Raw genomic sequence first — 135,771 nt, 5'->3', positions numbered from 1 at the left:
CCGGGGATCGGCGTGGGGAGCAGCGGGGACAGCCCGGATCCGGGCACGGGAAGGAGCGCGGGGGACAGAGAGGACCCCCCGACCTGATGGGAGCCCCTCGGGGCGCTGGGGACCCCGGGCAGCCCCGGGCAGCGGAACTGGGGCACAGGAGCGGCCGGGACTGGGGCAGTGGGTGAAAATCTCTCCAGCCTGCAGGGAAGGGACCTCGGGCGCTCCGTGACGCGCGTGGGACGGCTCCGACCCACTCGGCATTAGGCAGGGCGTGTGCCAACTCCCTGAGCAAGCAGAGGGACCCAGCCCTGCTCCCGGAGCCACCAGCGTCACGCAGCCGCCCCGCGGGAGCCGCAGCGCTCCCACGGCACCGCCACCGCGCCCGCGCCACCGTGTCCCGGGCTGGCCCTGTCCCCGTGCCCCGGCAGCTGCCACCGGGCGGGCACCGCTCTGCGCGGCTGCCCCAGGCGGGCACAAAGTGTCCCCACGCGGGCACAAAGTGTCCCCATGCAGGCACAAAGTGTCCCAGGCGGGCACAAAGTGTCCCCAGGCGGGCACAAAGTGTCCCCACGCAGGCACAAAGTGTCCCCACGCAGGCACAAAGTGTCCCCACGCAGGCACAAAGTGTCCCCACGCGGGCACAAAGTGTCCCCACACAGGCACAAAGTGTCCCCACGCAGGCACAAAGTGTCCCCAGGCAGGCACAAAGTGTCCCCACGCGGGCACAAAGTGTCCCCACGCGGGCACAAAGTGTCCCTAGGCGGGCACAAAGTGTCCCCACGCGGGCACAAAGTGTCCCCACACAGGCACAAAGTGTCCCCAGGCAGGCACAAAGTGTCCCCAGGCAGGCACAAAGTGTCCCCAGGCAGGCACAAAGTGTCCCCACGCGGGCACAAAGTGTCCCTAGGCGGGCACAAAGTGTCCCTAGGCGGGCACAAAGTGTCCCCACGCAGGCACAAAGTGTCCCCACACGGGCACAAAGTGTCCCCAGGCGGGCACAAAGTGTCCCCATGCAGGCACAAAGTGTCCCCACGCGGGCACAAAGTGTCCCTAGGCGGGCACAAAGTGTCCCCAGGCGGGCACAAAGTGTCCCCACGCGGGCACAAAGTGTCCCCAGGCAGAGTCCAGCCATCCCTCTGCACAAAAGCCACCATCCCTGGCCAAACACTCACTGTCCCCAGCACAGCTGCTGCTGTCCCCACTCTCGTCACTGTCCCCACGCCCACGCTGCTGTCCCCATGCACATGCCCGGGTCCACGTGCCCCTGTGGGTTTAGGAGGTGGAGTCCTCTCCATGGCCTTGTCCAAATCCTCCCTGGGCAAACACGGTTCCTGGACACCTCCCAGGCGCTGGAGCTCGCTGTCCAGCGCCGCTCACTCCCACACAGCCCGTCCCCGAGGTGCCACCGCTCCTCCCCGAGGTGCCACCGCTCCTCGCCGGCCTCCCTGGGGCAGCGCCACCAGCTGCTGCTGCTGCGGCTGCAGCTCTCCAAGGAGGCAGGACACAGCAAGGCTGGGTTCGGCATTAGGGGCGCTGTGAGCACTCACTGCATGGCATGAGGGGTGTCACTCTGCTGCCACTCTCTGATCTCAGCCTGGCGTCCCTGTGTCACCACCCTGGACCCCCAGACTCGGCCACATCCCATCCTGGAAGGGATGATGAGTGATGCTGCCGGAGAGGGGCCACCCGGGAGGCCCTGGGATGAAAGGGAGCGCAGGCTGTCATTACTGCAGGTGACACAGAGCTCGGGAATGGCACCTGTCACCTCCCCTGGCTGCTGCAAAATGCTGCCCGGGGAGTGGGGGGGACACGGGACAGGGACAGGGACACAGCAGCGACCCCAGCACTGATGTGCCTGCCTGTGGATCTGCCCGGGGCTGCCACTGGCTGGGGACATCCCTGTCCCCTGGCAGCATGACCTGTGTGTCCCCAGGCTCGGTGGCTTCCCAGTGACACCACGTGCTGTTTTTCTTGGCATGACTTGTGCCTTTCCAGCCCTGGCAGGGGATGGCCCATCCCGGTGCCGTAATTGGGCCTGGCAGGGAGCACAGCCACTCCCTTCACTGCGGGTTTTGGGCCCCGGGTGACACCTGAGTGCCCTGCAGGTGGTGGCAGCTCCAGGACAGCCTCGCTGTGCCCTCTCCTCTGGGGACAGCCGGGAGCTCTGCTCTGGAGGCTGCTGAGCCTGCAGCTGCTGGCTCACTCGGGCACCTCGAGGGCTCTGGGTCCCTGCTGGGGCCATGGGGACAGTCCCTCCCCTCCTGCCACCCCCTGCACCCCAGGCTTCGTGCTGGACCACAGAGGGAAACTGAGGCACGGGAGAGCCCTTCTCCTGGGGGGGGCAGAGGCAGCAGATATTTAATCCTCATGGATGGGGGCTGTGGAAGGGGCATAAACACCGTGGAACACACATGGAAGGACAAGGTCATCCTGCTCAGAGTCCCTTTTCTCCCTGTTCTTGGTGCCACCACCAAGGCCCAAACATGCTTTGGGAGGGAGAGGGGGACATGGAGCACGGGGGGAGCACACAGAGAAAAGACATCACTGCCAGGACCCTGGGGCTGGGGGGACACGCTGGGGCCCCTCCATCCCCCGGCCCCAGCACTGCGAGTGCTTTGGCAGTGGCTCAGAGGTGACAGCACAGCCCTGGAGGGATCATTAGTCCTCCCTCATTAAAAAAAGTTACTCACCCTTTGAGACAGAAACAAGAATATCCTGGAAATGCCTGGGTTTGGGGAGTTCTCGCTCTAAAGGTATGACTGAAACCAGGCTGCAGGTGATGCTCCCCAGCACGTGGGCAGGTGAGTTACCTGGGCACTGCCCGGGGCTGCTGTGCTCCTGCTGCTTCCTCTGTGTCCGGGGTGGGCAGTGTCCAGTGTGGGCAGTGTTTGGGATGGGCAGTGTCCAGGATGGGCAGTGTTTGGGATGGGCAGTGTTTGGGATGGGCAGTGTCCAGTGTGGGCAGTGTCCAGGGATGGGCAGTGTCCAGTGTGGGCAGTGTTTGGGATGGGCAGTGTTTGGGATGGGCAGTGTCTGGTGTGGGCAGTGGACAAACCACTCTGGTCCCTGCTCGGGATGCCAGGGTGGCACCCACTAAGCTGTCACCGCCTGTCACACATCCCTGGGCACCTCACGGTGCCCCTGGGGCCAGCCCTGCGGCGGGGTGAGCCAGCCGAGTCCCGCCGCAGGCAGGGGGACCCTGGCGCTCAGGTATCCGGGCAGGTGAGCTGCGGTGCCGCGGGATGGCCGCGGGCTGAGTCACGGCTCCGGCTCGGGGCTTTGCGGCCGCAGAACAAATTCCCATCGCAATTCCCCAGAGCGAGGGGCTCCGCTGCCCCGGGACACCCCCGGCGCGGGGGCTCTGCTGAGGCTGGAGGGATCCGGGGCATTTTGGGCTTTGGAGCCGCTGCTGCTCCTCACCCGGGTGCTGCCTGGAGCCTCCTCCCTCTCGACAGCCCTGGGATGCTGGTGGGAACCGGCTCCTCTGGGAGGGCTCCTGGGGAAACCCGGGAAGAAAATCACAGAGCTCAGGTGTTCCCAAGACCCCTCCCCTGGGCATGGAACATTTACCCTCCCCCAAAAGCCGTGCTGCAATGCCAGCACGAGGCAGGTGCTGGCCCTTTCTCCCTGGGGACAACACACCGGGGTCGGGGTGGGCAGAGCCGTGCTGGGACACCGGGCTGGCATCCCCGGGCCGTGCCAGGTGATCCATCCCCCGGGAGACCCTCCCTACACACCCGCACAAGGTGCAGCTCCAGGGAGGGGTTTGGGAGCCTCTCTTGAGCCTCTGTCTTTGCCACAGCTGAAAACGTCCCCCTGGGAGGGGGCTCCAGCTGTCCCTGAGCCGGGCAGGAGGGTGAGAGGCAAACTCTCCATGCCAGCAATGGGGATGGAGAGTCACAGCCACCTTGTTCCTCTGGGACAGCCGGGACCATGAGGCAGCACCAGGAGCTCGAACAGCTGGAAAAACCCCCACTAAAAATTAACATTAATTTATTAGAATATTTATGATAAAAACCAAGAATCTCTTTACATGTGGGTTTGGTTTTTTTTTTTTCCTTTTTATACAAGAGAATTTCCATTGCTTTTTTTTTCCTCCTGGAAACAGAGCAGGGCAGCAGGCAGGCGCAGGCAGCGGCGCAGGCGCTCGCCCCGGTGACGCCGGCCCTGGGGGTGCCAGCGGGGCGTGGAGCGGGTGGGACGTGGCACAGGTGCCCACCAAGGCAGCGGGGCAGAGCGTGGCAAGGCACGGCACAGGGAGGGACAGCGGCCGGGGTCCCCGGGAGGGCGGTGAGCACCCCGTGGTACCCACGGTGGCACACGGCGGGAGCTGGGTGGCACAAGGTGGGGGACAAGGTGACAGACACAGGACACCCCGAGCCCGGGGAGGGCTGCAAGCCACCAGAACACCCGGTGATCCCTCCCAAGCCTTGGGGAAAGATGGGTCCTTCGGGACCCCTGGCACCCCCAGTCGTGCCCTGGCTGCCAGCCTTTGGGATCCAAGGTGTCCCCGCGCTGGGAGAGCTGGCACTTGGCTCTCCCCAGCTCCTCTCGCTTGCGGGGGGACAAACGGACAAACAACGCCCCCGGCACACCCCGGGCCCGTCTTTGGTTAAGGAGCAGCCGCTGCCGCGCTGGCACAGGGCGAGGGGCCGAGGCTGGCCCCTGGAGGGTCCCCACGGGGACAGCTGACAGCAGTTCCAGGAGGGATGGAGAGGCTGCTCAAAGCGAGGGGGCCCCAGCTTCCCCCCTGCATGGCTCTAGAGTATTTCTCTGAAAAGACCTGGCATGAAATGTGAGGCCAGGAGGGAGGATCCCAGGCACAGCCGGGCCCACGGGGAAGCTGCCAGGGCGCGGGAGCAGCGGCAGGAGCCCGAGGTGTGGGGAGGGGCAGGGAGTGTGTGTGAGAGAGTGTGTGTGTGTGTGAGAGTGTGTGTGTGTGTGTGTGTGTGTGTGTGAGAGTGTGTGTGTGAGAGTGTGTGTGTGTGTGTGTGAGTGTGCACCAGCCCCCTGACAGCTCCTGCTGTCCCATCTCTCCGCTCCGGAGCAAGGCGAGGGGCAGGGAAGCACAGGAGGGGAGAGGGGGAGCTGTGCCATGGGGAGTGATTGTGGAGACCCCTGGTCAGAGCCGGCCGCAGGTCCTGAGTGGGTGGGCACCTCTGGGGAGCCCCGCGGGGGCTGTGAGGCACCTGCAAATCCCAATCCCGGGCGGAAAATCATCCATCACCCCCAGGCCACGCGGCCCAAGGAGCCCCGGGCATGCCAGGGCTCCTTCCCTGCTCACTGGGGCCAGCCCAGGGCTCGCTGGGCAGAGCTGTCCTGGCAATCCCAGTCCATCCAGGACAGGCTCCCCTGACTGAACCCAGTGTGTAGTGACAAGAAACCAAAACGGAGAGCAAAGAACGAATGAATGAACAGAGAGAGAGAAACGATTTGGAGGCTTTGTGCCAGCAGCTACTGGCCCTTGGGGATGAAGGGCTCCCCCTCCTCGGGCTCGGGCCGCGGGCCGGGGTCGCTCAGGCACCGCAGCATCCGCTGGTTGCTGGGGCTGTCCCCGTTGCCCGGGGTGAAGACGTCGTCAGTCCCCGGGGAGGAAGGCTCCTTCACCCGCATCACCAGCCCCTCCTCATCCTCCTCGGGCGAGGGCGGGAGGCCACTGCAGCCCTTGGGCTCCTCGCTCATCAGGTCCACGGACTCGGGGGACTGCGGCGAGGCTGGGTCGATGGTGATGATGGGCAGGTTCTCCGAGTCCTCCTTGGGCTCGTAGGCCAGCGGGTCTGGGAGGCACAGAGGGGTCAGGCAGGGAAGGGGGGGGTCTCAGGGACCCCCGGTGATGCACCCCAGATGTTTTTTTGGGGCTGGGGTGCTTGGGCTGTCTCGCTGATTTCCAATCCAGCTGTGTAATTCCTTTTCCCGATTCCCACAGCCCGGTGGAGCTGCCGGCAGCCCGGCTCCATCGGGAAGGGCGAAGCTGCCCTCTGCTGATGAGCCGCGGGCTCGGCAGCCGCGGCACACCCGACACGCTGTCCCCGGAGCGGGAGGGGACGCACAGGACAGGGGGAACCGAGGGTGCCAAAGCAAATGCGCCATGGACAAACTGGGAGTGCACTGGCAACAGGTCCTGGGCTAAGCCCGCCCCTGAGGAGGGCTGGGAGGGGCACGGACAGAGACGTGGCTGCGTGGATGGAGCGAGCTGGGCTCCAGAGGGACTGCCCAACCTGCCTTCCCAGGGGAATTGTGCTGGGAGCCAGCTGGGCGCTTCTGCTCGGAGCAGCAACCCTCTGGGGCTGCGCTGGATGGGCGTGGGCTGGGGACGGTGGGGCCACAGGGAGCTGAGGAGGCGCAGGACAGCTCCGAGGGCTCCAGGTGAGGGCAGTGCCTCCTCCTGCAGCCCCTCCCACCTACCTGAGCCGATGCGAGCCCGGGACATGGTGGGCGAGTCCACCTTGTGTGCCGGCACCGTCAGGTAGTTGTTCATCTGCAACGGGAGCAAGGCACTGTCAGCAGCGTGGCCACAGGCATGGGCAGGGGACTGGGCACAGGCATGGGCAGGAACTGGACACAGGGATGGGCAGGAACTGGGCACAGGGATGGGCAGGAACTGGGCACAGGGATGGGCAGGGGACTGGGCACAGGCATGGGCAGGAACTGGGCACAGGGATGGGCAGGGGACTGGGCACAGGGATGGGCAGGGAGCAGCAGTGGGACACAGAGGACACGGGCACAGATCCTCCCAGCCTTGCTCCAGGGACCTGCTTGGGGCCTGGGGCAATCAGGACCCCCAAGGCTCGGGGTCACCCTCTGTCATCAAAGCTCAGCCCCCTCCCTTTGCCCTCCCAGGCTGGGAAGCCCCCCTGGCCCCCCTCCTGCCCTGCCCTGGTGTTCCCCCAGCACCTTCTGCTCCAGCTGCCGGGCCTTCTGCCTCCTCAGGAGCATCTGGTTCCAGGCTTCCTCGTAGGGGTCAGCCACCAGCGTGTGCCGGTTGTAGGATCGCAGCTGGGAACAGATCCCAGAAAAGGAGACAGGTTAAAATCCCTCATGGGGAGGGAAAGAAAGGTCACAGCCCCATTTGTCCTGGAGATGGAGGGAACAGCCACCAGTGGGCAGAGCAGGTGCAGGCAGGCTCGTGGCTCATCCCTGTGTGCCACCACAGGATGCCTGGTCCCAACCCACCTGGCCCAACAAGGGTTTAAGGGCTGGGCTCAGCCACTGACCAAATCAGCCTGACCCTCAGACTATCCCAGCACCATCCCAGGAGGAAAAGCCTCCTGGGGAAGAAGAGTCAGGCCAGGAGCCCAAGGCACATCAGGGTGAAGGGCCCAGCTGAGGGGCTGGTGGGCAGTGTCCCTGCCTCTCCCAGCGAGGCAAAGGGGACACCTCACCCTCTGCCGGGTTTTCTGCAGGTTCGTGCGGAGGATTTTCCGGATCTCCTCCTCCTTGTCCTTGGACAGGGCTGGCAGGACACGCTCCAGAGGGAGGGTCTGGGGGTTGATGTTCCTGCACGGACAGACAGGATTTAGAGCCACCCACCATTGGCTGCTCGCCCTGTGGCCACGAGCAGGGAGCACTCAGGGTGCCAGGGAGGGTGCCCAGGGCAGGGAACTCACTGGATGGAGACGGTGGAGACGGCAGAGGGGATCTTGCCGATGCCGCCGCTCTCCACCAGCTCGATGGCCTGCTTCATCTCCATCTTGTGGTAGAAGGCGATGAGCTGGGGCTCCTTGGAGCGCTCCCCCGCGATCAGGCACTTCTTCACGTACTTCTTGTTGAAGCGGTTCAGCCTTGCCAGAACGGGGCACAGGAGGGGCAGCCACAGCTCAGCCCTGGCCCTGTCTCACTCCCCACTCCCCAGGTCAGCACCGCTGGGCTCAGTGCTGGCTCCAGCTCCACCAGCACAGCTCAGGCCAGGCTTCCCCGAATCTCTCCCAAGCCAGGGTGTCTCCACAGCACCCAGCACCTGCTGGTACCCACGAGGGATGGCCCTGAGCTCCTGCAGGGACTGGCCACTGGCAGCTCCCACCCTGCCATGAACCTGCTGGGGGTGAGGCCAAGGGGTGCAGCCCTGCAGCCTCCCTTGCTCCCAACCCAGGGCCATAATTCCCCATAGTGAGTCTGCGTGTGGATATTAAAGCCTGGCACAGAGCTGTGAAACCTTCTGGGTGGTGACTGAAACCCTTCCCCAGCCACCAAACCTCCCCACTCACTTGTCCTTCCAGTGGTGATGCCCGTAGTGACCACAGATATCCTCGATCCCTGTCAGAAGGTGATCCAAGAACTGGAAGAGATGGTCCAAGGCGTGAGCAGCTCGGAGGGCTCCTACCCACCCCCTCCCTCCCCTGACACCCACACTGACACACGGGGAGGGCACTCAGGGTGTGTAAAGTCAGGGCTGTGGGTCCAGGATGGGCTTTGGGAGGGCAGGATGGACCCACACAACCGGGCTTGGCTCTACAGGCACTGGGGGTCTGGGTCAGAGCGGGCACTGGACGACACAGACAGGGCAGAGCCCTCGCTCTGCCCCCTTACCTTGGGCTCTGATTTAGGGGCAGGTCCCAGTGACAGAGGTGGCAGAAGCAGAGAGAGCAGAGGGCTAAGGCAGCACGCGTTACCTGCGTGTGGATCTCCTCGTTGATGGAGCGCTTCGTCTCCTGCTTCTTCTTCACAGCCAGCAGATCCACCAGGGGCCGGATGGTCATGCCCTGGGAGGGAGGGAGGGAGGGAGAGGGGGGTTAATCTCAGCCCAAGGCACAGTGGTGGCGGTGGGATGGGCTCAGCAAAGCCACACTGCTGGCAGTGTCACTGTGCAGCGTTCTGGGGACGCAGTGACAGGGTCAGGGATGGAGGCTGGGCAGGGGCTCCCCGCTCTGCACAGGGCCACGAGAGCCCCCTTTCCCTCGGAAAGCACAGCCTGGGTGCCACCCACCTGCACGAAGACGGTGAAGAAGATGACGGTGATGATGGCAGTGAGGAACATGTCCCTCATGCCGAAGTGCTTGTAGTCCAGCAGGTAGCCCAGCGAGAAGGCGATGGCTCCCCGCAGGCCCCCGTAGGCGATGATGAACTGGTCCTTCGGCGTCAGCTTCACGATCCGGAACTTGTTTATGAACCAGGTGAGCACCAGGACACCTGGGGGAGCAGCACAGTCCTGGGTGAGTGGTCAAGGATCCCTTGCAGTGCCACAGAGCCCACCCTGCAGCTCCTCAGGGGCTGTCTGCTCATCTCTACGTCCCTGAGCAGCTTCCACCCCATGTCTGGCACCACCACGGCCTCAGCCCCATCTCCCCAACACCAACCAGCAGCATGGGTGATGCCCACAGTGGAGCAGTGCCACCCAGGCATCTCCAGCCTCCCCTGCAAGGCAAACCATCATGGTCCTGAGAGTTCACCATGACCCAGGTGGCCACTCTGGCCAGGCTGGACAGGGCTTGGTATGGTGGAAGGTGTCCCTGCCCGTGGCAGCTGGAACAAGATGGGCTCTAAGGTTCCTCCCAACCCAAACCATGCCATGATTCTTTTACCACCCTGAGGGCTTTGCCTCCACACTGACACTCACCCAACACCCTGGCGATGAGGCAGAAGAAGAGCGTGCTGATGACGAAGGTCCAGTTCCAGTAGTGGTGACCAGCCACGGTGGAGACACCCAGGAAGATGAAGATGAGGGTCTCGCTCACACTGCTCCACATCTTGAGGAAATACTTGATGGTGGTGTGGGACTTGTGGGAGATGTTGGCTTCCACATAGGGCCGCATGACCACACCAGCAGCGATGAGCCTGGGGGTGAGGTTGGGGCCCTCAGCAGCCATGGGGACATGGGGACAGCCCCAAGCCCTGGCCCTGCAGCAGCATTCTGTGTTGTGACACTTAACTCCAGGGTAGGACAGGCCTCGTGAACCACCAGCTAATATTCAAGGCCTCCACAGAAGGCAACATGAGGTTTCTCCTTCCCCTGGCAGGGCAGGAGTGAGCACTGGAGCACAAACCCATGGTGTCCTGAGGGCTCAGCAGGCCCTGCCTGCTCCTGTGTGCCCAGGAGAACAGGAGCAGGCTGCCAGCACCCCGGGATCTGCGGGACAACTCCCAGACCCTCTTCTCTCATGTCCCTCCTTGCAAATCCCAGCCCAAACACACACCTGGGCCTCGCACTGACCACGCTGGGCCAGCCCGAGGACTGTGCTCACACACCCCAAAACCCCCCGAGGGTCCTGGGCAGGAGGGCTCCCCTGCCCGCTCCCACTCACGCCATGATGCCGGACAGGTGGAAGAGCTCAGCAGACAGGTAGGCCATGTAGCTGTAGAGGAACACGAAGAGGGGCTCGATGACGCGGATGTGTGAGGTGAAGCGGGACGTGAAGGCGGCGATCACCCCGTAAATGACGCCCACCAGGACCCCGCCCAGAGACACCACGAAGAAGCTGAGGAAGCCGAGGATGATGTCCAGGATGGTCACCTGCTCGAAGCTGGCAAACTCCTCAAAGAGGTGGTAGAGGACCTGGCAGGGAGAAAGGAGAGCAGGGTTCAAACTGTCCCTCTGGTATGGGACAGCCTCACCTCGGAGGAGACCTGTCCAGGGAGTGTGGCACACCTGAGCTGAGCTGTGTCCCTGCTTGGTGACCCCAAGCCAGGTGCGTGGCCAGGGCTCACACCAAATCCAGCTGCTGGTGCTTTGCTGTGCCAGACACAGACCTGGGGGGAGCAGCTCCCTGTCCTCTGTGCCCACAGGGACACACAAAGATGTGTCTGGGACAGCTCTGCTCTCCAGCTGTCCCAGGAGAGCCTTTGGTCACCAGCCAGAGGCTGTTCCTGTTTTCCCAACGAGCAGGTCAGGACAGATCCAGGCTGGGGAAGTCCTGACAGATGCATGGAGAGAAAAGCCTCCATCTGCCCTGCCCAGCCCAGAGAAGAGCCCAAGCCCTTGAGGTGGCTTCTGCAGCTGAGGGAAACCTGAGGGAACGACTCTGGGCTGTGCTGCCTTCTCCCACCCTCAGACACTGCAGAGATGTTAAAGCACATGTCAGGATGGGAAATGGGATTTAGGGCATCCTGCAGGAATAGCAGCACTTGCAGGCAGGGAGAGGGCGAGGTGCCAGCTCCTGCCTGTGGGGCCAGGCCCTGGGTGGGACAGGGGCAGACAAAGGCATTCCCCAGGGATGAGAGTGGGGACACAGACCCTGCAGGCACCCCTCTGCTGGAAAATGGGGGAGAAGTGCCTGGAAAAAGCCCCGTGGTGGGACAGAGTGTTCTTTGTCACCAGGAACCTTGTCAGCAGGGGCTGAGCAGCCAGCTCCGGAATGGACAGCTGGGATGTGGGAAAAGAGCCAGGAAATAGCAGTGGGTTAGGAGTCAGTTTAGAGGTCAGCTCTGCAGAGAGGCCACGCTGACAGCCAAGCCAGCACCTGGACAGTGATGTCCTCTGGAAAGGGAGCAGGCCTGGCCCCACCTCCCATGGGTCCCTGCAAAGCTGCTGCTTGCAGTAGGGCTGAGGGATGATGCAGGGGGGCTGCCAGCCTGGCTGCAGCCCCTCCAGTTCTCCCCTTTATCCACAGCTGATGTGCTGCCCTCCCACCTGCTGGGAGCTGGGGGACAGCAAGGGTGACCACGAGAAAGGAGACAGATGGAGCAGCAGCTCCAGGGCAGCTCTGCCTGGCCCAGGGTCAGCCCCTCGTGCTTCCCTAGCAGGGCAGGCACGGGCACAGCAGCAGCTCCAGCCAGGAGAGCAGATTGCCCGAGCCCATGGCTCCAAGAGGCTGGATGGGCAGGTGCCCTCAGCCTCCCCAGCCCTCCGAGAGAATCACTCCACCTCAACCCACCTCTGCAGGGTTTCAAGCCTCTACTTTTAGCTTTGCACCTGGACAGGGTTTGGTCCAAGTGGAGCTGCCAGGAGGCAGCTTGGCATGGCCCTGGCAGCTGCCACCACCCTGGGATGCTCCTGCACTGAGCAAAGCCCACGCCCCGGGGCACTCACGACGGTGACGGCGTCGTTGAGCAGGGACTCCCCGAAGACCAGGATGTGCAGCAGCTCGTTGATGTGGATCTCCTCGAAGACGGCCAGCACGGCCACGGGGTCCACGGCCGAGATGATGCTGCCGAAGAGCAGGTTGGCCAGCAGGCCGATGTGGTTGAGGCCCGGCCCGCCCAGCTGGCACACGGCGTACATCAGCCCCCCCAGGAAAAAGGCGTTCCAGAGCGTGCCCACCACGGCGAAGATGAGGATGGTGCCCAGGTTCTCGGTGAAGGGGCGCAGGGGCAGGAAGTAGCCGGCGTCCAGGATGATGGGGGGCAGCAGGAAGAGGAAGAAGATGTCCGACTTGAGGATGGGGGGCTTCTCACCCACCCCCTTGATGAGTCCCCCGACCAGAAGGCCCACCACGATGAGCAGGCAGCTCTCGGGAACGATGCTGGACACTGAGGGGATCACGTGGAAGCCTGGAGAGAGGGAGAGAGGAAGAGACGCGTTGGCTACAGGGATGGAGGATGGAGGATGCTGTCTGCAGGGGACACTCCTGCCGGAGTCAGGGACCAGTTCCCAGCCCTCCCTGCACTCCCTGTGACCCGTCACTCCCTGTGTGCCTCAGTTTCCCCTCCTGCCCCGCTCTGCCACGTGGAAACTGCAGCTTAACCAGAGCGTGGTACTGCTGGTCTCAGGCCAGAACCCTGAGAGCCCCAGCAGCAGCAGGTGACAGCCAGCCCTGGGACACCCCAGGGTCTCTCCCTGGACCCCAGGGTGACCACGGCAGGTGTCCCTGCCTGTGACAGCCCTGCAGCACAGACAGCTCTCTCCACACGAGCAGGCCCTGCTCCAGCTCTTCCCCCTGCAGCACTGCTGCCAGGCACACACAGGCAATGGCATTTCCCCCCCATCAGACAGCAGCCTGCCCACCAGTGCCACTACTGCCAGCGTGCCAGGCACGGCCCCATCCCCGGGCATCCCTGGCACAGGGCACTGTGGGATGGGAGCTGCTGCTTGGTGCATTTCAGGATGCAATTCTCCTTCCTGGAGGTCTAACCCGGCTGGTTGCAGCAGGGACACGATGCATCCTTGGGGTGAAGGTAACAGGGAACACATCTCCCCCTTTTCCAATCCCAGCCCTGGCCCGCTGGGATGACATTCCCACCAAGCAGCCCCAGCGGGCATCTGCCAGCACACCAACACCCACAGAAGGGTTCTGGGCTCCCTGGATCTCCTCCCAGGCTTTATAATTATTATTTTGAAGCGAGGCATATTTGTTCCCTGGCAAGGGAAGCAGTTTAAAATAAGGAACCCTGCCTTGGCATGCCGTGTTCCTCCGTTCCTTCCGGCCGTGCCATCTGCAGCAATCCCACAACAGATTCAATCCCCTCCAGAAGGAGCCAGATCCCCCCCGAGCCCGCAGGGGCCACATCTGTGCCACGGCCAGCTCATCCCTCCTCCAGCTGGGCAGACACCCCAGCTCCCACGGGAAAAGGCCTCAGGGACTTCCCAGCCTGGATGCAGCTCCTGATTTGCCCCCATGGGACTTTTTCCTCTTTCCTGGATCCCCTGGAGCCCACATAAGCTCTGAGCACCCCAAGGCAGCCCTGGCACGGAGCTCCCTGTGGGAGGGGAGGTGATAATCCCTTTTCCATGCACAGCTCATGCAAACCCTGGCAACCACCGACCCTTCCAGCACACCGGGCACTTTCTGGCTGGAATAAGGCTTAAAGCCACACGAGCAGCGAGAAGCCAACAGCAGGTCAGTTTTTGCTTGCTAAGTATGTTCAATCATGAATAAAACACAAACACTGACAATTAAGCATCTCTCACTTCTTCCACACAGGCCCCAGGATTCCATTAAACTGGAACATTCGTGTGCTGATGGGAATTCAATGGTTTACAGCCTTTTTGTAGGGCCCTAAAAATACACTTACACGGGCTGCATTTTAATTATGCCTTTGATTTCACTGAATCTGAGCCATTTTTTGCTCCCTGCTTGCTCCACTCAGTATTTTTAGAGCATTCCAGAGCTCATTGGTACCAATCTGTTGGTGGGAGCCAGCATCCCACTTTGGGATGGAGGTGACTGGTGGCAAGGATGAGGCCAGGCAAGGGTGAGGTGCTTTGATCCCAGCCCTGTGCCTGAACTTCCCTCCTGGAAGATGAGGAAGGCTGTGGCAGGATGCTGGGAGATGAGGATGCCCAGCCAAGGGGCAGCAGAAAGGGCAATAAGCCTTGATAATGGCTTTAAAGATTATGATTATTATAATAATAAGAACAATAAAATAATAATAATGTGACCCCTGATCCCTAAATCCCCAGCACAGGGCATGCACAATCACCCAGGCTTCCTCCTTTGGAAAACAAACTCCATGGGAGCAGCTCCCTCCCACCAGCATCAAACACCACCTGAACCATTAAAAGAGAGACAGTTGGGTTAAACATGAACCCCAAGAGGTTGAGCAAACACAGAAAAGGAAATGCAGGAGATAACAGCTCCTGTGAAAACAGCTCCGTGCCCACATGGCACAGCCAGCTCCCATGTGCCCAGCAAGGCACACACAGGGATTGCTCACTGGTGGTCAGCAATTCCTTGGGCTGGGGCACAAAGGAACCAGGGACAGGATCCCCAGTTTTAACCACAGACTGAGCACTTGCAGATCTGGGGGAAATCCCATCCTTGCAATTAAAGAGATTCCGGGCAAGGAAAGCTGGTTCTGACAAAGTTTGTTCTGCAGCTTCTGGGTCTTTATTTTGGGGCCAGTGGATTTGCTGAATGGGAGGGAGCAGGGAAGGGAGCACAGGACACAGCTGAAGGGCCCGGCACGTTCATGGTTAAGCCGGATGCTCCTGAGGCTTCACCCCACATTCCCAAACACCCACGCAGGGACACGGCCTCAGAGAGCCAGGGTGCTTCCAGGAGCATCCTGTCAGCCCAGAGGAGGCACGAGGAAGGAGAGTGCTTACACAACCCCTCCATCCTGGCCAGGTTCATTGGAGCAGGCTCCAGCAGGGGAGGCTGGAGGGAATCACTCCATTATCAACCAGGGCTAGGAGCTCTCCCAGCCAGGGGTGCTGCTCTGGAAGGAGGTGGTGCATGAAGGGGCAAGGGGGCAGTGAAGCCCCCAGGTGATGCTCTCCCAGCCCTGGGGATGCTGCTCTGGAAGGAGGTGGTGCATGAAGGGTCAGTCTGGGCAAGGGGGCAGTGAAGCCCCCAGGTGATGCTCTCCCAGCCCCGGGGATGATGCTCTGGAAGGAGGTGGTGCATGAAGGGGCAAGGGGGCAGTGAAGCCCCCAGGTGATGCTCTCCCAGCTCTGGGGATGCTGCTCTGGAAGGAGGTGGTGCATGAAGGGGCAAGGGGGCAGTGAAGCCCCCAGGTGATGCTCTCCCAGCCCTGGGGGTGCTGCTCTGGAAGGAGGTGGTGCATGAAGGGGCAAGGGGACAGTGAAGCCCCCAGGTGATGCTCTCCCAGCCCCGGGGAGCCCAGGCTGGTGCTGGCTGGGGCTGCAGGGAGGCTGCAGGGAGTGGAGCTGGCTCTGGGAAGGAGCAGGCATGCTCAGAAGGGCTGCCCTTCTGAAGGACACTGCAGAGAGCAGGGCTGGAGGAGACACGAGTGTCTGACAGCACAGGGGCCCCTCCAAGGGCCACTTTAACCCTGCAGGACACCTGGCTGGGCGGGCCCTGCAGAGGGGCAGCAGCAATGCCAGGTGAGGCATGCAGCAGGTGTGCTCACCTTCCCACATTCCTGTGTGACACACGGAGAGCCCCGCAGTGACACTCTGCTGGCTGAACCCCAAAATCGCAGATGTGTCACCAGCCCCGGGGACAAGTGATCCACGCAGCCGTGACTCAGCACCGTGCCCTTCTCTCTGTGTGGAGGGAGCAGCAGGGAGGGAGGGAGGGCTGGGCTGGGCTCCAGGGGCTGCAGAGCTCCCAGCCCTGGGATCTGGCGTTCCCACGCTGTGTTTGGGGCAGGTCGAGGATGGGGTAAGACCCCAGCAGGGCTAAAGCCCTGTGAGGAGGGCAGTGCAGTCACACAACATTTGCAACTGGCTCCCAGGGGAAAATCCATCCCAGTCCTCCGGAGTTTGGCTGCAGCTTCTTCCATGTATCCTCCACCCTCACAAAAAACACAGTGGATTCTCTCTTCCCTGGCCTGAGCAGCAGCTGCCCAAGGGTCAGCCAGGCTCTGCTGACTGCTGTGGCCTCCAGCAGGGATGTCAGGGTGTCTCTGCTCTGCTTCTCCCTTGGAAAACGGAGCCGGGTCCAGCGGCAAAGACAGGGAACAAGGAGAACGGAGAGAGCTGCACCAGATGCAACGGGGAAGCCTCGAGGGAAGGGGATGAAAATTGAACTTGCTCAAAAGGAATTAAAAAGCTGCTGCTTTACACCTATAAATAGAGTGAGGCCACGGCTGGTGTCACCCTGCCAGGAGAGGGGGTAAAACCACTGTACTTAAATTACATTCACTGCCTCTCACAAGCTCCAGCATCACCACGTGCCCTGAAACCCCAGCCCCACAGAGCTCCAAGCTGCCTCATTCCCACAGCATCCCACTGGGAGGGCACATGTGGGGCCAGGACGCAGTTTGGGCTTTGCCAAACCCTTCTCTGTTTCACCAGAGAGCGGGCAGGGTTTTAATGCAGGTGCAGCTCACCCCAGTGCTCCCCTGCAGCTCTTTTTGGGTTGGTTTCAGCAGCTTGGGTCGATTTGGGCAACCTTTTAAGCACCCAGTGGCTTCAATGTCCAGAACGGAAAAGCGTTGATTTTCCACCCCAAAATGCCATTTCCTGGTGAGAAGTTGACTTCTTGTTTTTTGTGTTAAGGCACAGGTACAGAAAGTGCTTCTAAGCGAAACAATTTCCTCCAGAACAAACCAAATGTTTCATTCAAGCCTCATTATTTTGTTGTCGCTAATTACGAAGCAAAGCCAAGAACCAGGAAGGTAATTAATTTATGCTGCTTTTTGTGAGTCATGAGTGAATGCAGATCCCACACAAGGGCCACAGAGCCACCCTCCAAACCTCGCCGTGGGCACAGTGTGCAAAGCCAGAAGGGAAAAGCAAAACCTCCAGCCCTGGTTTCAGGGTCACTCCTGCACCCCAAACTCGGGTGGGCAGGGGCTGCATCCAGGCTGGTGCTCAGGACAGCGCCCAGCACTGCCCCACAGCCCCAGGCGTTTTCAGGAGTCAGGATCAGCTTCATCCACATGGGATGGGATGGAGCCCTGGGCTGGTTCCCCAGGGTCTGTCTGCCCACAGTGCCCAGCACACAACGTCCCCAAAAGCCATGCTGGCACAGTCCATAGCCATCAGGAGCCCTTGCCAGATGAGGAAAGGGCTGTTTTATTGGTCCTTGGTGTGACATTATCACCCCCGTGCCGGCAGACCTTGCTCAGCCAGCTCGGCCCCACCCCACCCACCTGCCCCTGGTTTTTCCCCTCTCTCCCCTCAGGCAAACAGCCCGGGGCACAAGGAAGGAGCTCCTGTGACAGGAGCCCCAGGGCTGCCTGGTACAGCCCCAGCCCCCAGGAGCAGGTGTGTGTGGGAAGGTGACCCCCTGGACCCTGCCTGCTTTGCTGAAGATAAGAACAGGGCTGATAGCATCAGGCCAGCCCTGGGCTGACTCAAAACCTGAAAGCCACAGCACAAAAAGCAGACACTGCCAGGTGCCAGCCCTGCTGCAGCTCAGCCAAGCAGCCACAACCCAGAGCCTGAGCTGGCTCCACACCGGGAGACTCTGAGAAATGGCTTGGGAGCCCTCAAGGCACAGCCACATCACCAAAGCAGGAGGCTGAGCTCGTGCAGCCCCAGGGAAGAGCCTTCATCCCTGAGAAACAACAGATGCTCCCCTCGTCACTGTGAGAGGAGGGGCTGGCAGGCAGGTGCAGCAGGGCTGTGGTGTCTGACAGCTTCACTGTCCTCTTGCAGCACCAGAGAAATTCACCCCAAGGATGATGATGATGATGATGATGATGATGATGATGATCTCCCAGGACACCCCGAGGTTGTCCCTCCCATGTAGGGCTGGACCTGGAGATGCAGAAAGGTCCCCAGAAAGCTGAGCAGCCTGGGGAACAGGACCAAAGGCATCACTGCACCCTGCAGCAGCCAGAGGCAGGAGCTGCATGCAGACGAGCCCAGCTCCCCACCTGCCCTGAGACCCTCCAGGGAAGGCAAATCCCTCCCCAGGGCAGCCTGGAGGGGTGCAGGTGCAGTGTGTGAGTGCTGCAGGTGTGCTGGGCCCCCGTGGCAGCGCTGCAGTGCTGCAGAGGGAGAGCACACAGCAATCCCAGCTCTGAATCACCGCAGGCACCCTGGATCCCAGCCTGCCAGCATGGGCGGCCCCCCTGCCACAGCTGCTGCGTGCACTCACAGGAGCTGTTTACACAGGACATCTCCTCCCTGGGCCCCATCCAGCCTCAGCACCCACTCCAGCACAGGAATGGGCTCCTTGGTTTGCTGCTCCCACACCCCAGGGGCTGTGCCCCTCTTCCCAAACACCGTGGGACAGCTCTGGGAAGCCTGGTGAGCTGTGATCCAGCACTCCCTGCACAGCACACACTGCTGAGCCCAAGAGCTGCAGCCATTCCTCCATTAAACCCCAGCCCTGGGGATACCATGGGACAGCTCTGGGAAGCCTGGTGAGCTGTGATGTGATCCAGCACTCCCTGCACAGCACACTCTGCTGAGCCCAAGAGCTGCAGCCATCCCTCCATTAAACCCCAGCCCTGGGGATACCATGGGACAGCTCTGGGAAGCCTGGTGAGCTGTGATCCAGCACTCCCTGCACAGCACACACTGCTGAGCCCAAGAGCTGCAGCCATCCCTCCATTAAACCCCAATCCTGGGGATGGATACCATAGGACAGCTCTGGGAAGCCTGGTGAGCTGTGATCCAGCACTCCCTGCACAGCACACTCTGCTGAGCCCAAGAGCTGCAGCCATCCCTCCATTAAACCCCAGCCCTGGCAAGGACTGGGAGGACCTGCAGCAGCAGCCTCCCCGCAGGAGAAGGTGCCCACACACAACCACAAGATGCCCTGAGAACAATCCATGGACAGAGGCCTTTAGCACAAACACTTGAACACTTTTTTTTTTTTTTTTTTTGAGAGCAGCAAGGGCACGTACCCTGGTTTTATCTTGAAGCACTCACAAGAAATTAACAGATCAATTGGGAGTCTTTTACTGAGCTGGTATTAATTTCCTCCCAGCTGTAAAAAGGAAATGAGAGACAAAAGACATTAAATGGACTTGCCCACGTCCCCAAGTGAGTGGCGTGAGAGCTGGTGTGAGAACCCAGCAGCTCCCAATTTCCAGTCCTGTGTTTAGATAACGCTTCTCCTTCACACCAGAAGGGAAGGCAAGGACACTCTGCAAGAAAAGCACATATTAAGAAAGACCTGATTGCCATTAAAGACTGAGAGGCCCAGGGCCCTTGGACTGTCACCCCATGGCTGCAGCACTCCAAGTAGGGAGGAAAGCACAGAACCAAGGGGAGGCTTCAAGGCTTGGTGCCACCACATCTCCAAAAAGCCTCTTCCAGGCCCAGCTGTGCACAGCTGTGCATGGAGCAGCTCTCCTCGCCCCTCTGCAGCTCTAGAGCTGCCCTGTGACAGACACCAAGCCCAGAGAGCTTTGGGACACCAGGGCAGGGTTTGGTGCCCCCGGTGCCCCCGGCCCTGCTGACTGCATTCCTCGAACGGGCATGTTCCAGAGCCACTCCCAAAGCACAGCTGCGATCACCAAACCTGCTCAGAGCCTCTGGGCAGGCTCCACACAGCTCCCCAGGGCGGGACCATGACTCTTCAGCAGCCCATGGCACTCACCCAGCAGGAGCCAGGCACGGAGGCACTCGGGGACAAACTGCCACCCAGGTTCTGCTGTGGGTGCTTCGAGACTCACTTTGGCTTTTCTCCACCAGCTCTGGGTGGGTGCAGCTCACAGCCAGGCCTGCAAGGCTGGGATCTTCCTGGCACAGCTCATTTACCCTGGAAAAGTGAGTTTTCTACCGGGCAGCAGCATCCTCATCCAGGTTTATATCCTTCAAAACCGTGACAGCAGCTGGACTTGTGCATTTTGAGGAGGTTTAAGGTCTAGAAAAACTTCTTTAGCTCCAGGGAAAGGGACAAGGAGCTAAACATAACTCACTCTCACCAGCCACGCTCTTCCCAGATTCCTTCAGCTGCTACAAGGCGCTGGATGCCTCGAATAGCTGGGTTAGGAGGGGTCAGTGCCAGGGGACTTCTGGAATAGAATGCTCCCAGTTAACATCTGCGTGCTGCAAAGGGAACCTTCACACTGTTGGATGCAGATGGATGCTCTGGAGCCGGGGGGATGCAAACAGACAGTGCCTGGTCACCCAAAATAAGGCTCCAGTTGCTCTCCCAGCTCCTTACCCTCAGCCACAGGACACAGCATTTAATTCCCAGCTCCTGCTGACCCTCGAAGCCTTGGGGAGAGTTAAACCTGAGCCAGCCTGAGGTGACCACAGACAAACTCCCCAGGCAGGGCGATGCCAATCGCCCTTCCCAGGAAGGGCAGATTTCCTACTGGGAACACGGGCAGGAAAGACAAACAAAAGCTTTTCAGGAAACAACCTGTTGGTCTCCACTCGGACAGCAGGGAGGAGGTAATTGCAATTAGCACTGATTACTACCGGGCTTTGCAAGCCCAGACAGAGTGACACCACTCTCAGCACACGCCAGCAGCGCGTCCGGAGCCAGCGCGAGCACCCGGCCACTGGCACCTCTTCCCAGCACTCAGCACCATCCCAACCTTCCAACACCATCCCAGTGCACAGAGACACCACCCCAACCTTCCAACACCATCCTCAACCTTCCAACACCATCCTCAACTTTCCAGCACCATCCCAGCACTCAGAGACACCATCCCAGCACTCAGAGACACCATCCCGGCCTTCCAACACCATCCCCAGCACTCAGAGACACCATCCCAGCACTCAGCACCATCCCAGCACTCAGAGACACCATCCCAGCCTTCCAGCACCATCCCAGCACTCAGAGACACCATCCCAGCCTTCCAGCACCATCCCAGCACTCAGAGACACCATCCCAGCCTTCCAGCACCATCCCAGCACTCAGAGACACCATCCCAGCCTTCCAGCACCATCCCAGCACTCAGAGACACCATCCCAGCCTTCCAGCACCATCCCCAGCCTTCCAGCACCATCCCAGCCTCCCAACACCATCCCAGCCTTCAGCACCATCCCAGCCTCCCAGCACCATCCCAACCTTCCAGCACTATCCCCAGCCTTCAGCACCATCCCCACCCTTCCAACACCCTCCCCAGCCTTCCAGCACCATCCCCAGCCACGATGCTTCTCACACCCAGCCCAGCCCCTGGGAGCAGCAGCTGACACAGGAGAGGAGCTGTTCCTTCCGAGCTCACCCCCAGGGACCAAGGCTGCTGTGGGAAAAGTGTTCCCGAGGGAAACCGAGGCACTAACAGGGCTGGAAACACCAGCTCTTCTCTTCAAAGGCCTGTATGTGCTTAAATCTGTGCCCCTGGTGTGTCTGCTCCTAAATCTCCAGCAGTGGGGTGGGAAGCTGCCCTCTCTCCAAATCCGTCATTAGGATTTAGCATGCCATGACTCCAAAATGCAGAATAATTCCAGGCACTGGAAATAAACCAGTGCCACGGGGTGTCTGCTCTGCAAGTGTGTGTCTTGCACAAGAGAGGGGAATTATTTCCCTAGCAGCACCCTCTGTTCAGTGGGATTTAAGTGCTGTCCCTGGAGGTCGATTGTATTGCAACTTTCTGGAGACAAAGACCTCAGGCGCTGAGATGTTTGTGAGTCACTCCTGGGCAGCCCAAGAAAACGTGTGTGTGCTCTTCTAGCTAAAAAAGTACTTTGCATTCCTAAACTTTCCACTCCAAAAACCAGCCCAACTTCAAACGAGCCTCAGCCGTGCCCTTCCTATGCAGGCAGGTTCTGGGAAGGAACCCCAAGAGACGTGGGGTGATGCAACACCAGATTTCTGCACCACCAGAGGTGACACAGCACCAGCTGCATTCTCACTGCTCCACTCCAAGCAAGGCTCAGCCTGGATCTTGCCCCTTCTGGCAAACAGGCAGCAACGAGTGTGCGCACGCCCGTCTGCTGAGCTTTCACTTTGGTTTCCTCCTTCCCAAGCAGGAACATACGAGCTCTGCTGCCCCAGGAAAGAGCCAAAGAACAGAACACGACGAGATTAACACACAACTGGAAGGCATTGTGAAATCAGAGTGGTCCCTGAGACGTCCAACACCACGGGGAGCAGATGGTGGGACCTCAGTGGAGCGAGAGGATCAACCACCAACACTTGGTTCAACCCAAACCATGCCCTGCTCCTCGGCTGTTTCCTTGGAAGCTGTTTGATCTCAGAACACTGAGGTTTTCATCAAACCTACACTGGCAGTTTTGAGCCCCAAAGGGTGAGAAAAAGCTGCTGCTGACTCAGGCAGCCCAGTGCAGGGATGAGGTGCAACCCAGCTCCAGCTCCACTCAGCAAGGCTGTGTTTTCACAGAGTATTCCGTGTGGATTTCGGGTTTTATTTGAACAAATTAGGCCTTGGGGACCCAAAACAGAAGGGAAAAAAAAAAAAAGAAACCAAATGTTTACAAGGCAGCTGCAGTAACTCATCCCCATTACTGTTGGTGCCCACAGCTCCAAGGATGCTGTACCAAGGACCAAGCCCTGCATGATCCTGGGACAGGCCCAGAGCCCCCACCAGCCCTGCACCTACAGCCAAAACCAGGGCTTGCAGGAGGGAAAAGGGGAAGGATTGTGATAAAGAAGCATTTATTTGCAAGTCTAATGAGCATCTGGTTTGTACAAGTGCTAGAGAGATGTCTGTGTCTCTTGTGCACAGAGGGGCTGCAGTCCCCCTGTGCCCAGCATTGCTGTCACCCCAGGAACAACGCTCTGCCCCCCACCACCACCTGGTTTTCCCTTCTCCCATGTGCACTCCTCAAACCCCAGCAGACTATTTAGCTACATTAATTGCAGACAGAAGACTCGTCCTCCACCCCACTAATTCCCAAGGGAACTCCAGCATCTCTGGGTATCGTGGGCAAGCTGTGGTTGGGTGATTGGGCAGTTTGGGAGAAAGGACGTGAACCAAACAGGCCAAGCATGACCACGTTCTGTTGTCACCCCACAAACCAGCCCAGGTGACCTGCAGGGCTCAGGGCAGGAACAGCTCCAGGCCAGCCCCAAGCTGGGCTCTGGCTGCCACAGGACTTGCAGCACCCACACCCCAAATTCCATCCACAGCCTGTGTGGGCAGCCAGCCCATCCCTGACCCCAGCACCAGGTCTCCAAGCCCTTGTTGATAAATGGGATGAAACAAAAGCTTTGGTTCCTGAGGGCCCCGAGGTCCAGAAGCTGCCACGGGCAACAGGGTCCCTGCAGGGAGCAAAGCCAAGGCTGCAAGGGAGAGTAATCCTGCCTTAATGGACATTGGGGCTCACCAGGGAGGAATGGCTGTGATTACAGACCTGCTCTGCTTTTTCCACTCCATCACCATCCCGTATTTCACAGCAGGAATCTTTCACTCTCCCAGCCATAATTAAACTAATGGTTTTCTCAGATCCATGGAGGGAACAGTTTGGATGTTTTTTAGCTCAGACACCAGCAACGGGCAGATCAGAGAGGAAAAAATAAATGCTGTGGCTGTTTTTTCTGAGATGGCAAAGCAGGGGAAAAGGGAGCCAAAGCATGTTTAGATCATCCCCCAACAAGGAAGTGGGAATGCAACAAGTCTGCATTGGAAGAGACTGTTTAAATTCATCATCACGACAATTTACACTTCTGTGGCACCAGCTGCAGCAGCACTTCCAAATCCTCTCTGAGCAGTCACTCCCAAGGCCCAGCTCCCCATAGCAGCTCCCTGGGACAAGGGGGGACACTGGGGTGGCCCCTCCAAAAGCTACAATTCCAGGGCAGGGATGTGGGCTGATAAAAACGTTTGAAAAGCACCCAAGTGTTTTAGCACCCAAGAGTTTTAGCACCCAAATCTCGCTGCCAGCCAGCAGCCACCAGCTTCTACAAACGTTTCTCTGGCAATTTTGAAATTGTCTCTTCTCCTCCAGGCACAGGAGCCACCCCCCATGCCCTGAGCCTCTGTGGGGCTCCACAACCCCCATGCACCCCCATCAGGCTCTGCCCTTCTTCTCCCAGCTCCTATCACCAGCTCACAGGCCCTGAGAGCTTCCCTAATCTTGCTGCTCTGCAGGCACAGCAGTGCTGGGGAGCACTGGAGCTCTCCAAAGCAGTGTCACCCAGCACCAGCGCTGTGCTGGCACGGAGGGCTGAGCTGTGACACCAAACCTGCCCAGGGCACCAGCGTGTCCCCACATAACCCACCCCAGCACAGCTCTGGGCTCTGCTCGCCGAGCACAGCTCCGTCCCCAGCTCGTTTTACACCAGCCCAACAGGCACAGGTGGGGACACGGTGGGGACACGGTGGGGACGGTCCTGCAGTGCCAGGCTGGCGCTGGCAGCCATCACTCGGTCTGCAGGGGCAGGGAACACCCCAGGCACAGCAGGGCTGCCAAGGGGGAAGCAGACACAGCAGTGACTCAGTGACTGTCACAGCAGCAGCAGCAGCAGCACGCGGTCAGCGAAGGAGCTCGGCTGCCTGGGGGAGCCCAGCGTGGTCACTGCTGTGGGGACACAGGGAGCGATGTCCCCACGCCCTGGGTCCGGCTGAGCTGGAGCCCATCTGCCCCACAGCAGCCCTCAGAGCTCTGTGGTGGCTGGAGGGGCGCTGATAACACCCGGTGCTGATAACCCTGATACACCCGGTGCTGATACCCTGATACACCCGGTGCTGATACCCTGATAACACCCGGTGCTGATACCCTGATAACACCCGGTGCTGATACCCTGATACAGCCAGTGCTGATACCCTGCTACACCCGGTGCTGATACCCTGATACACCCGGTGCTGACACCCTGATACACCCGGTGCTGATACCCTGATACACCCGGTGCTGATACCCTGATAACACCCGGTGCTGATACCCTGATACACCCGGTGCTGATAACCCTGATACAGTCGGTGCTGATACCCTGCTACACCCGGTGCTGATACCCTGATACACCCGGTGCTGACACACTGATACACCCGGTGCTGATACCCTGAAACACCCGGTGCTGATACCCTGATACACCCGGTGCTGATACCCTGATAACACCCGGTGCTGATACCCTGATACACCCGGTGCTGATACCCTGAAACACCCGGTGCTGACACCCTGCTACATCCGGTGCTGATACCCTGATACACTCGGTGCTGATACCCTGATACAGCCGGTGCTGATACCCTGATACACCCGGTGCTGACACCCTGATACACCCGGTGCTGATACCCTGATACACCCGGTGCTGATACCCTGATAACACCCGGTGCTGATACCCTGATACACCCGGTGCTGATACCCTGCCCGGTGCTGATACCCTGATACAGCCGGTGCTGATACCCTGCTACACCCGGTGCTGATACCCTGCTACATCCGGTGCTGATACCCTGATACACTCGGTGCTGATACCCTGATACAGCCGGTGCTGATACCCTGATACACCCGGTGCTGATACCCTGATAACACCCGGTGCTGATACCCTGATACACCCGGTGCTGATACCCTGATACACCCGGTGCTGATACCCTGATACAGCCGGTGCTGATACCCTGATACAGCCGGTGCTGATAGCCTGATACACCCGGTGCTGATACCCTGATACACCCGGTGCTGATACCCTGATAACACCCGGTGCTGATACCCTGATAACACCCGGTGCTGCTCACAGCAGCAAAGCTGCCCCACACTCGCCCCTCAGCAGGAGCTGGGGCTGGGCAGCAGCTGGGAGGGGACACTGCTGGCACTGTCCCGGGCTGACCAAAGGGATGTTGCACAGCACATCAAGCAAAGGCTACAGAGGAAGAGAGGGTGGGCAGCTCTCATTAGGACGTCTGCTTTCCGGAGCAGCCACAACGCTGCTGAAGGTACTTCCCAGGAAGTGACTGGACATCATCTGCTGATGGGAAGTAGAGAATAAATCTTTTGTTTCCCTTTGTTTCCGCACATGGCCTTTGCTTTTGCTTTATTAAACTGCCTTTATCTTGATCCGTGAGGATTTTTCCATCCTAGTTTCTCCTGCAGAGAGGGAAGTGATAGAGCAGCTTGGTGGGATCATGGACTGGTCTGGGTTGGGAGGGACCTTAAAGCCCATCCAGTTCCACATCCCCCACCCCGGGCAGGGCACTTCCACTGTCCCAGGTGACTCCAAGCCCTGTCCAGCCTGGCCTTTGACACTTCCAGAGATGGGGCAGCCTCAGCTTCTCTGGGCAGGCTGTGCCAGGGCCTCACCACCTCCTGAGCATGTTATTTCTTATATCTAATCTAAACCTGCCTTCATAAAACCACTTCTCCTTGTCCTGTCACAACAGGCCCTGGTATGAAGACTCTCTCCATCTGGGGGAGATGGACTCCCAGAGAAAAGAAGGAAAGGCACCACCCAGCTTTCAAACCTTGGGCTCAAGACATTTATTTTAGGTTACTTTCCAGCCAAGGTGAACCCACCACACCCTGCCATCTCCCTGAGCTGGAGGTGGAATGGCCAGGACGCTCCAGGGGAAGCCATTTGGTGCAGACAGACAGCAGGACATGCCTCAGTGGAAGGTGGCTAATGCAATAGCACTCTCTGCTTCCTGGCTTCAGAAGGAAGGGCCAGCATGGCTTTGGAGGCACAGGTAGCCCCAGCTCTTCTCCAAGGTGGGTAGGAGCTGGTGCTCACCACAAAGCTCTGCCTGCTGGGCCCAGCACAGCCAGCAAAGGCTGACCACAATCTGTTATTTACATTCCTGACTCACTCCTTCCTTTCCCCTGAAACCAGGACGTATTTACAGCCCAACTTGAATTCCCCTAAACGTCTCTGGGAGCCGCGTGAGCTGAAAGGTCAACCCTCAGAGTGAGGAGAGCAGGTTCTCCTGCAGGGAATCCCCTCAGCTTACCAGCCTCTCCCTGGGCAGGGTGTGAAGGAACCCCTACAACACCCCTGCAAACCTGGGAGAAGGGCACAGAGAGCTCCTGACTGGGGTTTTTGGGAAGGCCTGGCCTTCTGCAACAACACAACAGGCTGAGACAATGTCTGGCTGCAACCTGCAGCTGCAAAGGCTTCTCCTGGCAGAGTCAGGCCCCCACCAGACACGATCTGCACATGGTTGTAGCTGCCCCTCACTCCCTCTTCCCCTGCACAGCCTTAAAATATCGTGTGAGTGTTAAGCAAAGCAGCCAGCAGCAGCTTCCCCTTCTCCACGGGGATTGACACAGCAGGAACAGCCCATGCCTGCAGGACATGCAGGGCACATCCCCCTGTGCCCTGCCAGGTGAGGAATCCTCCAGCAACAAACACCTCTGAGGCATTTTACAAAACATGCAGCGAGAGGGGAAGGGCTCGACTCACACCTTAGATCCCTCAAACAAACTCACAGTGAGAGCTGCTGGAGAAAGGACAAATCCCCTGGATGGGACAAAAGGAGGATGCATTTAAGTCTGAAGAGCTGTCTAAAGCATCAAGAGCAACAGGGGGAAACTGAGCAACAGGACAAGGTCAGGTTGCATCTCCAGGCCTGGAGCAGAGCCCTGGGAGTACTCCTGAGCTCCTCGACACGGTCACCCTGCACTACCCGAGGGTGACACCCTGAAGTGACTCACAGGGTTGAAGACTCAGTTTTGTAGCAACTTGTGGCTCAATCAGCAGCTTCAGCCCAGCAAGGAGAACTGTGGAGCTGGAGGGGAGCAGGCAGGAGGTGCTGCCATGCACAGCCCACACCCCGGGAATTCCTGTTCTTGGGAAAAGATGAGGTTGGTCCCCTCAGGATCAGCCTGATGCATCAATAAACGCACACTGACAGTGTGGGGAGAAAGAGGAAGCGCTGCAAATTCCTGTTCTATTTATCACCCCCCTTTGTTCCCTTCCTGGAAATGGGATGCTGCAGACCCTGTCTGGTGTAGGGAGCCTGGAGCTGTGTGAGCCCCATCCTGCCACTCCCGGCTGTGCTGCCAGCAGTGCCCCATTGTGCAAGAGCCATCCCTGTGTGGAAAAAAGCCTATTTTGCTGCTGCTGAACAACACCCCGTGATTCAGGGCAGGAAGGACGGGGCTGGGATAGGGACACGGAGCACTGAGAGGTTTTTGGCTGCTCACGAGCACAGGGAGCTGTACCTGCAGCTGGGGAGCATCCTGCCAAGGCAGCACGAACAAGAAATGCAAAACGCTGGAAAGGAGGCCAAGGACAAGGGTGTCCCGGGACCGCCCTGCTGCCGAGGCCCTGTCACTGCTGTAGGTAAGCTAAGGTGTGGATTTTGGCATAACCAACACCTCTGGAGCTCTGCAGAGCACCTGCCACCTCTGCCAAACTTGCAGGGCAGCCTCTCCTAAAATACCCCCCTTGAAACACGCAGTCTTGCATAATACTTGTAGCATCAAAGACCTGACAGCCGGCAGCCACAACTTTTCCTGCAGCAGCACCACCGAGCCCTGGCTGCGGGCAAGGGAGGCAGGAGCAGCTCCCACAGCAGCAGTGAAGTGGCACAGAGTGCTGGGTGTCAGCTCCCACAGCAGCAGTGGCACAGAGTGCTGGGTGTCCCCTGCCCACAGCAGCAGTGGCACAGAGTGCTGGGTGTCAGCTCCCACAGCAGCAGTGACACAGAGTGCTGGGTGTCAGCTCCCCATAACAGCAGTGGCACAGAGTGCTGGGTGTCAGCTCCCATAGGAGCAGTGGCACAGAGTGCTGGGTGTCAGCTCCCATAGGAGCAGTGGCACAGAGTGCTGGGTGTCAGCTCCCATAGGAGCAGTGGCACAGAGTGCTGGGTGTCCCCTCCCCATAACAGCAGTGGCACAGAGTGCTGGGTGTCCCCTGCCCACAGCAGCAGTGGCACAGAGTGCTGGGTGTCCCCTGCCCACAGCAGCAGTGGCACAGAGCGCTGGGTGTCCCCTCCCCATAGGAGCAGTGGCACAGAGTGCTGGGTGTCCCCTGCCCATGGGAGCAGTGGCACAGAGTGCTGGGTGTCCCCTGCCCACAGCAGCAGTGGCACAGAGTGCTGGGTGTCCCCTGCCCACAGCAGCAGTGGCACAGAGTGCTGGGTGTCCCCTGCCCACAGCAGCAGTGGCACAGAGTGCTGGGTGTCCCCTCCCCACAGCAGCAGTGGCACAGAGTGCTGGGTGTCCCCTGCCCACAGCAGCAGTGGCACAGAGTGCTGGGTGTCCCCTCCCCATAACAGCAGGGACACAGAGTGCTGGGTGTCAGCTCCCACAGCAGCAGTGGCACAGAGTGCTGGGTGTCCCCTGCCCACAGCAGCAGTGGCACAGAGTGCTGGGTGTCCCCTCCCCATAACAGCAGGGACACAGAGTGCTGGGTGTCCCCTCCATCCCCCCGAGCTCTGTTTGCTCTGCTGTTTGCCAGCTCTCCCCGTGGCCCCGGCAGGCCCGCGGCCCATTGGCCCCTCCTTTCTCCTCCAGCTTCCGCACAGATATTCCTGATTTCATCACTCCCTGCTCTGGGAGCAGCGCTGAAGGCGCAGTGCCACAGCAAAAGGAGCCCTGCGAAGGGAGCCCTGCCTGCCCAGGGAGAGGCTCCTTCCCCAGGTCCTTTTGGGGAGCGCCAGGAAGGCACAAACCCCACCTGGTTCCAGCCCGTCCTGACTGCCTGTCTCCCAGACAAGCCTCCGGGTCTGAAGTGTTCTCACTCCTCCGCCTGCACGTAAATAAAGCACTCAGGAGGGACTGTGGAAATGGGGCTGCACCTGCCCACGCACGCTCGCAGCGGGCTGGGAAGGGGATGGGGTATTGTGAGCAGTAGCTGGGCAGGAAGGGTCTGAGCTCCTGAGGGTCTCTCAGACAGCTCCAGACCAGGACAGGGCACAGTTTACAACAGGAACCAGCTTTAGAAAGCTCCCAAAGCACGATTTCCCTCAGCAAGCTGCAGCCCCCCATTACTGAGTGTTATTAAAGCACTGATGGCAACTGAGGAGCAAAATGAAGGAGCACAGAGCTCCCTTCCCTCCTCACCTGCTCCAAGGCAAACATTTCACCTGCCCCCTGGCTTTATCACCAGGGATGGGACCAGGGCCAGCTCAACCTCTGCACTGCCGGGGACAGCACAGCAGGTTCCATCACGTCACAGGTTTGGGCTAATTCGGCTGGTATTGATCCAGCTGCAGAAGTTTGGAAAACACTTTGTCAAGAACCCCCGCCGCGGCAGAGGGATGCTTTGATGCTTTCCCAGAGCGGGGCATCCCAGGCTCATCCCAGAGGGTGACTGTTCCAGCCCCAGCCGCTCTCTTTAATGCGGGAATCTCGGGACGCTTTGCAGCAGAGGCGAAGCCACCCCGCTCTGCTGCGGAGGGGGAGGAAGGAGAGGCCGAGCGCCGGGAGGCTTCTGAGGGACTCCTCCAAGGTTACAAAAAGCATCTGTGGTTCAGAGAGGAAGTGAGCAAACTGGGTGCTTCCTCCCTGGGTGTCACAGGGAGGAGAGCAAACCTGGTCCCAGCAGGGGTCAGGAGCATCTCCAGACCGGCTCCCAGGTGGGAGATGAGCAGTCTGTGGGAGTGCAGGGACCGGGATGCCGCTGTCCACCAGGCCCAGGACAGAGAGCCAAGGTCGCGGGGAGAGCAGCGCCCAGCCCGGCCCGGCCCGGCCCGGCACATGCAGAAGATGTGCCGCAGATTTTGCCCTGGGATGTTTGGGGTGGTCCCACCGTGGGATGTTCAGAGGGTCTCTCCCTAGGATGCTCAAAGGGTCGCTCCTCGGGATGCTCACAGGAGCCACTCCTGGGGATGGCTGGGGGTGCCTGTCCCACCCGGCCGGGGGTCCCGCCCCGGGATGCTCGGCGGGTCTCTCGGGGCAGATGCTCACGAGGGTCACTCTTTGTGATGCCCGGGGGTCTCTGTCCCATTTGCCCGTGGGTCCCTCCTTCTCCAGGCCCTGCCCAGGCCCTTTCCCACCACGGACCCCCCCACAACGCGCCCACCTACCCAGCTTCATCAGGCAGGCCAGGAGGATCCAGAGGGAGATCTCGAAGGGGATGCGGACGTGCGTGTAGTCGATGCCGATGACCGGGAAGGCTTTGCGGTGCTTGGCGTGCCCCTCCGCCGAGCCGTTGGCCGGCTGCTCCTTGAGCGGGTGGATCTCCTCGGGGGCGGCGGGCGGCGCGGCCGTGAAGCCGGGCACGGCGCCGCCGGGCAGCGGCGCGGGCTGGCCCTCGGAGGTGAGCATGGGGTTGGCCTGCAGGACCTGCCCGGGCAGCAGCGGCCCCAGCAGCAGCAGCGCCCAGGGCAGGGCGCGCAGGGCCGCGGCGCCCATGGCGGCGGGCTCGGGGCGCGGGCGGGCGCGGGGCGGCGGGGCGGCCGCGGCGGCGAGGGCTGGAGCCGCCCCGCCACAGCCCGAGCGGAGCTGGGGCGGCCGCGGCGCCGGGCTCGGCCCACACAGCGGGCGGGAGGCGGCGGCGGGAGGCACCGGCGGGGCGGCGCCGGCGGCGGGAGGCGGGAGCGGGGCGGGGAGCGGGGCGGCGGAGAGCGAGAGGGAGGGGATGGGGATGGGGATGGAGATGGGAGAGGGAGGGGATGAGGATGAGGATGAGGATCGGGATGGGGCCGGGGTCGGGGCCGGGGCCGGGGCCGGGGCCGGGGATCGCGATGGCGATGGCGATGGGGCCGGGAGAGCAGCGGGGCTGTGCGAGGGGAGCGAGGGGAGCGGACAGGGGGAGAAGAGGGGAGAACGGGAGCTGGGGATGCTGATGGGAGAGGGAGGGAAGGGGAAGGGGCAGAGAGTGCAGGGGCAGAGGGTGCAGGGGCAGAGAGTGCTCGGACAGAGGGAAGGTGCAGGGGAAGGGGCAGAGGGTGCAGCGGCAGAGGGTGCTCGGACAGAGGGTGCTCGGACAGAGGGAAGGTGCAGGGGAAGGGGCAGAGAGTGCAGGGGCAGAGGGTGCAGGGGCAGAGGGTGCTCTGCAAGGCTGGCTCGGGGGGAAGCGCAGGAGGGGCCGCCCAGGGAGCGGAGCTGGGCGGGAATCAAAGCCCCAGAGCGCAGCCCGCGGTGCCGGGGCACACGGGGACAGCGGGCTCCGAGCAGGTGTCTGCCGCTGTCGGGGAGCGCGGCGGGCTCTGCCCCGTGCGCCGGGGCTGGCAGGGACGGGGGTGCCCCGGCCCCGAGCGGGACCGGCCGCGGGCCGCGGGGCACGGGCACGGCTGGGCAGCCGCTGCCTGCTCCTGTGTGCGCTGCCTGCAGGGGCTCTGCCTGTCCTGGGTGCGCAGGGACAGCTCGGGGGGACAGGGGGCCGCTGGCCGCTGCTCTGCACCCCCGTGGGGCTGTGCCCCGGCCCTGCTCGCTGCCGGGCCCGTGCCCTTCTCCCCGGTGACCGCTCGCTCGCCCGCTCTGTCTGAGTCACCAGGAAATCTGATAAGGCTCCAATGAAACCTCTGGAGCAGCCTGGGGGGGCCGCTGGCACCGCTCAGCCACCCTGATTTCTTGGCTCTCCTCCAGCACCCTGACTGTCACATGTGCGTGACCAGAGCGACCCAAACGGGTTTTTACCTGCTTTGCTGCCCAAACTTTAGGTGCCAAGGGGCCTTTTGGTAAAGATACAGCCCTTAATTCTTGGGAGAAGTGTATGGGCCCTTTCCATGACATGTGGTGGCTGAACCTCGAGCTTTGAAGGTGACGTTTGCTGGTTTGCATCAGTTACATTCTTGATTTAATCCTCCCAAAGCGCTAGTGGTCAGAAGGCTGCAGGGAATAGGGAGGGCAGGAGGGGAACCTGTGGCAGCTACGGGGTGGAAAATCATCCCCAAACGTGACCCATCAATTAAAGCAGATCATCAGCCCCAGCAGGAACCCGCTAGGTGTGTCAATTCCTCTTTTCCGTTTGGCCGTGTGCTGGGTAGCCAAATTAATCTGTTTTAGCAATTAAGCAAGAAACCCCGAGCGTTTCTCGTTCTGAAGGGCTTAGTCATATCTGGGTGAAAAGCCTGAGCTGGTAATGTTTGGGTTGAGGCAGGACTGTGGGCAAAACCATGGGGGCTGCTGGGCTGCCAGGAGCAGTTCCTGGAAGCTAGAGCAGGTACAGAACAGCTGGAAATGCTCCTGTGGAACCACTGGGTCGGGTTTTGCTCCCTCCGGGCCCCAGGATCAGCCCGAGCTGTGGTGGGGCGGGGATGCAGCACCCAGGGAAGGCCTCGTGGCTCTGGCAGTGGGTTCCTGCTGCTCTGGGTTGGACAGGGCCTATCAGCCTGTCAGCCCTGCAAAGGATTTGCCTTGGTGGAGGTTCTTGGCCAAGAGGAAATTTCCTTGCTCTGGCCTGAGGGTTTTAACCTGCAGACAAATCCCAGTCCAGCTCCAGGTGTCTGCAGGACAAACCACGTACAGGGTAAGATCTGTGTCTGTGAAACTGCATTTGCACCCTGGGACATCCTAACTATGGCACAAGGTGTAAAATTGAACTTCATGTGAGTGTTGTGGGGTTTTTACACTGAATTTCCTTTTTTCTTCTGTTGAGGATAGAAAAGGGGACAAGTATTTATTGAAATGCCTTTTAAAATTAATAATAATTAAAAATGCCTTTTTGTATGACTTAAATTTCAACACTGTGAAAAGGGCAAGCTCTCAGGCAGAGTTATTCCTTGCTCCCTGCACCTTTCCTTGGAACAGCCACAGCCCTGTTCCACCAGGATCCTTTCCAGGTGTGGTTCTCCTGCAGGAGCTGGGAGAACACCTTGTTTGCATTCCCCAGCTTTCAGACTGCATCAGGAAACTCCAGCTCTGACAGTCAGAACCAGCAAGTCCTGCTTGGCCCCAGCCCTGGCATTCCTGTCACCAGCTTGAGATAAAATCCAGCTCCCATGCCCCAGTTTTCTCTCCACCAGCAAGGAAAACTTCCATGTCAAGGGCATCTGAAGCCTGCCTGATTTTCTGCGCGGAGCTTTGGGTCCCCATGGAGATGGCATCTGAGAAAAGAAGATAAAACCCTTTTGTGTGGATGGATCCCGATTATTATTTGTTTAATTAGAATCTGGACTGATGCAGAGGCAACAATTAACAATTACCTTCTGTAAAGGACTTTGACAGCAGCTGAATAGGTTAATGACTTGCAGGATGGAGACAAATCATTGCAGCTGTCATTTATGAGGCTGGAGGTGCGAGGAGGAGTCCTCAGGCCTGATGTCCCTGATTTAAGGGGCTTTTCCTCCTTCTTTTGGAATAACCAAGTAGGAATTTTCTTCTGCCGTGCAGCTGGGATTATCTGGGAGCCAGGGAATTGAGTTCCAAATGAAAATTTAAACTATTCATTACACTTTATTAGCAGGCTTCGGGAATGCTTAATTGTGGAAATAAATTATAGGGGAGGCGAATGGGTTAGTTTTGATGTCTTTCACACACCTCCCCTTTTTGGGAGGGTTCATTAAGAGGACTGGGACTGGGCTTGCTTGTCCTCAGTGTCCCCAGGGCGGGCGGCCGCGGGGAGGACAAGGCGAAGGGAAGGATTTTGCAAACACTGCCACCCCCTGGCTCTTTGCTCTTTATTTTATAAAGAGTTTCATTTTCCGAGCAGAGCCGGGCTCGGTGCTGCTGCAGGGAGGGGAGATCCCGCAGGGTCAGGGGCTCAGCTCCTCTGCCCGGATCAAAGGCTGCCAGGACTGGGTGAGGACAAGAGGAGCGTCAGGGTGACCCAACTGCAGCCTTCCAGCACCTGGAGGAGCCAACACGGGTTGGCTCAACAAGGAAAAGGGATTCTTTGAAAGGGTCTGGAGTGACAGGACAAGGAAGAATAGCCTTAAGCTGGTGGAGTGTGAGTTTAGATTGGATTTTGGGAAGGAAATGAGGGTGGGCAGGCACAGGGTGCCCAGAGCAGCTGTGGCTGCCCCTGGGTCCCTGGCAGTGCCCAAGGCCAGGCTGGACATTGGGGCTGGGAGCACCTGGGACAGTGGGGGTGTCCCTGCCATGGTAGGGGTGGGACAGGGACATTTCCAGGGACAGGAACAGGACCCTCAGCCCCCTCTTCTCTAGGCTGGACAAACTGAGTGACCTCAGCCCATGCCTTCCTGGTTTCCCCTGCAGGCCCTTCACCGTCCTGGCCGCTCTGGAGCGGTCCGAGCTCAGGTTTGGGGCTCTAACCCCCAGGTTTGGGGAAGGGGAGGCAGAGGCCATCACTCCTCCTTAACTACATCTCCCAGCAGCCCCTTCGCGCCGCCACGCTCCCGCCCCCTCGGCGCCGATTGGCGGATCTCTCCTGGTCAGTTTCCTCCCTTGCCATTGGCTTCGTGAGCTGTCAGTTCCGGCGCGGCGGCGGGCAGGAAGGGGCGGAATTCACGAACGGGATTTACGCCTTTTGCGCGGGGCGGGGCGCGGCGGCGCGCGGGGGGGGCGGTTGCGCAGTTGGCGTGGCGCATGCGCAGCGCGCGGCGGCGGCGGGGGGCGCAGCGCAGCCCCGGACAGCTGGCGGGGGTACCGAGGGCCGGGGGCGGCGGGCACGGCCGGGGCCCCGCCGCGGCCCCTGCGCTGCGTCCCGCTCTGCCCCGCATGGATGGAGCCTCGCAGCCTCCGGTGCCCGCTGCGCTCGCGCCCGGCAGGCCTGACAGGTAACGGGCCCCCGCGGGCCGGACGGGCCCCGCCGCCCTGACAGAGCCCCCCAGCCCGGTTCCCTTCCGTGCCCGCCGCCTCCCGGTGCCCCCTTCCCTCCCCTGGCAGCTGCGCCCCGTACCCGCTTCGCTCGCAGCTACATCTGCCGTGCCCCTTGTCGGTCAGCCGGCCCAGTGCCCGTTCCGTGGCAGCTCTGCCCCCGGTGCCCCGTTCCCCCCGTTCCCTCCCTGGTCAAGCACACCTCGTCCCCCTTCCCTGTCAGCCTTTCCTCCCCGATCAGCTGTGCCCCTGTACCCTCTTCCCTGTCAGCTGCCTGCCCTGCAGGCTCCAGCCCCTTTCCCTGACAGCAGCATCCCCACGAGCCCCCTTGCCTCTCCGCTGCCCCCTCGCCTCCCTTTCCTGACATTTCCCCCACCCCAGGCTCTGTGCGGTGTCCCCTTATTCCCCGAGGTGTCACCCCCTTCTCCTTGCCAGGGGTCTGACTGCCTTTAGGGATCTCTCCCTTATCTATCCTCCCACCCCAGCCCCTCACCCCCATTTTGCCCAGGCCCTGTTCCCCCAGCCCTGCCTCATCTGCTGGTGCCACCCCTGCCAGGTACAGCTCCTGCTTTCTGCCTCCTTTCCCCCTCCCACCCCAGCACTGCTCTGTCCTCACATTCCTCTCCCCTTTCCTGGGTGTGACCCTGCCCTGCTCCCTGCTCTGCTCCCTGTCCCCTGGCTAAAGCCTTGCAGAGCCGTTCCCTGCCCTGCTGGCTGTGCTGCAGCCCCTTTCCTTGGGGAGAGGGCCAGCCTCTCCTCCCGTGCCAGTTGAACTCCTCCAGGAGCTGCTGGGCCGTGTGGATCTTGGGCTGGGCTGTTGCCTGTGCGGGCCGGGGGTTCTCTGTTCTCTTCCCTTTTCCCGTGGGTGTGTCAGCTGGGGTCAGGGAGGCAGGGTTGCAGTGGGAGGGCTGAGCTGCCAGCCCCGTGTGGCCCGAGTGTGTCAGAGTTCCCCTGTGCTGCCTCTGCCAGGGCTCCCCTCTCGCCTCTTCTCCTGGCTCCCTGCTCCAGCCATCTGTCCTGGGGAGCCACTGCTGCTCCTGACAGCTCCTTCCGCTGGAGAAAAGCCTTCTTTTAACAAGGTGTTTGCTGCTAACCAGGGCATTCCCTCTTGGTTCTTCAGGTTTCCTTAAAACAAACATTTCCATCTACACTGATGTATTTTAATTTGATCTGTGACCTCTTGGAAAGTCAAGAGGGCAGGGAAATAAGTTGTGAGGGTAAAGAAGCCTCTCAGGGTGGGTTCTGGGTGGTGTTTGGAGGGGTGAAATAATTTATAGGTGCGGAAGGGAAGGGTCTAAGGAATCTTCCCTTGGGATGAGCTGTGTATCCAGAGACTCGTGGTGTGCAAAGTGTTGTTTTTTCCAGTGACCTTGAGTTTGGAGCCTGAGACGCTTGGGCACATCCAGGCAGTTAGGAATGGGATTACTTGTTTGAAAGTGCTGATTTTGGGAGTCCTGCTGCTCTGGGGAGTTCCTCGGGGCAGATGGAGCTTTCCCAAAGGGTGCTGGTGCCAAGGCTGGGGCTCTGCCCTCCTGTGCAGAGCCCATCGCTCTGTTGCTGTGGGTGGGAGGTGCTCAGGTGGTTCCAGAGAGGGAAATACAATCCAGCCAAGGAGCAATCCCTCAAATCCAGGCTGTGTTGGGAGCATTTGATGTTAAATTGATGGAATTATTTGTGTTATCAGCGTGGAAGTTTTGTCTCCAGGCTTGGCGTGAGTGTTCTCTCCATGCCCTGGAGTACCCTTTGGAAGTGTACTTTCCCAGGAGCTTAAGGGGCTTTTCAGAGGCTGTCAGTGTAAACAGAGCCTGCCCAGTTTGGAGCCCATGGAAATGTGTGCCTTGTTAATTTTTGACTGTGGATCTGAGCCTTGCGAAAGCCCCGCTTGTGCCCTGCAGTTGTGTGTGGGGCCAGGGGAAAGTGCAGGAGCTGCAGGTGGGCTGATCCCCTCTCTGTGTGCTCAGGGAGCAGTGTGAGCAGGGGCTGTCACTGCACCCCAGGTTTTTCCTCCTGGCCGGGGTGTTCCAGGCAGGTTGGAGCAGTGAGGGATGAGGGAAGGCTGTCCTTGAAGGGTGACAGGGAAACGTGCCCTGCTGTCATCCAAGGAATAACCCCAGGGAGGTCACAGGTCGTGGAATGGGGTGGTTGGAAGGGCCCTCAGGGGCGGTTTTGTGGCAGGGCAGCAGCCCCTCCACATCCCAGGCTGTTGCAGGGCCCATCCAGCCTGGCCTGGAGCACAGAGCCAGGGCTGGGTTGTCTCTGGCTGGAGCCAAAGGGAGGCTGCCCGTGGAGTCAGCCCTGGTAGCAGCAGGGCAGATCTGTCCTGAATTGTCCCTCACTCTGGGACTCCATCCCTCATTCCACCAGGGGCTGCTTGTGCCGGGTGAGTTAAAAGCCAGAAGCTGCGAGAATGGGTTAGAGCAGAATTTGCACGGTGGTTTTGCCCAAAGAGGAACATTCTTTACCAATTTCCATGGTGGAAGTTTCCAAGGAATTTCCAATTCCTTTAGTGGTGACAAAGACAGACTCTTTGGAGGGACTTCATGTTTGGAGGCCTTTGAGTCTGAGAAATTGGGAGGCACGGTTGAGTTTTGTCTGATTTTTATTACATGTATTTTGCAGAAGATCTAAAAGTCTTGGGAGATTTTGTTTTATTCCAGGGTCAGTTTGAAACTGGAGGCTGGACCTGCCTGTACAGTGGTGGGGTCAATAGTCTTTAGTGTTAAGAACACTTAATATTTATTTAATTTATTGATTATTTATTTATTTAATATTTGAATGAGGTCACTGTCATATCCACGGGGACTGGGAGTCTGTGACTATGATCAGTTGTGGCTAATGCTCAAAATGTGATCTGGAATGAGAATTTGGGCTTCTTACTCCTTTGTCTGTGACTCCATGGCAATTTAAGGGTTGCCAGGGCCTTTGTAGTTGGGAATACCTGTTGAGCAACAAAAAATAGCAAAGGGAAAGGAGGAAAGGCTCTTGGAGCCTTCTTGGCCAAGCAAAGGCACAAGGTCTGGGAGACCTTTGAGCCCTCTACAGCATCCAGTTGCCAAATCAAGCACTTTCCTGGAAAGAGACACCTTGGGCTCCTGCATTCCTGTTGGGCTGGGTTTTACCCAAGCCCGTTACCCAAGGTCTGATTTCTTGGGTGATTTTCCTTGCCTGTATTTTTTAAGAAGTAAAGTTAAGATGTCCCACAAGGGAGAAAATGCTGCACAGAGGAGTCTCGTGTTGAAAAACAGAATTTCTAACAGTCTGTTAAGGAGTGGTGGTTTTGGGGGGTTTGGCTATTCCTTCTCTCTGTTTATACAGAGGGGTTATGGGGTATTAATGGTTTTGCAGTGACTTATTTAGCTCCAAATTGGCCTCCTGGTGTGGGTTATTTATGGCTGTATATGGGAGATCTGGATCTTTCCATGCTCGTGCATTTTCCCACGTGTGTCCTTGAGGTTGTTTGGTGCTGTTGGAAGAGAAAGGAGCTGATTAGAAATTAGCCATAACTAGAGGTGGGAAATGTGACAGAAATACTCCCAAAAGAGCAGTGGGGAGGTGACAGCCTGCCTGGCACTGGCGTGGTGAGGTCCTAAGAGCCAAATCCAGTTGCTCTCAAAGAGGGAGAGAAGAAATCTGCCTGGCAGGGAAGAGCAGGAGGGAGCTGGATGGTGCTGGGAGACTGTGGGCAGAGCCTGGGGATGTTGTGGGGCAGCTCTGAGGAGGGTGGAAGGCACTGAGGTGTGCTGGGATATTGGCCCTGTGTCCTTTGAGGATGGACTTGGGAACAACCTGAGGCCGTTCCCTCTGCTCCTGTCCCTGTGCCCTGGAGCAGATCCCAAATCCCCCCCGGCTGTGCCCTCCTGGCAGGAGCTGTGCAGAGCCACAAGGGCCCCTGAGCCTCCTTTGCTCCAGGCTGAGCCCCTGCCCAGCTCCCTCAGCCCTCCTGGGGCTCCGTTCCCTGCCCTGGACACGGTCCTGCTCCTCATTCTCTCTCCCAAAGTTTGGGGAAGCAGCTCAGAAACCTTCCAGGAGCTGCAGAGTCAGCAGATCCACCTGCCCTTGTGCCCAGATGCTGCTGCTTCCTCCCCTTGCTGTCCTTGGGAGCCATTCCCAGCTCCTCAGGGAAGTTGTTGTGGCTGCCCCGTCCCCGGGAGCGTCCAGGGCCAGGCTGGACAGGGCTTGGAGCAGCCTGGGACAGAGGGAGGTGTCCCTGCCATGGCAGGGTGGGACAGGAAGGCCACTGGAAGCCCTCCTGTGGCAGCAGAGAATCAGATGAGGGTTGCCAGGACTCCTGTTTGTTGCAGTGTTTCTGTGAAATGCTCTTGTTTCAATGAATCAGCATTTCCTCATTTAGAAGAGGAAAATTTTGGCTTGTTCTGCTTGGAAATGTTTTTAAACTAGAAGGTTACATAGGACAAAATGGGTGTTGGAAATTTCATTTTTATTCTTTTTGTTGTTTTAAAGAGAAGTGTAGAAACGTCTGAATGGGCCAGGCTGTGGGGTGGAAACTGGGGGAATTGCAGCATTTCTCAGGGACTGACTGATCCTTTGCTAGGCAGCCTGTCCAGCTCAGGGTTGGGACCATCACTCTGCAATTTGAATATTTTTTTTTTAGCAGAAGTAGCCAATTCCATGGGGTTTCAATTATTTAGGTTAGTACATTAAACTCCATTAAGAGTGTGCAAAACTCTTAATTTCTCCTGGAAATTCAATTTTAACTGGTCACCTCTTTTCTCTTGCTGAGGTAATTAGGTGTTCAGTTGTGACTCATGTTGTGATTTCCAAGGAATGTTTATGCCCTTTTGGATATTTTAGGGGTGTTTTGCTGATAATCCAATGTAGTAAATGAGAGAAAAGATGTGGCCCAAAGCATCAATGCTGTGTTTATTCACCTTGTTGGTTGTAGAATTTGGGAAACACGACATTGGACATGAGTGGTCATGGAATGGTGGGAGGGAAGCCTGGGGCAGGAAGCTGCTCTGGGCTCACGGGGTCTGTGCTGGGACAGAAACATGGATTTTCCAGGCTGATACAGTCCTGGAATTCCGCTCATGCTGAATTTCTCCACAAACCGGGAAGGGCCTTGAGTCAGACATCCATTCTTCCGTTGTTTCTCCCCTGAGTTTCTTCAGGAGCCTTTGTTCCCACCTTGCTGTTCCCCCCGTGTCTCTGGAGCTGGCAGCGTGTGCGTGGCCTAACGTGCGGTGTCCCCGCCGTGTCCCTGCTGTGTCCCTGCTGTCCTGCAGGTAACTGAGCACCCTCAGGTGGATCCTGGCATGCTTGGATGCACAGCAGCTCTTCCCACTGCTTCTCTTCGTCTGCCCCACTGCAAGAAGATGGCAAAGGCCAACATCACCAGGGACATCATCCACAGGCAGATCAAGGTAGGTGTGAGCCCGTGTTCAGTGGTGCTGGCTGGAGAGAGGGGAGTCACTGCTGGAGTGGGGAAACTCCTGGTGCTGCCTCTGCTTGGGAACCAGATCTCTGTTACTTACATATTGATAAGCCCTCTAAGGAGCTTAGGAGAACAAACACACAGGACCTGTCACTGTCCTTAATGGAGAGCTGGGATGAAGTCTGGCATGACAGGAGCACAGTTCCTCTCCCTGGGCTGGTTTGCCATCAGCAGCTCTGTTCCTTCTGAGCTGAAGAGAGAAATAGAGCTGCTTGTGTTTGGGCACCACAAAGGCCCTTAGCCAGCTTCCCTCTCTGCTTTCTGTGTTCTCCCCGTGTGATCTTGCCATCAGAGGTATTTCTGACTGTAGTAAAGCTAATGATCTCTGTCACAGCCTCTCTGTCTCCTTTCCTTTAGAGAGTGCTGTGTTGCTTCCTTTGTGTAGGGGAAAAAAAACTTGTGCAGTGGTGGGATCAGTCATCTGATGGCTGCTTTGGTGGAATATCAGCGTGAAAGGACTGGCTGCAGCAGACACAATAGGCAATTATTGCTGGGACTCAGAGGCCTGAAATCATTTGCAGCTTTGCTGATAATCAACATTCAGGAAAGGGATCTGTGAGTGGCCAGAATAAGGAACTGGGAGCTCGAGTGCTCACTTTGCAGTTTGGTACCAAACTCGGTTATAAGCTTGTAATTCAATCCATGTGCAAAGATTTGTTTTGCTGCCCTAACAAGGAAGGGCTGGTTCTGTGGTTTGAGCCCTAGCCTGGGACTGTCTCAGCCTGTCTGCTCTGTCAGGCTTTGACGTGTGACCTTGGTGCTAAGTCAGGCAGTTCCTTGTAGGAAAAGCAGTGTCCTACCCCACAGCCCTCACAAAGCCACTGGGGCTGCAGCAGCACAGAATTATACCTGCAGCACCTTGCATGGGCCTTGCAGTGCTGCAGGAATGCTCTCCACAAAAGTACATCAAGGGGTTTGAAGTCTGTCATGGAAGCTCCTGCAAAAAGCCTGGTTTGTTTTGCCTCCAGTCCTTTTATGTCTGTCTCCATTCTGTCTTCAAATAGCTTTTGGTGTGTGGAGTTCATTACTGAACACTGGGCTGGGAAGGGAATTCAGCACTTCTGTGTGTGCTCTGGGACTGCTGATGTGCTCTGAGCACCACCAGGGTGGTGTTTTGGGCACCACCAGGGTGATTTTGGCATTGGTGTTCCCATCTCTAAATGCTGGTGGCAAAGGACTAAGTTGACAAGTGTGGCATGGAGTGAGACCATAGTTGGGTCAAGTCCTAGGGAAGAATCTCCATTTAGATGCTCCATCCAAAATCTGACTGGCATTCTCTCTCCTTCATTCCTGCCTCTGCAGTTGGCCTTCTTTCATCAGAGCCATCTGCTGATGCATCTGTGAGCCCTGTGAGATCACAGGGGAAACAACTGTCCTGCTTTCCTTCACCTTCATTTGTACTGACGCAGTTCTGTGGCAGCTGTTCCCATCCCTCTGGAACAGGCTGTGCGCTGCAGCTCTGCTCCCTGCCTGAGGAACAGCCCATCCCTGAAGGCAGCTGGCCAGTTCCACTCCAGCTCCTCACCCCGTGCTGCTGCTGCCTTGGGACAGGCTCTGCAGTGGCACAGTTCTGCTGGGCAGCTCAGGATGGAGGTGCTGCTGAAATCCTTGCCAAGGGATAATAGCAGGCATTCCCAAGTTCTTCCCTATCTTCTGCTTCAGGCCCCAGGTAGGGTCAGCTCACTCTGCCTCAGTGTGGGCCTCCCAGAGCTGGTTTGGCTCCTCAGCTGGAGCCTGGCACTGAGTTACAGAGCATTTTAAATCAGTTCAGGGGCAAAGATTAAGATTTGTCCACCTGGAGATGTTCAGAGGATGGGAAGGCTGGAGAGGGACTTGTCACAAGGATGTGTAGTGATGGGACAAGGGGGAATGGCCTTGAGCTGAAGGAGAACAGGGTTAGATGGGATATTGGGAAGAAATCCTTCCCTGTGAGGGTGGGCAGGCCCTGGCACAGGGTGCCCAGAGCAGCTGTGGCTGCCCCTGGATCCCTGGCAGTGCCCAAGGCCAGGCTGGACAGGGCTTGGAACAGCCTGGGGCAGTGGGAGGTGTCCCTGCCATGGCAGGGGTGGCACTGGAGGGGCTCTGAGGTCCCTTCCCACCCAAACCATTCTGGGATTCTGTGACTCCCTTCTACAGTACAGGACCTGTGGACCCCCCAGTACCTGGTGTGGTTTTTAAAGCTGAAGAATGCTCTCTGAAAGAGCAGGAGGAGTGTTTGTTTGCCGTGCTCAGTGTGCTGCCTTTTGCCCCTGCAGGAGAGGGGAGCGCTGGGCTTCGAGCGCCACTACCACGTCACCGACCCCTTCATCCGCCGCCTGGGGCTGGAGGCTGAGCTGCAGGTGGGTGTGCAGGGGGAAACCAGCTCCTGGGGTGCTCCTTGCTGCAGGAGGGCATGATCTGCTCTGGTTTAGCAGGTCACTGCTGATTTCTTGGTCCCCCAAACTGCATCAGAGCCAGGAGCAGCTCAGTGAGAGCTTGCACGAGCTTTCGGCACTGCTGGTGCACCTAGAGGAGAACCTTTAACAGAGTGGGCACCACCTCATCTCAGCCCTGCCTGGTGCACCTAGAGGAGAACCTTTAACAGGGTGGGCACCACCTCATCTCAGCCCTGCCTGGTGCACCTAGAGGAGAACCTTTAACAGGGTGGGCACCACCTCATCTCAGCCCTGCCTGGTGCACCTAGAGGAGAACCTTTAACAGGGTGGGCACCCCCTCATCTCAGCACTGGTGCCTGAAGAAGACAACTGGCAGCTGTTCAGTGTGCTCAGCTCTAATGGGATCCCTAAGGAACAGGTTGTAGTGCACTCTGACATACCTCAGAAAAGGTTAAGGTTATACAGAATATTCTGAGTTGGAAGGGATCATTGAAATCTTGAGTGAACAGCCCCATCTGGGGGTCAGACCCTCAACACCCTGCTCCACCCAACTGAGCCAACCTCTAACACATCCATTATCTTGGTTTGGGGGAGAAAAGGGTTATTTTGTCCCCCTTTTCAGTCACATCTCCCACATCAAATGGTGCTCAACACTCCCCCACTTCCTGGTGCAGTCGTTGGTAAATGTGGATGAAGATGGATGATGTAGTCACCCAGCAGCAAGGTGCTTCTAACAGAGCTATCAAAAGTGCATTTTCCCTGTGTTCCCAGAGTGCCTGCACATGTAATTTGTCAGCCTAGCCAAGGGCTTTGGAAGCAAAGTCACCTTTCCGTGTGTGCAGCAGGATTTCAGCTGTAGCCTCTGAGACTAAACTGCCATTTTATTCAACACTACCTTTTTCTATTTGTTTCATTTTGCCTTTTCTACCCCAGCTGCTCTACCATGTCTTTTCTGGAGGTGCTTATCTACCAAGTGTGTGGAGTTCTTTGCAGGGTTGGAACAAAAAACCCTGCTTTTATTGGAAGAAGTTATTTGTGAGGAGCTCAGCGTGTCCTTGTCTCAGGACAGCTCTGTTTGATACATCTGAAGTTTGACTAATGCCATCTGCCCTTGCCTCCTTCCCTCAGGGTCACTCTGGGTGTGTCAACTGTCTGGAATGGAATGAAAAAGGAGAGTAAGTATGAGGCTTCATTTGGGGAATCTGCAAAGCCATAACCCCAGGTTTTCCCAAGACTAGGATGTAGGTCATGTTATCATAAGCAGCTGTTTCCCATTTCTAGTAAAGTGCAGCTCAAGCTCAAATTTTGAGCTGTAGTAGAGCTCACGCTTCAAAAGAAGCTTTATTTTGTTAAATATATCTGGATATTATTAGAAATGCCCCTTTAGTGAGTTCAGAAGGGAAATGGTCAGCCTAAGAAGTGGAGATTGAAGGCTGCTTCTCTTCTCTTAAGTGGTATTATGGATTATAATGGATCTTTAGGATTTGCCCAGCTGGTGGTGACATTTCCCCACCCCCTTCACCACGCTGTTAAAAGCTGCTGCTGGGGGACAGATATCCAAGGGAAGGAGGTGGAGAATTCACCCCTCTGCAATTTGAGAGGGACACTAAAGAGCAACTTCAGTAACCAAGTGGAATGAAGAGTTTCTGTGTGAGAAATGAGTGGATTGGAGGAAGAGTGGGTATTTCTGCACATGCCTCTTACAATGTCCAAAGTCTGCCCTCTGATACTCTTCAGAATTATTTACTAGTGAAAATTTCATATGCTTGAAAGAGAATGGCTAAGTTTAAAAGAGCTGAGAGTCACAGATGTCAGATTCCTTTGGTCCAGCTGGATGGACAAGGCTGAGAGCACCTTGCAATGACTTTAAAAGCAGTTTGTGGTTCACCCCATGAGCCCTGGGGCTGCCTGGGCACCTCAGGAGCCTGGGGATGGATGCCTTGGCTGGGCTTCAGAGATGGTGTGGAGCAGTTAACACAGCCAGGCTAGTGGGGAAGGTGGATGCCCTGCATTTTGCTGTTGACCAAACACTCCTGTTTTCCCACCACAATGTGGGTGGGACCCTTCAGTCAGCTGTGCTTTCTGTGGAATTGCTTTTTGTCTGCTTTAGCTCCTAGACCTGGCTGGAGGGATGGGTGCACAGTGAGCAGCAAGAGCAGAGAGCTGAGGGAAGAGAGGAAATGGGCTGGTTAGGGCTGAATTAACTTAATGGATGTCTGTGGTCAAACAGCTCCACAGAGCCGGGCACGGTGTGGAGCAGAAGAACTCATGGTGCATATTTGTCTCCTGTTCCTTGCAGCTTGTTGGCCTCTGGCTCTGATGACCAGCATACCATTGTGTGGGATCCTCTGCACCACAAGAAACTCCTTTCTATGCACACAGGACACACTGCAAACATCTTTTCTGTCAAGGTATGTGCTTAGAAGGAATGAGCAGCTAACAGAAACAGCAACCTCAGCAGTAAAAGCATAAATCCTTGCTAGAAAACATTTTTCTGCAAACAGTTTTCCCCCCTCCAAAAATTTAATATTTCTAATTATGGGGAAAAGGATTAAATCTAATGTTGCACTAAGTTTATGCGGATGCCAGGCTTATTCTCTCAGTGAGAAGGAAGGAAATGGTTGTAGCAAACTGGAATGTGTGATGAAGGCACTCTTGTGTCCTGCTGTAGCTGGTGACTCTTGAGTGTGCACGCTGACCTGTGTACTAGGGAATCCCGTGGGTTAGCCCACGTTCCTGGAGCAGAATTCCTGCTCTGTGAGTGCCAGGGTGTCCCTGTGAGCCCCCCAGTGCTGCTCCAGGCTCAGTGTCCATCCCTCCTCCGCAGTTCTTGCCGCACTCGGGGGATCGCATCCTCATCACGGGAGCTGCAGATTCCAAGGTGCACGTCCATGACTTGACTGTCAAGGAGACCGTGCACATGTTTGGAGATCATACCAACAGAGTGAAGCGGATTGCCACGGCGCCCATGTGGCCAAACACCTTCTGGAGTGCAGCAGAAGATGGCTTAATCAGGTACAGAGTTCCAGCTGGTTTGGTTTTGGGAACCATCACAATGTGTGCTGTGCACAGACCTGAAGAGAAGCTGTACTAAACAGCTTAAGCTCATCTCTCCCTTTCCTAAAACTGGAAAGGTTTATCTTGTAGAATCATAAATACTCTCCTCAGCTCCTCCATTTTCCTCACTGCTGGAAAGGGAGGCCAGGAAAGGAACAGGTCATGACTTGGGAGTTTAATTTGGAACTTGAATAAATCTGTGCACATTGTTGAGCTGTTTTTAATCATTATCCTGGTACCAAGGCCTAGTGTGTGCTGTCCCAGCTCAGGACATTGCACGAGTCTCTTCTGCTGCTTCTGTTACCCTGTGGTGTGTCTGCCTCACTGCCACCCCTTTGCAGGCAGTACGACCTGCGGGAGAACAGCAAACGCTCCGAGGTCCTGATAGACCTGACTGAGTACTGTGGGCAGCTGGTGGAGGCCAAGTGCCTGACAGTGAACCCCCAGGACAACAATTACCTGGCCGTGGGGGCCAGCGGGCCCTTTGTGCGGCTCTACGACATCCGCATGATCCACAACCACAGGTAACAGCACCTGCCTCGGGGGCAGAGCCCTGGGGCTGGGGTCTGGTGGGAGGAGGGACCTGCAGGGATCCAGCACTCTCCTCTTTCTGGCAAGTTTCTTTCTGACACCGAAAGTCTTTTGGCTGAGTGCACCGGGGTGGTACGAGGCTGGTGACCCCATAACTGTGTGGGCACTGTGTCCTCGTGGGTGGACAAGAAAAGCCAGTGAAGGTGAGGCTTCCAGCAGCTGACTGCTGTGCTTACCATGAGGCTGTTCCTGTGTCTGTAGGAAAAGCATGAAGCAGAGCCCCTCGGCTGGCGTGCACACGTTCTGTGACCGGCAGAAGCCCCTCCCGGACGGGGCAGCTCAGTACTACGTGGCAGGTACGGCCCTGCTCCAGGGGTGACTGGGGCTTCACTGCTGCAGAAACAGAGTTACCCATCACACACAAACCCCTGCCCAGGGCAGCTCTTCCATGGGGGGTTCCATGGGATTGCAGGTTATTCCACTGGGGAGGTGAGCCAGCCTTGCTGCTTTTTGTCCAGCATAAATGTGTTTTTGTCACTCCTGCTGGAAAGTGAAGGGTTGGATATAACCTGGGCTCTATAGGCTTTCCTGGAACTGGTCCCAGTTCAAAATCTTTTTGGCACAGAAGTGACTTGTCCTCATCCTGCAGATAAAGAATCAGTGATGCAGTATCTGAGCAATCTAGATGACATTTTTCTCCAGTGCTCATTATTTACTATGTTTTACCCCAAAATGTTTGGGTTGTTTGTTTTTTTTTTTACAATATCTCAGACCACAATGTTCAGCAGACCAGTTCTGACAGTCCTGCTCCTGATGATTCCCACTAGAGGATTCCTCAGGTCCCCTGAATTGGTCATGCAACACATCTGCTGTCTGAAGAACAGAACCTGTGTGTGAGCTGAATATTTAGGAGCTTTGGTTTCCTTGTGCTGAGGGCTTTATTAAGGAAACCTAATTAAGGGGTTGAGGATGGAGGTATTTGCAGATGGCCACAAATCACAAAAGCCAAATCCTAGAGAATCCCCAAAACTGAGATTTGCTGGGTTCTGGAGGCTCATTGTTAACAAGGCAGTTTTGTGGGGTGGCTGTGCAAAATTGGAATGATGGAATCACAGAATGGTTTGGGTTGGAAGGGACCTTAAAACACACCTTGTTCCACCCCGTGCCATGGGCAGGGACACCTTCCACTAGACCAGGTTGCTCCAAGCCCCATCCAGCCAGGCCTTGGACACTTCTAGAAATGGGGCATCAACACCCAGAACCTGTGAAAAGGCACCTGTGCATATTTTGGTTCCTCATGGAAGGATTCCATAAACAGCGGGAAATGGAAAATCCTGTAGGTGCTTGTGCTCCATGGCTTTGCCCTTTAAAAGGGAGCAGCTGGGCTAGGACAGAGACAACAGTTGAGAGTTAAGCCAATAATTCTGGACCTGTCCTCTCCACAGGGCACCTCCCAGTGAAGCTCCCAGACTACAACAACCGGCTGAGGGTCCTGGTGGCCACGTACGTCACCTTCAGCCCCGATGGCACCGAGCTCCTGGTCAACATGGGAGGGGAGCAGGTAGGGAGGCAGGGAAGCTTCACCTTGTGTCACTGGACATTGTTGTGTGCTGTTGGAAATAGGTACAGCAACTTCTCTGTGGGTAATGGGATGGATTTTAAACTGCATTCTGATTAATTCAGACTAAATACTTGGGATTAGGGATGTATTTGTTACACTGTCACTGATCAAAGTTAAACCACGTTCTGTTGTGGTTTTCCAATTCACATTTCACTCTCTGGAAGAGGGGAAAGAAAATAAACAAAACCAGTTCTGGAACTGACCTTTGTTGACCTAGAAAGGATTTCATAACTCATTCTTGAAACATCAAACTGCTTCTGTAATAGAATGTAGTGAATAAGAACTTGGAGAAGCAAAGGCCTTCACCTGGAATATTGATTGCTTTAATTTTAAGCTCTGGGTGTTACTCATGGATCTTTTGTAAAGCCTATCAATGGAATGAGAAAATCCTCCTGACAGCATTAATCAGCGTGGATTAAACAGGACCTTTGCTTGTGGGCAGGTTGCACTGTGCTTGTCCTCTCCAGCTCTTTCTCACACTTGCTCCCTTTAGGAGAGGGTGAGCTGTGGGTCTGGCCTGGGCTGTCCATTCCTGTCCCAGTACAGCTTTAGATTGGGATTTCACAGAGCTGCCCTGGCAGTTTCTTGGGAGATACTGGTTTCATCTTAGAGAGACTTTTCCTCAGTGTTCTGCCTCTTTTCTGTCAATAGGTGTTTGGTTTCTTCATTATCATGGTGTTAATTGAAATACCTTAGTTGCTTAATTGAAATATGAAGCTTTCTGAGCAGGTTGGTCAGTGGTCAGGTCATCTTTTAAACTCTGCAGGTGTGGAGTAAGATCAGGTTCCTGTTTCTCATTGTTGTTCTCTGAACTGGGCTGGACTGGGACACACCCCAGTTACTGCTGCCATCCCTTGTGTGTCCATCTATAAAAAAGATTTCTCCCAGTGAGAAAACTGGAAATAGCAAACACAAACATGGAACTGTGTACCTACTGAGCCCTCTTTTATTTCTGACTTGAGCATCTCTGTTTTGCAGACTTGTCTCATGCTCTTTTTTCCTTTCCTCAGGTCTATTTGTTTGATCTGACGTACAAACAGCGACCATACACTTTTCTCCTCCCAAAGAAGTGCCACACTTCAGGGGGTAAGTGTGATGCTGTCACAAAGGGAGCGAGGAGCAGAGGGGAGTTCTGCATGCAGGGTTCATTTTCAGGGTGCAGGGGGAGAATGAAGCAGGGTGTGGCTGTTGCTGGGCTGCTTCTGCAGTGCAGTTCATACCCTGGTGCCAAAATCCTTCTGCAGTGGCACAAAACATGAGGGCAGAAGTGACCTGTGGAGAGAGGGGTGTGGGAGTTGAGAGTGCCTGAAGCCTTAATCAAGGATTAAGCAGAGTGTTGAGTGGTTGAGGTCCCTGGTATCCTCCCAGACCATTCCAGGATTCCACGATACTGAAATCAGTGTAAGGTAATTCCCTTAGCACTTAGTTCTCTGTGTGTCTGGCTTTCTGATCTAGAATTGTATTGCAAAGGACACTGCAGAGATTTGTAAATACAGAGGACAAATCTAGTCCAGGTGGCTGGAACAGGTGGAATCATGGAAGTTTTGTTTCTGCTCTGAATGGGGCTGTCGTGTTGGGTTGGCCCTGCTGTAAAATGAACCCTGTGTTTGTATAATCTACACTGATACTTAGCATGGTTGTATATATCTTTTTCTAACCCTCAGAAGTGCAGAATGGCAAAACCTCAACCAATGGAGTGTCCAATGGGATCCATCTCCACAGCAACGGCTTCCGCCTGGCTGAGGGAAGGGCACACGTGAGGTGAGGGCACAGCTGCCCCTCCTGGGCTTCTGGGGCTTTGGCCTTGCCTCTCACAGGGCGAGGGGCTGCCACGAAGGTGTGAACTGCAAACCCCTTGCCCTGTTCCTGGATTGCCAAGTGGCCTCTGTCCTTGGGCTGTGAACAGGAGTCAGACCAGGCAAGAGCATCCTGGGACGATTTTTCCTCTTATGATGAATTAAGGTGGACAAAACTAAGAAATTATTTTTCGTGCCTGCAAGCAAAGTGTCCTGAGTGGTGGTTGCTTTGTGGCCTGTGTGTTGATAGTGGTAGAGGCTGGCAGGTGAAGGAACCTTGCTTCCCTCTGCCATTTTTTGGGCAGTTGCCTGCTGCAGACTGAGCTGAAGCAGCCAGAATTGTTCTGTGGCAGCACTGGAACACTACTGCCATTCCTAGCGTGGGAGCTGGGACTGGATGGAGCCTCTTCTATTGCTCCTGCTGATTTCTTTCTTTAAAACAAAATGCATTTGGGGTGAAGGAGCAGCAGCACATCTTGGTGGCTGTTTTTCTTCCAGCTGATGAGACTTGGTTCAAAGTCAAGACACTTATTTAATACCATATATGGGTAGTCTGGGTTCTTCCAGAGTCACTTTGTGGATTGTTTCAGCTCCTCTCCTCTAGATGGCCCCTCCACCGCGGCAGCAGGAACGGGGCTGGAATTTTGGGTGGTGGAGCATGGGCCTGGTGAGCTCAGATGCTTCTGCATGTGCATTGTTGTGCATTGCTAGAAGAGCAATGGAAACGTTGTTTATTTATGCAGTCGAAACAAAGACCTATTGGTGAAGTCTGATGCTTAAAATATCCACTGCTCAATTTGGAGTGCGTCTCTGTAGATGAAGAAAAATTGGAAACAAATGATGGTCACACTGATGTAATGAGACTGCCAGAGGGTGGGGGGCTGGCACAGGGTGCCCAGAGAAGCTCTGGCTGCCCTGGCAGTGCCCAAGGCCAGGTTGGACACTGGGCTTGGAGCACCCTGGGGTAGTGGAAGGTGTCCCTGCCCATGATAGGGGATGGAACTGGATGGGCTTTAAATTCTCTTCCAACCCAGACTATTCTGGTATTCTGTGGTCAAAACCAAACTTCCCTCTTAAACTCCAGTTCTTCAGGTCCAGAATCCCTTCTGCCTTTTTTTGAATCTTTATTAGGAAGTTTAGCAAACATTAGCTAAGCTGCAGCTAAGCACTGCAGACTGTGACCTGGAGTGAGGGACTCACAACTCACCTGTGCTGCTCCCTTGTTCCCCTGCAGCCCCCAGGTGGAGTTGCCCCCGTACCTGGAGAGGATCAAGCAGCAAGCCAACGAGGCCTTTGCCTGCCAGCTGTGGACACAGGCCATCCAGCTGTACAGCAAGGCTGTGCAGAAGGCCCCCAACAATGCCATGCTCTATGGGAACAGAGCTGCTGCCTACATGAAGCGCAAGTGGTAAGGGGCAGTGCCACTGCAGGGGACTCCAGGGCCACCTGGCTCAGGGGTCTGGTGTCCCTCTGGCAGGGGGGGTCGGGGCTATCAGGCTGAAACACAACTGGGCACCTCTGGCACAAAGGGGGGGTGCAGCAGTCTGTGCTGGGCAAATTCTGGGGAGGCACAGCTGGGAAGCAGCCCATTGTGTCACCTACTGATGTGCTGGGTGAAATCCTGCTCCTTTCCTGTTTAAAAAGCAACCCAAAATCCACATCTGATTCACAGCACTCTGGATGTCTCCAAGGGTGTCTGTGTTTCCTTGGGTGGTTCTGATTTGCATTAAAGAAGGGCTCTTAAATCTGCTGTCAACACATGACGTAATGGTGACTGTGCTTTGTAACATCCCATGACAGGAGGTTGTTTTAGGGCTGCTGGGGTGGCTTTGCTGCTGCTTTCTCCCAGTACCTCGCACTGCAGACACCCAGACCTGGTGGTTCCTGTGTTACCCCAGTTAACCCAAACACTCTGACTGGGAACAAACCTCTGGGAGGGGTCTGGGGAGGTGGCAGATCCTTGCAGTCTGCCGAGGACTCTGCCCTGCTGGTTGCAAAACACCCTGTCAGCCTCTGCAGTAGGTAATTTCTGCTCTGACCAGTGGCCAGAGCTGCATCTGCAAGATACAGCTGAGTTATTTTAGTGCCTGTCCCCTTGAGCAGAGTAAGACTAAGTACCATGACTTGCCATTAACATATTTAAAATAGCTGTGGTCCTTCATCTCCATTTGCTTTGTGAGGATATCCTTCTCCTCTCCCTGCTGAAATCCCCAGTATGAATTCTCCTCTCTTCTTGCCAAGATAAAGAGCAGCCAGCAGTTGTTGTGACTGTTGGTAACTGGCCTACTGGCTGTTTTGCAATAGCAGAGATTTGGGAGCTGCCTCAAAAAGACCTCAGTGTTCAGAAGGAGAAGAACAATAGGTTGGGATTAAGGGATGGAACACAGAAGCTGAGTGCTGATCTCATGAATGACATTTTTCTTATAGGAATCGTTTTTCCCGAAGGGTGTTGGCACATCTGAACCTTTCAGTGTGTCAGCTACTGCTTTGCCACAGTTTTGGGTAGCAGCAAGATGTGGAAAACACACACAGTGGGTTTCTGTGGCATGCAGGGGGTAGGATTTAAATAGCTCTGAGGTGATACCTTCCAGGTGCAGAAAAGGGACACTTTTCTGCTAGGAACAGTTTGTGGAGTGTGGGGAAGGTGGCTGGGATGTCACTGAGCAGGGGGACAGGCAGACAGTGACCCAGGCTGAACCACCACGTGTCTCTGAGGTGTTCTTGATGTCTGGAGCTGGAACAGGTACAGGCCACCCTCAGAACCCTGCAGGTTCTGCTTTGGCCTCATTCTCTCAATAATAGAGCAAGAGAAAAGGAAGGTCTGTAATTTCCTAACCTCCCCTTGTTCATCTCCCTTAAGATGCTGCTCATATTTTCCAGCACTTCTAAGGCTGGCCTTTGAAATTTTGCTCCTAAAAGCCAACTGCATCCCCCTCTGGATTGCTTTCAGCAGTCCACGTTGGCAGTTCTGAGCTGATTTCTGGTTTTGCACAAGCTGAGTCAATCCTGTAACAAAGGGAGAAGGCAGAGCCTGCTTTACATCCCACCATGTCCATTTTCACACCAGTCTGTTGGCCTGCCAGTGCTGGTAGTTGAGCTTGAAGGATGTTTGAGGGTGGCAAAGCAGTTCAAAAGCCCAGTCAGGTGTGCAAGTGTGTGACACCTGTCTGTCATCCTAACAGGTAGCTTGCATTCCCTCTTTCTCTGAGTACAAATGGCCCATTGCTGCGTGTCCTGAGGTAACCCTGGCAGCCCTGCAGAGCCGTGTTCCTGCTGCACATCTCATGGGCAGGGCTGGGCTGTGCCCACCTGGGCAGGAGGGAGCTGCAGGGTGGATGGTTTGAAAACAGTCTCCTGCAGGATTTGGAGCTGCCCTTAATAAGGCCAGACACTGAGACACCTCTTTCCTGTTCACCTGTGCATGAGGAGAAGATCCTTACTGTGAGGGTGACAGAGCACTGGGACAGGCTGACCAGAGAGGGTGTGGAGTCTCCTTTACTGGAGATATTCAAAAACTGGACACAATCCTGAGCAGGGAAGGTGTCCTGTGTGACCTCCAGTGGTCCCTTCCAACCTGAGCCTTCCTGTGGTTCCCTGACAGAGGTTTCACGTGATCTAAAATTGTTGCTCTGTGAATTCATCCTTTCCTTGGGAGTGTTTCAGACCTTGGTAGGTGCAGTGCACAGAATCGTGGAATGGTTTGGGTTGGAAGGGGCCTTAAAGGCCATGTCATTCCATGGCAGGGACACCTTCCACTCTCCCAGGCTGCTCCAAGCCCTGTCCAGCCTGGCCTTGGGCATGTAGGTTACAGATATGAAACATTATCATTATTATTAACTATTATTAACCATCAAATGGAGCCGTGGCACTCTGTTCAGGCAGCTTTAGGCAGGTGTGTGAGCAGTTGAGGCTCAGTGCTGGCACCCCAGGTGTCTGCCCTGCCAGCCTGAGCTGGGCACCACACAGGGCTCAACAAGTCCCTCCTGCTTCCAGAGCACAGGCAGAGAGCCTCATTGCCAGCCTCATTGCCCCAGCCCTGAGCTCAGGCTGTAAACGGGATACAAATACCCAGAACACTCCATTTGCTCTAGTGCTCACTTCTAAAACTCCACCGATTTTTCCTGTTAAGGTAGAAAAGGTTCCTGCTTGAGAGGTTTGTCCCTTTGTGTGAGAGATCCGGCAGCTCTGGCCGGGCTGGGGCCGAGCTGTGCCGTGTGTCCACACAGGGGCACGATTGAGCTGTGACAGGGAGCCCGCCTGGCACGGGAGGGCTCTGCTGCCTGGCCAGAGGGCTGCTGCATCCTCCATCTTCAAAGGACTTCCCGAAATGTGCTGCAGCAGGGAGCTCTGCTCTCTCGGATTTGAAATGGCAGGTCAGGGCTGGCGGGGCAGCCTGGTGTGGTCACATCCCAGAGCTGCCTGTGGGCGTCTGCTGAGCCCTTGGGAGGCTGGGCTGGGTCAGGTGGTGCCCCCGAGTCACAGCAAATGCTGTTAGTGAGCTCCTGGGGTGTGGGATTGTGTGGAGAGCTGGAAACAACAAGCTGTGGAGTGAAATGAGGGCTGGGAAACAGCAGTGGAAAATGTTTGCTGTTGCTGCCTGGGCTGGCTAATGCAGCGCTCTGCTTTCCTCAGGGATGGGGACCATTACGATGCTCTGAGGGACTGCTTGAAGGCCATTTCCCTAAATCCTTGCCACCTGAAGGCCCATTTCCGCCTGGCCCGCTGTCTCTTTGAGCTCAAGTACGTGGCAGAAGCACTGGAGTGTCTGGATGACTTTAAAGGGAAGTTTCCAGAACAAGCACACAGCAGTGCCTGCGATGCACTAGACAGGGACATCAATGCTGCCCTCTTCTCCAAGAGTGATAACGGTGAGTGCTGCTGCTCCTGGGCTGCTCCAAGGTTACACTGAAATCTAATGAGCACACAAGGACCTTCCTCCTTAAACTGCCCCTCTGAAGTAAAGCTCCAACTTCTGAGAGAGATTGATTGTTGCTGTGCACAAAAACTGGCCTGAGCCTGTTCTTTCCTTGTGCCTGGTCCTGGCTTGCTCTTGAGTGAGAGTGTGATAAAAGGAGTCTGATGTAGCCAGGAGATAATCTGGAAGGAAGGAAGCTCATGCTCTGAGCCCTGCTTCCTGCTGGAATCGTCCTTAACTCTTCTCTAAGGCTGCTGGGGTCTCCAGGGGTGTGTTTTGCTTAGAAGTCCCGCAGCGGTGCTGAGGGAAATGTGTTGTCCTTGCAGCTGAAGACAAGAAGGGGGGTGGCCCCATCCGGCTGCGCGCCACGGGCCGCAAGGACTCCATCTCTGAGGATGAGATGGTGCTGAGGGAGCGCAGCTACGACTACAAATTCCGGTACTGCGGCCACTGCAACACCACCACTGACATCAAAGAGGCCAATTTCTTTGGCAGGTATGCTGGCAGGTGGTAGCAGGGGTGCAGGACAAGAGTGAGCAGCAGCAGGGTGATCTGCTCTGTGGAAGTAGCCCCGTGTTACTGTTCATAAAATGACACGGGCACTGGTTTGGAGGGTTGGGATGAACTGACAGGAGCCCTCCTCCCATGCTGCTGCATGAGCAGCTGGTGAGGAGCAAATCCACAGAGGACCTGGTTGGGCTAGCAGTTCAGAAATCCATTTGGGATTGAAAACAGGGCTCCTGGGGATGCAGGGAGCCAGCATGGGGAGCTTTGTCTGGATGTGCAAGCGTGAGGGGTGTCAGCCTGCTGATGATAGAAGCTGGGTGAGATTCTCAGCCTGCTGGAGCCTGGCTCTGGAGCGTGACCCAGGCTCTGCTCCTCTGCCCTAGCAATGCCCAGTACATCGTCAGCGGCTCGGACGACGGCTCCTTCTTCATCTGGGAGAAGGAAACCACCAACCTGGTGCGTGTGCTGCAGGGGGACGAGTCCATTGTGAACTGTCTCCAGCCTCATCCCAGCTACTGCTTCCTGGCCACCAGCGGCATCGACCCGGTCGTGCGGCTCTGGAACCCCAGGCCGGAGGTAAGAGCTGCCCTTGTTGTGGGATGCTCCTCCCTGCTGTTTTCCCACTGGGATCTCCCTTGCAGCAGCCCCTCCTCGGTGCTGAGTGCTGTCCCCTGTGTCTTGCAGAGCGAGACCCTCAACGGGCGCGTGGTGGTGGACATGGAAGGTGCTTCCCAGGCCAACCAGCGGCGCATGAACGCGGACCCGCTGGAGGTGATGCTGCTCAACATGGGCTACAGGATCACAGGACTGACCAGCGCTGGGGCTGCGGGCTCAGACGATGAAGACAGCTCAGAGGGGCAGGTCCAGTGCCGGCCCAGCTAAAACAGAACTGCCTCTCCTTCCTCTAAATGTTTGGCTGAAAGGGAACCGAGTTTCCTTGGTCCTGAACTTTCTCTGGTGAATGACTGCACTGTTTCGCACTATGCACAGGGTAGGACAAGCTGGCAGGGGCAGGAGCGGCCGTCTCTAAACCATCACCTCCTCCTCCTCCTCCTCCTTTTCCATGGCAGTGCAGTCTGGGGTTTGCCTTTAGTGGAATTTAGTCCCAACAGGGGTCTTTGAGTTGTCTGTGAGCAGTGTAACTGGTGATTATTTTTCCAGAGCTGCTGTATGATCTGGTACAGGGGCTGTTGCCTGCATTGCAGGGGGGATGTTAAATTCCTGAATAAAATACAAACCTAGGGCAGGGGTTATGGAATGAATTTACTGCAGTGATTTTGAAAGCTTGACTGTGCTACCAGCCTGTCTAGAGGCCCTTGGTTTATGGCTGTTGGCTATGAAACACCTGTTTTGTCCCATAACATCTATCTATCTCCTGGCTTCCATCTCAGACACGTCAGCAGATGTAGCTGTGCTGTATTGAGGGCTGGAGGTTGCCTGTCTTGTGCCCCTGTCGTAGCTGAGGGATCAGTGAAGGCACTGGGTGTGTGCAGCTGCACGGGGCAGAACGAGCTTGCCCAGTTCTGATATTCCCTCCCGTGGTCCCTGAGCCCGTGCAGGGAGGTGACAGCAATGGGCACAGGCTGGATCAGAGGCCCAGGACTTGTGTAGCTAAAGCTGCTGAGGAAAAGGGCAGGTGACAGCACCTCTCCATTGCCCAAGGTGTGTAGCTGTGTTCACTTCTCTCCATGTCACCTGTGCAGGAGCTGAGGCTGTTGTCACTGTGTGAATGATACAGCTGCAGTCTGGATTTGTCAGAAGCAGCATTTTTGTGCAGCCAGCTGCTCTGTCTTGGCCAAGGTGGGCCTTCCCTGCCTCTTTGTTGGTGTAACATCAGATGGATTCGTGGTCCTCTCAGGAACCCTCCTTCCTCTCCCCACTCCCTGGCTGGCTGCACAGCCAGGGCACACCTGGAAACACAGCACTGTACTTCCATTCCTTCCCCCTCCTGTAACACACAGCCCTGTTTTCCCCTCTTGCAGTTGCCAAACACTAAATACCCCACAGATCTTACACAGCTGTGCTACAACCACCTCTGGAGGTTGTTTTTTCTAGGACTATCAACTAAGACCAAAGAGCCCCTGGAGATCTGAACCGCTCTGCGCTGTCTCGTGTCTCTTCCTGCCGAAGGTCTGAACATGTTAGCCTTGGTCCCAGGGGTGTGAGGTGTGTGTCTGGGAGTGTGTGCGCATGTGTGTGTGCTGTTCTTCCATGTGCTGCAATCCCTGGTCTTCCTGTTGCTGCCGTGGAAAGATGAGAGGCCTCCCTTTCCTGCCCTGGCTGCCTCTGGCTGCCAGGCACCGCTGAGCGCAGCTGCACGGGGCTGCCTGCGCCAGGGCTCTGCCTTCCAGAACAATCCTGGAGCCGAGGAGCCAGAGAGGGCAGCTGGCAGCACCTCCCCGAGGACACTGCTCCTGCAGAGAGAGGGCTGGGGGTGCCCTCGGACGCTCTGCTGCTCTGGCCCGGGTGAAGCTCACAGGGACAGCTCCCCTGCTCTGCCCGGCTCTGGGGCAGGGCCAGCAGAGCTCACCTGGCCAGGTGTCCCTCAGCCCTGGGCCAGGTGTCCCTCAGCCCCTGGGCAGGTTTGTTGGTTTGTTTTCACGCAGTACCTGTGACTGTTGAGTTCACCTGGCTGGGGGTGTGCCCAGGTGCACCCCCGGCATTTGCTGCTCTTCCAAACCCAGAGGCAGCAGAAAATTCTCCTCACTTGGGTGGCTTTCTGACATGGTCTGCCCTTTCCTTTTTTTGCTTAAGGCTTCCTACTAGACGTATCCTCTTCTTTTTTTTTTTTTTTCCTTTCCCTCTTCTCCTCCCACTCAAACTTTTTTTCAGCTTTCAGTAGACAACGTCTGTAGACTTTGATTTTTAAACTGAGAGACTGAGATGGAAAGCTCTGAAGAGAACAGACCTCTCCCTCCCCATTCACCTTTTGCTGTGGCAGCTATTTTTTGGTTTTTTTTACCCTTGTGAGACAGTGCAGCTCTTTTACCTGCCAGTTGCAGTGTGAAAGCAACCAGATTCCCTGCCTCTGCAGTGGGTTGCTGTTTTTAATGGCTGCTTTGGTTAAAAAAAAAAAGAAGATTAATAATAATAGGAGAGAAGGGGAGAGAAAAATCTCTCTGCCTCTAGCCCCTTTTCCCCTTGCTGTGGGCAGATTACCTGCTTGTCGCTTGTTAACAAGGAATTTGTATTTATTGGTGAAGGAAAAAAAAACGTGCTGGGGAAGTCAGGAGAAGATGTTGCTTTATTGACCTCTGCTGTTTACTTCAACCCCCTCTTTGGGAAAGCTTCTTCCTGCTCTTTCTGGTTAACTCTTTCTAGCCTGGGATATGCAGGGATGCCTCCTTTATTTTTGTATTCTAGCAATGGGCTCTCCGTTAGGAGACTCTAGGATTCTCTTAGTGTTGCAGTGACCATTGCTTCTCGCTTTTTTGAGTACTAAAGACGATCATCTCGTAAACTTTGCCCCTGCAGTTGTAGAGGTAACACACGAGCCTTACTGCCCTCATTAGAAGGAGCAGACAACTTGTTTCTCTGGTCCCTGGAAGAGAAAGGGTTAAGCGATTAAACAATTCTTTGTTCTAGTTCTTTCTTGGTGTCGTTTTGTTCGGGGGCTCCTTGTGGTTTTGTTGCACCTTTCTGCTCTGCGAGGGTGGGTGGAGGGGGGCCTGGTTGGGCCAGGTGCTCTCAGTTCCTCAGGGGCTCCAAAATGTGTGTGGGAAGGGGAGCCCAAAATGTGGCCCTGAAGCTGTGCTGGCCCCAGAGTGAGTGCTGAGTTAATTCATCCAGGTTTGGGAACTCAGGGCTGGGGGCTTTGGGGCTGCCAGCACCGGGGTGGGGACGGGAGCAGCTGCCTGGAGGAGGGAGGGAGCTGCTCCTGCAGAGCTGCTGCAGCAATCCCTGCTCTGAGGGCGCCTCCCCAGAGACAGCAGAGCTCTGAAATCCTGGGGAGGCCCCTGCTGCCCCCGGGAGGCTCAGAGCTGCATCCATCAGAGCCCCCCCTGCCCTGGAGCTGCTCTGAGAGGGCTGGGGCACAGCCAGGTATCTGCCCAAGTCACCCTTCCCGAGGTGCTCTGTGACATTCCCTGCCTTACATGGTGCACCCATCACCAGCCTCTGCACCCAGAGATGTTCCTTTGCTAAAGGATTTCATAAACTCACTTCTTCCTCTGGATTCCTGCTGCAAAGCCTCCCAAGTATTTCCTTGCTCTCCAATCTGCAGGCCTTAAGGGAGAGCTAGAAAACCAGGCTGTTATGCTCAGAATCCATTTGAACTCTTCTCTTAAAAATTCCTGTTGGACACCTTTCAGCCGAAGGTCTTTTGAGGCCTCTTCATTTCAAATCCTGTCTGATATAAATTATTGCTTCCAAAGGCAGCTCTGCTGTAACAAAGCAATGAGCATCCATAGCTGGAATTGGCAATCAGCTAATTGGGTCAGCTCTTGGAGTGAGTGGTTGGAAGCTCAGTGTTTGAATTGTGGGTGGAAATGGGTAGAAGGACCCAGAAAATTAGTTTTATTTGTCATTTGGATGAGAGGATTGGGTTGAGGAGGCAGAGGAGGGATATGCTCTGGATGTGGGGGGAGGAACATATTTTCAGCCTGACAAATTCACTTTTCTGTGATGGAACCATTGGCAGTGCCAGCGACAAAACTGCAGAGGGCTCAAGATGGGTCCTGTGTGTGAGCAAAATGGGAGCAGGGATGGGAATGTGCCTGCTGTGGGTGCTGGAGGAGCTCAGCCCTCCTGGCTGTCCAGGCCTTGCCTTGCAGGACTGGAGACTGATGGGGTTTAGGGCTGCCTGGAGGGGAGCTGGGTTTTGTCCTGGATTTCATGGCCGAGCAGTCACCACAACCAGCTCTGGGCTCTGGGAGTGCTTCCAGTGTGCTCCTGGGAAACTGGGGCTGTTCCTCGAGCCAGGGAAGCTGCCCTGTGCATTGGAGAGGGAGAGAAAGGGAGGAGGAAATGCAGCTTCCAGTGGCAGGGAGAGAGAAAAGCCTTGAAGGCTGGAGCTGAGGGCCGGGGTGGCTCAGGGCCACTTTGGGGAGGGTGGCTGAGGCTGGCGTGTCCCCTGGGGCTGTGAGAGGCACCAGCAGAGCCCAAGGGACCTTTGGGCTCACACTGAGCCAGGAGAGGCTCTGGGGCTGCACAGAGCAGAGCAGGGGATGGCACAGCCAGAGCAGGGAATGGCACAGCCAGAGCAGGGGAACGGCACAGCCAGAGCAGGGGATGGCACAGCCAGAGCAGGGAATGGCACAGCCAGAGCAGGGAATGGCACAGCCAGAGCAGGGAATGGCACAGCCAGAGCAGGGGAATGGCACAGCCAGAGAGGGGAATGGCACAGCCAGAGAGGGGAACGACACAGCCAGAGAGGGGAACGACACAGCCAGAGAGGGGAACGGCACAGCCAGAGCAGGGAATGGCACAGCCAGAGAGGGGAATGGCACAGCCAGAGCAGGGGATGGCACAGCCAGAGCAGGGGAACGGCAAAACCAGAGCAGGGGAACGGCACAGCCAGAGCAGGGAATGGCACAGCCAGAGAGGGGAATGGCACAGCCAGAGCAGGGGATGGCACAGCCAGAGCAGGGGAATGGCACAGCCAGAGCAGGGAATGGCACAGCCAGAGCAGGGAATGGCACAGCCAGAGCAGGGGAACGGCATGAGCAGAGCAGGGGAACGGCATGAGCAGAGCAGGGGATGGCACAGCCAGAGCAGGGGATGGCACAGCCAGAGCAGGGGATGGCACAGCCAGAGCAGGGTAACAGCATGAGCAGAGCAGGGGAATGGCACAGCCAGAGAGGGTACCAATCCATCCATCGCAGCCCAGCGCAGGCTCCCTGCGGCCGGGGAGGACGCAGGCCTGGTGTCATCGGCAGCCTCGGTGACATTTGCAGTGTCAGCCGGGGGAGGGGATCCCTCCTGAGGGCTCTGGCTCTGCCTCTCCAGCGCTGGGGCTCTCACTGCAGGGAGGGTGCCCAGGGCAGGGCCTGGCTGGGCGCCCGCTGCTCCGGCTCTGCCCCGAGCCAGCCTGGAACGGGACAGCCCCGGGTCCCGGCTGGGCTGGGCTCCAGGCTGGGCTGGGACAGACCAGGGACAAACCCAGAGTGCCCCGAGCCCCCAGAATGGACTGGGACAGAGCCACAGTTTGTGCATCTCCCCATGGCTCCCCTCAGGAAGGCTCCGGACCCGCTGGCCCCGCCGTCCTGAGGGTGTCTGGCTGAGGGCAGGCACAGGAGCCATCCCCTGGCAAAGCCTTTTGTTCCTCCTCAAATGAGAGCTTGCACAAACAATGATGGCACCATTCCTGCTCTGCACATCGATCCAGGGCTGTAGTCAGGCAGGAGAGCTGCAATAAAACCCTGGCCTTTAATTTTATGCATGGAGAACTTCTTACCTGCTCTCCCCTCCCTGTGCTCCCCCCCACAGCTCCTTTTCCAACTGCAGCTATTTTTCCCTGCTGACTTCAGGTGTTTTGTATTCTGCTTAGATCAATAGCAGCACAACAGCAGCAGCTTCCCAGTTGTCACTAGGAAGACCCTGCTGTCAGCTCCAGCTCAGCCGAGCTCTGCCGGGGCTGGAGAGCCCTTGTGCTTCCCTGACAGACACAAAGAGCTGCGCAGCCAACCCGTGCTCTATTGATTCGGGCTTTAATTATTATTTTTTTAATCCAGCCTGGGGAAAGCTGTGTTCTTCCCGAGCTCCAGCAGCGGGGTTTGCCTTCCTGCACTCGGTTCGGGAGGGAGAGAGGAGTCACAGCTGCCCCAGGAGGGAGGTGGCACTGCAGGGACACTCCTGTCAGAGGTGGCACTGCGGTGGCGCTCCTGTCACAGCTGCCCCTGCAGGGACACTCCTGCCAGCGCTGTCCCCGCCGTGTGGCTCTGCCAAGGAGCTGCTCCCTGGTGATATCCTGCTTAGCAGCCTCCCAGCCATGAGCAGGAAGAGCAAATCCATTGCCTAATCCGAGCGACGTGGCAGGACCACATTAGCTGATGTGAACATTGGCCCTCGTTTGTGGCTTTTTCACAATCTCTGATATTTATGTTGGCCTGCAGCAAATCAATGCCAGGGCTTTTTTCCTTTGCCGAACAAAAAGCGTTCAGTGAAACACAACCTTTGTGTGCATCTGCCATCCCGAGTGCCAAGATGGAATCAGAGAATGTTCAGGGGTGGAAGGGACCTTAAAGGGCATCTCACTGCACCCCTGCCCAGGCAGGGACACCTTCCCTTGGCTGCTCCCAGCCTGGCCCTGGGCACTGCCCGCCCTCACAGGGAGGATTCCTTCCTCCTGTCCAAGCTGATTTCCCCCCTTTCAGCTTGTACCCATTGCTCTTTGTCCTGGAAGAGGAAAACAGAAACCAAAGTGCCAGCCATGGCTTGGCTGTCCAGCGTTTTATTTGCTCAGCTTTCTCTCTTTTTTTGGAGACAGACTGTTTTGTGGATTCCTTTCCACCAGACAGCTCAAGGGGAGCTGCTGTGGTCTGAGGGCAGGGAGGACACCCTGAGAGGGAACTGGAGTGACGTTTTCTGCTGCCCAGTGGCCCCTCCAGAGGGGAGGACCCCTCGGGGTGGCCCCTCAGGTGGGCAGAGCTCACCCCTGGAGCCCTCGGGGTCCAAAGCTCTTTGTGCCACTGCTGCTCTGCCCTGGAACACAGAACACCCACGGCCAGGCCCAGCCCAACAGGAGGGACCAGGCAGGGAGGGGAGGAGGGCACAAAGCAGGGAGAAGCCTTTGGTGAAGGAATGTTGGTAAAAAGGGGGAGCTGTAAGTTTGTCATGAGTGTGGGGAACGGGGTCTGTCAGTCCCCAAACCCCCTCGGCTCTGCGCTGCCTCTGTGCCACATGCAGAAAGGGATTATCGGTTTTATTTATATTTATTATTTATTTATTTATTTATAAGGAGTGTTTGTTTTTATTGCCAAGCCCTGGCAGGCCAGTGGCAGCTCTGCTGAGCCTGGGGCAGGACAGCCCCAAACTGGGCTGGGCTGGGGCAGCCCTGACCCCGCTGTGCTCCCCCAGCCCCGCGGGTCTCACTGTGCTCCCAGGGTTGGGGTAGGTGGGGATCTGGAATAAACACATTTCTCCATCTTCCTCCTGCAGTTCGAGTTTAACTTCTTAATAAAGCGATTGTTATTTTCCTAACCCGGGGCTTTCCCTCTGCTGGTGCTGCTCTGACAGTTCCTCCCCCGTCCCGGAGGCTCCGTGGGATGATGATTTCGGATTATTTCTGATGATTTCTGATGATTTCGGATAATTTCTGATTACTTCGGATAATTTCTGATGATTTCTGCCCCTGAGTTCCCCTCGGGGCTTTAGGGGGCTCCCCCAGCTCCCGGCCCTGGGGCCAGCCCGGCGGGTCCGGGATGGGGGCCCAGGCCCGGACCTGGGCTCTGGTCCTGCGGCTGCGGCCCCGGCCCATTCCCTGTCCTGTCCCATTCCCTGTCCTGCTCCAGTTCCCGATCCTGTCCTGTTCCCATTCCCGTTCCGTTCCCGGCCCGGGCCCGCTCCCGGTTTCCCGGTGCCCGGAAGCGCGCGGGCCCGCCGGAAGTGACGCGCTGCGGGCGCGCCCCGGGCATGGCGGCGGCGGAGCCCGGGATGAAGCAGTTCAATGGCGGCGGCGGCGCCGCGCCGGACGCGGAGCGCGGCCGCTTCCCGCACTGCGTGGTGTGGACCCCGATCCCCGTCCTGACGTGAGCGAGGCGCCGGGACCGCACCGGGGCGGGCGGCGCGGCGGGGGCCGGGCCCGGACGGGACCCCCGCGCCTCCCCCGGGGCCTCCCCTCGCCTGTCCCGGGAGCCCCGCGCTTCCCCCGGGCCCTTGAGCCCCTCCCGAGCCCTTCTCCCGGGTTTCCCCCTCGCCCCTCCCGGTCCCCGTTGCCGCTCCCGGTTCCCGCCTGCCGTCCCGGAGCGCTCGGCTGCCGCGGGCCCCCGGCCCGGGACGGGCTCGTTCCGCGGCCGTGGGAGCGGGGGAAGGCCCGGTGCGGAACGGGCCAGTCCCTGCGGGAGCGGAGCGAGTCGGGAACGTGGGAAGCGCTTTTGGAGCGCAGGGATCTGGGAGCAGCCCGTGCCCCCGGGGAGTCTCGGTGCGTTCCTTTGCATCACCGGGACCCGCGGTGCCTTCCCGGCCAAGCGTGGGCAGGCTCCAGGGAGAGCTCGGAGCTCTGCTCCGCTCGTGAGAACGCGCAAAGCTGTGGCTGTGGGGGTTGTCTGGGCACAGCGAGGCTTGTTTTTCCACCTGCTCTTCCCCGGGTTCCCGTCAGGTGATGTTTGCCGAGCCGGGCTCTCAGTCGGGTACAAGATGTGGGGTGGGGTGTGCCGGGATCGGGAACGGCCCGGGGAGAGGCTGCACGTCCCCTCCTGCCGTCTCTTTGATCCTTTTTATCTTTTCTTTTTTGATTGCTTAAAACTTTCACTTCGGCCTTTTCCTGGAGGATTTTCCAGAGCTTTTTTAACATTCCTAACCCCAGCTGAAGGGACCTGCCAGAGCCACCGAGGCCCTCAGGGAGAGAGGAGAGGGAAATCAGGGAGATCAGCAAATCTGAGGGTGCTGGAGCAGGTGGGAGAGGGCTGGAACAGGACCTGGAGTATTCACTCCTATGGGATAGTGATGGAGGAGGCTGGCGTGTAGGTGTGATGAGGGAAAGGGTTTGGGATACAGATCTGGTGATGGAAGGGGGTTGGGATAAAGGTCTGCTGCTCCCTGGGGCTGTAAGCACCCATCAGGGAGAAGGTCAGTGGAACACTGGGATCTTTTAGAGGAGGGAACGCCCTTGCCAGAGCCAGGAACTCTGTTCTCTGTCTGGAGAGCTTGGATCTGGGTTGCTGTGGAAAGCTGCAGCGTGATGATGGCAAGGTGGGCAGGGCGACCTGGTTTTTGGTTGCTGGAGTGGAAAGTCCGGTTTTGTGCCCAGGCAGTCCCTGCAGGATCTGATCTTTGTGCTTGGCTGCACAGAGGGGTTTGTGTGGCTCTGGGGCTCGCCCTGCCCTGCGTGCCTTGCCCTGCCCTGCCCTGGTGTGCACGGGGTGCTGCTTTGGGGTGGGGTGCTGCTTTGGGGTGGGGTGCTCCCTCCCAGCCTCCTGCCATGGGGCTGGGGCTGCTCCCTTGATGTTCTCCCTGTGCTCGGGTCCCTGCCAGCCCTTGCCTGGCCCCGCTGCCGTGGCGGGAGCAGGGCCAGGTGTCCCCTGACGTGTCCCTGTCCCTCGCAGGTGGCTGTTCCCCATCATTGGCCACATGGGCATCTGCACCTCGGCCGGCGTCATCCGCGACTTCGCGGGGCCCTACTTTGTGTCCGTGAGTACCCCTGCCCTCCCCTGCTCAAATCACACCTCCAGGGCCCTCTCAGGGTCTGGGCTCCTTCCTGCTGCTCCACTGGGGGGCCTGATAATAATTGGTGAGGAGAAGGGGAAAAAAAATCTCATGTTCAGGAGTTAAATTCTCTTAATTCTGAGGAGCAGAAGTGCCTTCAGCTGCCTCAGCGTGGCTGTTTCTGTCGTGCTGCTCAGCATCAGGTGTGTGCCAGGCCTCTTGAGCTGCTGAGGGTCCAGGGGATTCTGAAAGAAAAGAGGGTTTTAACTTGGGATAATTAATGCTCCCAATAGATTGAGACAATTGCAACCAAGGGTTAACAAAATATTAACACTTAAAGAGAAAAAGGGAGGGGAACAAGGCACTTGTAGGTAAGTGGTGTCACTGAGTGTGGAGTGTAAATGTGCCCAGAGCAGGAGTATGGGGACAAGGGGAATCCTGACCCAGGCACCCCCAGGATTGGTGTAGGGCAGTTGGATCACTCAGCCTGTGGGACCTCCAGCACCAGCCATGCCCTGAACATTGCCTTCAGCCTCCTGACACAGCTCTCCTTTTGTTTTTGTAGGAAGACAACATGGCATTTGGGAAACCTGTGAAGTAAGTGCTGCGTGTGTGTATGAAACTGAGCAGCTGCCCTGCAGCTCCTGGGGACAGACGAGCTGTGACACTGCTTTTCCTGGTGCTCAGCTGCCCTCCTTCACCTTGCTGGCAGCTGTGTCTCTGCTTTTCAGGAAACCACATTAAATTAAATCTTTTTAGCAGCATGACAGCAACGTGGTGGTGTTAATAACCAGAGCTGTGTGGAGCCTTTGTTAGAGAAAAGGAAAAGAAAAGGCTAAACCGTTCTAGGATGATGTTAACCAGTGCTCTGAGTAAACACTGCCTGGCTGTGCTGGTGAGCTGAGGTCTCTCCCATCCTGTCAGTGCTGGTTTTGTGTCTCCCAGGTCAGCTTTGTGTTCACAATGGCTGGGGGGGTTCCTTTGGGACGTGGGAGCAGCTCAGGGCTGTCCCCTGAGCCCTGTGATTTCTGTCTGGGGTGCTGAGCAGCCTTTCTGCTGCCTCTGCTTGTCTCAGCGCTTGTATGGGATAGAATATAAGAAAATAAAGATAGTGTAGAAAGTAATCTTACCCCTAAGGAGTTGCAGCTGGGCCAATTATCAAAGATTAGGAGCAGGCCTGACTTTACCAGGCCACAGCTGTACCCAATGAGAAGAAGATGCTGTAAAAGAGTGGGGTGGTGGTGAGAAGGGAGCTGGGGTCAGTGGCTGCTTTGTGAAGAAGAAGGAGTCAGTGCTCTGAGGAGCTGCCCAGGAGAAACACCAAAGAGGTGTGAAACCTTTGCAACAAGGAGACAACAGCATGGAACCCCTGCAATAAGATGGCAACAAGAGCTGGGCTCCGTGCATTTCAGAGGCACTGGGTGTGCAGGCCAGGAGTTGGTCTCTGAGCCTCGTGGCTCCTTGGAGGCTGTGATTCCACCAAGGAGCAGCACTGGGGCAGGTGCAGCAGTGGAACCATGCCAAGGAAGCTGTTCTCACCCTCCTAGGTACTGGAAGCTGGATCCCAGCAAGGTTTATGCCACTGGTCCCAACGCCTGGGACACGGCTGTGCATGACGCCTCCGAGGAGTACAAGCACCGCATGGTACAGCTCCTGTCCTGCCCTGCCTGGGGGGAGGGAGGCAGGGAGGGTCCCCCAGGGGCTCCAGGCATCCCAGAGACACTCTGGACACCCTGGGAGTGGTCAAGGCCAGGTTGGAGCAAGGAGCTTCCAAGTCCAGCCAGCCCAAACCATTCCCTGTCTCTGCAGGGCTGGGAGGGATCCCTCCTCTCCCCACTGTGGGGGTGAGACCTGGGGCTTGTCACCAGGGCTGGCAAACCTCAGGGCTGTCCCTTTTCTAATCCCTTTTTGTGTTCCAGCACAACCTTTGCTGTGACAACTGCCATTCCCACGTGGCTCTGGCCTTAAACTTGATGAGATATGATAACAGCACCTCCTGGAACATGGTGAAACTGTGCTTCTTCACACTCCTCTACGGGAAATACGTCAGGTGAGCTGAGGGACAGCCTGGATTCGGCAGCAGAAGGGGCCCTTTCCTTCTCCTGAGCCCTCTGAAGCATCACCTGGCCCATGGAGAAGGGAGAAGCATCCCCCCAAGCCGTGGGTGTGTTGCTGGTGGGTGGTGCTGTCACTGCCTGTGCTCAGCAGGACAAGCAGGAGTGCTTCCTGGGTTGCACTAGGTGCTGCTCCCAAAATCCTGTTTCTGGCTGCTGCTTTGGAGTGCCTGGAATTTGGGAAATGCTGGCTAAAGCAAATCTCACTCTGTGTTGTCTTCTGGCTGGGGTAGGTCAGAACATAAGGTCACAGGATGGCTTCTCTCCAAGGATTACTGGTTTCCCTCCCCACTCTTGAGTCTTGTTTACATAAAAACCAGTCTGATTTCCAGCTGCTGTGGAGCTTCCCGCTGCACTGCAGAGGGAAACCCCGAGCTTTCCTAAAGGAAGGGCTCATGAAGCTCCACTTCTGTGCAGTCTTCCCTGTCCTGGAGGAGCTGCTTCACCTGCTTTTGGGCAAGGATAGCTCCAGCTGTCTTGGTTAAATCCACCAGCAGTCGGAATGACAAGCCCTGTGGTAATGGGGTTTCGTTTTTTGTGGCCTCCTGTCACCATTCCTGTCTGTGCAGGGATGAAATGGGCTTGTATTTGCCTTAATTTAAGCTGGAAGGAGACTCCAGCCCTGTTGGTTGTGGTCCTGACTGAGTGTCAGCTTTTAACACCAAATTTCCAGGATGGGGTGTGTGGCAGTGCCAGCAGCAGGTAACAGTCAGGCATCTGTCTCCCTCTGATTTCTCCAGTTGTTCTCCCATCCTTTTGTCTCTGCTGGTTTCTCACATTGAAACCTTGTCCCCTTTTCCTCCTGCAGCATAGGGGGGTTTGTGAAGACCTGGCTGCCCTTTGTCCTGTTCCTGGGGGTGATTGTGACCGTGGTTCTCACCCTGCACCTGCGGTGATGGCAGCCCTGGCCCCCCCATTCCTGAGCACACAAAGGAAGAAACTGTGACTGATCCAGCAGGATGGAGGCCTGGGGCTCTGGGAGCCTTTTCCAGGGAAGGTGGCAGCCCCACTCCATCGTGACAGCTCATCTTCCTCTCCTGGAGCTGGCTTCTTTTCCTCCTGTCTCTGTTCTGTCGATGGTGTCTCCCGGTGTCAGGGGTCTGGAAGCTTCTGCCCTCTCCCTTTCTGCAGCTGGGGAGGTGGGAATGGGCTCAGGGGAGGGGAGGGGTGGGCACCTTTGCTTTCAGTGCCAAGAAAAGCCTCAAGGCAGCTCTGCCTCCTGCAGTGGCACGAGCAGATCCACCTTGGGAGGGTCTCTCTGAGCACCTGCTTTCCTCCTCCTCCTCACCAGATGCTTCCTCAGTTCCCTGGGTCTGCAGTTAGGAGTTGCTGTTCTCCCTGTGGCACACCTCTCCAGTAGCACACATTCCAGAGGGGAGGTGTGGGTTCTTGTGGCAGGCTGGGGTGCCCCAGCACTCAGGGATGGCCCCAGCTGTGGCAGGAGGTGAGGTGGGACACTGCTCGTGGCAGGGCCGGCTCCCCTGGTCCTGCTGGTGAGCCTGGAAGGGCAGGAAGGCTGAAGGGCTGGCTGGGGAACAGCTCATGGCAGGGTGCACCCCTCAGGAGCCTGCTGCAGCTTGGGGAGGCAGCCCTTGGTCCCTTTCAGCTTGTGCCAGAGAAAATACCACTCCCCTGCTTCTCCTTGGGCTCTCTGTTGCTAAATCTGGCGCTGCAGTCCTCACAAGCCACTCGTTTCCCTTTTATCCCCGAGCTCCCAGCAGGGCAGGCAGCAGCTGGGGCAGGGAGCTGAGCCTGGGGCTGGAGCAGCTCTGTGGGAGCAGCCCCTGAGCCTGGGGCTGGAGAGGGGGTGGAGGCACTGGGAGCTGCCTGTCTGGCTGGGCTTTGCAGCAGAAACTGGGGCAGAGGCTTCTCCTGGCTGGTGACTGAGGAATGGCTTAGGGAGCTTTGGGGAGCACAGCTGGGCCTGGGGGCTGCTGTGCAGGGATTGGTGTGGGGAGCACACCTGGGGCTGGGGCTGTGCAGGGATTGGTGTGGGGAGCACAGCTGGGGCTGGGGCTGTGCAGGGATTGGTGTGGGGAGCACAGCTGGGCACAGGGGCTGCTGTGCAGGGATTGGTGTGGGGAGCACAGCTGGGCCTGGGGCTGTGCAGGGATTGGGGTGGGGAGCACAGCTGGGCCTGGGGCTGTGCAGGGATTGGGGTGGGGAGCACAGCTGGGCACGGGGGCTGCTGTGCAGGGATTGGTGTGGGGAGCACACCTGGGCACGGGGGCTGTGCAGGGATTGGTGTGGGGAGCACAGCTGGGCATGGGGCTGTGCAGGGATTGGGGTGGGGAGCACAGCTGGGCCTGGGGCTGTGCAGGGATTGGGGTGGGGAGCACAGCTGGGCACGGGGGCTGCTGTGCAGGGATTGGTGTGGGGAGCACACCTGGGCACGGGGGCTGTGCAGGGATTGGTGTGGGGAGCACAGCTGGGGCTGTGCAGGGATTGGTGTGGGGAGCACACCTGGGCCTGGGGCTGTGCAGGGATTGGTGTGGGGAGCACAGCTCAGGTAGGATGGGCCATGGGGGGGTTGTCCCTGAGTGCCAGGCAGGGAGGGAGTTTGGGTGTGACCTGGGACCCCTTCTGCAGCTGGGTCTGCTCTGCAGGGGCTGGGTTTGGAGGGCTCTGAGCCAGGGGGGTTTTAGCCCCAGCCTGGCTGAAGGGCCATGTGCAGCTGAGCGGGTCCCTGCTGACTGCAGAGGGGGAGAGGGGCTTTTCCACTCACACCTTTGCCCCAGTACCTGATGGGTTCCAAGGAATGCATTTCAAGGAGTGCTTGTGGCCAGCAGGAAAGCTTTCCTGGGGTCCTGCCATGCCTGCAGCTTCCTCTGACTGCAGAGCCCACTCGGTGTCAGCCCTCTGGTTCTCAGACCCCTCCCCATGTGCCACTTCCCCGCTCCTCCAGCCATGTGGGAGGGTTGGACCCTCCGTTTCTGTGCTTCCCCTGTTCCTCGGTCACTTTTAAACCAGCCCTTACACCTCCTGCTCATTGTTGTCCCTCTGTCACCCCATCGTGGCCTGAGCCCAGAGCCTGGGGCTGGAGCAGCGCTGGCTGCTCTGTGCTGTCCCTCCCTTCCCTTCCCTTCCCGTGCTCAGAGCATGGATGGAGGCTGCTGGGGCACCCAAATCCTGGTCGGAGAGAGCCGGGAGGAGAGCACGGAGCGCTCCGAGCTCTGGTCTCCGCCCGGGAGCGCTGCCCAGCGCTGGGAGAGGGGAGAGCTTCCCCATAGCAATAACCTCGAGCCCCTCCCGTCCATGTTTTATCCACGAGCTCTGCAAGAATTGCCAAAGCTGAGACTTGGGGGTGTCAGGGGGCCCCTGGACTTCCAAACCCCCACTGTGAAATTCCCTCTCGTTTGCTCCTGATGCTTTTTACCAGAGCGGAGTTTGGAATGGCGAGGGCGAGCCCCCATCCCTCATCCTTTGTTCCCTTCATCTCTGCGGGGCGCTGGATTTCTTTGTAAATATTTAAACTCTGCTTCTGTGGTTTCATAATCCCGACGGCAGGGAAATAAACTGATTTCTGTGGATATCTCCCAGTGCTGTCTCTGCTCCCAGCCCTCAGGCGAGAGCAGGGTTGGGATCAGGATCTCCCTGGCCCCTCTCCTGCCCAAAGGATCCCGAAGCTCCCACACCTTTGGCTTCGTGAACTCGCCCTTTTCCCTGCTCCAGGGAAAACTCCCAACCCTGCTGCTGGGAAGGAGCTTTGGGGAGGCAGGAGAATTCCCCACCCCTGCAGTGCAGGAAGAGTTCCTGGGATTTAATGCCGGGGCAGGGGCAGCCAAGTGTTCTGGGGTGGGAGATGCCTTTTTCCAAGGCTGATTCCCTTCAGCTGTGAACAGCTTCCCTTTTGTCTGTGTCCTTTTTTCTGGAGGCGCTGCTTTCCCAGCTCCTTTCCCTTCCCAGCCCAGAGCCCCCATCGTTCCCAGGGGAGGGGAGGCCTGGCCTGGCCCTGGGGCTGCCAGGAGCAAAGAGCCAGACTCATTTTCCCTTCTCCCAGCAGGGTCTGCTGCCTGAGCTGGGAGCAGGGGAAGCTGTGCCTGCTGACTGCAGATGCAGCCACTGATTTTCTGTTCCATCTGACATCCAGAGGCTGGAGCTGTGGGCAGGGAGTACATCAGCCTTAAAATTAGGCTGTGTCCGAGGCCAGGGGATTTCATGGTGCAGCCATTTCATGGAAAACCACCTGGATCCTCCTGCTCAGCCCCTCCAGGCAGCAAGCCCAGCTCCTGCGGGCTGGCAGGCGGCTCTCAGGGCTTTATCCTCACACATCTGTCGCTGGGAGGTGAGGTGAGGATGCAAAGCCCCTGGGACCGCAGGGAGCCTCCCGAGCCTGGCAGGGCTTCCCAAACAATCTCCGGCTGCTGCCGGGAGCTCAGGGGCTCTGTGGGACGAGCTGTGGGGTTCAGTCACAGGAGGGAAGCAGCTGGGCCGAGCGTGCCCCACTCAGGTGCCCTGGGCAGGAGGCTGCTGTGCCAGCCCTGCTCCCCTCTGCTCCCAGCGTGGCCCCGGGGGCCGGGAATGCTGCAGGATGGATGGAATCCATCCATCCATCCATCCCCCATCCATCCATCCATCATCCATCCATCCATCCATCCATCCATCCATCCATCCCCCATCCATCCCCCATCCATCCCCCATCCATCCCCCATCCATCCATCCCGGAGCGACCCCGCTGCTCCCCCGCGCCCTCCTCGCCTGGGGCGGCCGCGTGTGACCGACCCTGCCGGGCAGCGGGGCCGGAGCGGGGCTGGGGTCCCGACCTCCCTCCCCGCGGGCAGCCGGGAATGTCCCCGCCTTTGAAATGGGGTCACCTTTGGGCAGCTGGCCCGAGGGGAGGGGTCCCAGGGGGCGCCCCCTTTGCGGGTGCATCAAAGGCTCCCCCAGGAGCGATACCCGTGCCGCTGGGAGCTCTGGAAGCCGCGGGGGCTGCGGCGCCTCCCAGGCTGCGGATCCCTCCTTGTTCCCAAGGGAAGGGGGGCCAGAGCCAGCGCCGGCCTCCCAGCCAGGCCTTGAGTGCCATTCCCAGCCAGAGCCACGGCTGGAAACCCCTCGGGCTCCCTGCTCTGGTGTGGGGATTTGGAATAAAAAATGAAAAGGAGGAGCAAGCAAAGGGCCCCCAGCCCAGGGAGCCGGGGTCTGTCCCTGTGGGAGCTGGGGTCTGTCCCGGGGGATGTGGCACCATGCCCGTGGGTGGCACCATTCCCATGTGTGGCACCGTTTCTCTGAGTGCCACATCACTGGGCCAGCAAGGGCAGAGGGCACAGGAGGCTGAGACCCCAGCAGAGGAAGGGGCCAGGTGTCCCCATGCCTTGGGGGGACACGTGGCCGTGCCAAAGCCAGGATTCTGTGCTGCAAGGGCTTCCCCACCACCCAAAAATCCACTGCTGGGTCCCCGCCCATGCTCCAGCGCCTGCTCCTGCCTCAGTTTCCCCCCAGGAGCACCAGACTTGCCGGAACCTCCCAGACCTGAGGAGCAGGTCCTGGAGGGGGAGGAGGGCTGGGAGCAGGCTGGGACTCGCTCCTGGCAGCGCTGGCTCGGGGCTGCACCCGGGTGAGACAGAACCTGCCCCTGCCCCGTGCCCCGCAAGCTGCCTGCAAGGAAAACCATCCCCGAGGGCTGGCCCAGCACCTGGCTCAGGTGCCAGGGTGCTCCTGGGTGCTCCTGGGTGTCACCGGTTGGTGCAGCCTCCGTCCCCAGCACCCGAGGCTGTGGCTGAGACCCAGCGCACTCTCTGCACCCCTGGGTCAGCAGGGATGGGCTGGGACACACTGCAGGACGTGTCCCACTTCTCCTCACGCCCTTCTCCATCCCATAAGGGCTCCTCACTGTGGGTGCTGCAGAGCAAAGGGCCCAGGGTGCCCACCTGGGGTGACCCAGAGCTGAGCCCCAGCCCACGGGAAGCCCTGAGGGGACTCAGATGTCCCCACATCCCTGTTCCTCTGCAGAGGCCTGGCTGCATTCCCAGGACACCCCTGGGACTGGGGGATCCCCTCCTCTGGGACCCCCCAGAGCTGAGCAGCGAGAGCCCTGCAGGGGGACAGGGAGGGAGGGGAGTGGCCCAGGGACAGACACACGAAGCCACTGCCGAAGTCTCATTTCCTGAGACACCAGGCTAAAAATAATCCCCTTTTCTTGCAGTCCTGTGCTCGTCAAGTGCTGCCATCTCACATCAGAGCTGGGGGGGAGCCTGTCCCCCGCCCCCAGCCAGCTGCTCTCCCTCTGGCATCGAGGGAAACTGAGGCACAGGTCCTGCTGTGGTGCTCCTGCCCGGGGTCTATCCCTGCCTGGCACTGCTGGCCCCATCCTGCGTGGGGCTGAGTGCCCAGGGTGGTCCTGGCTGCTCGGGAACCCCGGCTGTTCAGGGCAGGATGGGGGTGGATGTATCTGTGGGGCAGGGAATGGGGGAGCCATGCCCTGGGTGAATGGGATGGGGGAACCACGGTTTGGGGAGGGGGCTGGGGCCGTCCCGTGGGCTGGGAAGGCATCATGGGCTGGGGGCACCCTGGGATGGGGTCCTGCAAAGCCCCAGGGAGCTGGGGCCCCACGCTTTGGGGTGGGGGCTGCAGGGGGCGGGTGTGCTGCTCCCCCAGCCCCAGCACAGACCAGTGCCCCCAGTTCCCCCAGGCGCTCTCCCGGGACCCCAGAGGCACATCCTGCCCCCAGCCCCGCTGTGGCACCAGGGGGGGACATCTCCCACCCCCTCCCCTTTTCCACAGCCTTGGGGTCTCCCCCAGCCTTGGGGTCCCCCCGTCCCGGGCGCATCCCCGCTGCGCCGCCCCTTCCCGGGCGCTGACGCCTCCCAGTTCAGCCCAGTTCAGCCCAGTTGAGTCCCGTCCGGCGGGTGCTGCTGGCTCCAGTCCCTGCTTTGGTGCCGCCGGGCGCGGAGGCGCTCGCAGGGCTGCGCTTGAGTCACCCCGGGCACAGCCGGGCCGGGGGCACCGAGGGCTGCCGGGGGCACGGAGAGCCCCGCACCTGGGCAGGTGAGGGGGGCGTGGGGCTGAGCGGGGCCCGGGGGGGCTGAGCGGGGCCCGGGGGGCTGAGCGGGGCCCGGGGGGGCTGAGCGGGGCTCGGGGCGGGCTGGGTTCCCTCCTCTGGCTGCGCACCCTCCTCCCTCTGCGCCCTCGGTGAGGAGCGTGGGCTGGGGGCTCCCCTTTGAGGGTGGCTGTTCTTGTCCCCACGCCGTGACACAGACCTGGCTCTGACCCGAGCCCCCGGGATGGGTCCCTGGTGCCGGGAGGAGGCGAGGGGGGGCTCCGGGCTCTGGGACCTGCCTGGGGCCGGGGGTGCCACCCGGGAGGGGCCGGCCGTGGGTGCACTTTGGGGAGGGGGCCTGGGGGCGTTTCACACCGTCTGGACCCCCCCCCCCCATCTTGTCGGGCTGCCTGCAGTGAGAAAAGGGGGACGTGCAAGCCCCGGCTGGGGCCGCTGGGGAGGCTGAACTGGTTTGACTGGTGCGGGGCGGGGGCCGGGCGCCAGCACCCCCCTGGGGGCTCCGCTGCTCCTTCGCGGCTCGGTTTGGGGCACCCCAAGGGAACGGGGCCTGGCTCAGAGCTCGGTGACATTTTTAGGTGGCGGCTCTGTTCCGGGGCGGGGGGACCCCCCCGTGTGCCGGCTGTGAACAGGATACGAGCGGCTGCGGCGGGGACACAGCGGCAGCATCACCCCCGCCCCCGGGCAGAGCCGGTTCGTGCCCCCGGGACCCCTCCCGGGGCGATGTCGGGGGCCGGGGGCTGGTGGGTGTCCCAGGGCGCCCGAGGGGGGCAGGGGGCGTTGGGGTTCCCTGTGTGTGCTGGGGGGGGGGGGGGTCCCTGGTTTGCTGTGGCGGGGTTGGCACCCACTGTGCTCAGGTCCTGGGCTGGGGGTGTCTGACACCCCGGGGGCACCTGTGGGGCAGGGAAAGGACCCTCGGAGAGGCCGGGGACAGGCTGGGACAGGGCCACCCATGGAGCCGGGTCAGGGTCACCTTTGGGGCGGGGGACAGGGCCGCTGGTGGAGGGAGGGTGCCCGGGGGGGTTCAGGCTGCTCCTGCCCCACGGCTGCTGCAATTTCCTGCCCTCGGTGACTCCAGGCAGCGCTTTCCCAACGCCGGGGACAGGAAGGGCCGCGGTGAGGCAGCGCCGGGCATGGGGCAAGACCCTCTGGGAGATGTGATGGGCTGAGCACGGCCTCGGCCTGGCCCGGGCTCAGCCCATGGCGGGGGCAGCCGAGCCCCTTCTGCCATCTGTCCGTGTGCCCTGGCAGCCGGTGAATCCCTGGGAAAGCGGCAGGGGCAGAGCCAGCCCTGAGCAAACACGCTGGGCAAACAGCGGCCGCAGGCAGGGCTGGGCTGGCACGGAGCCGGCAGCGGGAGGAGCGGCCCGGTGTCCCCGGGCTGCCTGCGCCCTTCCCGGGCACCCTGGGCCCCGGCCCGGTGTCCCCGGGCTGCCTGCGCCCTTCCCGGGCACCCTGGGCCCCGGCCCGGTGTCCCCTGTGCCTGTGGCCGTTCAGGGGCTGCGGGCTGAGCTCGCCCCGTTGTCCTCGCAGCGGGATGCGCGGGGGGGATCCCGCCCAGCGGCCCCCAGCTGCCCCTCGGGATGCTGGCATCGCTGGTGCACGCCCGGCGCGCTGAGCCGCCCGTGGCCCCGCGCTGTCCCCGCGCTGTCCCCGCGCTGTCCCCGCCGCCCCGCATGGCGCTGCAGCCCGAGCCGCCGCTGGACCTGAGCTTCCTGACGGAGGAGGAGCGGAGCTGCATCGCCCGCGTGCTGCAGCGGGACTGGCAGCTCCGCCGGCGGGAGGAGGGCCGCGTCAGGTGGGCCGGGGGTCGGGGTCACCCTGGGGACAGCGGGGAGCCCCCAGCAGCAGCTCCCTGCGGTCTGAGAGAGTTCCCCGTTCCCAGAACAGCCAGGCCGAGGGTCCCCTGCCCCCCCGGGGATGGGGTCACCCCCTGAGCCCAGGGTTTGTCACAGCAGCACCGGGGGTCCCGGAGGCCCTGGGGAGGGGTCCTGCTGTCCCCCAGGCCCTGCTGGGGCGGCTCCATCCACCGGGGAGGCTCTGGGGCGGTGGCACAGGGGCCGATGGCAGTGCCAGCCCGGCGGTCCCAGTGTCCCCCTCCCGCCCACCAGCAAACTCCGCAAGTCGGTGTCGGACCCGGCGCGGCTGCGGAGCCTCACCGGGGACTGGTTCAGCGACGCCCGCGCCCAGCGCCACCAGCACCCGCTGGGCTCCGACCTGGTGCGAGCCTCCATCCGCCGCAGGAGGCGGCCCCGGGGTATGCGAGGGGCGTGGGGGGCACCGGGACCGGGGCTCGGGCCGGGGCTGGACCCGCTGAGCTCCCCGGTGCCCAGGGACGGGGTGGGGGACGGGGCTGGGCCCGCTGAGCTCCCCGGTGTCCCCAGGGACGGGGTGGGGGACGGGGCTGGGCCCGCTGAGCTCCCCGGTGCCCAGGGACGGGGTGGGGGACGGGGCTGGGCCCGCTGAGCTCCCTGGTGTCCCCAGGGACGGGGGAGCTGGAGCGCGGCCCCAGCCTGGAGGCCATCGATGAGCCGCTGGCAGAGGAGAGGGAGGATGAGGATGGCGCGTTGGAGACGGATGAGAGGTGAGGAAGGAAGGGCGTCATCCCGCAGGTGCCCCGGGGCTGGTGGCATCTCACTGGCACCCACTGGGGGTGGCACGAGGGGGCTGGAGGGGACAGAAGCCCCGGTGGAGGGGACGGCGCAGTCAGGGCTGGTATTTGCCCATCTGTCCACCAGTGCCTCTCACCATCCCAGCATCTGTCTGTCCACCATCCCAGGGTCCATCTGTCCCTTGTCCCACTGTCCCCCACTGTTTCTCACTGTCCTGGTGTCTGGCTGCCCACCATCTAGGCCAAACTAACGGTGGTCTCTTCCCGCAGTTCTCCCCCCGAGGAGGTGCAGGAGGCCACTGAGCCCCAGGTGGGTCCCTGCTGGGGAGTTAAGGAGCACCTGGACCCCGGTGATGGGTGGGGTTCACCCTGCAGCACCCCCAGTGCCATCCCAGGGTTGTGCTGCACTTGGAGTGATGCGAAATGTCCCACAAAAGGTCCCATGGGGTGTCCCTCGGGTCATCCCTCCTCCTGTCCCCAGGAACACGCAGGGGAGGGCTGGGCTGGGCTGGGGGAGCAGCTGGGGGTGCCCGGGGTCCCCTCTGACCCTTTCCCTCTCAGCCCAGCCCCCCCGGCCCGGCTGTGGAGGGGACCCCGGGCTCCCAGCCCGTGCTGCAGGGTGCCATCCCTCCGAGGGAGCAGGACAGCCCAGGTGAGCGGGACCGGGTCAGTGCTGGGGGGCTGGGGCTGGAGTCCCCCAGCACTGCAGGGACCCCCTCCTGCCCCCCCTGCTGCTTGGACCCCTGCCCACCCCTCGTCCTTGCAGGTGACACGGGAGGTCCCTCCCTGGGCTCGAGCAGCACAGAGGAGGATGAGGAGGAGGAGGAAGAGCCGGACTCGGCACACGGCAGCCACAGCGCTGGGCAGGTGGGATGGGGCTGGGGGGGGCGTATGGAACTGGGGGGCTGGAGAGGGTTGTAAGGAGCTTTGGAGGTGTCTGTGTGGGGTTTTGGGGACCTGGAGGGACTGGACAAAGCCAGCACAGCATGGGCTGCACCAAGCACCAGGCACTGCTGGGAGCTGATGTCCTCAGTGGGTCTGGGGGCCCAAGGGGGGGTGCTGACCCCTCTTTGTATTTCCAGAGACCAGAGACCCCCCAGACGGATCAGACGCCCCCAGACCCACTGTCCCCACAGAACGGCCACACCCCCCGGAGGCTGCTGAGCACCAGCTCCTCCGTGTCCAGCCTCAGCTCCTCCACGGTAGGGGACTGGGATGGGGATGGGAGTGGGAATGGGACTGGGAGTGGGGCTGGGGGTGCGGTTTAGGCTGGGAATGGGACTGGGATGGGGCTGGGAGTGGGGCTGGGGGTGTGGTTTGGGCTGGGGCTGGGAGTGGGGCTGGGGCTGGGAGTGGGGCTGGGGCTGGGGTTGGGGCTGGTGCAGGGTGGGCAGGGGTCACCTCCCCATCGCCCCTGCCTGTTTCCCGCAGCTGAGCGGGAGCCTGATGAGCCTGTACAGCGAGGGGGAGCTGGGCAGGGTGGCCGTGCGGGGCTGCGTGCAGTTCTCCCTGCGCTACCAGGCTGCCGAGAAGGAGCTGCAGGTGCACGTCCTGCGCTGCCGCCAGCTGGCCGAGGCCAAGAAGCAGCGCTCGGACCCGTGAGTGCCCCAGCCCCGCGGCACTGCCCAGGGGACGCCCCTCGGCCCCACTGCCCCCAGCTCGTTTCTCGGCCCCAGGTACATCAAGACCTACCTGCTGCCCGACAAGTCCAACCGCAGCAAGCGCAAGACGGCCGTGAGGAAGAGGAGCTTGGACCCCGTCTTCAACGAGACCCTCAAGGTTCCTGACCCTCCTTTGGGGTGGGCTTGGAGGGTGCCCGTGGCTCAGACTGGGTGGGTGGGGTGGCTAATCCCACCCTGTGTCCCCTCCCCACCAGTACAAGCTGGAGAAGAGGGACCTGCAGGGCCGGACCCTGAACCTCTCCGTGTGGCACCATGACAGCCTGGGCAGGAACCTCTTCCTGGGCGAGGTGGAGGTGGCGCTGGGCACCTGGGACTGGGCCAACACGCGGCCCGAGTGGTTCAGCCTGCAGCCACGGGTGAGCTGCCCACCTCCCCGGCCCCCCGTGGGTGCAGTGCCCCTGTAACCCCTGTGCTCCTCAGGTGCCCATCCCCTCGCACGGCCTGGCCAGCCGTGGCAGCCTCAACCTGGCGCTCAAATTCATCCCCGCCGGCTCGGAAGGTGAGAGGGGCCCGTGGGCAGCCAGGGGGGCTGGCATGGAATGGCATGGCATGGCATGGCATGGCATGGCATGGCATGGCAGGGTGGCCCTGACCCCTCTGGCCCACAGGAGCGGGGATGCCACCCACGGGCGAGCTGCACATCTGGGTGAAGGATGCCCAGAGCCTCATCCCGCTGCAGAGCGGCACCGTGGATGCCTTCGTGCAGTGGTAAGGGTGGGGGTGACGCTGGGGACACCCGAGGGGCAGCTGGGGCTCCCCCTGACCCCAGTGTCCCCCCAGCTACGTGCTGCCCGACGACAGCAAGGCCAGCCGGCAGAAGACGCGGGTGGTGAAGCGGAGCCTGAACCCCCTCTTCAACCACACCATGGTGTACGACGGCTTCCAGGCCAGGGACCTGGCCGAGGCCTGTGCTGAGTTCACCCTCTGGCACCACGAAGCCTTCTCCAAACGCCAGCTGGGTGGCATCCGCCTCAGCCTGGGCACCGGTGAGAGCAGGGCCTTCCAGTCCCCGGGGTGTCCCCAGCTCTCCAGGGTGTCCCCAGTCCCCGGGGTGTCCCCAGGATGTCCCCAGGATGTCCCCAGGACGTCCCCAGGGTGTCCCCATCCCCGGGGCTGACGGCGTGCTCTCCCCGCAGGCAGCAGCTACGGGCTGCCCGTGGGCTGGATGGACTCCACGGCGGAGGAGCAGGGCGTGTGGAAGCAGCTGCTGCAGACGCCCGGGCGCTGGGTGGAGGCGCTGCTGCCCCTGCGGACCAACCTGGTGCCCCGGGGGTAGCCCCAGCCCCGCGGAGCGGCTGCTGCCAGCGGGACCGCGGGGTCTCTGCGGGCTGGGGTCTGTGCCCTCCCCTCCAGCAGCAATGAAGTGGCACCAGAGGGCACAGCTGGCAGCTGTTTATTGCTGTGGGCACATCTGGCAGCTTTTTATTGCTGTGGGCACATCTGGTGGCTGTTTGCTGCACTGGCCAGCATCCCCTGCCTTCTCCCTCCACTGTGGGGCTGGAGCTGCTGCTCCCAGTGTGGGGCTGTGCCCTCCATCCCCGTCCTTCCAGCCCCCGGGGTGGGGGCCCTGCTCTGCCCGGGTGCCCCTTCTCTTACTGGGGTCCCCTGCTCTGGGCTGCCCACCCTGGCTCCCAGTCACTGTGGGAGAACTGCCAAATCCACAAAGGTGTTTTTGCTGTCCCAGGACTGCAGGGGCTGGGAGGTGACAATGACACGGACACGAAAAATTACAGGAAAATCCTTTATTGGTTTCTGTTCCCCTGTTCCAGCTCGGGCTCTGCCTGGTGTGGGGCTGGGGCCACCAGGGGTCCCCCAGTGCCCCCCATGGCCGTGTCCCCTGGTCCCTGGGTGCCCTGGGCGAATGGCAAGCACAGGGTGGGGGCCCAAGGAGGAATTCAGGGCTGGAGAGGCCCCCCCGGCCCAGCTGCACCCCTGGGAGCAGCCGGGGGGGCCCAGAGCCCCGGAGCACCCCCAGGCACCGTGCGGGGCAGGGGGTGCCTGTCCCGCCCTGGGCTCCTGGCTTTGCATAGTCGTGGCGGGGGGGCTGTGCAGGGGGGACACCAGCGGTGGCCTCTTCACCTGGGGGGGCTGGGGACAGCGACCCCCAGCCTGGAGGAGCTCAGATCCTGGGGGTTGGACAGAGAGGAGGCGTAGCAGGAAAGGTCCTGGGGGCTCCACCCTGGGGTCCCAGCCCCTCACAGCCCCAGGGAGGGGTTTGGGGTGTCCCAGGGCCCACCCACACCAAGAGGGAGGGACGGGGGGTCCCCTGCACCCCCCCAGCCACAGCAACCCCCGGACACAACACAGACACCACCTGGCAGAGTTTAATGGGGGCAGCCCGAGCTACAAGTGTCACCCCACAGCACACGGCACGCAGCCCCCTCCCCAAAACAGCACACAGAAAGAGGGTGGGGGAGAGGGCCCCCCGAGCCCCCCCAGAGCACACAGAGGCACAGCAAAAGCACACAGCAAGGCCCTGGCTCCCCTCCTCTGGCAGGCATGGGGGGATCCGGGCATGGATGGGTGCTCCGGCCAAAATCCTGCAGGGAAAAGCACCCGGGAGCCCACGAGGGGAAGAGGGGACCCCCCGCCCCACGAGCCTCAAGGCTGTGGGGAGGCGGTGGGGCAAGGGGTGCTGAGAGAGGGAGGGGGCTGCTGGGGCCAAACTGGGGCCAAACTGGGGCCAAACTGGGAGCCCTGTGGTTCCTGTGCTGTCAAGGAGGCTCAGGGTGGGGCTGGGGACGCTGGGGACACCTCACTCAGGTGGCAGAAGGGGCTGTATGGGGCTGCCCCCCCGAGGGGCTCCATGCCAGAAAGGGGCTGAGGGGGGACCCCCTTCCTTTCCCTCCCTAACAACCGACAGGAAACAGCAAAACCAGTTGGGAAACACCGTCATGCAAACCAGCAGGGAGGGCCCACGTCCCCCTCTGCCGGGGAGGGCGAGGCAAGGGTGAAGCTCTGGGGGTGGGGGGCACCCCCTCCCCTCTGCCCAGCACCTACTGGTTGTCCTCTCTGGCAGCGTGGAAGGAAAGAGAGAGGGGGCACGGCCCCACATCAGACCCAGCGATCCTGGGGAGTGGGGACAGCACCGAGCCCCCCCAGCAGCTGTGAGGGACACATCTGGGACCTTCCCAGCAGCTCCCAGGGACAGCTCTGGGACCTTCCCAGCCCCAGGCGGGGCTCAGAGCCAGGGCCCAGACAGACAGACAGACAGACAGACAGAGGGGGCAGGACAGCCAGACAAGGGGACAGGCAGGGGGATGTGAGCCCCTCCATCTCCCAAATCATCCCCTGCAGGGTGGGGACAGACTGGCACAAAGAGCCACGGGACACGGGACTGGGGACACGGGACTGAGGACACAGGACAGAGGGGACAGCAGGGACACAGGACACTGGGGACACAGGACTGGGGACACAGGACACTGCCCAGGTGAGCCAGTCCTGGCTGTAGGGGTCCCGGGTCCCCCTCCGTCCCTCCCGGATCCCGGGGAGCACAGGGGGCGCTTACAGCGTTTGGTAGGTGCTGTCCTTGGACTTGATGAACTTGAAGAGGAAGAAGGCCACGGCCTGCAGGCACAGCACCAGCACCATGCCCCCGATGAAGCTGGCCGTGTCGAAGCCGGGCGCGTGGAACTCGGGGCTGCCCGTCAGCGGGGCGCTGCTGGTGGTGGTCCCTGGGGGCCGGGGAAAACAGGGGCTTTGGGGAGCCGTGGGGGCTGCTGGCACCCCCGAGCACAGATGGGAACACCAAAGACAGGGGGTCTGGGGCTGCTCAGAGAGGGATGGCAGCTCCCAGCCTGGGGCTGGGATGTCCCCACCAATCCGGGGCTGTTGGGATGGGCTCAGCCCCTTGCCAGAGCAGCTGGAGCTGCAGGAAAGGAGCCAGCAGCAAGAAGATCCCAGTGGATCAATAATTCAGCAGGCTCCAGGCTCCGGTTTCCTGCTGTGCTCTCCAGTTCCCCCTTACTGGAAGAGGCTCCTGCTCCACTCCCAGCCAGGCTGGAGCTGGCGATTCCCAGCAAGGCCGGGATCAGGGCTTGTTCCAGGAGGGCTGATGGGTGCCATGAGCCACTGCACTGCCCAGTGCAGAGGGGGGACAGGGACAGGGCTGTGACTGGGGACAGCGGGGACATCCCTTGGCCCAACACCGAGTTCAGCTCCGCTCAGCCCTCCCAAAGGAACGTGAGCTAGAGAGGGAAGAGCCCCCAGGACCCCCATCCCACTGCCTCCCACCCCTCCCCAGAGCCACTAACTTGTGGAGTGTGTCACTGGCTCCTTGCTATGGGACCGTGGAGGCTCCTCCGTGTGGGACTTCAGTGCTGGAGAAGGCAGGGACAGAGGGAAGGGGGTAGAAGGGGTGTCAGGGGACATTGCCCCACGCCCCTGCAGCCTGTCCCTGTCCCGGTGGTGGGAGTTCACCCCCATGGCCCTGGCAGCAGCTCTGTCCCAAAGGCCAGAGGGTCTGGGGGCTTTGGGCTCGGGGTTACCTCGGCACAGGGCGCTGCTGTTGTAGAGAGCACAGGTCCCCTGCACTGCTGAGCCTCTCTGCACGCAGCTCCCTGCTCCTGGGGGGAGAGGAGCAGAGTTTGCCTGGCATCCCAAGCAGGGCAGCCAGGGCTGCCCAGGCCCAGGGTTGCCCGGGGCACCTGAGGGGTTGGGATGAGGAGGTTTCATTGCCAGGGTGGGCATCCCCCTGAGGGTCTAGGAGCGGGGGCTCAGAGCTGCACCCGCAGGGCAGAGCCCCAGGCAGGGCCTTGGGAGCAGCTGAGATGGGGAAAGCAGCTGGGCCTGGGCACCCAAGGGTGCTGAGAGCCACCAGCCCCGGGCACTGGGGCGCTGCTGAGAGCCCCTCTCTGCGCCCACCCAGCCGAGCCCCTCACCTGGCCCCTCGGGGGTCCCGAGCCCCTCACCTGGCTCCTCGGGGGTCCCTCAGCCCTCACCTGGCTCCTCGGGGGCCCCGAGCCCCTCACCTGGCCCCTCGGGGGTCCCTCACCCCTCACCTGGCCCCTCGGGGGTCCCTCAGCCCTCACCTGGCTCCTCGGGGGTCCCTCACCCCTCACCTGGCTCCTCGGGGGTCCCTCAGCCCTCACCTGGCTCCTCGGGGGCCCCGAGCCCCTCACCTGGCCCCTCGGGGGTCCCTCACCTGGCCCCTCGGGGGTCCCTCACCTGGCTCCTCGGGGGTCCCTCACCCCTCACCTGGCCCCTCGGGGGTCCCTCAGCCCTCACCTGGCCCCTCGGGGGTCCCTCAGCCCTCACCTGGCCCCTCGGGGGTCCCTCACCTGGCTCCTCGGGGGTCCCGCAGCCCACCCAGACGCAGCCGGTGCCGTTGTGAGAGCGCCCAGCTGTGGTGCACAGCTCGCAGGAGCTCAGCTTGCCACACTCTCCTGCCAAAGCCGGGGAGAGGCCGTGAGGGCAGGGCCAGCACCCACCCTGCGGCCCTGGGGAGGGGGCTGCACCCCGGCCCCACGGAGGGGCAATTCCGATGGTGCAGCAGGAGGGAGGAGGGCACATCCCACAGCACCAAACCCGTCCCCATGGGGTGTTTGTAGCATCCAGCCAGGGGACAGCCACAGCTGCCAGCGCCCACCCAGCTCACACAGGGCTCCCCCATCACCCACAGCGCAGGAAACTCCCCCAGCGCCGGGGTCTGGGATCCTTGGTGGAGGCTGGAATGAGACCAGCAGCAGCTCCGGCCTGGCCGGGGTTACCCGGGCAGTGTCCCCGCTCTGTCCCCGCTCTGCCCGCCCCGGCCGTCCCGCGGGAGCCCCGTTCCCCGCCCGGGGGCGGTGAGTCACCCGCTGCTTGCGGAGCTGCTCTTCCCCCGCTCGCGCTCATCATTAATTTACAGCGCTGGCTGCGGAGGGAGGCTGCGGGAGCCCTGCCCGCGCCGCGTCCCGCGTTTCCCCATCCCGGGAACGAGCCGGGAGCCGCTCCCCACGCTGCGGGTGTTGCAGGCTCGCAGGGCAAACCCTCCTGGCAGGGCTCGCCGGAGGCTGCTGGGGCTGGCGTTCCCCAGGGGCTGGGACGGGCACAGGGCGCCCTGCCGGCAGCGCTTCCCTTTGGAGCCGCCACTGCAGCCCCGCAGCTTTGAGGGCTCCCCAAAAACCCTGCGCGGCTGGGAGAAAAGCCCCTTCCCATCTTTCCTAGGAAAAGCCAAGGGGGCAACTGGCGGCGTAGGGCAGGAAGCGGAGATGCTGCGGCCCCATTGCCATGGCTACGGGAGGGGGTGGGCACGCCGCTGGCCCCCCCTCCAGCATTTGGAGACCTGCCGGGAGCCAATGGGAAAGTAGGACTTTGTTCGCAAGGCTTTAGGCAGGTTTATAATTTATTTTTATCGCGGCAGGCGCAGGAACCGACGCGCGAGCGCAGCGCTGCCAGCTCCCGCTCCTGCCGCCAGGTGTGGGGAGGGAGGGGGCGGCCCGGGGCACCCCCGCTCCCAGGGGGAGCACGCGTGGGACAAGTCAGGGTGGAAACGGCAGCAGCCGGGGGACGGGAGCGGGGGAGCGGAGGGAAGCCCGGGGTTTGTGTAATTAATGCCCGGAGTTGCAGCACCTCGGAAAGGAGGGGACGGCTCCGCTCCCCTCTCCCCACCACGAGATCCCCACAGTTTCTGGGGAGGGGCCTGGGCCCTGCTCGCCGCTCCTCCGCCGCAGCCAGCGCACCCCCCTGGCCCTCGGGGTCCCAGCCCCCGAGCACGGCTGGCAGCGGGGCAGGGCTCCCTCTCCCCCAAACCAAGCTCGGCAGCCGAGTCCCGTGGGGGCGAGAGAACCCCTGGCAAAAACCAACCCCCACAGAAAAGTTCAGCTGCCCCGGCGCTGCGAAGGCCCGAGTGCCCCTCCCGCGCCCCCGGCCGTACCTGCGCGGGTGGGAGCGGGTCCGTGCGCGCAGAGCAGCGCGCACAGGAGCGCGCAGCGCAGCGCCGCGGGGCCCGGCGGGGCCATGGCCCGGCCCGGCTCGGCTCGGCCCGGCTCGGCACGGTCCCGGCGGAGCTGCGCCCGCGGATCTCCCGGGAGAGCGGAGCGGAGCAGATGCGCGCCCGCGGGAGGCGGCCCCGGCGGCGGCGGGGGAGGGGGGGCGGCCCCGCCTCGTCCCGCCCCGCCCCGCCCCGGCGGGCCCGGCCCGGGGCTGGGGGGGCTCTCGCGGGGTGCGTCCCCCCCGTCGCACCCACCGAGCACCCACCGAGCACCCACCGAGCACCCATCGGCCGTGGGAGAGCTGGGGCTGCACGGACTGCACAGGTGTGCCCCTGTACCCCCTGTGCACACCTGTACACCCTGTGCACACCTGTACACCCTGTGCACACCTGCACCCCTGTGCACACCTGTACACCCTGTGCACACCTGTACACACCTGTACACCCTGTACACCCTGTGCACACCTGTACCCCCTGTGCACACCTGTACACACCTGTACACCCTGTACACGCCTGTACACACCTGTACACCCCTGTGCACACCTGCACCCCTGTGCACACCTGTACACACCTGTACCCCCTGTACACACCTTTGCACACCTGTAAACACCTGTACATACCTGTGCACACCTGAACCCCTGTGCACACCTGTACACACCTGTACATACCTGTACAAACCTGTACCCCTGTACACACCTGTACCCCCTATGCACACCTGTACACACCTGTACACACCTGTACCCACCTGTACCCCTATGCACACCTGTGCACACCTGTACACACCTGTACCCCTGTGCAAACCTGTGCACAAGTGAACACAGCTGTACACAGCTGTACACACCTGCACACACCTGTACACATGTGTACACACCTGTACACTGCACACACCGTGTACACCGCACACACCGCACACCTGCACGTTCTGCCCGCCCTGTACACACCTGCCCGCTCCGTGTGCCTGCAGCCGGCCCGTGCCCAGCGCCCCGCACTCCCCGCACTCCCTGCCCGCTCCAGGGCCGTGCCCGGGACACTCCGGTCCCTGCCCGGGCTCCGAGGGGTCCCAGCAGAGCCGTAGCCCGGCCCGGGCTCTCCGGGACCCCCTCTCTCCTCGCCGGCTTCGAGGAACCGGCGCGGGGGAAGAGCCTGGAGGAGCGCAGCCCTGTCCTTCCTCCTCTCCTCCTCCTCCTCTCCGGGGGCAGAGCTCCCCGCAGCCCCTCCCGCAGCCCCCCCGGCCGGGCATTCCCGCTCCTCCGGGCCCTGAATTATTCAGCCCGGCTGTGGGAACGTCCCACGGGGACGCACCGGGAGGGGAGGGCGCAGCGCAGCCCCGGCCGTGCGGGGGCAGGACGGGACCCATCCTCGACCACCCCGCACCTCCTGCTCCGGGCCGCCCCCTCCAGCGGAGCCCCCAAACCTCCGCATTGCGGGGAGAGCGCCGAGGCCGCCCCGTGCCCCGTTCCCTCCTGGCAGGACGGTGGTGACCCGGGCTTGGGGGGTCCCTCTGGGGTCCCTCTGGGTTCGGGGGTCCCTTTGGGTTCGTGAGTCCCTCTGGGCTCGGGGGTCCCTCGGGCTCGGGGGCGGCGCGGGCGGGGGCGGGCGCGGGGCTGGGGGGGGCGGTTGTTGCTGTTTTTTATGAATGAGCGGCGATTACTATGCGGCGCGCGCGCTCCCGCGCTGCCCGCGCGGGCGCTGATTGGCTCCGGTGCGGCATTGACGTCACGGCGGGGCCGGGGGGCCGTGAGTCACCCGCGCCGGGCCCCCCCGGCCCCCGGTCGGTCCGGTCGCTATAACTCGGCGGCGCCCATGGCACCGGGGCAGCCCCGCGCAGCCCCGGCAGGTGAGTGCCCGGCCCCGGCGGCACCGGCGGCACCGGCGGCCCCGGCGGAGGGGGAGCCCGCTCTGGCGGAGCGCCGTGCTACGGGGAGGGTGGCGAGGGGCGGCCGTGCCCCCCAGCCCGTCCAGGCGCTGCGCTGCCGGCCCGGGGAGGGGTAGACCCCAGGGTAAGGAGGGACGCCATGGTGGGCACGGGAGGGGGTCTGCTCCCGCGGGGTGATGAGCGGGGGCAGGGGCACCCCCTTTACCTGCTGCCGGGGATCCCCTCACTTCCGTGTTTTCCACTGCCAGTCCTGCTCCCCTGGATTTACCCATCAAAATCAGGCAGTGCCCAACCCCCAGCAGCTAAGGCAGGCAGGAGCAGGGGTGGTGTGTGTGTGTGTGTGTGTGTGTGTGTGTGTGTTCCCTTCCCTTAATTCACCTATTTATTTTAAAACTAAACCATCTCATCCAGAAAAATCCCCTCGGAGCAAGCAGCGAGCACACTCTCAACCTCCACTGCTCTGCCCACCCTCCTGAGGACAACTTTTGGGGGCAGGCAGTACTGTCCCATCAGGGGCAGCTTGTGGACAGCTGCTCTTGCAGGCCAGCCTCTGCCACCATGATGGAGAAAGGGCCCCCCAACTCCAGCGAAGGCCAGCAAGGCTGGTTCTCAGCCAGGAATGGCAGCGGCAGCTCCTTGGACCTGGAGTCTGTGGTGCAGCCCCTCGCCTTGAACCCGTGGGATGTTGTCCTCTGCATCTCGGGGACCATCATCTCCTGTGAGAACGCCATCGTGGTCGTGGTCATCTTCTACACCCCGGCCTTCCGCGCCCCCATGTTCCTCCTGATCGGCAGCTTGGCCACCGCCGACCTCCTGGCGGGCGTGGGGCTGATCCTGCACTTTGCCTTCGTGTACTTCATCCCATCAGAGGCCGTCAGCCTCCTCACCGTGGGGCTGCTGGTCGGCTCCTTCACGGCCAGCGTCTGCAGCCTGCTGGCCATCACCATCGACCGCTACTTGTCCCTCTACAACGCCCTCACCTACTACTCGGAGAGGACGGTCACCAGGACTTACATCATGCTGATGCTCACCTGGGGAGCCTCCATCTGCCACGGGCTGCTGCCCGTCCTGGGCTGGAACTGCCTGGCGGAGCCGCCGGCCTGCAGCGTGGTCAGGCCGCTGACCAAGAGCCACCTGGTGCTGCTCTCGGCCTCCCTGCTGGCGGTGCTGGCGGCGATGCTCCAGCTGTACGTGCAGATCTGCCGGATCGTGTGCCGGCACGCCCACCAGATCGCCGTGCAGAGGCACTTCTTGGCCAGCTCCCACTACGGCACCAGCACGCGCAAGGGCATCGCCACGCCGGCCGTCATCCTGGGCACGCTGGCGTCCTGCTGGCTGCCCTTTGCCATCTACGGGCTGCTGGGGGACTGCAGCTCCCCGGCGCTCTACACCTACGCCACGCTGCTCCCCGCCACCTACAACTCCCTGCTGAACCCCGTCATCTACGCCTTCAGGAACCGCGAGATCCAGAAGGTGCTGTGGGCCGTGTGCTGTGGCTGCGTCTCCCCCTCGCCGCCCTTCCGCTCCCGCTCCCCCAGCGACGTCTGACCCCCCATCCCTCACTCACCTTCACTCCACTGCAGCCACAGGGGGATTTGCTCTCATGCCCCCTTTTCATGCAGGAGCTCTTGGAAACAAGCAGCTCTTCCCAGCCTCGTCCTTTTTGGGCACAACCCCTTCTTCTCCTCTATTTTTCCACTTTTTGAATAGAGAGAAAGACGTATTTTTTATCCATAATATAATCTATATTTATGTGTGAGAGAGAGGGGGCTGATCCTCATATTTTCTTTAAAACTATTTATGATGCTTTATTTTTTTAAGGGTGGGGAAACGCCAGGAATGTTCACCCCCCTCTTGTTTTTTTTACAGCCTTGTTATTTACCTCAGATAGTCAGAATATATTTTATACATTTGGGGAAGGGGAGGAGAGACTCGTTGCCAGAGGAGGAGGGACTCAACCCCCTCCCCCCCTTCTCCAGCCGCCCATTTATTTATTTATCGGTATTTGAATTATTATTTAATTTGATTTCCATGCCTCCCTCCCGCACCCAGTGCTGGGCCCTGCTGCCCTCTAGTGCTCGCTGCCTTCAGGAGGGGGGGCTGCCCGAGCCTCTGCACCCCCAAACCCACAAGTTTTGGGGTCTCCTGTGTGCTGCCACCCCCCTCACGGCACCCAGGGCTCCCCCTGCCAAAGCCTTTCTTTGCACTGGGGTTGGATTTGCACATTCCTGGGGAGATGGATGTGAAGGGCCCCTCGTGAAGGGGACCCCTGGGGATGGGGACCCCTCGGGATGGGGACCCCTCTGGATGGGGACCCTCGGTGGGTCAGGGTGGGGGGGCTGCTTCTTGTTTACAACTCTGGTAGGGGAATAAATTAATTTGTGGTATGAGGTGCGGCTGTTTGATGCTGGGGAGGGGGTGGGACGGTGTTTCCCGAGGGGGCAGAGCAGGGGGAGGTTCCCGAGTGCCACCAGGGCCATCCCTGCTCCGTTTCCCTGCTCCCGGATGAGAGATGCCGAGTGACAGCGCCTCCCGCACCCATCACATCCTGTTAGCAGGAGCTGGCCCGGGGGGAGCAGCACGGAGGCCCCCGACCATCCTCATCCTCACAGCCCCAGCAGGCACAGGGGCTGCATCCGGCTCTGCTGGTGACATCTGACACGTCCCCCACCCGGGGATGGCAGGGACTCATTCACGGCTTCCATCCGAGGGGTGCAACCTGGGCCCTGCATCCAGCGGGAACGGCGCCTCTGCCTGCAGCTCTGCCTCCAGCTCTGCTCGCAGTCCCTCTCCTGGTGAAGGGGGCACGGGGGCCGTGCCCAGCACCCCTCGCTGAGATCCCCAGAGTCGCTGCTCACAGGGGATCCGAGCACCCCCCCGGCGGCCCCAGCTGCCTGCCGGCGGCAGGGAGGGCGGGTTAATGATGGCAGAGCTAATTAGGGCAGCTCGGCCCCTCGGGTCCCGCCCTGCGCGCCCCCCGAGCCGCCCCGGCCGGGCCAGCGGGGCTCTCACGGGAATTTGCGCATCTCAGATGCGCTGGGATGCGGCGGAACCCGGGGCCGGGCGCGGCCGGGGCCGGGGGTGTCTGCGCCCCCCAGGCTCTGCTTCACCTTGGCTGGGGACCTGCGGCTGTTTATCGCAAAGGAAATGCAGATTTCCCTGAGCGCTGGCAGGGGCTGTGCCAGCCAGTGATGCGGGGAGGTGGGGCTGAATGGGGGGCCGAGGGCCCCGCAGATTGTCCCCCGCTCTCCCAGGGCTGGGCTCAGGCTGGGGATGGGGAATTTCGGGCTCCCCCTGTCCCCAGTGAGGTTAAGCCAGAGGGTGGAGCTGTTCATTCTACCCCAGGGCCCCGCTGAGATCCCTCAGGAGATGAATCCCGAGCCTACCTCCCCCAGCAGAGAAAAATCCTGCAATTCCCAGCTCTGCTGTGCTCAGGGGCAGTTTTTACCTGGTGATTCTTATATCAACATCACATGGCAGCTGAAACTGCTTTTCTCTCCCTCGTGCCTCCCCTGCTGATGTCTTCAGAGGGAGCTTCCTCATGGTGTGCAAGCCCATCCAGTTCCTCCCACTGCCTGGGCTCCCTGTCACTTCCCCTGGGGACAGGGTGACACACCAGAGTGTGCAAGGCACAGAGGCAGCACCATTCAGGTGTGCTGGAAGCCCTGCTCAGGCTCCCACCCAGCACAGCCCGTGCTGGGGGGCCCAGGGCTGCAGCCCCCCCATTCCAGCTCCTGGCAGGGCTGTGCTGAGCTTCCCAGGCTGCTGGGGGCAGGCAGAGGGCTCAGGAGCTGTGGTGACAACGTGGCACCAGAAGCCATCACAGCTCAGGCCAAGGCGCTTCCCCAGCACCAGAAACTCGGGAGCTGAGCCCCCACTGAATCCTTGAATGTCACCCCCAGCCCATCCCCTGCTGCCAGCACGGGGTCATTGCCCAGCTCCGTGCGCCCCTTCCCGGGGCAGGGAGGCACCTTTGGCTCCCGCCTGTGCCCGTTCCCTGCTCCAGGAGGGCTGGGGGAGCCCTGGCCCTGCTGGTCGCTCTCCAGCCAGCCCAGAGCCATTCCTGGCTGCTCCAGGCCTTTGGGGGAGGATGGAGCAGGTGGGGACACACAGCAGGGCCCAGCCTGCTCCCTTTTGTGTGGAGAAAGATGCAGAAAGTGAAGCTATAAAAAAGAGTCAAATCCATCCAAGAAGGTGCCAGAGTGCTGAGCAGCCACCCCCACGCCAGGGACGTGCAGGAGAGGCTCGGGAGGGACCAACAGCCCAACTGTGGGGTTAAAATATGAGCTAAGAGAGGTGGGCATGGCCTCACCCCAGCTGTGCTCGCACATCTGGCAGGGCCAGCCCTTCCCAGGCTCCCAGCAGATGCTGCAGGCACAGGCAGCTCCTGTCTCCAAGGCCTGGCTGTGCTGCAGGGCAGGCAGGGGGGTGGGCTGGGGTTCTCTCCCCTCTCTGCTGGCAGCAGTGGGGCCCAGATCTGGCTCCAAGCACTTGCCCTTGGCCACCGTGCAGGTGAGAGAGCTGACAGCACCCACAGCAGAGCCAGGGCTGGTCCCAAACCACCCTGCTCCAGCCCTGGTGCCAAAACCTCCGGGGTTTTGCCAGATGGGGGAGGGAAGGAGGCTGCTGCTACTGCAAAACCTCCCTCTGGCACCCTGAACCCCAAGTGCCCTGCCTGGGGTGCCCTGCCCTTCCCAAACCCCACCCCAGGGCTGGGTCTGTGCTCTCAGTGCTTTACTGAGTGCCCACGATGGGACCATGAGTCCTGAGGTGCCTCCTCCTGCACCACCCTGGGACCGCCGGGCCATGGGGAGGGCTGGCAGCTCCAGTTATGGGCCTGGGTTACATTTAAATGAGAAACCTCAGCCCTAGCTTGGGGGATTTTGTTTCCTTGGAAGCGGCAGCAGGCAGGAAATGAAGAAAACACGGCCCTGCTGTAAGTGTTTTACCAAATGCCGGAGGCAGCGGGAGGCACTTCCCAGCACAGCCCGGCCTCGAGCATCATCCCCGGCCACCACCACCACAGCCACGGCTCTGGGGCATCCATGGTGCTTCCCGGGGAGGGAGGCCTGTCTGAAAGGGCTCTGCTTGGTGGGAGACAGCAGAGCTCAAGGAGAGGGGCTCAGCAGCCTCCCATTTTATCCCTGCTGCCTCGTGCCACGAGCCCACGGCCATGCAGGGACCGGGGCCAGCAGGACCCTCTGCTCTCCACAGAAAGCCCCCAGAGGACCAGGCTTCCATGCTGGCTCAGGGCTGGGGCTTTGTCTAACTGGATGGGCAGAGTAATTCAGCCCTGGCCACCTCCCCAGTCCTGCCTTAAGCCCTGGCCATGGCGGCGCTGGCCTTTGCAGAGCGGCTGAGCCCGGCGCAGAGCTGCTGCCCTGCCAGACTGCAGAAACTTGAGCTCCAAATAACATAATTCCTCTGGCACCCCGTGGTTATTTGTGAGCTGCTGTGAGCAGATGGAAGAGTTACAGATAAAGCCATCCGCAGCACGGGAGCCGATTGCCTTCCCCACACACCCGCGTAGGCAACGGCAAAGGCAGGGAGGAGGAGAGAAAAACCCACCAGGCAGCGGGAGCGCCAGAGAGGAGTCAGCCATTTCTGAGGGGCTGAGCTGCCATCTCAGCACACCTACGTGCGAGGAACGGGGACTCTCTGCTGGCACCGGGCCCTCCCAGGATGCTGGGAGAGGGGAGCGCTCTCCCACCGCCCGTGGCCGCCTGGGCAGGGACGGCAGCGCCAGTCGGGGGTGACATTGGCACGGCGGAGCTGCCACACACGGGGAGAGCAGGCTGCTAACGCTGATCCGAGCTGGCAGCGCCTGCACTCGCCTCGGTCCCAGAGGGGGAATTAAGGGAGAGAAGCTGACGTCAGTGGTGGAAAGGACACACAGCCCACTCGTCCAAGGCAGCCGGCAGCATCTTCTGGGTGTTGCTAACACCACCTTGAAGGAGAAAATTAAATAGGTCTTTGGAGACGGGGGCTCCTGTGAAGGCGCAGCCTGGCCAGCTGTGATCCTGTGCCGAGTCATGTGGAAGAGACAGACGGGCACGGAGAGGGATCAAAGGCCGGGCCCGAGCTGGGTGTGCCAGGGCTGCGGAGCTGCGGAGCCGCTGCCCCAGCTGCGGCAGCAAAGCGCTGCTCACGGGCAGGGCTGGGGCTCGCACAATCGATCACTGCCAGCCTTCTCCTCCCTGCACCCGCCAAACCCCAGCCTCCAGGAGCTTCCCCGCTCCGTGCAGGGTGGAAGGACAGGGCAGATCTGGAGCTAAGATCTCCCTGTTGTTTAGGGGGTTAAACCAGCACAAAACTCACCAACACCCGACTTCCAAGGGCTGTCACTCCGAAAGCACAAAGCTAGGTGTTGTCCTGAACCCCGGAAAGGCAAAGGCACCACCTGGGCACAGCCGCGCCCAGCCTAAGGCAGCCAGGAGCTCCAGTTGCTCCTCCCTGGCTCCAGCTGGAGCCAAGGGCTGGGACAGGCAGCTCGAGGGAGCGTGGAAGCCCCAGAGCTCCCTCCTTCCCCTGCCCTCTGCGCCCCTGCACGACTAAAGGCCTTGCTTGTTCAGGAGCTGGCAAGGCCAATTAATCTAATGAGGTTTTGCAGCCAGGGACCATTGTCAGCCAAGAAAGGCACAGCGCTGCGGAGCGAGGCACCGGTGTCTCCTAAAGCCAAGGGAATTTGGCAGAGCACAGCCCGCGGTAAAAGCAGGGATGAGGAGCAGCAGGGACAGAGCCTTTTGTTGCTTTTCACCAAGCAGCGAGAAAACAGAGCCCCACGGAGCGAGGCCAGACGAGGCACCTGAGCTCGGGGCCAGCAGCCACCACTGCCAGGCACATTCGCTGCACGAGGGAGCTGGAGCTGTGAAATGGAGGCAAAAAGCTGCTGCAGCCCCTTCCCAGCCCAGCTGCAGCCACTCTGCTCTGCAAGATGGAGCCCGGGTTCATTTCCTATGGCAGGGAGGGCTGGAGGGAGGCTGGAGGCTGCTCCTGGTGGGGCTTCCTTGGCGCTGTGACCTCAAATTGCCACTGGTAATAGCCCTCAGCCCACCCCGGCGTGGAAAAGGTGTCTGTGCCGAGGTGTTTGTCTGGGCAGGAGGCATTTGGCACCTCCACGGACTCTGGGCTTCCCAAGGGACGCCCTGGTGGCCGCACGGAGGGCACAAGGACAGGCACGACTGGCTCGGGTGGCCCCGCACCTCCCACGCTCCCAGGAATGAGCTGGGTTTGCCCAGAGCAGCTGGGGCTGCCCCTGGATCCCTGGCAGTGCCCAAGGCCAGGCTGGATGGGCTTGGAGCAGCCTGGGACAGTGGAGGGTGTCCCTGCCCCCGGAATGAGAGGAGCTTTCAGGTCCCTTCCAGCCCAAACCTTCCCAAGTCACACAAAGCCACAGCAGCCCCTGTGCCAGGCCCAGCTCACACCCCCACAGTAACACACACAGGCACCGAGTGGATAGAAAGATTTTATCAAGTTTTTAAAAAGAATCAAAAAAATGATTACTTTTTTTTTTATACACGTACATTACAAAATATTTGCAGTTGGGATCTTCATCCAGGGGTTACCGAGCTGATTATTAAAAACAACAAAACAAAGCAGCAGGAAATCTGGCTTATACAGCAACTGACAGGGAAAAGCACAGACATTACATGGGAATACGGAAGGCAGAGTCTGCACTGGGATGTGCAAGGATGGGCAGGGGCAGGCTCTGATCCCCCACACCCACTGCTCCCTGCAGAGTCCGGCCATCAGTGTTTGTTTTGCAGGGGTAAAAAAAAAAACAACCTGACAAATCTACAGTATTTTTCTCACATGTTTGGGGTTTTCCGTCCTTTTTTCTTCTTTCTAAGCAGAGTTTCACTGCTGAAACTCCTTTGGTCTGAAGTGAGGAACCCCTTGCACCCTGAGAGTATCCATCAAACGTCGCCCTTCCACCCCCAGCCTGGCTGGGTCCAGGCAGGGCTCTTCCCATCCCTCCTCTCCCACCTTATCTCCTGCTCAGCAATAAACCCCTAAGATATAAGTGGAATAATTACTCTTATAAATATATTTATATCATGTAGGAAAATAAGGCACTTCAGGAGGGGTTACAGCTTGTCTAATTCTATGACATTCTAATCAGGAAGAAAAATGGGTTAGTTTCTGAAGTGAATTAAAATGAATGTTAATACAGTAATAAAAACATCGGATCCACTTCCACTTCAAGGCTTTGTTTAAAAAGGAAGAGAAGAAAGCACCCCCGAAATCCAACAGCAGTGAAACCTGACCCGGGGCAGCTGCATCTGCCCTGCCAGGCAGCTCCGTCCCAGAGCCCCTCCAGGGCAGGAAGTTCCAAAAGAAACACGTTAAATAAGTTCACGTTCTGAAAAAAAAAAAAAAAAAATAAAATCCAATGTCCCCTTTCCCTGAAATGACACTTGCAGGACTCCTCAGCCCCTGGGAGCTCCGGGAGCCCCTGGCCGGCGCTGTGGCTCTGGTAAGGGAGGAGAAGCAGTGAAGGTCACCGGGCCGAGCCCGGGAGCCGCGAGTGGCGGGGCAGAGGCTGCCGGGAGCAGCAGCCGAGCACTGCGGGCGAGGACACCGCCAGAATGGTTAACCAGGCAAGGCAGGCAAGGGAGGGAGGGCGGCAGAGCCTGCCCGGACCCGCAGCACGGGCGAAATGGCTGCGAGGGGCAGCAGGAGCGCAGATCGTGCCCTGGGCTTTGGGAAATGCCTGAGGGCCGCCCCAGCCCCACCAAAGGGGAGGAAGGAGTAAGAGTCCCCAGCAGGAGGGCAAAGGTGGCAGGGCAGCCCCGGGCTTCCAGCGCAGCTGCTCTGTATTGCAAAGGTTGGTTTTGGCACCTCTCCTCCTCCCCTGCTGCTTTCAAAAACACTGAGCTCACTTGGTGGCCCAGAGCTCTGCGATTTTGCAAGGACACTCAGAGATGGTCCCTCTCTGGAGCAGCTGTTTCTCAGGGATCCCCACATAGGCTAAGGCAATCAAAGATTTAGGAAAAAAAAAGGGAAGGAATCAAAGGAGATTTAAAAAACACTCCAACACCCAACCTCCCCTACCCGTCCATAACCCTTCTGTTTAGGATCCTGCAGTTCTGATGCCTGCCCTGGGATGGGATTTGGGAGCAGAGGGTGTTTCCAGCAGGCTTGCAGGGACAAGGCAGTGTCCCTCCCGCTGCCTGGAGGCCAGAGGAGCCACCTCCAGCCGTGCCCACACAGCAGCATCCTTGTTGTGCAATAGGCAGAGCGAGGGACGTGTCCCAGGCCCCAGGCACGGCCCTGCCTGACACACCATCATGGGGCTCGGGGAATATGGCACTTCTGCTATTTCAGGCGGCAGGAAGACTCGCTCCCCTTTCCCAACAAGGGCTAAGTCTAGTTAATGCAGTCTCAGATTGAGCCAGGTTTGGCATTTGCGGGCTCCGCGCCTCCCTGTGTGATCCTGCTGTCAGCCCAGCTTAGCTCAGGGCCCGTTTTTGCTGGGAACTCGTCTCTCAGAGCAGCCAGAGGAGGATGCTCACAGAAAGAGCAGCAGAACCAGGCAGTGCCTCCTCTCTCATCCCCTCACCCAGCTTGCAGAGACCATCCCTTTGCATTTCCAAGCCTCTCCACTGCACTGCACTCCAGGGGTTTGCTCCCTCTCCAGAACCTGGCACTAGTGCTGCCCAGGTGCTCCCTGGCTGCAGACAAACCCGAAGGTGCTGCCATCCAGGGAGCCTCTGGGGCCTCACTGGCTCCCAGCTGGGTCTGCACCCCTGAGCCCATCCTCAACACACACACACACACACAGGGAATCAGTAAGAACTCATGGCACAAGCTGAAGCCATCAATCAACTCCCAAGCAGGATTTCCAGCCAGCCTCGGGCAGAGCCCAGCGTTCCAGGTATCAGCAACATCATTAAAGGAGGCGAGGCAGGGAAGAGAGACAGGCACAGGCTGGTGAAATACTTTAGGAAAGGCAAAAAGATGGGAGAGTTGGTCTTAGTGGGACACACATCCCACAACAGCTGGACCCATAACCTCAAAAAGGCTTTGGAATTGCTTTTTGCATGACCCTTACTGAGTCATGTCCAAATTAAAATACACATCAGGGGTATCTGGGTTAGATTTCCAAGATATGCTCATATTCTATGTAAGGTAACATAAAACAGCAATAAAACCGAGGTCAGCTAGTTCAAATTCCCCATTTTCCCCTGCCAGTACTGGATCTATAGTGAGCAGTCTGGGAATTAATTCACAGGGTTAGTGAGGAGAAAAAACGTTCTCTTAAAATTAACTAATGAATTATAATAACAAAATTAGGGTAGGTTAGGTCTGATGTAACTGATGGGCAACTCGGTTCACACACACAATGTTTTTAGGCACACAAACTCCCCTCCCTAGGGGGAAGGGAGAAGAAGCAAAGGCAATACCAGCATTTAAGTCCCTGTGTTAACAGTACGGTCACCCCGCTAAAAAAAGCACCTCTCAAACTGCCCTGGCAGGCCAAGGACCACCACAGTGCCTGGTGCTCAGAGAGCCCCTCCCCACCCCATCTCCCTGTCTTAGGCACTGGATTTGGAATTTTAGAACACAATCTCAGCATGAATTGGAGAAAATCAGCCCGGCGAGGTCTGGCCACCGCTCGGAGCTGACCACAGATGTGTCTCAGAGGGGCAGTGGCTCTGCTTTCCGAAGAGTGGGAAGCTGAACAAGCATCCTGCCCTGGTTTTACATCCCTCTGTGCAAGTCTCCTCTTGGCAAAGCAGTCCAGGAGATTTGAGGAAGGTAAAGGCAGCTTCTAAAATAAAAAAAGTCTCTCCTTACACTGCACCCAAGGCACTCAGCACCCTTGGAGCTGGGAAATGCACCCCACACAGGGTGATCTGGAATTAATACTCAGGGGTCAGGGGGGAAGGAATTGTGCACTATTGCCAAAAACCTGATTATGTGACAGTGGGATGCAGCAGAGAACTGACATTTAAAGCCCATTTTCTTGCAGCACTACCAGTATTCACTGGCAAGGAAGAGCCATCAGATCAACTGTCTGCTGTTGCACTGAGAAAACCAGCTGAAAATGTCCTTCATCCAAAAGGCCACATGGCCACAACAGGATCATCCATCTTTACTTTAAAAATCCCTCAGGATGGAGGGTTTATATGTGCTCTGCCTGGTGGCATCAAAAATCTGGAGGTTTAGCTCTCTTTTAAATAAGCAACCGTTACACCCCCTCCAGCTAAATCCCAGCGCCGCATCCTCGGTGTCCGTGAGGAGACCTTTTGGAAAGGCAGAGCACGGAGTCCTGCCAGAGCTGCAGGGGGAGGGACAGGGGAGACATGCTGCTGGTTGTCTGAAAACCCTTGGCACATCTTTGGTTACGGGATGGGAAGGCTGTGGTGCGAGGTTTGGCCACCTGATCCGGGAAGAAGCGAGCCCAGGAGAGGAGGGAAGGAGGGGCGGGAGCGTGGCTAATCCGACCACTCGTCCTCGTCGAACTCGGAGGAGTCGTCCTCGGAGTCGCTGTACTCCACCGCGATGCGGCGCGACAGGATGGTGGCCACGTCGTTGCCCACCACGTCCCGCTTCTCCTGCTCCCGCTGCTCCTCCACCTTGCGCAGCTGGAAGCCTGGTGGGCACAAGGGAACAGAGGGGATCACGCCAAGCTCTTGGTGCGCACTGAAATCTCCCTCTGTCACTGTGCGCGCTGAGCGAGGCAGGCTGGGGTGCTGGGGTAATGGTGACAGCCAGCATGGGCTGGGTGGGGAGGTGCAATGGGAAGCAAATCCCTCGTGTGCCCCTCCCCAGGGTAACCCCAGTGCTGTACCTTCCCCAGCAAACCTGGATCACACCAATTCCGGCACTGCCGTCTCCAGAAGTGCTGGGGGAAGCACAAAACCCAGCAAGGCGCTCACGAGGGTGGCAGACAAGGAGGGACCACAAGGGACAAGCCTTGAGCAGCAAGGCAGTCACAGTGCTCCCAGGAGACAGCTCCCAAGGGCTTCCAGAGGCAGAGGAGAGCGCTGGCATGGAAACGCAGCCTTACCTTGCCGAATAGCCGACAGCAGATCGCTCCTGGCATCGCTCACCGCGGGCAAGGATGACTTGGCCTTGGACGTGGAGGTGTCGGAGGGCGGCGGGGGGGGCGGGGGGCCGTCCAGGCCGCCGGGAGCCAGCGGGGGCGGGCCCGGGGGCGGCGGGGGCGGCGGCGGCGGCGGCGCGGCCCCAGCGCCCGGCTGCGGCCCCGGAGCCGCGGGCACGCCGGGGTAGTCGGCCGCCGGGGGAGGGGGGGGGCGGCGGGGGGGCAGCAAACTCGGGGTGCGGGGGGAAGGAGGGCGGCGAGGGCGGCGGGGGCGTTCCCGGGGACGGGAAGCCCGGGGGGGGCGGCGGAGGGGGGGCGCTCTCCACCAGGGGCGGCGGTGGGGGGGGAGCTGGAGGGGGAGCGAAGCCCGGCCGGGCTGCGGAGGGAGAGCCGATCGGCGGAGCTGGCGGTGGGTGGCTCGGGCTAACCAGGCTGGACCGCTTGGGCCCTCCAGAACCAGAACCTCTTTGGTTGTCTACAGGATAGCTGTGGCAAAGGAACGAGAGAGACACGGAATCAGCCCTGAGGCCAGATCAGACTGTACAGTCTCTGTGTTAATGCAAATCATGTGTGTTTGCTGCAGTCCAGACTAAAAAATCCAAGTTCCAGCTTTAACTGATGTTTCCACGAGACCTCACTGCTCGGTTTTAGTTCCCTCGCACTGTTTCGTTTGGCCCACACCTCCAGACAAAGGAAAGCTCCTAGGGATGGCAGGAATGCTGTCCTCCATCCCATCTCCCAGGCTGACCAGAACATGAGCCACCTCACCTCAGAGGTTAGAGGCAGGTGGGCACATTGGAGCTCAGGGCAGCTCCTGGCTCCAGAGCTCCTGCCATCGCCCCTCCCTGAGGCCAGGCCTGTGACACACCGGGCAGGGATCAGGGAAGGCTGCTGGGATAACCTGCGCAGGAGGGCGGGGGTGCCAGGAAAGCATTTGCTCTGAGCACCTGCTGGAAGGAAGGGATCTCCTCCCTGCTTCAGCAGCCACGTCTCAGAGCTCGCCGTGGGGAGTGAGGGGAGGACATGGGAACCCAACGTGCTCTTATGGAAAACACCAAGGCAGGGGGGACTGAATCTCCCATTGTGGAGGCTCTGCTCATCCCATAGGACTCCACTTCCCTGGTGACAATGTGACATCTTGTGCAAGGGAAGCCCCAAACTGACACCTCCTTCCATGGCAAGACAGAAAAATAAGGTACATTTGCCACAAAAACATCACCATTTTTAACAGTGTTGATCCAAAACAGACTCCTGGAGATCAAATCTACCTCCCAGGGTCCCTTAAAAACAACCATCAAAACAAAACCAGAAAAGGGGAGATCTGTGGGGTTGGGCAGAGATCTAAGCAACTGCATAAGGCAGTGAGAGCTTCATCTGAGAGCTCATGTCTGCTCTGCCCAAGAGGCACAGGCTGCAGAGTGCAGTGCTGGGTCTCTCTGACACATCAGAAAAGCCTTTGCTGCAGCATTGCTGCCTTTGGATAAGATGGACAGAAGCCAAGCAGCCCTGTCTATCAGACAGACTTTCTCTTGTTTGTCTTGACTCTGTTTTAATGTCCTTAAAAAAAAGAAAAAGTCCACTCTTGTTTCAGCCTTTGCGTCCTGAGCCACTGCTGGACTGTAACTCTCATCTCTGGAGGTGCCGGGGAGTCACCAATTCATTCAATCCGAAGTAAATGACCTGAACTTGCACCCAAGTCTCTGGGAAGGAGGCAGCTGCTGTGCTCAAGTCCTTGAAACTTAAATACATCTCCATCTCCAGTGCCCATGTCGTGCATTTCTCACAGATCAGAGCAAAAGAGGTTAAAGAAGCTGTTCTTTGCAAAGCTCTGTCATGGAATATCCTGAGTAGGAAGGGACTCACAAGGATCATCGTGTTCAACCCCTGGGTCTGCACAGGACACCCCCAAGAATTCCACGATGTGCCTGAGAGTGTTGTGCAAATGGAACACAAGGAACAGAAGTCCATGCTATGGAACAACTGTATTGGAAAACCAGAGCAATGGGGCCAAGCCATTCACTGGGACACGGCTGTGGAGTACATCTGCTCTAGCTCTCCCCTCCTGCCTGGGAATGGTGATGGTGGCTGGGATTGGTGGAGAGCTGCGCTGCCTGTGCCTGCAGTTGCACCTCCCTTCCAGACAGGAGCATTCTGGTTCCCATGCACCACCCATTGGGAAGTTCTGCTGAACTATCTCAGCCTGTCTCATGTCATCCTTTTACACCACCTACTACTCCCTGGTGACAGAAGGGATCCCGTAGGCTTACCTAAATTCCAGCGGGGGCGGAGGCAGGCTGTCATCTGGGAACGAGGGAGGTGGTGGCACAATGGAGTCAGTCTGTGGCGGTGGCGGGTAGCAGCTCCCATCCATGCTCTCGCTGGAGCCGATGCTGCCGTTCTGATACACCATGTTGGAGGGGTACCTGCGAAAAGCAGCATAAACTGTTTGCTTCAAGGGCTCAAGGCAATGGCTAAAGCTCATTTTTTACCCAGAGAGTTGTCCAGAGAGGCTGGCTGCTCCTGGATCCCTGGAAGTGTCCAAGGCCAGGCTGGACAGGGCTTGGAGCAGCCTGGTCTAGTAGAAGGCATCCCTGCCCATGGAACTGGATGGACTTGAAGGCCCTTTCCAACCCAAATCAATCCATGATTTTACATCATTAAAAAAACCCTTTACTTCTCAAAGACTCCTACATGGAGGATCACATACACCTGTATGTGTTTGCTCTACGTAATTCTTTGGCTAAAATTTGCTCAGGTGCTGCCCTGTTTATGGCTGCTGCACACCAGAACAGCAGGAGTATATCTTTTAATAAACAAGCAAACACCTGAAGAAATGCATTTTTTTTAACACTTGATTTTGTAAAAGCACTTGAGAGTGTTTTGACCAACTTGGACTTAAAGAACTTGCAGTTATACTGAGTATCCTCAGTGGCAAAAACAGGAGATACTCAAAGATGCCAAAAAATAAGCTCGAGAATAGAATATCAAAATGGAAACCACAATGCCATTAAAACAAGTATTCAAAGCTGGAATAGTACTGAAAAGAGACTCTCATGCTTTCAGCGGACTCATTTCACTGTGGGGAGGGGGAACCACCCTATTTCTGGGGGCTCTGCACCCCAAGTGAATCCAAATGCAAGAACACACTCACATGAGAAAAGAGAGGAGCAAGAAAATGGTGCTGTTGTGCTGCTCGATTCCCCTGCTAGAAACCAAACCTGTTCTCTTATTAAACTAAAAGCAAGTTTTATTTTTAGCTGGAGAGTGTGATTTAAAGAGAGATTTTTTTCTTATATGAAAGGAAGCTGCAAGGAAGAAGAGCATTGTGGGGAATTCGGTCTGCTTCCAGCCTTGCTGGTGTCAAAAGTTAAATGAATTCCCAAGCCAGAAGTGCTAAAGAGAGATCTGTAGCTTGAAATACTTGGATGGGGACAGCCCCCGCTTCAGCTTTAGGGTGTGAAGAGCCATTTGTGAAATGTAACAAAGCCATCACACAATGGCACCGGGATGCCACCCTGGGCTGGGTGAGAGGGAAGGGCATCGCTGCGGGGCAGAGCCAAAGCTCCCAGCACCTCTGTGCCCACGGGCAGCGAGAGCAGCCAGAGCCACTCCTGCCACCTTGTTCCAGCTCCCTGATTTATTTGGCAAATTTTAAATCAGCAGGCGGATTTACTTGGGAGGATCTGATTAGTGGCAGTATCGATCTGGGTTCGGGGGAGCTGCAGCGCAGGGTGAACTGCATCCCAATCACCCAGCCCCAGACCTGCTTACCCAGCAGGACCGTGCTTGTCCTTTGACTCCACAAATTCCTGTCCCATTTTCAGCTTCTCCCACTCCTCTTTCCGGGTTTTGATTTTCCGTGGATTCACATTTCCTCGGTTTGGATTCTCCTTTTTCTCTTTCTAAGAGAGGAAGAATCAAACACAAGCTTTATTTTGCTTTAAATTCACTGGAATAGAGAGGGACAGGACAGACCCGGAGCACTTACAACAAGACACATTCTCAAAGAGGATTTTTAGTTTACTTTCCTGATTGCTGCACTCTCCAAAGATCTTCCATATAAAAAAGCTGGAGCACAGACAATAAAAAAATGCCAGACAACATCAGGTTGCCCAGGGCAGCCCAGACACAATGCCCTCATCACCCCCTGGCATAAGCAGCTTGAGGGCAGAGTAAAAGCTCCGTTTCCCAAATCAATTTAGGCTTTGGCCTCTGTGTCAAGATGCCCAAATTTCACCTTCACCCTGATGTTGTTCAGTGCTCTGGGGTGCAATATGGACACTTGCCCACAGAGAACTGTGCTTTATATATGGGCTCACTCAGAATTCTAACACACTCTACATCTCTCCTTTGTTATTTTTCATTGAAGAATCACAATCTGTTTTCATACTTAATACTCCAGTTGCTCAAAAGCTAAATAAAGTATGTTAAGACTACATCTCTTATGCTATAATATAATTTAACATTAAGGCTCAAAGACAGTGGCATTTGGAAAAACCAATTAGAGGTATCTTTGTTCTCTTTTATTAATTAACAAAGATGTGGGTAAACCAGATAAAACTTGACTGAATTGATCCCACAGGAGTCCAAAAGTGCAAACCTGAGTTTTGGATAGTAAATTTGGAGTCCAAACTTTATTAACACTTCCCACTTCCTCCTCCTCCCTTCCTCACCCTATGTTTCCGCTTTTCCTTCATGATATCCTTGGTGTCCTGAAGCATTTTCTCCTTCCAAAGGTCGAAGAAATATGAAGGATCTGTGTAGAATTTAAGCGCCTCTTTGCCATCATCCCTGGAACAGGAGAAAACCACACAGACAAGGATCAGGTCACACATTTCTTGGAAGGAAGCACAAGGCACTATCTCAGACAACAGAGTTCACAAGTGCAGTGAGATGGTCACAGGTGCTGTTCGTGCCTCTGCCCCCATTTCGGAACAGGAAGAGGCCCCCATCCCAGTGACCCCAGCTCTCCCATGTCTCACTCCTTCTGCCCTCACACAAACCCTCCATTACTCAGCACCTGAAGAGCTCAACTGCTCTGAGCAATCACCAGGAGAGCAGCAGGTCTCTGGCTCCAACTCCCTTTTGTTTGTGCTGTATTTTGGTGTGAAAAAACCTCCTCCTGCAGCTCAGGAACCCTAAATCAGAGCAGCAGCGTCCTTGAAGCTCCTGAGTGAGTGCACACAGACTCCCTCTCCTCCCACTTTGCAGTGCAGCCGCGTCTGGCAGGAGACAGCTGCCTCCAGCTATCTGTAATTACTTTTTACCTGCTCAGAAGATATTTATGGATGTGGGATAAGCCTCTGCATTCTGACCCCCTTTACTTCTACTACCTACAAGATGGAATCAGAGTGGGACTGCTCAGAACTGGTTGCACAGCCAGTGTAGGTCCCACCAGGTGTCTCAGAGCAGACACTGGAGGGCACAGAGCATCACCATGCCTGCTGCAGCCACCTGGGTGGGAGCCACCTCCAGGTGAATGCTCTGCATCTCTCGCTGCAGCTCTTTGGAAAGGAGCCATTGGGCTACAGAGGAGCACAAGGAAAATGCCTCATCTGCAGCACACCCAGCATGGTTCTGCAGAGCCAGCCACACCTGGCCCCAAGGCACTCACAGAAGTGACAGCAGAAAACCAAAGAGATCATTTTGTAGCTACATTCGTTTCTATGACCTCAAAAGCAAAGTTTCACATAATCCAAAGGACAGAGATTTCCTGGTGGATTTGTTTAGCAACTCAATTTCCCAGTGGAAACAGCTACTTCAGTCCAGCACAGCACGGGGAAGGACCTCCCTGGCAGGCTGGGAGGAAGAGGTTCTTCTCTGCAAGGGAACAAGGGGGTATTGCAGCCCTACCTGTAAGGTGAGAGGATGTTGAGAGGTGGAGGGGTGTTGCAGGTCATGTAGGTTTCAAGGACAGGCATAGGGAGAGAATCTCTGTCAAAGAGCTTCTGGTCCTGAGTGGTGGAGCTTTTGAAGGCCTTCCTGCTGTTAATGCCTTGCAAGGAGACTGTAAGGAAGAGGAGAGAACAAGTGAAGAACAGCTTGACCCAGGCCAACGACCCTGAAGCCCAAGCAGTGAACATCTGATTTCAGTTGGAGTTCTTGGCATGCTTTGCAGTTCTTAAGGTCAGGTTCCTTTTCCCACAGATCCCTTGGGAAACCCATCAAATCTCCAGCGTGCAGCCAAGATCTGCTGCTCCATCAACACAGCTCTCCCTCGAGTGGCCCATGGAGCCCCTGTGACCAAGCTCAAGCAGCTCATCCACTGCCACCCAACTGCTGAGAGCACGTTCCCATGTGGAGAGTCACTGAAGAGCAAAGCTGTCCAAGTGCTCTACTGGGAGGCAGGGAAACAGTCCCTCTCAGCCCCAGAGAACACATCCCAACACCCATGGCCGTGTCATGCTGGGTTCATGGTGCTGAACCAACCACGCTGACTCAACGGGAACCTTCACCATGCTCAGCCTGTGCTCCACTCCATTACCTTCCTCCTCTTTGGGATCCAGCTGAGTGACCTTGACTTGCAAGCGGTCAACTCTCTCGACAAGAACGCTCACCCGAGAGGCAAAGGTGTTGGCTTGAGTAAACAACTCTCCAAATATGTCTTCTGCAGATTTACCTGCAATATTAAAGTGTCCACATTACCCTTATGAACCACATCAGACCATACTCAGTCTCCCAGCTTGTTTTCAGAAAGAAAGAAAGAAAGAAAGAAAGAAAGAAAGAAAGAAAGAAAGAAAGAAAGAAAAAGAAAGAAAGAACCAACCACTCTTCTTTTCAAGTTTGTCAGGGCTGAGTTTAATATCCAGGAAGAAAGCGCTTTGTTCCACCAAAACCTGACATTTCCAAGGGATCTTCAAGCAATAAGGAAACAATTGAGACACACTTTAAAGTCTATTGGAGTAACAAACTAAAGAGGGCTGACAACACTACACTGGTCTGAATGTGGATGCATCTGAAGGTCCTTTAAGATTCTCTGCTGTTCTGTTTATTAGACAAGGAAATACAGTTAGATTTTTATTGCTCTGGAGAATCTCAAAGGCTCCCAGTCTCCAGCAGGCCTGCTTCCAGGGGAGCTGGCACACATTTGCAAGCTCAAAGTACTCTGAAAGTAGAGAGCAGACCCAGTCCTGGATCCTGAAGCTGGAGCTGAAACCGCAGCTGACAGCACTGACCCTGCTGTTCCTTCAGGTGGCAGTGTCTGAAAAATTGATGCATTCACATTGATTCTAAATCAAAACCAAAGGGGAACTTCTCAATCAGGGACATTCTCTCTGGAACAGCTTCAACTGCCCAGTGGGCTGCTATGACAAGCAGCATCCATGGTTTGGGCCATGAGAGCTGAGCCTGGGGCTCAGATCAGGAGCTGCACCACTTACAGGAGTAACAAGAACATGGCCCCATCCTTAGGAGTTTAAAACCTACAGTGCAACAAGAAATGGCCACAGGTAGACAGAGGTGGCAGACCTGGAAGGAACCCAGGAAGTTCCACTGAGTCCTGCTCTTTTGTTCTGCTCCCAGGCACAACCCAAGAGGGGAGCCCCCAGCAAGAGGACAGGGAGAGCAGAGCAGACTTGGCACCGAGCGCAGACATGGGCCCGTGGTGTTCCACTGATGGGAAACATTTCCAGCCACGGCTGCTGAGTACAAGGCTGCTCCCAATAAGCAGTCTGGTTTTGAAGTGCATCATCATATGGTCAACAGTTTGCTCTGGAATCTGTTACTCCTAAAGATCCTCTCCGACATTCAGGAAAGAAAAACCAGTTGGAAGTCTAATTTCAACAGCAGTTTTGGAAAACACGGTTGTCTACAGAGTCAGAGAGACAAAGCACCCTTGCACAAGGCAAGGCGAGGGCATCCCCCAAAGCCCAGCTGCACAAACACTCCCAGCTATCTAAGCTGACATATCAACTCCTTGTTCCTGCTTCCAGGAGATCTCCTTACACTGCCAAGCACGGGGAACAAGCCAGGTTAAAATTCAACCTTCTCCACCCCTTTTGGAGGCAATGCCAGGTCCAAGTGTTTGTAGAAAGCAAATGCTGAAGGTTAACTTCCACTGACCTCTTCCTTCCACCCTCCTAGACAATGCAGACTCTACATATGCTCAATTAACAAACCCAAACTCATGAGAAGGATTTTATGTTTGGAGATCTAAGGGCCAGGTAGCTCTCGTTGTAGCCAAGTTTCATGAAGCAATCTCCATTTTCAATATCAGCACAGACCAACTCTCCTATTTGACCCAAAGAGAGTAAAAATTTATCTGTGGGAAAATGCAAAACCTTCCAGCAACAGTTCAAAAAAAGAAAAGTTGCAATTTCGTTTCTATTTCACAAGAAGTGAAAAACATTTCTGAATTTCACAAGGAACTGCAACAAGCACTAGGGGAAAATTAAGTCTTTGGCTTGCAAAGTATATTTCAAGTATAAAACAATATATATTCTGGTTTTGACCCTGAAGAGAGAAGAGATGGTCTGTGTTTGCTTGCCTGTGTAAGTGCACCTGGAGTTATCACCCAGCATCTCACATGTCGCCTGAGCTTCACAAACACTTTTAGATGGGGTGAGACAGAGATTAATTTTTTAGTTTAGTTACTTTGACTGCAAAAGTGCAGCTTACAATCAGAATTATCTTTGTCATGCACTGGCGGGAAGACAGACAGCATGATTTAATAGGTCCTTCCATCTTTAGCTTGTGGATTCTGTAAAATCACACAAAACCGCGCAGTCGACTTATACAAAGTGCTCCCAGCTGCGATAGTAACGAAGGGTAAACTCACTGGAATATGAAAGTTTGACAAGATTTATGTTTGCATCTTTGTAAAGAGACTGTGGTGCACCAGGCATGGCTGATTATTCACTTGACAGGGCTGTCACAGCCTACTGAACCTGCTCTACGTTCCTGTAATAGTCAAGGTACAAGGAGAGAGAGAATTTGTTTTTTGGAGAGAGGAAAGGGCGGGGGGCAGGAGTTTGGTCACTTGAGTGCAAGCATAGTCTAAACACTGCTTTATTTAAAATAACGCTGACCCTGGGGAAGGGGACGGTGCTCAGCATTTCCCTCCCACCTGCCCTGCTCTCCTCTCTAAACCTGCGGGATCTGGCCAGGGCTGTCACACTAACCCACAGTGTCTCTGAACAGGGATGAGCCTTCCCTGCAGCTGGGCTTTGCACAGCTTTACTGCCTCCTTCCTCACCATTTCACATGCACGAGATGGATTTCACTCACACTCCACAACCATCTTGGCTACCAGACCTAACAAATGAGCAACGAGGGCCAATTGAACACGAGCAGAGAGCCTGGTCTCGCCTGTGCAGTGACATTTCTCCAACCCAACAGAATGTGACACCGACTGGCAGCAAACACGGGCCCAGATTTCAGTGACAGCCATGGTTTGCACTGCTGGAAAGAGGCTGCACCCAAACTTTGCCTGCCACATGGCGGAAGACGAGGGCTTGCTTTGCAGAGCAAGCAGAAGGGCTTGCAAACACCCCAGAGAAGCTAAACAATAGATTAATTTGATTATCAAAGTCTCGCTTCAAGGACAAAGGTGGTTAATCAGAACCCAGAGCATTTCAACAGAGAATGGAGTCATCCCGGAGAGACCACAATTAACTCTTGGTTTCTCCTACAGCATGTAGGCCTGCGTTTTCCCTCCAGCTTTTCCAAGGCTATGGGTCAGCCCACTGGAGAGCTGAGCCAGGCATTGCTCCAGCTCACGCTGCCATTTGAGTGAGCAGCCCCAAACCACCGACGCTCTGGAGGCACCACTTGGCTCACACAGGTCTTTGGGTCTCACAACGCAACAAACAGCAGCAGGGGCAAACTGGAGCTTCTGCATGGGGGCTTTAATTATCTTTCATTAAAAATAAGACTACTGACATGGTGTAGATTCAACAGAGTCAAGCTCCATTTAGTAGCGCATGCAATTACAGGCACGTTCTCTGACACAAGATCCTGCCTGCTCCGAGAGCCTCCCATTTTACAAGCCTGAGTTGTGCTCCATCCTTCCATCTGCAGTTTCACTGCAGCCTCTCACATGCACACACACATACACACACCCCCCTCCCCATTTTCTCTTAGATAGGAAGGCAGTGGGACCAGGGATATGAAATTAGCATCAGATTTCTTTAGGAAAACATTTTAGCATTACCCAGGGAAGGCAGATGGGGGAGAAATAGGAACACGAGAGTAGAAAGGGAGCTAAATAAAGAGCAGTAGCGACTCCTGAGGGCAACGCGCAGGCTCGCCATGGTACTCACTCAGGCTGCCCAGCTGTCGAATGACATTTGCCAGGGTGATGTTGGTCACGCATTCCAGCTCGCTCGGAACGCTAGGCAACGTCTGACGGCACAGGTGCCTTGGCTCAATGTTCCTCGTTACTAACGGCATGGTGGACCTGCTTCAGGCACTGTTCTGAAAGATGAAAAACAACCCAAAAAAGAAACAGGAAAGGATTACTCAACCGCAAATTCCAGGCACACCAGAGCCATGGTGTTCGTTTTTCCTGCTCTCCAACAGCTTTACTTACAAGCCTTCTTCCCCAGCTCCCCACCCTGAGAAAACTGGTTCATCAGACATAAAGATCCTCCTGTTCTCTGACTTGCAGTGGCAGCCCAGGTACAGAGGCAGAGATGGAGCATCCACACCTTCGCCCCCGCTGCCCGTGCAGCCGCGGCCGCTGCTCCCTCCGCGCCCAGCCCGAGCCCGGACAGGGCTCCAGCCTCCCGCGCTCGCACCCTGCCGGGCACGCCTCTCACGAGCTCCTCTCCAGAAACATTCCCCACTTGCAATCAATAGTTGCTTAAACCGTGGAGATGAAGGCAGGAGATGTTATTACACAAAAAAAGAAAGAACAAAACAGGCTTCTCCCAGCACGCCAAAGCACACGTGGTGCCTCCCTCCTGGAGCAGCACACGGGGCTCTCCTGGAACAACAGGAAGCGCTTGCAGCTGACCAGGAAACTTTCTGGTGACTGTTCCTTATCCTGCAGGCTGCACCCCTCTTCCCTTGGGAAATCCCCCGGGGATGAGGTTTACACTGGACCATTGTTTTTGTGCTAGAGCAGTTTAAGGTTGAGGGAGCTCTAATCAGGATGCAGGACTGGAGTGTGCTCAGAGGCAAGTCAGGACTGAATTGTACAACAGGCAGGACAAACTTCCAGTTCTTTAAAAAACCTAATAAAATAAAAAAACCTGGAGAAAAACCTAAGTGTCTGGAAGTTATGTTTTGGACGCTTTCATGTGCAGGTCAGTGTCCTGAACTAACAAAAATCTCCTTTGCTAAGAGGCCCAAACATTTAAGCCTCAAACAGCTCCCTCCCCAGTCATCCAGCTCCAGGAGGGAGAAGGAAACCTGTGTGACCAGCTCACTAGAAGGAGCATCATACATGCCTGAAATCTTTAGGACTAAGTGAAAGCAAATACATCCCAAGTTCTTGATTAATTTAGAAGGGGAAAGAATCACTTTTCTAGGTCAGCTGAGGAACAACCCAGGAGAAGCAGGCAGCTCCCATGTGATAGGCATGCGGATCTGCTCGGGCTGGGTGTAAAAATAAAACAGGAAGCTAACAGCTTGGGGAACATGGCTTCCTGTCACCACCAGCAAAAACCCAAGAACCATAAAAAATCAGCTGTTTGCTCTTGACTTTGAGCCACCCTTTGATAGTCTCTGTGGCAGCTGGCAGCTTATCTTTGAGGTCCAGGAGTCCTTCCTGGATGCTTTTCTATCAGGGTGTTAAGAGGAAGAAGTGGGCATTATCCCTCCTAATTACCTCAGAAGCCAGATTTTGAATTGCTAAATTTGACCCATTAAGGCAGAGGAGTTCAAGAGCCGCAGCACCGGGCGCTGGGATATCTCCCAGACAAGCAGATGTAGGTTGCTACCATTTTGCAACGCCTCTGTACGAGGGATTTCACAGCATCTCAGAGTGCCAGGATGGTTTGGGTTGGAAGGGACCTTAAAGCTCATCCTGCTCCAACCTCCTGCCACGAGACCGGGATGCACAGAAAGGGTCCCCAAAACCGAACGCCTTATGGAACAGGGGAGCCAGATCTGCATCCAAATAAATAAAAGCAAGACCCTCTGAGGATCGAGTCCCTGTCGTTTTTCCCCGTGTCCACTGCAGCCATCAGTAACTGCTGGGATATTTAAAGGACAGGGTGAACTGAGGAAGGGCTCTGACCTTCCCTTCCCAACACCCCGTGTTTTATCGATTCCAGCCCAAGCCCTACAATCTTTTGTCAGCTTTAGTGCTTCATGCCAGACAAACTTTCCCAGCTCCCCCCAGACTGCAGTCTGCACCAACAAGCAGCTCTCATAAACAAGGCAGCATTTGCAGGCTGCCTGCATCCAGCTTCTCCCCTGTGCTTCCCCAGGGCTTGGCCAGGGAGCACACACGGTGGGATCTGCAGAGCTGGGCTGGACAGCCTGGCTGGAAACCTTCCAAGGTGGAGGACAGGCAGAAGGAAAACAGCAACAGGAAAAATAAGCCTGGAAGTGGGGGATGAGATGTGAGCATTCTGTAAAAGGAGACAAAAAAAACCCCCAGGATGATGGGTAGCATGGTTGGATAAATGCAGGTAACACTGATCTCTGCAAAGATGGGGAAGACAGGGCAGAAAATGGGAGCAGTGCCTCAAATACCAAAAAAAAAGGCTCTAAATACACTGCCTGTATACAGACACCCCAAAAGTGCTTGCCTTCAAAGCATGTTTTGAAAGTAAAAGTAAGCAGTAGTGGTGAGAACTGCTTTTCTTAAAAGAAAAACTAAGGTAGAGCACATGTACAGCACAGATTTGCACTGGTGCAAGAGAGCAGAGATAAAGGCTAAGAAAAAGGCTCCCTTTATAGCCCAGCTCATCCTGCCAGCCACCCTCCCAGCCACACTCCACTGCAGGAGGAGAGTTTTGCCCTCATGATCACAGCAGTGCTTCCCAAGGCCATGGGGACAGCTCTGGTGCCCCTAAGCCCAGCCAGGATCCAGCAAACTCAGGGATTAAATTAACCCTGGGGAGCACTGGAGACGATCAAGGCAGGAAGGGCAGGACGGGCTGTGGACAACCACCCTGCTCTCCCAGCAGCTTTTGGATACGAGGCATTTTAAAGCAAAAATTCCTCTCTTCCGAGCAGAAGGATGAGGAGCTTCAAGATTTTAGGAAGGGAATCTGGGACCTGCAAAAAGAGCAGGTGATGTCCCTACAAGGAGACTGTAAGACCTTGCTTCTTCCTGGAGTGTTTGGAGGGTAGGATAGAGATAACAGCTAATGGGCTCCTGTAAAACCTTCATGCCTTGTGAGTAGGTGGGACAAAGATTAATAGTGTGGATTGGAAAATAAGTGGTGTATTTCAAAAGCAGCAGTCAGGTGGGGCAGAAAACCAGGTGGGGAGAAGGGGCAAGGTATGAGAGCAAAGGGGGAATGGGGAAGAGGAAGCAAAACACTGGAGGCAAAAGCACAAGGCATGAGCTGGGGGCAGGGAGGAGCCACAGTAAATAAAAGAAGGGACAGGGCTAAAAACGCTTTCTGGGAGGCTCATGCTGTTATTCTTTAAGAGAGTCATTAAGGAGGCGACTGACAGCGCCGTGCCAAGCACGGGCCATCCAGAGCCGCTTCACTCTCCGTGCTCAGGGCACGACAGCACAGCACAATTCCACCCTGGCTGGCCAGCCTGCTCATCAAGCATTAGTCACTGTCACACAATGACCACAGACCAGATATTATAACTAAATCCTACCATTCAGATGCAACTTAAACGAACTGCAAGGCCGAAAATCCTTATCTTTGGGGCAAAGATAAACGTTTCTATTTGCTTATGAATACTGGAGATTAGATTTCTTTTGGGAGTGTAGAGTTTTGGGGTGCAGACACTGTTTGTAAAGAAGCTGCAAGAATGACATGGGCACAGAAGAGCTGCCCTGATCCCAGTGTAACAGGAGAGGAGATCAAGTATGTTAGAAGTAAAAGGAAACTGCCTCTAGAAACAGAAAACTCTGCAACAGATTTCTAATGAATATGGAAAACAAAGAAAGGCATCAAATTGAAACACAGTGAGAGGAAAGAAGTTCAGTGATCTCTGCTGGCTGGAAGAGCCCTAAGGAAAATCCACAAACCCTGCTGCATCAATCCACGTTCAGAAGACTCATCCTCCCAACCACTGTGCTTCACACCTTCTTAAAAACAAGGAAACAAATTATTTTCCTCTCACACTTGAACCAGACCCTTCCTACCTGCTCCCAAACACTTCCTCTGAAGCCTCCAAGTCATGACTTGAATCACAGAAGGCTCCAAAAGCCTTGATGATGTTGTGAGGGCAGTGACTAAAAGCCAAACCATCTGAAAGGCCCAGCTTTGCCCCGCAGCTCCTTTCCCCTTGTGCCCCACCTACAGCCGGGCATTGCCAGGATGCCTCATAATTTCCCCTCTCCCAAAATGCTTATGCAGGCTCTGCCGAGCCCTGGCCTGCTCCAGCCCAGAAAAAAGTTTGCTGAGCACAAAAAAGCCCTGTAAGCTGAATTCACTGCTCCCACATTCCTTCTGATCTTCCAGCCTCAACTGGCACCTGGTTTCCAGGATTCACGGGGTTTTTGCTCCCCGTCATCCTTCCCAACAACTCCTGTCCTTTCTCACTGCACACACTGTGGCCTTGGATGCCTCGTGCTTTCCCAAGAACGCAGGATCCATGACTGGAGCTTCTTCCCATGGCTGCTGCTCTGACACCCCGCTCCTGCCACAATAAGCTCTCACCTTGAACGTCCTGCTCACCAGCTTCTAAGAGGATTCTGACTTTGGCAATTAGTTCTGTAAATACTCTTGGGCACTGGGGAACAAGCGTGGCCCAATACAGGCTCGAGAAAGGGGGGAAAATGTGTGACTTGCAATTCTTGCCTTTCAGAATCCTGCACTTTAAGCAAAGCTGAGGTAAATCCAAGATAAGCGTGCTGCTCCAAGATTTCTTATCAGCAAGGCATCGACCGCTCTCCCCGTGAGCTCTGCTGCAGCAGATCACTCAGGAATCCCAGCTCTGGATTAGAATCAAGTACAATTGGTTTGCTTCAAACAAGAACTGCCAGTCCATAAACCCCTTGCACAAAGCTGTGTCTTATTGACTATTTTTAATAAATAGGGCTGGCACAGTAAAATTGAACAATTGCTAGGAACAATAAAGGAGACAGACTTTGATTACAACTATTGAGAAGCAATACGGGGATGTTTTAGCATTGAGTATTTGCTTTCCAAGGCGAGTTCTGTCAACTGAAAACAGCAACTCGGAGCAAACACTCCTTAAAAAGTGTTTTGGAGCAGAGCAGAAAACAGCACTGCACAGCAAGAGAGGAACCAGACCCGTTTTTTGGGGGTTTTTTGTAGAGCAGGCAGATAGCACAGTCACTGTGGTGGTGCGGAGGAGAAGGCAGGCAGGACTCCAAGGCGAGCCCTGCGGATGCAACGCACACAAAGAGCTGTAAATAACAGGTGAGGTGGAGGGAGAGATCTGGCAAGGTTCTCCTCACTGGTACTTGACCAGTTAGCATAGCGTTACTGGGAGTCACCTGGGTAATTCCCCGCTCAATGTGACACACAACCTCTTAGATCAGGGACCATCTGCAAATAAATCTGGACCCCAGCAGTGAGATCATCTGTCATAGTGTCTGGTGTAGCACAAAGCACCTAAGGAGGGCAGAGCGCTTTTTTTGGGGAAGGGAAGGGAATTTAGGCTTGATTTCCAAGTACGTCAGGGTGACCAACCACCCTGCCCTCGGCAGGGCTGACAAAATCCTCTGCCTGGACACAAACAGGCAGCACAGTCACGGAGACCAAGCCTTGAGCTGAGCGCTTTGGAGAGCTGCCTCTAGGAGTGCCCATCGGGGGACTGGGCACACCAGCAGGTCTGGGAATGAGGGGGAAAGGAGATAATCAGATCTGAAATTCCCATCAGTATGAAATAAGACTTAACTCAGTAGCTTGCCAACGCAGACCGACTGTTCTTTCTAATGTCTGTGACAACTCTGCTTCAAATTTCAAGCTTCTCTCAGCAGTAACTACTCCCCCATGTAGCTGTAATGGCCAGAAAGAGACTGGCTTTTATGTAACCCCAAAAGACTTGCAGAAAGGGAAGCAGCAGCCACACACACACACACAGGGAGAACTGAGGGGGAAAAAAAATCAGCAGAAGGCTCTGCTGAGTGCTCAGGGCTATATCCAAGCTCACAATGCAGCCACAGAGAAGTGGGATGCGGCAATCAGAAATGCTCCAGTTCCACGCTCCGAGAGAGACCCAGCAATCAGTGCTGCATCCGAGCAATAGGGAGCGAAATTATAGAGCAAACTGCCATGTGATGCCACAAACTACTCCATCCCGCCAGCTGTAACAAGTATTCATTCCCAAAAATGCATCACAGGCTCATCTGTCATTACCAGCCCAGCCTGCCAGCAGCTGAGCAGGAGTCAGCAGTGAAGGGCAGCTGCAGGGCTGCTTCCTTTCACAGTGGTCTATTCTCCCAAAAAACCACGGGGGAGAAGGACGGGTGGAACCCCCCCGGGCAGCAGAAAACATTGCCCACCATCTCTCAGCAGCCGGTGGGATGGGAAGCACACGCTGTGTGTTCACCCACCATCACACAACAGCTCTCCTGAAGCAGGATCTACTGAAAATCCAGGACCTTTGGGAGAACGCACGTAGCTGATCACAAAACCCACATCCACGAGCCCTCTGTGTACTAATAGCACACTCCAATCACCAACTGGAGAGCTCTGCAGGCCCGAGCTGCCGGTGTTACCAAAGAGATGTTTGGGCAGTAACGTGGGGCAGGAGCAGCGCTGCCCTTTTCCACAGCCACGTTCCCACAGCGGGAACGCCAGCCCTGATCCCGCAGCATGGCCAGGACTGTACAGCGTGCAGTCCTTGACACAACCAACATCCAGCCTGCTCCAATCCCAGAGTAAAAATAAACCTTTTTTTCCCTCCCCTGCCTTTCCCCCCCCCTCCAGTCTGCTGGCTCTGAAAAATGCAAAAGAGGCTCAGAAAGCCATTTTCTGCGGGTTTTTTTGTCTGGCTCATGCATTATCATCATCATTTACTGCCCTCAAGGGGATTGCACAGGTGTGACTGAAAATTTGGCTCTTCCTTTTAAACTTTTTGTTATCAGCTTTGCTGAAGATGATCTTGCTGGAATAAATACCAGGCTGCTCTCCTGGAGAGGGACTCGCTCAGAGCTGTTGTCAGAAATCTGTCTGGGGGTGGAAGGATGGGGGTGTCACTAATGGGGAACATACAGATCCTCCTGGCTTCTGCTGGAGTGCTAATAGAGCCAGCAGTTTGACCTAGACTTTTATTTTTTTAATTCCTAAGAAACAAACCATTGCACTAATTAATGTTTCCATTCATTTAGCTGAAAAACAAGTTAAACAAAGAGGGTCACCTGGTGTTCCTATCAATACCTGACTAGGATACAGGCAGAACAAATGCATTTAAATAAAACTCTAGAAGAGACGTGACAAGAGAAAGGCAGTTTAGCTCAATTAAAGAGAGCTGTCACAGGGATTTGATTCTCAGAATATAGAACTATTGATTAAACAGGAATTAAAGCTCCAGAACAGAAAGGTTTCAAGGTCTTTGCTGTGAGGGTATACATCAGGAGAGAGAGGCAGGACTCCTTCAGCGCCGCAAGAGCTCTGGCTTTGTTGCTTCCTAGGAAACAGGAGCAGCAAAGGGAGCAGAATGCTCTCTACTAAACCTGTGAATAATTTGGGCAAGGATACAAGGTCAGTGACAACACAGAGCGGCATCACGAGCGTCAATCAACAGGTAGCTTTGGTGTACTTGGGTATTGAAAGCGCACAATGGGCTCTAAAACATTTCAGGAGTATGCAGGGAGAGGTCTGGGCAGGTTTCAGTCCTAGAATTCCATAATCCTAGAATGGTATGGGTTGGAAAGGGCCTTAAAGCTCATCTTGTTCCACCCCTGCCATGGCAGGGGCACCTCCCACTGTCCCAGGCTGCTCCAATCCCTGTCCAACCTGGCCTTGGGCACTGCCAGGGATCCAGGGGCAGCCACAGCTGCTCTGGGCACCTGTGCCAGGGCCTGCCCACCCTGACACCCTTCCCAATCCTGGGAAGGATTCCTTCCCCATTTCCCACCTAACCCTGCCCTCTGGCAGTGGGAAGCCATTCCCCCTTGCCCGATGTCCCCCTTCAGGTCTCCTGGAGCCCCTTGAAGCACTGGAATGGGCTTTAAGGTCTCCCTGGGGCCCTCTCCAGGCTGGACATTCCCAGCTGTCCCAGCCTGTCCCCAGGGCAGAGGGCTCCAGCCCTTGGAGCATCTCTGGACTCGCTCCAAGGGCTCCATGTCCTCCCTGTGCTGAGCAGCCCAGAGCTGGAGGCAGCACTGGAGGTCACCAGGGTGCAACAGAGGGGCAGGATTTCCACGCCTCAGTCAGTAACAATGCCAAACTCACTTCAAAGGGTCTGGATAAGACACCCTGTAGGAGGGAAGGCAAGCAGTGCCCCTGGCCAGAGCTGCCCTGGAGGTGCAGCAGGAGCCCCTGGCTGCGGGGATGGCTGCGCAGAGCCCCAGAACCACAGGGCTGCCTCCTGCATCCCGGCCTGAAGCGCGCTAATGAGCACAGCTCTGCTGCCTGCCCTCCCCGCAGCCTCCCCAGGCACACAGAGGCTTGTGTCTGCCGCACTAACAAAGCCCAGCTCACAATACAGCGGCGCATTCTCATTCCTGGGCAGCGCTCGGTAATTAATATGGAAAGAGAGGGTGTGCCTTCTTCCCCCTAAATGACTTATTCGTTAAGTTCGAGCATATTTTAACCTTCCTTTTCAGCAGATAAACTCTGTCTCATTTGCAGCTAAGCTCAGCCTTCCCTTCTTTGCCACACACTAAACTATTTTGATTAATGAAAGAGTAGGAACAAACCAGTTCCAAGTGTTTTCTATAGAGCTCAACTGCTCTTTCAGTTTCAACTCACGCCTAGATAATTATATCACAGCTCTGAGTGCCCCCACCCTTCTGCTGCACTTGGGGAATACTGGAAAGATAAGTCTTTTCTTAATTATTAAATGTAAATAGCTCATTAAATATAATCCAATTACTTTAATTGTAAGAAAAAGGAAGTAATTACAATATGTACATGTATTCTTGCCTGAACAGTTTTAATATCTTAAATGAATCTTTGCAGCATTAATATTTTAAGTCAACCTTTGACATGAGGGGAGAGAAAAAAAAAGGACATTGACTCCCTGATATTTTCCACAAGTGTTGTATCTGCTGGGATTTTGGTCACAAAAAAAAAAGAGAACAGCCTTGAGCATCCAAGTCAAAATGGTTTATAAACAGCATCTTAATAAACTCAAAATAATACACAGGCTTTCCATTGTGGAGGGAAAAAATAAATATATAAACACGATGCCACGTGAAGAGCCTGAATATGCTTTTGGGATCTCAGGAGCCCAGCAAGATGGGCACTCCTGTGAATGTGGGAGAACAGGCAGGATCCCATCACACCAGCACCAAAAGCCGTCACACACCTGGGATTTTCCAGGCAGTTTTTCCCCACACCTACGGTCTGTCCTGTTCAGGGGTGGGGACAGGAAGCAGGGCTGGGTGAGAAGGGACTGCTCCACATCTGGGATTACCCTGCTCTTCCAGGGCAGTGTCCAGCAGGCGATCCCACAGAAATGCTGCATGCAGGGCTTGTGTGTGCACAGCCATCTGTGCAAGGCACAGCACGGCCCAGGATCCCAGGCTGCCCTTTGGGATTTGCAGGCAGAGCTGCAGGAAGCTGTGAGGAGCAGTCCTCTGGTTTTGCTCAACAGCATGACAATCCCTGCACTCACTTTCTCCATCCCTGCAGCCAGCAGGACTGAACAACCTTCCAGCAGGCTCCAGCAAGGCCCCACTGTTTCGATCAGCCCCCCTGGTCTGACAGAGAGGGGTCAGGTTTCAGCTTGGCTGTGGTGACAGATGCCTGTGAAATCTCCTTGGGACAGGCAGAAAAATGCTCAGTTTAAACTGTAGTTGTTTCCATTTTGCATGTTCTGAGCCCAGCAGTGATCTCACCTTATGTAATCTCCAGTGCAAACTCCAGGCTCTGGACCATCCAAACCTATTCAAGGGTGTTTGAAACCATAAAATCCTGGAATGGTTTGGCTTGGAAAGGGTCTAAAAGCTCATCTCGTTCCACCCCCTGCCATGGGCAGGGACACCTTCCACTGTCCCAGGGTGCTCCAAGCCCTGTCCAGCCTGGCCTTGGGCACTTTCACAGATGGAGGCTGCTCTGGGCAGCCTGTGCCACAGCATCACCACCCTCACAGGGAAGGATTTCTTCCCAAAATCTAACCTAAACCAGCTCTTTCAGCTTGAAGCCATTCCCCCTTGTACCACCCTCCTGGTCCTTGTCCCCAGTCCCTCTCCAGCTCTCCTGGAGCCCCTTTAGGCACTGGAAGAGGCTCTGAGGTCCCCCTGGGAGCTTTCTCTTCTCCAGGTGAGCACCCCCAGCTCTCCCAGCCTGGCTCCAGAGCATTTCCATGGCCTCCTCTGGACTCTCTGGCAGCTCCACGTCCTTCTTGTGTTGGGGGCCCAGAGCTGGATGCAATACACTGGGTAGTGGAGTACAGGGGGAATCATCACTTTATTGAACTGATCTTTTTGGGAAAAGAGAGATTAGACTGTATTAGGGATGCTAAGGATGCAGGCCTTTCTAGCCAAGCTTACCACAAGGTCTATAATAAGCTGCTTTATGGAAACCTCTCATGTGAAGCCAGCCCCTAGATGTAACCTCCTTGATACAATATTGAATTCTCAATAGCAACCAAAAGGCTATTTTGTATAAGTTAATTACAGCCGTTTTTAATTTAGCTTGCAGAAGGGAAGCGGCCAGTGATTTCATGCTGCCCTAGACAGAAGGTAAAGGTTTTCCACAAGCTGTGTTTATAGCTCCATGCTTTCCTCCAGCAAAGCACCGGCCCCGCAGCTGCTGGTATTGAAAGAACAGGATCTGGGTGTGTGCATGGTTCTCTCTCGCCTGGTTGGGTTTTTTTGCAGCTGCAAGGCCAAACCCATGCGAGTGCGTGTGTGCTTTTTCTTATGGTGACAAAGGCAGGGTGCCTGAAAGGGAACTCGCTTCCGCTCTGGCAAGCACTCAACCATTTGCAGGGCTAAGGGGTGGTCGGGGAACTTTCACCCATCCATTCAGCCAAGGCCGCTATTCCCCCTCCCTCCCAATTAAATCCCATTTTTTGCACTCCATGCATGAACTGCAGCCACACCAATACATCAGATATTGTGGCTGATAGCCTCCTCTGAATGCCACTTAAAGCCCTCCAGTGCGGAGCGCTCTGAAAGCAAAGCATCGCTCATTCTGTGAGCCACAGAAAGAGATTTTTGCTATAGAGAGACCTGAAGTAAGACTCTAAGTAGTAGGAAAAGGGCATCCAGAGAAAGAGGAAATGAGAAATTAAAACCACATTCAATCTTATTAGTGGTAATACAATAGGTCAACAAGAGGACTTTGCACAACTCCACAGCATGGGAACAATTTATGCAGAACTTGGAGCACTGACACCAGCAAGTTTGGAGTTTACCAAAACCAGCAAATTTTGTCAGCACGATTTAAAGTGCCCAGCTGGGAGGGGGCTGGAGGGGGATAGTGCCTCCACGCCTTGCAGGGGAGTGTGCTTAGGAAATGAAAATGTGAGGAATACTCCCGCTCCTCTTTCTCCATCTGAAACATTTTCTCTCTCAAGGGATTTCCAGCATCTTACGAGCACAGCCTCTTTGAAGTGCTGCAAAGTGGCATTGCTCATCATTTCAGTAATGATAGTAAATAAGCTCCAGTATTTTGTTGATCCTTTTCCTTTTGCTTTACAAACAAAAGGTCAGAGTCATTAGCCCAGTTTGATGAGTGGGGAGAAATGGAGGCTTGGAAGGGGCAGGTTGTTCTGGAACATCACTGGGAACACCAGTGAATGAAGAAGACAAGTCACAGGAGTTTGGATCAGCCACACTAGATCACCCAGCCTCCAGATACCCCACATACTCTCTCCATCATGGCCAGGCATCAGATGTGGCAAGAAAAGAGCATGGGAACAAGAGCAGCACAGAGTTTGAGTTCTCCCTGCTTTTCCATGCTGCAGCACCCCACTGCACCTTAAAACCATGTGGAAACAAACACTATCATTTAACTGTCCTTCACAGATTTCACTTCCCTAAACGGTCTGATCAGTTCCTTTACTGATGTATCCATGAGATCATGGGGCAGCAAATCCCATATTTATTATGTTAGGACACTTCCTTTTACACCCTCTACTTCACAATTAGGGGATTTCAATCTCAAATCTATGTGTGGCTTTGCTTCACAAAGGAGCTGTTCAAATAAATTCGTCACCACTCACATTAAACAAGCCCCTTCTGAGTAGAGGGTTTGCAGGCTGCATCTGCAAGGCCAGGGTGGACAGGCCTTGGAGCAACCTGGCCTGTGGAAGCTGCGGCAGGAACGAGATGAGCTTTAAGGTCCCTTCCAGCCCAGATTGCTCTGGGTTCTATGATCAAACACAAGAGAAGAGCTCAGTTCTCAGGGAGCACTTTCAGTATGAACCAAAGGAATAACTGGTGGTTTAGGTTTGATTTACAGCAGCAGTGAGAACAAACCATGTTTAGTGGCTGGCTGTGTCTGACCCATTCTGGACTGTGCACTGCTTCCAACAGCAATGCAGGAGAACCCAAACCTCACAAACAACCTGGGAACAGCTCACCTGAAGCAGTGACACAGCAACAGCCTCCCAGGCAGAATTTCCAGCCCTCGGGAGCCAATGCCAACTGCTGCTGCCTCACAGGCATCCCCTGCCTTCCTCTCGCCACCACAGCGTCCCTCAAAGCACCACTTCTCCCCAAAAAGGGTCTGGGGTACTGCAGGGAAGAGGGGCTGATGGGGAAGGCACTGAGGGAACGGAGCAGGTCACCACTGACCCATCTGTGAGAGATCCATCAAGCCTCCTGGTGCTCTGAATTCCTCCATCAACGCCCCTGGCAGAAGCATACTTGAGATGTCTGAGCTCTGCCACTCCACTTCTCCAGCAGCAACCTAACACCAGAGAGCTTTCCTGCAATTTCAGGAATTAGGGTAGGATCTAGATGAACTATTTCCCAGGCCCATTACTGTGGGGAAAGAGCTGGGATGGAGAATGTGATTAGCAGCTCACGCTGCTTGCTCAAGAAAATAATGTGGAAGTTCACATTTAAGTTCTTCTGGGAAGGGACCTCCCCTCCTACTGCCTCCCAGGCAGGGAAAAAAATATCCTGCAAACCTTCAGATGGAAAAAGAAATGTCATATAAATGAGAATTAGGCCTGAATCTGATCACCTTCTACCAAGCACTCTCTCCACAGTGAAGCCTGATCTGCCCCCCATCCTCAAAAAAGAACTAATGTGTCTTTTTATTACACAGAGTTGCAAAAATACAAAAGGAAGTAAATGTCACCAGGGTGGTTCTGTTCTGAGCAGTCATTTGCTTATTACCCAGAAGCCATTGCTACATGCCTTTTTTAATCCCGTGTTTATAAATACCTAAAGTATTTAAATAAATGTTAATCTGCGGTAACTAAGGCCCTGATCTCACAAATATTTATCCTTGCACAGTGAGAATAAACACTCAAATACACAAATTTCTTACTACAGATCCCATTTCAGCCAGAGTGTTGTTGAAAAAAGTAACACACCAGAAGACAGGCTGGGAAAATATCTGCGTTTTGCCTTCCTGGGTTTTCACAGTGTGTCACTTTCGGGCTGTTTCCTGTGCATTTGTTGTAGGAACGGTACAAAGGAGCCAGGGCAGAGCTGAGCCACCGGACAGGGCCGGTTGTGGCTGCTGGAGCCCGCAGAAGGAGCTCTTGGCAGTGCTTTTTCCTGGTGTCCCATTCTGCATGAGGACAGCAGGAACTTTATCCACAGCACATGCAAACACAATCGCTATTCAATCCCTTTCCTGGTTTGTGACTGACTCATGAGCAACGCATTTTGCTCAGCTGAATGACCAAGGGCTCGGTATTATCATCAAACCAAACAGAGGCAAACCCAAAACCTTGCATCTAAAGTTATTAAACATTTTGAGTCCAGAAAACCCATTGAGAGAAAATATCTAGAAGGATTAAAGCCAAGTCTTAACACTTGCTGAAATCTTCTTTATTACAATCTGTCAAAGAAAACCTGAATTTTTGAAAAACATTAATCCTACCAACCTTTGTTCTTCTATCACCACAAAAATATAAAAAACTAAACCCAGGAAAGGGATTTGTAGCTGCAACTTTATGCACATGAGGCAATCGCTGAAGTTTTAACCCCTCCACCCACACACCGTGATTATCTAACATTGGTGAATGAAATCAACTTTTCCTAGACCAGCCCTGAAGAATGAGATATATTCAAAGCACGCTGAGAAACTGGGTGGGGACTGATCAGAAGGGTTGTATTCCTTGTCATGAATCACTGTCTGCAAATACCTTCTGAGTTGTAACTCAGAAAAACATACCATTTCTGTGTGGTGTGTCACATTAGTCATAGGGAAACCAATTTTATACTGGCATGAGCCATCAGAAAGGTTTTATTTCTTTAAATTAATGGAATCTGGGACATTTACTTTTTGATCTCATTACCAGACAAGACAAAAAAAAAATATCACAGTTCTTTTTAAAACCAGTGGAAAATATATAGTTTAGGGAAGAGTTTACACTGAGTTCACCCCTCGAAGTTTATCCTCACTTAGAAGGCACAGCAAGGCTTCACCTCATGTCAGGTGGGCTACAAGGGAGCAGCTATACCCACTCCTCCAGGCTTTAAATGTGCAGAAATGGAGGCTTTGGAAGGTAAACCCCAGAAAGTCTGGTCCCACCATCACCAACACATCCAGGGATAACAACAGTGACAACTGCTTGAGCCAAGATCAGAGTCAGGCAGCTCCTGCAAGCTCAGGTCACGCTCTGTCACTCAAACTTCACGTTTTGAAGCACATTCCTTAAAAAGAAACAAAACCCCCAAAGCGCCCAGGGCTTTGTGCGTGGTGAGCCCTACCCCAGTGCTGGGATAACGCTCCTGCCTGGCTCGGGACACGAGGGGCATTCAAAGCCACTCCGGGACTGGCTGTGCTCTCGTGGGGACATGGTGGCTCTGGTTTGTTTTTAACTCGGCCTGGGATTCAACCACCAGCTGGTTTCTATGGCAAAGCCCACTCAAGGTCAGCAAGGGACAAATCAGAACGAAAAGTGTCGCAACGCAGCGTTCCGAATTCCTGCAGCATAAATTCCTGTTCGGCAGCCACTGATTCTGCAGATGCAGAAAACGGGTGGAAAACATAACTCTGCCCTTCCTCATGTGACCGAGTGTGCAAGACTCAGTACTTCCCATAAAGAGGGACTTCCCAGGCCTGTGGAAGTGCCCCTGCCCGGGCACGGGTGGAATCAGTCTTTAAGGTACCTTCCATCCCAAACCAAACCATTCCATGATTCTATAAAAGCAACATTGCTGCATCAGTTTTCTCTCAGGGAAGCACATCCGTAGCCCTCAGCTGGCTTACAACATCTTTTAATTTCAACTTCTCCTTCTCACGAGTCTTCAGGAAGGACACAAAAGTGTGAGGGTTACAGAGGGCTGCATCAATTATGACTCTGCCTGCAGCTGATGTATTTAACAGAAGTTTTTTTAATCATTATTAATAGAATTTCATGTCCACCAACATCTGCAGTGCTGAAAGATTTAAGACTTTCCGTGCTTCCTAGCGCTGAACTCCCAGCATTAGCACATCCCTCAGCCCCATCAGTGCTCTGACCTATGGAGAGGTGCCCAATTCTGTTGTTGCCTCTAAAGAAAGCCAAACAGCAAGGCCAAATGTGAAACTCTGACAGGGAAATAAAAAATCCTACCAAAGGAAGGTCCTTGAGGTCAAGTGACAGCTAACAGGGAGAAGCTGCAACCCTCACCTTTCTCCAGACTACCTGTATCCCAAAGTAACCCCAACAGTAACCTGAACACTGGTGAGGTACAACCACAAGGACATTCCAAGTAACTTATTTCTTCTTTAGAAGAAATACAGTCTGAGGCCACCAGGAGGTCACTGCACTATCCAACCATACCCCAAGCCTTTTTTGAGGGGGAAAAAAACCCCAAAATCCCAACCCATTTCCCTAAGCACGCTACAGCACCCACGGGGGGTGACATCAAGCAGTTGTAGATTTCATGTGCTGTGGATGGGTCACAGACAAGGGGTGACACACGTACCTAAAAGTGTCCCCAAACAGATCGAGGGGCGCACCCCGGAGTGAGGCTGGAACGCAGGCAGGACAGAGAGGATTCCCCCAATGAGGACACCCAGCTCCCACCCAGACAGACTCTGGGCACGGGCACAGAGAGGTTTTCACAAGTCCCAATGTCCCACTCAGGCAGCAAGTGTCTGCAAAGGGAGGGACCCCTCTGCTCCCCGCGCTGCTCCCCCTGGAAGGGACCCCGCAGCACCCCCTTGGTTCCTGGGTCCCCCAGCGTGCCCCGCTAGGCCAGACCTGCGGGACAAGCCCAGGGCAGCAGGGACCGGCCGGGCCTCGGGACAGCCCCGCAGGGACATCTCGGTCACCCAGCGCGGGGCTCGGAGCACCCCGCGCAGCCCGCCCCTACGCCCGCTCCCCCAGGCCAGGCGGCCCGGGTACACACCCGCACCGAACCGCGGCCCCGGGAGGGGCGGGGGCAGTGTCAGGCCGGGGATGGAGCCCTGGACCGGGACGGAGGCCCCCAAACCCCCGCCCGGGACCGGGCAGCAGCGGCTCACTATGTGGCAGGAAACACCGCCCGCTTTAACATCAGCATCCACTATTTGGCAAGGGCCTTGCGGCCCACTCCAGCGCCTCTGCCTCTCTCTCCCGGGAAGAGACGGCCCGGGGGGGCTGGGGAGACCCGCTCGCCCCTCTCGCACTCACCCTGTCCGCGGCTGTCCCCTCCGCGCCCCCGGTCTCACTACCACCAGGGCGGGCCGGCCCGCCCGTCCGCCATTCCACGGCTCCCCCTCCCTGCCCCGCCGGGCCCTCGCCCCGCCTCCCCCGGCCGCCGCGCCGCCGCGCCATTGGCTGCACGCCCGCAGATGCTGCCGCGCCATTGGCTGCGGCTCGCTATCCATCAAAGCCGTCCTACGCCACTTTCGTACGGAGCTGGCGCAGCGGAAGAACCGCACCCAAGCCGGCCGCGCAAAGAGAGTAAATAAAGAGAAGTGTACCATGAGGGGACATAGACGGGGGGAACCCTGGGCGGTCTGGGGACAGATTCCAGGGACAGAGGAGAGAACCGCGCTACCAGTCACAATTGCGACATATTAAAAATACTTTTGTTCGTTTATGAAAGCCAGAACTTGATATTCTTCCAAGTGGCATTGGAGAAAAGAGCTCTGTGTCATTTCCGTACCTCCTCCGGAGAGCTCCGCCTTGGTGTAGCCTTTCGCCTCTATGGTCTCCCGCCCTGCGAGGAAAGTTCCACCTGGGGGAGCGGGGGTGTCACACCAGGGCGGGGCGGCGGCGCCGGCCCTGGGAGCGGGGGTCGGGGTCTGGGGTGTGGGGTTTGGGCTTTGGGGTCGGGGTGGGAGTTGTGGGACAAGGCAGGCAGGGTCAGGGGACAGGCCTGCAGGAGAAGGCCTGGAGGGACGGGGTCCCGGGGAGAGGCAGGGATTGGCAGGGGACAGGGGGTGCAGGTGACAGGGACAGTGTCGGGCTGGCACTGGGACCGGAGCCTGCAGCTGCCACGACTGCCGGGCCCCCGACCCACCTCCAGCCCGTGCTCAGGAGGGTGTTCCCAGCCCCCTGCAGCCCCCAAAGCAGGTTCCCCTCAGAGGGGTCCCGAGCTGGGGCCATGGGGACAGACCCCCGCCCTCCTGGCTGGCCAGGCAGGGGCCATGGCTGCTGGAGCCCTCCGGGTGATGCTGATTTTGGCTCCCTGGGTGACTTGATGAGGCTGGGAATTAAAGTCAGGGATTAAAAGAGGCTGGAGTAGTGAATAGCGCTGCTGGGGACAGGGGACGGGCCCTGGTGGGTGTCCGCAGGGACAGGGCAGCACGTGGGGGTCACAGCCCTGCTCCTGCCCGGTCCCCAGTGCGGCAGAGATGCAGCAGAGTCCTGGCATGGCTTGGAGTGGAAGGGGTCTTAAAACTCATGCTTTGCTTTGAGCCCTGTCCAGTGTGGCATTGAACACTTTCAGGGATGGGGCCAGCATCCTGCAGCCCATCCTGGTCCTCGGCAGAGCTGGGGTGACGCTGATGCCCTCCAGAAACTGCAGGAGCAGAGATCTGATGAGAAATTCCCCCACATGGCATTCCATGCTGGTGCACCTGGACATTAAATCCTGCCTCCCTGCCTGATCAAACCAAGCCTGTGGGCTCGATGGGGAAGAGGGAGCGGGATGAAGGGCACTGGCACAGACATCCATCTCCTCCCTGCTCTGTGCTCCTGCTTCAAACCAAACCACGGGGAGTAAATCACCGGCGCTCCTGCCAGGCAGCAAACAAACCCAGGGCAGAGCCAGCAGCCAGGGTCACTGCTGTGAGCGTGCCTGTCCCTCCTGTCCGTGTCTCCTGTGGCACAGCCTGTGCCTGCCCTGGGGTCCTGCTGGGAGAGATGGACACACAGATGTACCCAAACAGCCATTTCTTGCCCGTTTTTGCATCGCTTTGCTCCATGAGTCCCCACCTCTGCAGGATGGTCAGCGCTTCCTGGTGCTCCCTGCTGCCCCGTGTGTGTCCTGGCAGGATGGGATGGGACACATGGGGTGCACAGGGTGCACCTGGGGTACCTGGGATGCACAGGGCACATGGGATGCACAGGACACCCGGCATGTCCAGGGTGCCTGGGATGCACTGGGGCACAAGGGATGCACTGGGGTACCTGGGATACTGCCCCAGTACCCCCACCCTGCCCTAGCAGCCCCAGCTCTCCCCTGCAGGTGTGGGCCAGGGGCTGAGGTGCTGCTGGAGGCCGCTCAGCTCCATGTTTTCCAAGCTGCCAGCGAGCCGTTCCCTTGAAGATCTGCCTCTATCTCAAGGTGTCACAGCCTCAAGGGACCTACCTAATCTGTATCTGCACTGCAACCTTTATCTCTCCTGCTCTGTTTATAGCTGCTGAATAAAAGCTGCTAAACTGCAGGATCCAGTCCCCCCCCCCACTGCCGTGCCCCCCGACACTTTTTTCCCTGGTTCTCTTGCCTGCCAGGTGCTTTCCTGTGTTCTGCTGGAGGTAAATGATGCTCCAGGGCATGGGGAAGGGCAGCCAGGCTGCTCCTGCCGCCCACCTCCCTCCCAGGGGGGCTCCAGCCATGTCCAAGCCCTCGATAGCCCCTGTCAGACCCTGGCACAAACCAGTGCCTCATCCCAGCCCTGATTCCCTCAGCGTGGGCTTGGACTCTGCTGAGAGCCAGGTGGGATCCAGGAGGTCCAGCCTCATCCTCTCTCTGCGTGCTCAGGGACTGGGAGAGGGGACATTCTCCGCGGGAGGGAGGAGATGGCAGCTTGTTGAAGCCTTGGATGTCTCTTCCCTGGCCAACTGCCCCTATCCCAGCAGGCACAGCTGCATCCCTGCTCCCTGTGGGAAAGCAGCCAGGGCTGTGAGCAGCAGAGCTGTGAGGAGGCTTTGGAAACGTGCTCCCAGTTCTTCTCCTGCATCCCTGATTCCCACAGACCTGGGGTGCACAAGGACACGTGGCACACCGGGGGTGGAACGGGGCTCACGGGATGCACAGGGTGCCTGGGGTGCTCAGGGTGCCTGGGATGCAGGGAAGAGCCAGGATGAAATGATGCCCACGGGGTGCCTGGGCTGCCCGGGGTGCCCGGGGTGCACACACAGGTACCTGCGCTGCACAGCACACCTGGGAGGCACAGCACGGAAGGGGTGGGTGGGACACTCGGGGGGCACACAGGATGGGATGCGTGGGATGCCCTGGGCTGTCTGGGATGCTCAGGAGATGCCCGGGATGCCCAGGACGCTCAGGAGGTGCCCGGTGTGTCCGGGATGCTCGGGAGGTGCCCACGGTGTCCGGATGTCTGGGACGTTCAGGCGGTGCCCGATGTGCCCGAGATGCCTGGGACCCTCAGGAGGTGCCCGGGATGCAGAGGAGGTGCCTGGCATGTCCGGGACCCTCAGGAGGTGCCCGGGAGGTGCCTGAGAGGTGCCCGGTGTGCCCGGGACACTTGGGAGGTGCCCGGGTGCCCGGGACGCTCGGAGGTGCCCGGTGCGGGGTGCCCGGCGCGTCCCCGCGCCAGCGTGGCGCGGGCAGTGGCTGTGCCGCTGACATTTACTAATCAGCTCTCACCCAGCGCACACCCGCTCCCTTCTCTTGCTGTCTTGTCTCCATGGAGACTCCGCAACCTTTGCTCACTCGTTAATGGTATCTCAGCAAAAGAAACTCCAACGCCACCCAGCCTTCCCCTCCCGGCCCCGGGAGAAATCCTCGCCTCTCACCTCCATCCCCATCCCCTCCTGCCGCCGGGGATAAAAGGGACGAGTCCTTGTTAGCGAAGGACCCAGCCACGGGGGCAAGTTCTGACGGTGGCGCGGGGAGGAGGGAGAGCCACCATCATCCTCCTCGCCGCCAAAAAAACAAGGCCGGGGGATTTTATTGCTGTGGCAGCAAGGACGGGCTCCATTCATGCGGGATTCCGGCCAGCAGCCCCTTTCCTGCCTGATTTATTGAGCCACGAGGCTTGGCATGTGGTTCTGCCTGGGTTTCTGTGTTCCCCCATCCCGAACCCACAGCCCAACACCCACGGAGCCACCCCAAAACCCTCCAGAGGGAGTGGCTGGTGCTGGGAACATGCTCCGTCCCCGGTGTCCTGCTCTCGCTGATTCTGTTTTCAAATTAACATGGGAAAGATGCCCATTACCTGCTTCCAGATAATGACTATGATTAGGCAGAGCTCTGCTGCCAGCCGAGATCTGAAGGATTTCTGTGCTCTCCAGCAGCGCTTTGCCAGTGCAAAAACAAGAGCAATAAAGTGTAAATAAAAGACTAAAGGAAATCGTGGGTCCATCAGCGGATGGGCTGTGTGGAAGGGGCTCTAATGATGGGCTCTCTGCAGTGGGCTGGTGGCTGCAGGCTCCAGGCAAGGGAAAATTGGAGAGGGGCTGTCCCAGCGCCTGCACCCCATGTGAGAGCCTAGCTCGGCCCCTGCTTGCTGGGAACTGGGGGTTTGGGGAAGGAAAATTCAAGATGTGCATGTGTGAGGCTGTTCTGGGGGGGCTCCTGGCCCTGCAGATAGAGATGGGGGTTTAAAGAGGGGGCAATAAATAGCTGGATCTCCTGAGATGACTGCACCAGCTCCCAGAGCGCCCAGGGTGGTCCCACAGCTCCCCTGCCTTGTGGTGTGGCACTCTGCACCCATGGAGCAGGACAAGGGACCCCTCTGTGCCGGGTGTCCAGGGGCATCTCCAGCCCCAGGCCGCCAGAGACCCCTGGGCAGGGGAGGCTCAGGATGTGCAGGGAGCAGCACAGGACCCACCAGGGCTGAGCTTGTCCCCGTCCTCTGGGGATGCTGGGATGTCACTGGGGGCTCTCGCCCTCGTCCCCCTGCTGAGGGAGGCACAAATCCCCTGCCTGTGCTGCCCAGCTGAGCTCCAGCTCTCTCTGAGCCCGCCGAGATCCCCCCCCAAACCAACTCTAACCCAAGGCCCCCTCACCAGGGCCAGAGGAGATGGAAAACCTTGGCTGTGGCCATGAGTTCAGCTCACTGAGAGCCTTGGGGTGGCTCTCACCACCCTCGGGGCAGAGTGTCCCTCCCCATGGGCCCGCGTCACCCGCTGGGCTCCCAGTGTCAGTGGGACGGGCGCAGGGGAGCCCGTCCTGGCCGGTCGGAGGCAGGCAGCTAATCTGTGCACAGATTAGGCAGAGTTCCCAGCCATGGAGGTTTCTTCTTCTTCCTCCCCCCCTCAGTGATAACAAATAATAATATAATCCCCTTAATCCCTCCCCGAGGAGCCGGCGTGAACTCCCGGCCGGGAAGCACCGCGCTTCTGCCGCTGCTGATAACTCACACCCGGGGCCCCCAGAAAAACAAACGCCGTGGCTCTCACGTTGCCCCCCAAAACTCCATGTGCTGCCCTGTGGCTCCCTCTCCCCACATCCCCAGACCCCCCCATCCAGCCCCACTGCCATCCTGGGAGGATCCAGCACCGCTCCTGGTTCCTTCCCTCCCCGCGAAGCCATCACAGCCCTGCAGAGCCCCCAGACTCAGCCAAAGGGGGCCCATTCAGGGCCCCCATGGAGGCTCTGCCCTCCCAGCTCTTACCTCCTCTGCAGCAGGGAAGTGGCAAAGCCCAGGAAGCTCAGCTTAGCACCCCAGGTGCCCCTGCGCCTTCTGCTGCCCAGGGACAATGCCAGGGGTGTCCCCCCTGCACCCTCCTTGTCCCCAGGGGGACACCCTGGGCGTCCTGCAGCCCCCACGACACCCCAGCTGAGCCCCCAATGCTTTGTTTTAGGGATGTTGGTGTGGGGAGCATCACCTCAGCCCCAGCTGAGTCCCCAGGAGTGCTGGCACGGATCCTGCACCCTCCACCCATCACTGGGGTGCTGGGAAGGAACATCCAGCTGCCAAATCCCCCTCCCTTCCCAGGGACCCCAGCCTGCTATTTCCCCCCTGGTGCCGAGCCCTCCCTCCACCACCATCCAGCAAATATTAATAACAACCCTGCAGCCGCCTGTGCTTTTATTCCCTGGCTTTGCTGGCCCTGGCTCTGCTGAGCTCAGCTCCTCTGGGTCCAAAATGCCTTTTAAAATTACCAGAGAGTGGATACCCCTGCGAGCACGCTGCCCCTGCTGCCCCCTCGTCCCTGGCACCCTCCCGGGGCCAGCAGCACCCATGTGCCACCGGGAGCTGGGTGCCATCCGCCCCCCTTATTGCAGAGGCGCCAGGCTGGGCTTGATTAAAACCCAAGTGAAAGCCAGAGCCAGGGCAGAGAGGGGGATTAGATCGCTCCGGGGAATGTTAATGGACTCCAGAGCTTTCTGCCCGGCTGGCGGCTGGGCTGGATCCAGCCCTGGATGGGCAGGCGGCTGCAGGAGCGCGCCTGGACCCGGCAGGGCGGCAGGAGGGCGGCGGGGACGGACACGCGGCGCTCGGAAGCGCCTTCCACGGGCCCGGCCGCTGCTCTGGGAAAGGCAGGGGTGGTGCCGTGCCCCGGCTGGGCTCGGCCGGGCTGGCACCGCCGGCACCCACCGCACCCCATCCCCATCCCCATCCCCATCCCCATCCCCATCCCCATCCCCATCCCCATCCCCATCCCCATCCCCATCCCCATCCCCATCCCCATCCCGGCTGCACCGGCAGCGGAGAGTGCGGGTGGCGGCGCCGAGGGGGCTGCAGGAGGGGCTGCCCCTGCTGCCCCTGCTGCCCCTGCTGCCCCTGCTGCCCCTGCTGCCCCTGCTGCGGGCAGGGCCGGGGCGGGCGCAGGTGCCGCTCCGGGGGTGCCGGTGCCCCCGACACCGAGCCGCTCCCCAGCCGGCTCCGCTGGATTGCGGGTCTGACGTGGGAAATCGCCTCCCTCCCTCGTTAGCTGTGATTAGCATGTCAAGTGGTTGAAGTTGGTGGGTATAAAGGATGCGAGCGAAGAATAATGGCTTCAATTTTCTTCACGGCACAGCCATTAATTTGAAGGAGAAGGGGGTGTCCAAAGCTGCCGGCAGCTCCAGCCCTGCGGGGCGAGGGCGGCTCCTGCTGCTGCCCTGCCGGGCGAGGGGGACACGGCCCGCGGGGAGCCCGGCAGCGGCACCGCCGTCCCGGGTGCTCCCCGTGCCAGGCGATGGTGCACAGGCGTGTGCAACACGTGTGCAATCCGTGCCGAGCCCCAACACCGTCCCGAGCCCCGCACACAGCCCCGGGAATGAGGAATTCCCCCGGCCCCAGCCCCGGGTGATGGGCAGGGAGGCAAGGCAGGGGCAGGGGGGCAAATTCCTGCCGTGTTTCCGAGGGGATGGTGGCAGTGGAAATGGAGGCAGAGCTGCCTTTGCCAGGTGGGTGTCAGATCCTGACACCCCCTCTGAGTGTCCCCATGTCCTTCTTCCCCATGGATCCAGCGCTCTGGCTCCCTGCCGGCCCAGCCCTGGATCACTGACGTGCAGCATCCCTGATCCCACGGTCCTGCAGCATCCCTGGTCTCCAGGCTGCAGCATCCTGAGAGGCCAGAACCCTCCTCCCAGCAGAGCTGCTTAATTAAAACCATCATTTCTATCCCCAGGCACAGCCAGGCACCAGGACCTGGCTCACCCCACATCCCTGCACACCACGTGGCCATGCCGGACTCCCCCTGGGTGCTCCCAAAGGCAGCTCCCAGAAATCTTCCAAAAATCCATGCTAAACAAATAAAAAAATAGCAAAACAATAATTTCCCCCCAAATTTTGAGCTTTTCCCTCCTTTCCCCCACCAAACCCAGGCGATGCTGGGCTGTGCTGATCAATCCCCAACAATCAGCCCCATCACGAGGTTTTTCAGGCTCCAGAGTGGCTCATGCTGCTTGAGAGATATAATTGAGGCTTTAAAAAAAGACAAAAAATAATAAAATAAGTGAAATCCAGCTGTGGTCCAAGCAGCCAGTCATACCCAGCGAGGCTCTGGTGTGCCAGGTGATGCTTCCTGGTGGGATTTACCTACTGGGGGGAATTTCATCATTCAGGGCTGCTTGTTGTGACCTGAAATGGGAGAGAGGAAAAATGGGGTGGGAAAGAGTAAATTTGATGCTGGTGGGAAGCATCATATTGGAGGCAAGCTGGGAATGAGGGGTCGTGGACCCCCAAGAGACCAGCCAGGAAGGGTCGGGGGGAGCCAGAGGGGGGGTTCAGCACACTGGGATGAGTGCTGGAGGCAGGCACGGCACCACGGATGGCTGGACCCCCCAGCCTGCTCCTGTGCCTCGGTTTCCCCCCGTTGTGTCACAGTCAGGGGACATTTGGTGCCCACCAGGGTGGAAGCGCAACTTGGGGGTGCCCCCGATGGGTCCCGATCCCCCCAGCCCTGTCACTCTGTGTGAGCACGGTGGGAAGGAGGGGCTACAACCCTCACCCCACCCTCCCCGGCACCCCCCAGCAAAGAGGGGGTCCCTCAGCATCCCCCCAGCCCTTCAGCATCCCCGGGGGCTGGGATGGCGCTGCAAGCCCGACCCCCCGCTCCCGCATCCATCAGAATGCGCCGCGTGTTCCTCTCCATAGCAACCCCTGTTCCCGGCCCCCCCAGGGCTCCTCCGCAGCCCCGACCCCGCTGGCACCGCTCACCTCTCCTGGCACCGCTCCCCTGTCCCAGCATGGCACCGCTCACCTGTCCCACCATGGCACCGCTCACCTGTCCTGGCACCGCT

The 135,771-nt window shown here is 57.8% G+C and overlaps 7 protein-coding genes across 13 annotated transcripts; 4 read left to right on the top strand and 3 right to left on the bottom strand.

Moving 5' to 3' along the window:
* Positions 1-3,967: 3,967 nt before the first annotated feature.
* Positions 3,968-31,444, bottom strand: SLC9A1 (solute carrier family 9 member A1). The gene is made up of 12 exons (XM_054648249.2): positions 30,985-31,444; positions 11,954-12,414; positions 10,230-10,480; positions 9,545-9,762; positions 8,915-9,117; positions 8,601-8,690; positions 8,196-8,266; positions 7,599-7,772; positions 7,374-7,488; positions 6,886-6,987; positions 6,397-6,469; positions 3,968-5,768 (listed from the first exon to the last, which is right to left on the bottom strand). Exons 1-12 carry the CDS (start codon positions 31,310-31,312, stop codon positions 5,446-5,448), a joined length of 2,409 nt encoding a protein of 802 aa, XP_054504224.1. The 5' UTR covers positions 31,313-31,444; the 3' UTR covers positions 3,968-5,445.
* Positions 31,445-35,382: 3,938 nt separating this feature from the next.
* WDTC1 (WD and tetratricopeptide repeats 1) lies at positions 35,383-59,458 on the top strand. Of its 3 annotated transcripts, none has more exons than XM_054648512.2 (16): positions 35,385-35,580; positions 40,864-41,001; positions 43,328-43,411; positions 44,576-44,622; positions 45,747-45,858; positions 46,275-46,462; positions 46,846-47,028; positions 47,297-47,391; positions 48,481-48,596; positions 49,667-49,742; positions 50,321-50,417; positions 51,687-51,860; positions 55,085-55,320; positions 55,694-55,862; positions 56,258-56,450; positions 56,559-59,458. In XM_054648512.2, the coding sequence occupies exons 2-16, from the start codon at positions 40,894-40,896 to the stop codon at positions 56,754-56,756; spliced, it is 2,076 nt and encodes a 691-aa protein (XP_054504487.1). In that variant the 5' UTR covers positions 35,385-35,580; positions 40,864-40,893; the 3' UTR covers positions 56,757-59,458. The 3 variants fall into 3 exon arrangements, with proteins under 3 accessions (XP_054504491.1, XP_054504487.1, XP_054504488.1); XM_054648513.2 differs by having other exon boundaries at positions 40,750-41,001; XM_054648516.2 differs by lacking the exon at positions 51,687-51,860 and having other exon boundaries at positions 35,383-35,580.
* Positions 59,459-64,418: 4,960 nt separating this feature from the next.
* TMEM222 (transmembrane protein 222) lies at positions 64,419-70,122 on the top strand. The gene is made up of 6 exons (XM_054648300.2): positions 64,419-64,561; positions 66,077-66,161; positions 66,742-66,773; positions 67,724-67,820; positions 68,096-68,226; positions 69,099-70,122. The coding sequence occupies exons 1-6, from the start codon at positions 64,446-64,448 to the stop codon at positions 69,184-69,186; spliced, it is 549 nt and encodes a 182-aa protein (XP_054504275.1). The 5' UTR covers positions 64,419-64,445; the 3' UTR covers positions 69,187-70,122.
* A 5,744-nt stretch (positions 70,123-75,866) lies between these two features.
* SYTL1 (synaptotagmin like 1) lies at positions 75,867-81,302 on the top strand. The gene is made up of 15 exons (XM_077189521.1): positions 75,867-75,977; positions 76,818-77,082; positions 77,396-77,541; positions 77,769-77,868; positions 78,166-78,205; positions 78,457-78,547; positions 78,662-78,762; positions 78,978-79,097; positions 79,327-79,493; positions 79,572-79,674; positions 79,772-79,933; positions 79,998-80,076; positions 80,186-80,285; positions 80,358-80,563; positions 80,714-81,302. Exons 2-15 carry the CDS (start codon positions 76,868-76,870, stop codon positions 80,851-80,853), a joined length of 1,770 nt encoding a protein of 589 aa, XP_077045636.1. The 5' UTR covers positions 75,867-75,977; positions 76,818-76,867; the 3' UTR covers positions 80,854-81,302.
* Positions 81,303-81,304: 2 nt separating this feature from the next.
* CD164L2 (CD164 molecule like 2) lies at positions 81,305-88,781 on the bottom strand. 5 transcript variants are annotated; one of them, XM_077189523.1, is made up of 6 exons: positions 86,434-86,652; positions 84,857-84,961; positions 84,065-84,142; positions 83,831-83,896; positions 83,086-83,251; positions 81,305-81,703 (listed from the first exon to the last, which is right to left on the bottom strand). In XM_077189523.1, the coding sequence occupies exons 1-6, from the start codon at positions 86,516-86,518 to the stop codon at positions 81,697-81,699; spliced, it is 507 nt and encodes a 168-aa protein (XP_077045638.1). In that variant the 5' UTR covers positions 86,519-86,652; the 3' UTR covers positions 81,305-81,696. The 5 variants fall into 5 exon arrangements, with proteins under 5 accessions (XP_077045638.1, XP_077045639.1, XP_077045637.1 ...); XM_077189524.1 differs by lacking the exons at positions 81,305-81,703; positions 86,434-86,652 and adding exons at positions 81,884-82,589; positions 88,572-88,781; XM_077189522.1 differs by lacking the exon at positions 81,305-81,703 and adding an exon at positions 81,884-82,589 and having other exon boundaries at positions 86,434-86,654.
* Positions 88,782-88,924: 143 nt separating this feature from the next.
* On the top strand, positions 88,925-90,753 carry GPR3 (G protein-coupled receptor 3). Its single transcript, XM_054648324.2, has one exon. It carries the CDS (start codon positions 88,925-88,927, stop codon positions 89,912-89,914), a length of 990 nt encoding a protein of 329 aa, XP_054504299.2. The 3' UTR covers positions 89,915-90,753.
* An 8,916-nt stretch (positions 90,754-99,669) lies between these two features.
* Positions 99,670-127,508, bottom strand: WASF2 (WASP family member 2). The gene is given in 10 exon segments (XM_054648328.2): positions 99,670-99,965; positions 100,383-100,629; positions 100,631-100,904; positions 102,686-102,841; positions 104,190-104,320; positions 105,092-105,209; positions 106,272-106,425; positions 106,903-107,037; positions 110,678-110,831; positions 127,374-127,508. Coding segments are annotated over 9 exon segments (1,503 nt in total). The 5' UTR covers positions 110,808-110,831; positions 127,374-127,508; the 3' UTR covers positions 99,670-99,807.
* Positions 127,509-135,771: the final 8,263 nt, after the last annotated feature.

Source organism: Agelaius phoeniceus, chromosome 22 (assembly GCF_051311805.1).
Source record: "Agelaius phoeniceus isolate bAgePho1 chromosome 22, bAgePho1.hap1, whole genome shotgun sequence".
NCBI lineage: Eukaryota > Metazoa > Chordata > Aves > Passeriformes > Icteridae > Agelaius > Agelaius phoeniceus.
The sequence above is the reverse complement of the archived record's forward strand: the minus strand, read 5'-3'. Positions and strand labels throughout refer to the sequence as shown.

What these genes read in the sequence shown, in the direction of transcription:
- SLC9A1 (XM_054648249.2), bottom strand. Translation starts at nt 31,312, where the DNA reads ATGGGCGCCGCGGCCCTGCGCGCCCTGCCCTGGGCGCTGCTGCTGCTG. An exon ending in GGCCTGCCTGATGAAGCTGG is followed by an intron (nt 12,415 to 30,984) that starts GTAGGTGGGCGC and finishes CCCTCTCTCCAG; the next exon opens with GCTTCCACGTGATCCCCTCA. An exon ending in TCTTCACCGTCTTCGTGCAG is followed by an intron (nt 8,691 to 8,914) that starts GTGGGTGGCACC and finishes CCTCCCTCCCAG; the next exon opens with GGCATGACCATCCGGCCCCT.
- WDTC1 (XM_054648512.2), top strand. Translation starts at nt 40,894, where the DNA reads ATGCTTGGATGCACAGCAGCTCTTCCCACTGCTTCTCTTCGTCTGCCC. An exon ending in GCAGAAGATGGCTTAATCAG is followed by an intron (nt 46,463 to 46,845) that starts GTACAGAGTTCC and finishes ACCCCTTTGCAG; the next exon opens with GCAGTACGACCTGCGGGAGA. An exon ending in AGCTCAGTACTACGTGGCAG is followed by an intron (nt 47,392 to 48,480) that starts GTACGGCCCTGC and finishes TCCTCTCCACAG; the next exon opens with GGCACCTCCCAGTGAAGCTC.
- TMEM222 (XM_054648300.2), top strand. Translation starts at nt 64,446, where the DNA reads ATGGCGGCGGCGGAGCCCGGGATGAAGCAGTTCAATGGCGGCGGCGGC. An exon ending in AGGAGTACAAGCACCGCATG is followed by an intron (nt 67,821 to 68,095) that starts GTACAGCTCCTG and finishes TTTGTGTTCCAG; the next exon opens with CACAACCTTTGCTGTGACAA. An exon ending in CTCTACGGGAAATACGTCAG is followed by an intron (nt 68,227 to 69,098) that starts GTGAGCTGAGGG and finishes TTCCTCCTGCAG; the next exon opens with CATAGGGGGGTTTGTGAAGA.
- SYTL1 (XM_077189521.1), top strand. Translation starts at nt 76,868, where the DNA reads ATGCTGGCATCGCTGGTGCACGCCCGGCGCGCTGAGCCGCCCGTGGCC. An exon ending in CCGCAGGAGGCGGCCCCGGG is followed by an intron (nt 77,542 to 77,768) that starts GTATGCGAGGGG and finishes TGGTGTCCCCAG; the next exon opens with GGACGGGGGAGCTGGAGCGC. An exon ending in GTGGATGCCTTCGTGCAGTG is followed by an intron (nt 80,286 to 80,357) that starts GTAAGGGTGGGG and finishes GTGTCCCCCCAG; the next exon opens with CTACGTGCTGCCCGACGACA.
- CD164L2 (XM_077189522.1), bottom strand. Translation starts at nt 86,518, where the DNA reads ATGGCCCCGCCGGGCCCCGCGGCGCTGCGCTGCGCGCTCCTGTGCGCG. An exon ending in CGGGACCCCCGAGGAGCCAG is followed by an intron (nt 84,143 to 84,856) that starts GTGAGGGACCCC and finishes CTCTCCCCCCAG; the next exon opens with GAGCAGGGAGCTGCGTGCAG. An exon ending in GCCAGTGACACACTCCACAA is followed by an intron (nt 83,252 to 83,830) that starts GTTAGTGGCTCT and finishes CCCGGCCCCCAG; the next exon opens with GGACCACCACCAGCAGCGCC.
- GPR3 (XM_054648324.2), top strand. Translation starts at nt 88,925, where the DNA reads ATGATGGAGAAAGGGCCCCCCAACTCCAGCGAAGGCCAGCAAGGCTGG.